The sequence below is a fragment of the Aulostomus chinensis genome, chromosome 21, assembly GCF_037954235.1.
Source record: "Aulostomus chinensis isolate RoL2024-O1b breed Wild chromosome 21, RoL_Achi_v1.0, whole genome shotgun sequence".
NCBI classification, from domain to species: domain Eukaryota; kingdom Metazoa; phylum Chordata; class Actinopteri; order Syngnathiformes; family Aulostomidae; genus Aulostomus; species Aulostomus chinensis.
Genome location: NC_141340.1, coordinates 8,257,610 through 8,401,788, shown reverse-complemented (window position 1 = coordinate 8,401,788; position 144,179 = coordinate 8,257,610).

Below are 144,179 nucleotides of genomic sequence, written 5' to 3'. Positions count from 1 at the left end.
CAGCTCCACCGTGAGCACCAGAACATAAACATCACCTGCAAACCCATATGAACCATAAATGTCGGTGACTTCTGCAGCTATAATGGCAATCAAGCTAATTTGGATCCTCAAAGCTGGTGCACTGGCTTTGCCAGTGAAGACTGAGCAGAGATGGGATGCTGCTTCAAAAAAACAACAAAATGTTGAAAGAACAAGTCTCTGCCTCCAAGTTTAGGGAAGTAGTGGAGAGGAGCTGAGCCAGCACAAGCAGCACAGCAGACAGAGTCTTAGCTCAGCAAGGCAGACAAAAAGTTATCAAGTCCAGCAGCTGAAACTGAAAGTGCTGGGGACCAGCTGATAGGGTCTGATGGAGGTAATTAGCTGATGGCTCGGCGAGCGAGCCGACTTCTGTGGCCCGCCTGAAATAACGTTTACCCTCAATAAATCAAACAGAGGTTAAGGGGACAATATCCAGGCCTTATACAGCATCACTTGGTATGGAAGACTCGTCACCCACAATGATAAAGGGAAACTGAAGGTCAGTGATGTAACATCCGAAAAGTATTCACCCGCCATTTTTTTCATGCAAGGCACGGCCTTGTTCCATTTAAGATTTCAAATTGGATTCGTATGTCTAAGGTCAAATTTTCAAACAAGATCCTTGGTTTTCGTCCTACCAATGACAGATGCAGGCAAACTGCTGCCAGCACATTATGATCATGAACAGTGTTCACAGCACTCCAGTCCTCTAAATTCGTTGTTAATTCAGACGTTACATGATGTCAGACGAGTGAGCCGGGACCTTTTCTCAGACGTTTTGGCATATGATCAGAGACAAAAGCACAGTGAAACAGCATGGCTTCCTCAACAACTCTCTTGGCATGCCATCCTTTTGAATCAAAAGATTGACTGCCAACTCTCCTTTGGTGTCATGCTTTTTCTCAAAATAGAGCAAAAAATATGAAACATTCTGTAACCACAGTGGAATTTGATGAGGTGTTATCAGCGTATGGGGCACCTGGGATTTGGGCAAATGACAGTGGGGTCGCCCCCAGGATGGGCAGCTTGAGGTGCAGTCCATGCAGGAAAAACAACACCAGAACAACAAGGAAAACTTGAATGTCTTTATAATCTTTTAATTGATTGAGGTAGCTCAGAGCAAAGCATTTCCAAACTTCCCACATTTGTCAACATTTTGTCAATCCACTAAACCCAGGGGATCATGGGATATCTGGGGTGGAAGGTCAAGTGTGCGGACTCTTAACGTCGCGACTGCGGCTTGTCAGACAACAAGGAATGAGTCGGGGTACTGGAGGGAAGGAACAAATGGAGGACGGAGAAAAAGAGGACAGAACAAAAAAATGAACCTCTTTCAACTGAGTGCGAAAAACATGCCGAAAACTGCTGCAGCAGCGCCGCTTTGGCTAGCAGCGCTAAAGCTAGCGCCGGAAACGACGTCCTCGACGGGGACACGCACATGGAGAAGCCAAAGCAAACAAACAAGAAATCTATGACGGGAACAAAGACAAGGAAGAGATCGGTGAATCATGTTTGGACACTGGACTTTTTGGTGCTGAAACTGACGATGGGGAACAAAACGCAGTGTAAACTGGAGGAAGAGCAGGGAGCCGAGCGACAGGTGCGGCGGAGCCTCCACACACCTTTGGATCTCCAGGATGACTTCTCTCAGCGTGCTAGAGCTGTGCTGCTATTTGCTCCTGCAGCAGCCTCCTTCATAGCATCTGAACTACGTGCAGGTAAGACAGCTTTGGTTTTCATTTCTTGCGGCTGTGATTTTCTTCATATGTTTTGTTGAAACTTGAGATGTGTGGCTGTGCAGCTTTTGTTTGAAATTGTCAATGTGTGTGATGGATAAGTCTGAATTCCCTTCCGTCTGTGAGATTTTATCTGGAACTTTGTGGGTTGTTTTTGGTCATTGGCCCTGTATTGGTTGAGCTGGACTTGGTCTGTTACAAATGTCTTCTCCTCTGTCCTGGAGCATGGAGCCGTTCCTGTCTCCAATTATAAACTGGTATTATTATTGTGGGCATGTGAACGAGCTGCTCCGTGCACCAGTGGTTTGCTTGTTCACTTTGTTGCTGTTTGTTTCCATTCAGTATGACTGTGTCTGTACCAGGAGTGGAGGCGATGTCGTTGAGGTCAGAGGTGACATGCTTTTCTCGGATGGTGCTGGCTGTCTTGCTTGTTAAATGTATCCCTCCCAACACACACACTCACACACCCACACACATACACTCTATAAAGGCTAGTTACAAAATGTAACTGGTGCTAGAAGCTATAAACTTAACATTCATCACTTTACACTTGAAATTTTTATTCAGAAACTGAAAGTAAAAGAGTGAGGTTTATTTATTTTTTACCAACAGTACCTGTCAATCACATTCTGTGTCACTGGTTTCCACTGGCTCCCCCTTGTATTGTGACCAGGGTCAAGTGAAAGTCAAGGTGATGCCTGTGATGCCTGTGAAGTTGTGAAATCCCTCTGAAAGGGTCCTGTGATCTGTGCTTGATGTCTGTTGCTGGAGAAAGGAGGCAGTGACTGGCTGATGGCAGTTTGTTTTCAGTTACAACGATGTCATCACGACGAATCATTAACGTTGGAAGAGGATGAGTTATTTCTTAGGCCTAAATGAGTCTCTTTGCAAAGTAAGGTCGCCTGACACCTGAGTACCACATGATGACATCAAATGTTTGCTTGGTAGGTTTGGCTGGTAGAAAGTGTTACGTACCGGGTTAAACATTTTTGGTAGAAAATAAAGGAGGTACAGTGCTGTGCCATCAGTGTCTGATTTATTAAAGTTAAACAACTAATAGCAATGATTTGCTAGCGTTGGCTAATTGCGCCCCGCAAAAAAACACAGTGCCTTGGGTGCCTACTTCCGGTACTTCGTCAGCTCTGGTTCCGACTTCTTTTTCACTAGTTTCTCTGCATTTTCAGCTGCATTGCTGCTGCGCTTTAGCCACATCTCCATCGTTACAGTGCGTCGTCATGGCAGGTTATTGACGAGTGATGCTGGATCAATGGGTAAAACTAACTTGGTTTTGGGAGAGTCCGTTTTTTTTAAGGATATTAAAATTGAACACTGAGAAAATACAAATGTATGTTCATACACTGAATTTTATATTGAAACATTTTAAAATATAATTATTTCTCAAGACTTAATTATTATTTGGATTACTGCTTTTTTAAAAATATATATATTTTTGTAAAGCTTCATGTACCCCCTGGAGTACCTCCACGTACTCCCAGGGGTACACGTACCCCCATTTGAGAACTAGTGAAATAGGCTATCAATACACAACATATTCCTCCCCCTTCCCCTTTACTTTGACATTCCCTTACACAAAATATGCATATGCATATAACCTTAACTACGGAGAGAGGGTAGACTACCTCAATCCGGACTGAACCCTGGGGATTATTCTGCCCCAATGATGATGGGTTAGTCGCTACACTATCATGCCAGTTGCATGTAACCTTAACTACGGAGAGAGGGTGGACTACCTCAATCCGGACTGAACCCTGGGGATTATTCTGCCCCAATGATGATGGGTTAGTCGCTACACTATCATGCCAGTTGCATGTAACCTTAACTACGGAGAGAGGGTGGACTACCTCAATCCGGACTGAACCCTGGGGATTATTCTGCCCCAATGATGATGGGTTAGTCGCTACACTATCATGCCAGTTGCGTGTAACCTTAACTACGGAGAGAGGGTGGACTACCTCAATCCGGACTGAACCCTGGGGATTATTCTGCCCCAATGATGATGGGTTAGTCGCTACACTACAATGACAGTTTTTCAGGAGGTCGTCCGGCCTTGTCATCAGTGCAGGCCTTGGTGAGCCTGGAACAGTGTCGGCTTCTGCAGGTTGCTTCTGCGGCACTTCTGTTGATTGATGTTGTTCCTGAAAGGAAGTGGATTTCTGTTTGCATGTTGCTTGATGACGGTGAAGCAGAGAGGTCTTATACATCCCCTGTAGTTTCAGTCATTGTGGAACTTGATTGGGATCCCAGAACCCTGATCTCATTCAGAACTGGATTATCAAAGACGGGACGACTGAAGTCTGTGATGGCTGTGCAGGTCATGACTCAGAATTGGTGTGATGTCAGGAGCTCCAGTGGTGGCTGCTACCATGTGGTCCTTCTGAGTACAGCTTCTGTTTTTTTTTTTTTTAACGTTTAAATTTGCTCTCAGGCTTAAATAGTGTGGTTTCTACAAATTGTATTCTGAACTACGTTGACACTTTTGTTTTCCTTTTTTTATTACGGGTCCAATGGCTTGGGACAGGGAAAAAAGCCAAAACTTGGAAAAGAGTTGCCATTTTTGGAGAACTGGTTCCCTAATGCATAAAATACATTAATTCCCACACATATGACATTGGAAGCCCTGCTGTGTTTTAAAATGGTGGTTGCTAAGAAGCAGCTGAATGAGAATGCAGAGGCTGTGATGGAAAATACACAAAAAAATTAAGAGGTTTGAAGTTAAGTTGCGGGGCCAAAGTTGTGTAACTAGCAGGCTCTCCTTGTGGAGAAAAAGAGGAAAAGAACAACAAAAATAAACAGTTATATTTGTGAGCGAAAAATGGCCCGAAAACAGCTGTCACAGCAGTGCTGCTTCGGCTGGCATTGCGAACGTTAGCACACGCTAGGAGGGTTGTTTTTTTAAGGCTTTTTTAAATTCAGATTTCATTAAAAAAGAATTGCAGTATTAAGTTGTGAATTTCAACACAGGAAAAGAATATGGATTATATTAAAAATAATTCCAAGATACAGTTTCTTTCTTAATTTTGTTTTTTTAATAGTGACATCACATTACATTGAATATATATATCTTATAAAATATATCTTATATGTCTTATTTGTCAGGACAAGACAAATTGGTCTGATTGGTCAGTCCAACCTCTTCTTGCTGGTTTTGGGTCACTCTGACTGGGTGAGTTCACAGCAGTGGTCAGTCTCTCCTCTTGCTGGTTTGGGGTTGTATGACTGGGTGAATTCCCAGGAGGGGTCAGTCCATCCTTCTGTTCCTTGGGCTCAGCATTTTGCTGACCAATTTGCCCGTTTTAATTAAAAAACTCATCAGTCTTAGGGTCTCAAAAAAGACATGCAAGCCTCATTCAGTCTGAATCAATCAGTCTGATTTTTGTCAGTCATTCCTTGTCATTGTAAAAAAACAAACAACTGTTTTGGTCTAGGGAACCTGATGGTAACTAGCAGGCTCTCCTTGTGGAGAAAAAGAGGAAAAGAACAACAACAACAACAAAAAACTGTTCTATTTGTTTGTAAAAAATGGCCCGAAAACGGCCATAGCAGCAGTGCCGCTTTGGCTGGCATCACGAACGTTAACACACGTTTGGAGGGTTGTTTTTTTTTAAGGCTTTTAAAATTCAGATTTCATTAAAAAAAATTGCATCAAATTAATTTACTCAGCACAAACACAACACACTCTCTCTGCTCATTCTTGAATATTTAGTTATGAATTTCAAGACAGGAAAAAAATACAGAATATATTAAAATAATTCCAAGATGCAGTTTCTTTCTTAATTTTATTCTTAGTTTTCATAGGGACACAACATTTAATTGAAAATATGTATATGTTTAATGGAGACATGGACAGTGGAGAAAAATTCCATTGTTCTGATCACTTCCTGGTGGTTGACAAGCCATCAGCTGCTGCCTGTTCTCACCACCATCACGACCGTGAGCCTCCGTCATGTCTCGTATCAGGACAGTCGTCCTCCCTGATGAAGTCTCTGGGCCTCCTGCAGCTTCTCTTCTCAGCTTGTTAATTAATTCCTCTCGGTGGATCCAAGTCATCTTTGAAATGAAGAGAACGGCGTTTTTTCCTGTCTGCTCTGGAAAGTGGAGGATCATCCTTTTTGTTCTTAATTATAATCTGTTCAGGTAAAATTGGCGTCGGAGCCAGTTTATTCCTGATAAAAACAGGACAGGACAAATAGGTCCAAATGGTCAGTCCATCCTCCTTTTGCTGGTTTGGGTTTTTCTGACTGTGTAAATTCACAGTTGTGGGCGGTTCATCCTCTTTTTGCTGGATTTGGTTTCTTTGACTAAGTCAGTTCCCAGGTGTGGGCGGTCCATCCTCTCTTTTTGCTGGTTAGAGTTTCTCTGACTATTTATATGTTACATACATCAAATGGAGACATGGATAATGGAGAAAAATTCCATTATTCAGATCCCTTTCTGGTGGTTGAGAAGCAATCAGCTCTTGCCTGTTCTCACCACCGCCGCCGCTGCGAGCCTCCGTCATGTTGATCATCAGGACAGTAGTCCTCCCTGATGAAGTCTCCGGTCCTCCTGCAACTTCACTCATCAGGTCGCCACCAGTAACTTCTGTCTAGTGTTGCTGGTACGATCAGCTGTACAGTACGGCCACCATCAGAGGAAGGTCTACCAAACACGCCTCTGGCCTTCTCGGGCTTATTCCGACCACCATTATGCTCGTAATGATGGTTATCATGATTGAAAGTGATTGGCGACTTTTCCAACGGTTGCCATGGTGAGGCCTTGACCTCTCTCCACTGGTCATCCGCTCATGCCAGTCACCAGGTGTACTGAGGGGCCTCCACGTTTGGTCATTTTCCCCTTTAGTCTTTCGACAAGGCTCATCATCCCTGCTCCCTGTTCCACTTTTGTCCTCATGAATTTTTCTCAGTGGGTCCACGACAATATTGAAACGTACAGAACGATGTTTCTTCTCACCTGCTTTGACGAGTGGAGGATCACCTTTGTTATTTACCATGATCTGGTTACGTAAAATTGGCTTCGCAGCCAGTTTATCCCTGTTTAAGTCACGACAGGACAAATCGGTCTGATTGATCAGTCAATCCATCCTCTTCTTGCTGTTTTGGGTCACTTTGACTGGGTGAATTAACAGCCGTGGTCAGTCTTTCGTCTTCTTGCTGGTTTGGGGTTGTAAGACCGGGTGAATTCCCAGGAGGGGTCAGTCTATCCTCATCTTGTTGGATTTTGTTTGTCTGGCTGGGTGAATTCCCAGGAGGGGTCAGTCCATTGTCCTGTTCCCTTCCTGGGCTCAGCATTTTGCTGACCAATTTGCCCCTTATGGATTAAAAAAACTCATCAGTCTTAGAGTCTGGCGTTTTTGCTTCCCTGGCTTTTGACTCTAAGTGTCATATTCAATGTCAGGCTCCAGAGGATCTTCGTCGTATTTGTGGTATTTGTTGTATTCGTTTTATAAAAAAAAAATCAAATTGTTTTGGTCTAGGGAACCTATGGCGATGCTTACTCGCAGGCTCTCTTTGTGGATAAAAAGAGAAAAAGAACAACAACAAAAAACAGCTATTAATTGTTGACGAAAAATTGCCTGAAAACGTCTGTTGCAGAAAGGGCGCTTTGGCTAGCATCAGTAACGTTAGCACGTGCTAGCAGCGTTCGCGTTAGCGCTGAAAACGACTTCTTCGACAGGCACAGGCACATGGAGAAGCCAAAGCAAACAAACAAGAAGTCTATGAAGGCAATAAAGACAAGGAAGACGTCAGTGAATCATGTTTGGACACTGGACTTTTTGGTGCTGAAACTGACAATGAGTAACAAATCGAGTGTAAACTGGAGGAAGAGCAGGGAGCCGAGCGACAGGTGCGGCGGAGCCTCCACACACCTTTGGATCTCCAGTATGACTTCTCTCAGCTGGCCAGAGCTGTGCTGCTATTTGCGCCTACAGCAGCACAGCTCTGGACTATGTGCAGGTAAGACATGTTTATTTCTTGCGGCTGTGATTTTCTTCATATGTTTTGTTGAAGCTTGAGATCTGTGGCTGTGCAGCTTTTGTTTGAAATTGTAAATGTGTGTGATGGATAAGTCTGAATTCCCTTCCGTCTGTGAGATTTTATCTGTAGCTTAGTTGTTCTGTTACAAATGTCTTCTCCTCTGTCCTGGAGCATGGAGCCGTTCCTGTCTCCAATTATAAACTGGTATTATTATTGTGGGCATGTGAACGAGCTGCTCCTTGCACCAGTGGTTTGCTTGTTCACTTTGTTGCTGTTTGTTTCCATTCAGTATGACTGTGTCTGTACCAGGAGTGGAGGCGATGTCGTTGAGGTCAGAGGTGACATGCTTTTCTCGGATGGTGCTGGCTGTCTTGCTTGTTAAATGTATCCCTCCCAACACACACACACACTCACACACACACTCTACAAAGGCTAGTTGCAAAATGTGACGTGCCAGAGATTATAAACATAACATTCATGACTTCATACGTGACATTTTTATTCAGAAACTGAAAGTAAAAGAGTGAGGTTTATTTATTTTTTACCAACAGTACCTGTCAGTCACATTCTGTGTCACTGGTTTCCACTGGCTCCCCCTTGTATTGTGACCAGGGTCAAGTGAAAGTCAAGGTGATGCCTGTGATGCCTGTGAAGTTGTGAAATCCCTCTGAAAGGGTCCTGTGATCTGTGCTTGATGTCTGTTGCTGGAGAAAGGAGGCAGTGACTGGCTGATGGCAGTTTGTTTTCAGTTACAACGACGTCATCACGACGAATCATAAACATTGGAAGAGGATGAGTTATTTCTTAGGCCTAAATGAGTCTCTTTGCAAAGTAAGGTCTGACGAGGATCATGTCCACCGAGCACCAGGTTTTGACTTCAGACGGTTGTTGTTTTTTTAAGGCTTTTTAAAGACATATTTCATGAAAAAATGTATCAAATTAATTTACCCAGCACAAACACAACACACTCTCTCTGCTCATTTTGCTAATATTTTGTTATGTACTTCAAGACAGGAAAAGACTATGGAATATAATAAAATAATTCTGAGATGCAGTTTCTTTCTTAATTTCATTCTTTATTTAATAGGGACATCACATTTCAATGAAAATATGTATATGTTTCATGGAGACATGGACAGTGGAGAAAAATTCCATTGTTCTGATCACTTCCTGGTGGTTGACAAGCCATCAGCTGCTGCCTGTTCTCACCACCATCACGACCGTGAGCCTCCGTCATGTCTCGTATCAGGACAGTCGTCCTCCCTGATGAAGTCTCTGGGCCTCCTGCAGCTTCTCTTCTCAGCTTGTTAATTCTTCTTGGTGGGTCCAAGTCATCTTTGAAATGAAGAGAACGGCGTTTTTTTCCTGTCTGCTTTGTAGAGTGGAGGATCATCCTTTTTGTTCTTAATTATAATCTGTTCAGGTAAAATTGGCGTCGGAGCCAGTTTATTCCTGATAAAAACAGGACAGGACAAATAGGTCCGGTTCAGCTGTCCATCCTCTTTTTACTGGTTTGGGTTTCTCTGACTATTTCTATATTATATGTATTAAATGGAGGCATGGATATTTGAGGAAAATTCCATTATTCAGATCACTCTGGTTGTTGAGATGTCATCAGCTGTTGCTGTTCTCACCACCGCCGCCGCCGTGACCCTCCGTCATGTCGATCATCCGGACAGTCGCCCTGCCCGATGCCTGCTCTGACTGGGTGAATTCCCAGGAGGGGTCAGTCCATCCTCCTGTTGCTTGGGCTCAGCATTTTGCTGACCAATTTGCCCATTCTGAATTAAAAAATTCATCAGTCTTAGAGTCTGGCGTTTTCGCTTCCGTGGCCCTTGACTGTACGTGTCATAGTTGATGTCAGGCTCCAGAGGATCTTCGTCGTATTTGTCGCCTGAGTACCACATGATGAAATCAAACGCTTGCTTGGTAGGATTGGCTGGTAGAAAGGCAGTGGATTTCTGTTTGTATGTTGTTCGATGATGGTGAAGCAGACACGCTAGCAACGTTAGCACAGGAAATGATGTCTTTGACAGGCACAGGCGCATTAAGAAGCCACAGTAAACAAACAAGAAGTCTATGAAGTGAATAAAAATAAGGGAAGAGGTCAGTGAATCATATTTGGGCACAACTGTCTTTTGGTCTAGGGAACCAATGGCGACGCTATCTTGCGGGCCCTCGCAACCTTCTATCGTGTCTGTAAATGTGTCTTCAACTGTTATAGCTGCACATTACAATTGGAGTGTGATGGCTTCCCAATTACAGGATGACCTGCTGGTTTAGTACATTCGAAGTAAGGTTAACAGACAGCATGCTTTCTCTCTGGGTTGGACAAGTTGTTTATGGGATGTGAGAACTGCATGACAAATAACTGGATTCCTTCTCTTCATCCCCACAGTGCTGCTGAAGCTCTGCGCTCTTTCAACATCTTGCCCCTTGTGCCAAAGCTCCCCCTCGATCCTTTGTTCTAATTCCCCTTTCTCCATTCTTCTCCCTTCTCTGCACTGAGTACATACAGCATGCTTCTTTTCCCTCCTTCAATTGCCACATTGTTTGTGAGGCTTTGCACGGCAATATGAGCAAATATACTTACCAACCAGAGGGAATTCAAAATAAAGGTCTGTCTTTCATAGAAGTCTGCCTCCAATAAAGGCCTGGTACCCTCTGCTTTTGAGGTAAATAAAGTGTCTAACCCGTATCGGAGAAAACATAGGAAAGTGTATGTCATATTTGGGAAACTTGTCTCGTCTGGCTAGGCTCTTTTTTTTTGTCAGAGCCCGAGGCACAGAACCCTAACTTGAACTGGGGTGTGATGCAGAGCACCCTGTCATCTACAAATTATTCTGTACAATAAATCTATTCAAGGCGCATGTGTACCGCATTCACATGTACTTGCCGAAACATACAATTTTAATGGTTTGCCATGAAAACCTAACCTTCAGATCTATATGCAGATCTATATGCAGTTCCTCTTAAAACTAGATTCTGGCTGCTGTCATGAATGAGGTATATTTTAAAGTAGACATTAAAATGCCGCTTTTGCCGCTTTTTCATACATAAAGTTGGAACAAAATCGAACTCATAAATAGAAGTTTGTTTTCGTCTGTTCATCAAATTATCTTTCTCATGCAAACATAAACATATTTTTAAGCTAATCAGTTAGATGATAGCTTTTTGGTAGTATTCCTTCATGTGAAACACAAGTGTGCGACAGACAGGACGTAGCGTACAAGGCTGAGTCTCTCAACAACTAATTTGATCTCTCCAGCAGGCTGAACTAACAGGGGTCAGTCTGTGGTTGGATGTTTGCCCACGTGGATATTCACACACAATTTATGATAATGTTCTCTTGAAGTAGATTGAATGTACACATTTGTCCAACCAGCGATGCGTGGTTATGTCCCCTGTTGATTACTCTGTCCCACCCACCACAGGTTGAATCTGCCCCTAAAATCTATGTCTGCCTCCACACTTCAAGGAATTTCATTATTTCTTCAATTACGTTCATTTTCTATGTTGTTTTATTCACTGCTGCCCCCCCCCCCCCCCCACCACCACTACCACTACCTCATTCAGAGATGAACTTTTGGCCCCTGGCTCTTACCCTCTCTGGTCTTAATTAAAACAGTAAGCAGCTCTGAGTGGGCCCTCACACACCCGTGCACTGTGTGGGTGTTGTGCAGAGTGTGAAGGTGGTAAAACCTGATAATATTTGGATTTTGCTTCAAGGAACAGACCACTGTTGAGAAAACCTCACATCCTGGATCCACTAGGTGGGGCTAGTGAGCTCACATTTACTGGATATTGTGTTGGTCTACACATTAAGACAAAATTGTGTAATTTTGTGCTGAAGTCAAAGTCTATTACATCATGCGCGTATGTCATGATACTGTAACTTATTTTCAGCTCGCAGATTTCTTTAGACCAGGATTCTCATCAAATATACCGTAAATTCTGGACTATAAGCCGCGACTTTTTTTCGACGCTTCATGCCCCGCGGCTTATACTCAGGTGCGTCTTATACGGGGATTTTACCTTCACCCTGGGGTGTGGCGGGCAGCGGCAGCGGGCAGTAATTCCCTATTGTTCCTGATGGTAGCTCCAAGTACCGTACTTAGGGAAATTCCCAGCTAAATGTTATGGTAATTTCTCTAAGTACTGTACTTGGAGCGTCCAGTCCATGCCGCGGTGCAGTGTAAAAAGAGCATCACACAATATTTTCAGTCATTTGTACCCTCAAGATGGAGAGCAGAAGAAGGAATGCTTATGATGTAGCTTTCAAGTTAAAGGCAATCAATCTGGCGGTTAAAGATGGAAATAGAGCTGCAGCACGTAAGTTTGGCATAAACGAATCGATGGTGAGACGCTGGAGGCGGCAACATGACGAACTGACCCAATGCAAAAAGACGACAAAAGCTTTCAGAGGTCATAATAGCAGATGGCCCGAACTTGAAAACGCTCTGGAAGACTGGGTCAACACGCAGAGAACGGGCGGCCGAGGTGTTTCCACCGTGCACCGCGGCTTATTTACCGGTGCGGCTTATACGTGTACAAAGTTTATTTTTTCCCTAAAATAAGCATCTGTGGCTTACATAACGGTGTGCTCTATCGTCCGGAATTTACGGTATGATGTTTGTAAAAGGTCAGACCATGTCGAGTCCAGTTACCAGAGTTTTCTGTTCTGTTGTGAAGTGTGAACAACTGGCTGCATCGCTATGGTAACACGGTTTACCAAAACTTTGAGATGGATATATTTGACCCACTGGGAATTGTTTACCTGACTGGCTGGACTTTGTTGCACAGAACCATCTGGTAAGTCCGTTAAAATTGTTTGGAAAAGGGCAGACGAATTCAAGAAGTACCTGACAAGTGATAAAATGGATTTTTCTGTCTGACTAATTTCAACCAATCAGATCAGTTCACTTGGGTAGAAGCCCAAACCAGTTGAAAGAAGAGCAAAAACTTTGTGTCTGTTGAGAAAAGCCTGAAGCTATTGCATTTTCTCCTGAGCCTCTTGTTGTCTTGAATAGGTGATTTTTGTGTTGTCACATCTGAAAGCCTGCCCCCATCTGAATACTGATTGGCCAAACCACTTTTGATTAGAACACAAGGGCATGAAGCCAGACGAGACAATTTTTCATGATCTCATGAATCCGTCTGCCTCGCAAGATAAAGGAGGACCACATCCACGTGCTAATCTGCCCCCAACTGTAATGGATTCCTGCCTGGCCCAAACTCCACCCTTCCACTGAATTTGTTGTAAATCAGCCCCATAGTTTTTGCTTAATCCTGCTGACAGTCTCCTTGGTGGAGGTGGTGAATGAAAAATCCGAGTTTTTGTCCGCATATTATCTCAGTCTCACAATGCTTAGTTCAAGAAGTTTTTGCCAGAAAATGATATCGACACGAGGATCAACAACCTCAAATTGCTCTCTCGTGAGCCATGATGGAATGCCAATCATTTAGCTAGCAGGAATGTTTCTTGTGCCAAAACAATAATCATCCATCCTGAAAATATTTTGCGCGGAATTTGGGCCACAAAGACACACAGACCAGAAGGTAAAAAATGTACTGTGCTAATAAGTGTTTTAGAAGAGAGCTGGGAAAAGAATTCAGCATGCAGTCTCTAAGACCAGGCAAAACTTGGCTTGTTATTTTACAGAGGGAGTGGCTGTTAGAGGGAGAAGTAGCCCAGGTGTTTTCCTCTCAGAGTTACAGTGGTACTGCCAAGACAGTCGGAACCACCAGGGTTCCAAATGTGAGGCAACATGAAAGTGCAGCCTGAAACCAATGAGTCATTGTAGTCTCGACAAAGCCGACGACAGATTTCCTTTTTGCTCCAGTAGGTCTGGAATCTGACCCCCCTCCCTCCCTCTTTCCTCACGCGCCAGCCCGACTGTTGTATCTAACTGTGAAATTCATCTACAGTGAAGAAAATCAGTGGTAATCAACACAGCCCTCAGTAAAATCTGACATGCAGCTAAATGGGTGCAGATAAGAAGGCAGTTTGATGGTATCATTTCCCTTTAGGCACTTCAAGTATAGTCCAAAATAAAATAAGACGTCTAAAAGGATGGCATGATTTTTGTTATTTTCCCAACTGCTATTTTCAATGCTGTAATTCGGCCTTGTCGAATTGCAGGGTTGTGCCACAAAAAAATGGGTATTAAGTAAGTTTTTCTTCCATTATGTGCCAACATAGATGGAACATTGCACTAAACACTAAACTGAATGCTGTTTGTCTGATGAAATACTGTTGAATTCAAGTGGGTCTCCCAGACACCAGCATGTGAATGAGTACCCAGAGTGACATAAATTGAAGAGATTCAGGGAGTAAATTTAAAGAGAAGCCCCAAAGACTCCTGAGAATTATTTCTTTTCTTCAGAGGTAGTTTGCCTGTACAGTTATTGTGACTCATACTGGTAAATAAAAATATATTTTCAGGTGGTCAGGGAGTGTATGTGAGAAGTACTGCTGTGAGTTGTACTTCACGCCTGGAACTCTGCAGCTTCTCTGCTGCGTGGGACAGACATCTGGCGGGTGACGTGTGCGAGTGGAATGTAGCCAATCATGCAATGCTGTCTCAGGAGATTTGGTGCATCTGAAGGCAAGGAAGACAGGCCTGCTCCACATGTAATAAACGCCCTCTTATAGCCGCAGTAGGATCATTCCTTTAATTATTTATTATAATAGCAACGCAATCTGTTGGCGTGCACGGACACACAGATGCTTTGCTCCCCTGGAATGTGCAGGCGTGCTGCGGTATACTGTTATATTCCTTAAAGGGCCATTGTAACTGAATTCTATTAATATTTGTGTAATACAATTCACTATGTTACCCTCGAATTGTGGTATTTTCTGAAATGTTTGTTAAAATATAAGAATCTCATGCAATTGTAACCCCATTCTTCACTGCAAATTGTTTACATTTTTCACGTGTGACATTTTTCAATATATTAAATGTTTTTATCCATAAAATGTCAATGCGCGCTAGAATATCGTGAAGTTCCAAATTGATTTCAGGGCTGGTTTACACATAAAAAACCACACAAAACAAGACCCCTGAGAAGATGAAATGCTTGAAAAAGGACTAAAACAATGGCATGTTCACATTGCAACAAAAACACGACCATTTTAAAATTGTCAAGCTGTTAATTGATCAAGTAATTTTTTAATCCATTTATACCTGATGGAACAATTGGGTTGTTTTACCTTTAAGACCATAGACAACCATGTCTCTGTAAGTGATTTTTATAGATTTTTAAGAAATATGTATTTAACAGTAGGGCAAAATTAAACATTTAAGTAAAGTTGTTGTTTTTTTTGTGGTTACCTCATGTTTCTATCTGGTACAGAGGAGGAGAAATGAAGACTTAAGTAGATGTTAACAATTCCATCAAGTTTTTCAGGAACCCCTCAGGTTTTGGGATATTTACCAAAATAAATGTTTCAGGTTTTTTTTTTTTTTTGTGGTCTAAATGGGTTCATTTATTAACAGCAGCTGCTTTTCGCTCTCGTTAATGGAGCATAAAGACACATGGCTGAGGATATCTGAATACATCCCCAGGTGATTTGGGCCCCTGTCACATAAGAGCAACTTGTTTGAGTTAGACTTGCCCACCACGGCCACCTGCCTGTATGGCCCCCCTGGGTGCTGCGTCAACGCAGCTGTTCAAGCCCAGTGAACAAGCGTGGCTACAGTGGCATGTGTACTTTGGACAGCAAACAACCGGACACCAGGAACTGACACTGCATGTGTGAACAAGTTGTTTAGGGTCAATCTTAGTTCAACAAGGGTTCAGTTACACTCAGAATAGCCAACACCCCCCCCCCCCCCGGAAATATACAGTAAATGTTAATACTTTAGAGGAACTTTAAAACAGGAAAGAGTATGATGCACGTGACAGTACTGCAGTATTAAAAGGGAACACTTTATTTCAATACTTCTTACCTCAGTGAATATTTACACTGTATCAGAGATGATGTTTAAAATGTGTCAACGCAGTCCAGCTTTTGAATGCATCTGAGTACGTGCACGTGTCCGCCGACCTCCACAAGATGTCACTGTGACATTGACCCCCGGCAGACGCAGGCATGGAAGTACATGCAAGACATAATCCACGCATTAAAAGCAGAGATTTGAAATAAAAACTGCTTTCTGAAACCTTTAGGATCAAAAAAGTTAATTAACATTTGCCCACTTGCAAGTGCCTACTGCTCAAAAATCAGAAATAAGAAAAGTTGACTGAAGCTGTTGTCAACATCATTAACAACAAAGCAGAATTGCAAATGAAAAGGGAATATTTGATGACTGAGATGAGAAGCTCAGTCCCAATATTATTCCCTCTCGGAGACCTGAGGATGATGGGACACCAAGTCAGCCTTTAATGACTTCGTCTGACTTTTTTTTTTTTTTTTTTTTTGGAATCCTTGCATTAAGATTATTTGGCTGGATATTTGACTTTCTGTATGAGTGAAATAAACCCCAAATGTGCTTCTCATATCTCTTGCTGCATCAATTGTGTAACTCATTTAAAACGTGAAACAAAGCAGTGAGTTAATTTCAATGAGGAAGAAAATGAGCATGTTTATTTTTTCTCACCACAAGGGGGTGCCAGTGAGCCGCAAATGTTTTTCTCCAAACTCCAATCTGCAGAAGAACTCACAGCCAGCTAGTATCTGTGAGCTCCTAATTGACGGTGTGGGTTTTAAGTTTCTGCACCATTCACTGGGAGCAAACTGGGTCATGATTTATAAACATCATTTAATAATAATGCCAATTCATTAGCGCAAGACCCAAGCAATCTCTTTCATCAGTTGAATAGAAGAATGCCAGTGGGGCTTGAAAGCAGGTCGGGATGGTGGGGGAACGAGGCGAGCAGCGGGGGTAAACAACAGTACACATTTGCTGGCTTAATGTGGCTGCCTGGTGGATTTCTCTGCCTTCACTGAGTCTGTGATCAGAAACGGGCTCCATCTGTAAAGTAAATGTGTTTTATGAAGCGCTGATGTCTGACAAAAGCATAAAAAATTAGTAACAAAAACAAATAGAACAGCCCATATCCTTTTTTTTTTTTTTTTTTGTGATGAATTTAAATCTTCAGCTCCCCCACCCCCCCTCCCATCTAGATTAACAGATTGGAATATTCAGATCCAGACAGAGAATTGTTATTCAGATCAGAAGGCTTGATAGAAGATCAGAGGAGACTGCTGCACAAGTGAAAGATCTATATGAATGATCATGATGGGAGAAGGTGTATTGTGTCTGTGTGTCCGGGGAAATATGATGGATGTCTGCAGTAACTGAGGTGTTGTCAGGGTGGTTGAGGTGGAACAGAATGTAAGGGTTTCTTCCTCAAGGTGGGTCCTGTATCTCCCAAGGATAAGAACACTTATCTACCAAAATTGTGGTCATGAGAGACTGAGTCAGGTGGCAAATGGATGGAGCTGGCTCTCATCCTGTTCTGTGTGTCTGATTAATGACAACACCTTTTGCGTTATTGAAATGCTGCAGCCTGACTCATACAGACACAGCGAAGACAATATCTTCTATAACAAATTATAGTTCTGTAAACACCATATATATTGTCGGATTTTTTTTTTTTCCCGTCGAATTTGTGAAGTGTTCTATAATCTGCTGAGAGAACACAATGTAATCACTGTAAAATCCATTTTAACCATGTTAAACTCGTTCTGCTCCATTCGGGTTTTTGCGTCATCCTGCCAACAGACAAATTTCCCTGAACCCATTACCTCCTCGGCTCAGGTAAAAGGTCCTCTTTCAGATATGATTCAAATTGTTTGGAGATGTACGGTTTCACAGGATTGCCACAAGTTAATATGATATAGGACCAGGAATGAATCCTTAAACCTGGAAGTAAATGGCATTGGTAAATGTGCGGTTCCCTTGTCTAAATGTCAGTGAGATTTTTGAATGGGTTTTGTACTTGAAGTTAAGTGATGCTAACCTCTGGGTTTGGCCTACAGGCGTACATCAACATTGCAACACTCCTTTTTTTTTTTTTTAATTACAAATCATATGCAAAAAAATAAAAAAAGTTTAAAAGAGCTGCAGTTCATTGGATAGTTTGTCAGCCCTCCAACTGACAGTAATGAGGGTCAACCCAGTTCCGACCTTGTCTATTATATCTCATGGTGACACACTTCTCAATACAACAGAAGAAATGATCCTCGTTGCCAGTAACTCAATGTTTGGTCATATTGAATAACCAAAGCTTCCTCCATGAGTCCCTCTCACGACCCTTACAGCAAGACAATGCCCAAAGAGAATGTATTCATCTGAGAAGAAAACCTATTCATGTCAAGAGATGGACACTTTCCGCTACCTTGGATGAAGTCCCACACATGGAAAAGATCAGTGCAGTATTAACAGCCTGCCTAACTCTCAATCTGTTGCGTCCACGCAGCACCAATCTGGTTTCCTTCCATCCCAAGAGCATAATGAGGGGGTCAGTGTCAAAGAACTGAGAATCACAAATGCATTCATATACTTGCAGGTCTTGGTTCAGTTTTTTAGGTTATGAAGTGCAAAGACAGCTGTTAAAACTCAATGCACTTAGTAACCGTCTCTCTGGAGCCTCTTTTCCAAAAGATCGGGTCATGACCCACAGGTGGATCGCAGGATTTTTTTGGGGGGGTTGTCAAATGCGTTTTTAGAATATCTTCCATCATCTAGAATGCTTATCCATTCATCTTCACTCTCTTATCCGGGGTCGGTTCATGGAAGCAGCAGCAGGGGAACCCAGTTTTCTCTTTCCCTGGCCACATTAGCCTGCATTGCTGGACCAGCTAGGAGATATAATCCCTTCATCTGGCCCTCAGTTTGCCCCATGGCCTCCTCCCAGCTGGATATGCCTGGACAGCCTCCCCAAGGAGACACCCAGGAGGCAGTTGCTGAGCTTCTCACCTTCTACCAAAATTCATTTTGCCTGCTTGTATTCGCAATCTTGTTTTCGTAGTTGTGACCCTGATTTCATGACCACGGGTAAGTGTCGGAACACTACTGACCTGGAGATAGAGCACTTTGCCCTCTGGCTCAGCTCTCTTTTCTCACAACAGATGTTTTACCTCGTGGAGATAATATTGAGTGTGGTGGAAATGGAAGCAATGTGTTTATTAAAGCACAAATTCACTGCTGCTTTTTTTTTTTTTTTTTTTTTTAGCTAAGGCCTACTGAGAAGAGCAATGGTTTGTCAGTTTTAAAAAGTGGTTCTTCACACAGCTCCAGAGTATTGCTTGTATTCGTGACAGAGGCAAAAGGGCAACAGGTTTTATCTGTGTGATGAATTTGAGAAAAATCGCCACCCCCTCCACCCCTGAGGGCGCGAGGTCCATAGTACCATATCTACTATATTCCCATTACATGCCCCCTTATGTGCTTTTCCTTTGGTGAAACAAAACAAAGCGGTAAATAAGAGGGACAGAAAGAAAATAAAGAAACAAGCAAGTGAGAGGACCTGAAATACAGGCAACCCATAACAGTACAGCCCTCCCTCCATAAACACTGTTGTCAGTGCTGGCTGCAGGAGTAATTCATCTTAGCCAGAGGTGGCAAAAAAAAGAGAGATGCACAAGTAAAAGAAAAAAGCTACCACCATGACAAGAATTTGCAGTGCAATTTACTCTTCTTTTTTTTTTTGCGGTTGCTGTTGCTCTCTATTCTACAAATGCTGTGATAAACACGTTATTGTGAGTTGGAATAATGTCAATGTAAGACCAGCTGATATAATTGAGATTTTCAATCGCATACGCTTCCCAGCTGAGAGTGCACTCTGAGCACAATATGTGGACAATAAATGGGGGTTAATAAAAAATTCTGCAAGCAGGGTTTAAGAAAGAGAATCAATTAAAATTCGGTCTATGATACATGGGTGGCCTCCTTTTTTGTGTGTGTGTGTGCTTAAAAATGAATTAAAGCATCATGATTAGTGCAAGGCCGACCAAAGTGACGCCTCCACAGACGTCTGCGATGAGTCCTCAAGTGGCTGTCATATGCAGCAAACACATCATTATAATGACCAGAAGAGAAATGGCCTTGATGCAGAGTAACGTCTTCATTTTACGACTACAGCACTGCAGTGACATGGACTAAAGCGGTGTTATTTACGGACTATAAACCCATCAATCCTGTGAGCTGCGTCTTTAGGATACGCTTCTATGATGTACTAACATTGTAAACAAGCAATATCATATTTCTTGTACATATTTTATTACAATATCTCATGATATATTCTCCTGTAATGAAAATGGAACTTTTTTTTTTTAAAACAAATGATGAACGTGAATTAACTCAGGAATATTTCAAAATGCGATATCTCATGATACAGCCGGGCTGATTTGATCTCTTTAGAAAACTTGAAGCTGTCACACTCTCTTACAGGACTTGGTGGGATTTTTGGGTCTGAGGTGAAATCGATCAAACCAGTCATGTGCAGAATTATATATGGTGGTTCTGTAACGGATGGCATGAGTCCTGTCACTGCATTTCAGGGTGAAAAAAACCTTCCCTTCCCGGATTCTTGTGACAGCAGGGTCTGTTTTCTTTTAAACTTAAGGTACATAATGACACATTTGTCACACTGACAATCTCACGCGGCAGTAAATAACACATATATGTTGTGATGAAAGGGAAAAGATGAGAGGTCAGAGCCAGAATGACAATAATAGGCTCGGCAATTTTTTTCCTTCTTCCTCCTTTTTTTTTTTTTTTTTTTTTTTTTTGCATGCGAGGGTCAGATTTTGTGGTCACACGTTGATGGTGCTACCTTCCAAAAACAAATATTCCAAACACGAAACTGGATTACAATGAAAATAAACCACGCAGAGCGAAATTCTGCCAAAGTTTGAAAAGACTGAAGCTTAAAAATATCTCCTTTTTTATATTTCAATATTTTAAGAACAAATTACCTTTTTTTTTATTTATTAAAACTTTTGGTGTTCATTTAGCCACTCTTGTAGGATTTTTCTATACCCTGCAGATTTCATCACGTTATTAAAACTACATTTTGCAAAAAGGAAGAATCTTAAGTGGCATGGACAGCTACATTGTACATAGAAAATACTGTAATTTAAGAATTAATGAGGTACATGAACAATGTAAGTTAGGTACATACATCTTTTTGATATATGCAAACACAATGTAATACATTACATATACATGTTAAGGATGTATTCAATGATGAATCAGTGGGAACTATGAACCGTGTATCTTGTTGAATTATAAATCAATGTTAATTTTTAACTGTCACTTGCCCTGGTGTGCAGTTAACAATGTTTCTCGGCCACACATATTTGTACTTCATCATCGGTGATTCATTTAGCGTTTGTCAGCGCTTACACAGTTTAATTAAAGTGTAACTGATGAAGTTAGGTAATGATTATCCACGGGCAACAAGGTAGAAACATTCTGAAGATTCTATGTTATACTTTCTGCAGCGCTCTGCAGAAATTTCCTCACGAAGTCCATAGGTTATTTAACAAGGCCGAGATCAGTTGGTTGAGTTTTTCTCATAATGTGATTCATTAAGGATAGGATTTTACTTTTCAAGCCACTGAGGTACGCCCCAGATGTGAGCAATGGAGGAAGTGATTTTTACAGAAGCAACACACAACCCTTTTTCTCAGAGGTGCCCAGCCACTTTACATTACAAAAGAGGGAAACGGCGACATAGAAAACTAATTATTCACCTGGTATTTACCATTCTGCTAGACAATCTAACATTGTGGGTTGTTAATTTTTTGCCTCCATATGTGATAAGATACTGAACACAGAGCCGGCTTTTAATAAGGCACAGGCAGCACTTTGCCTCTGCTCTCCAGGAATCGACAACCTCCAGAGAGGAGCAGAAAAATGCATACCAATTAGGAAATCATTATATCTGCCATTCACAATGCGGAAAATAAGGGGCATGAGGTTTCTCTTTGGTAGGAGAGAAAATGAAAACATTTAATTTTATTGTGTTTTTTTGCAACTTGGTTCTCTCAGCTCTCATATCTTTTTACTCTATGATCTCCAGGAAAGAGCATTCCCTGTGCTAACGCTCTGATTTCAATGCTATATGACCAATAACCTCGAGCATTATTGCTTTCTAAAAAAAATAAATAAAATAAAACAACACAGTTCTCTCATTCATTTGAATGGGGACAGTGGGTTTTGGCTATGGGGGTTCGGCTCCCTGTGCCAGAAAAGCGAAACCAGAGTTAAAATTTCAGAAAATCTCAACCTGATGTCATGATGAGGCACCCAATCACAAGGGCTGTATAGCAGACCAAAAAATTCCCATGGGAAGAGGAACTTTATTATGGTTTGGCATGTGGCTCGTGCTGTTTCCTGAGCGATGGAAAACAAGGACGTGACACCCTCTACCAAGCAGTACAACCCTCGCCTGAAGGAGTACGGAGATGTAAATCAGCAGGCAAACGCACAGAAAGTCTGGATCTAAAGAGATATTTCACCCAAAAAGTGTATTTTTGCCTTCAGAAAGAGGTATCTTGAGCCAAAAAGGTGTTTTTTTTTTAACCTCTGCAATGTTTTTTGTGACTCAAGAGTGCAGAAAGACCCAACTACTTATATTTAGCTTGAAGCTAATAGCGATCGACCTTCTCGATCATCCACCTGAAAAAAAATGCCTGTTTAATTGCACTCAAGTGCATCGACTGATATAATCCATAACGTCCTTATCCAAATGTAAGTGCAGTAATCCGTCAGTACTTTGAAGAATCAGCAAACTTTAAGGGTCATAGTTATTTTGCTTTTAGATCATACCAAAGTATTTGTGGATTGTGGACCGGATAAATGGCGGCACGGTGGTGGAGTGGTCAGCACTGTCTCCTCACAGCATTACCTCACCTTCAGTCCCGGCTCCAGCACAGGATCTTTCTGTGTGTGTCTGCATGTTCTCCCTGTTCCTGTGTGGGTTCTCTCTGGTACTCCAGCTTCCTCCCACAGTCCAAAGACATCAAGAGGGGACGAGGCTGATTGATACTCTAAATTGACCGTAGGTGTGACTGTGAGTGTGAATGGTTGTCTGTCTCTATGTGTTGGTCCTGTGATGAACTGGTGACCTGTCCAGGGTGAACCCTGCCTCTCACCCAAAGGCTACTGGGATAGGCTCCACCCCCCACGACCCTTAACAGGTATAAGCAGAAGAAAATGGATGGATGGACCGGATAAAGAGGGAATGGCTTATATCAGACAATACACTTAAAGAGTTTGTAATCACATTTTTGAATAGTTTGTGTGTTGCTGACCGAGAGCGTCGCTATTAGCTCCAAGCTAAATAAACGTGAATGGCTCTTGTTGCATTCTTGAGTCACAGAGAAGTAATACAACAGGGACAAATGTCTTTGTGGGGTCAAGAGGCTTATTTGTGAGTACAAAATACACTTTTTGGTTGAAGTATCTCTTTAGAAGTGCTCTAAATTGTTCTTTATAGGCAGTTGGCAAACTGCTTTGAGGTGCATATTATCCCCCCCTTCTGGATTGGGGGGGATTTACATGTTAAGCAAACATCACAAAAACAGACCACATTGTAGAGCTAGCCTAATTCAGTTGTTTCTTCCATTTTTCTTGGTTATGACCTCTCAACGCCATGTACTTTGGACCTCACCTCCAGCTCCCTCTTGGGGTGGTTTTTACTTGGACGCTTCAAATGTAACACAGTCTGAAGTCAAATGTTTTGACCCTTAGCAACTGTGGATTTGTTTTTAAATATCCTTCCATGATATTATAGTCCTTTCTTCTGCACGGAATTTTCTGTGAGACAATTCTAGCTGGTCAAACATGGTTAAGTCCTCATCGAATAACTTGCTGCAGTCATAAAGACATGGCCAATCAGCGGCTGTAATGGAACAGCTAATTATCCTGATTGCTGATGAGAATCCGCGCAGCTGAACACAATCAGTCGACCTGACTTCACTCAAGAATGTCATTATTGTTTTTCATGTTCCAGTTTTGGTGATTGAACCGTGCATTTACTTTACTATTTTGGCAAATATGTATAATGATCACCCCAGGTTGTGTTGCGTGTCTGTTGCTTTTAACTTCCTCCACCAGGGAGGTAATGTGACCGCTGCTGTTTGTCAGGCAGCAGGATTATGTCAAAAATATCGAGCAGAATGTCTCCTCACTCAGAGGGGTGTAATGTGGGCGAAGGAAGAACCGATTACATTTTACTGCAAATCTTTAAGAAGAAAAGCTGAAAATAGACATTTTTTAACATAAGGTTTGGCTGAGGTTGCCTTGGTGGAGGTTTGTGCCCTCCAGTTTCAGTCCAAATATTACACGCATTAAAACATTGAAAACAAGCAGAATAGTTGATCAGATCACAATTAGTAAATTAAAGGTCAAAGCTTTAAAATAATCACTCCCAAACAAATGTGTCCAGAGTTTCAAATTGAAGCTGGCAAACACATTGTCTGCATTCTGCTTGGCTAAGTGCATTTTATATTCAAATACCGAAGCAAAGTGGTTCATTATAGATGGATCTCAAGGCCAGCTCCCTAGTATATTGGGGGGAAGAAAAAAAAAGGGAGGGCGGGGCATTGTTTGTGCAGGGACTCGACTCCTTTTCACATCACATTCACAAGTTTGCCTGCAGAAAGGATGGTAGAATTAATGATGATTTTTTTTTTTGTTGTGTTGTTGATGTGCCACTCTCTAAGAAGGACCAGTGGTGTCATTTCAGTGAGACACAACATGATGTTGATCAGAATAATGTAAACAATGCAGATGAGATGTTAATGTTTCATTCAATGTTTTCAGTTAATTCAAGTTCTGCAAAATAGCCCACGAAATGTCACGGCCGTGACTCACCCTCTGAATAGATGCACATTACTGAGTTGGTCAACATGTTCTGTACAGCACACAAACAAAAAAATACCCAAACATGCTGTGTTCCAAACACATTGGTATTTATGCTGAATTAGTAGAACAACAAACAGGGAAGGTAGGTTATTTTTAGAGCACTGAAGGCAGCGGGATTACAGTTGGAGGTCTCATCCCTGAGCCACTCTGTGGCTTGCAAACAGATGGCTGCTCTGTCAGACAGGGACTGCAGGTCAACATTATTTGCATATTAAATCACTCTCTGAGCAGGAGTCACTCAGCTGGCACTCACCTGTTTCACTCGTCCTCAAAGATCAGGTTGTCCAGAGTGACAGAGGCGTGGTGTTCCCCAAATATATGAAATACGCGTTCTTTTATAGAAATATGCTGGAGCTTGTAGTTGTTTGTACAATGTACATCTGCCCAAGCTTCCACTGACTACTTTCTTCTTTAGAAATATGGCTCAGTGTTCCTTGTAGTAGCGAGTGAATGATTGAAGCTTTTTTTGTGTATCTGATGTGTACCATTAGGATGACTTACCCATTCGACTGAAAACTGCACTCTCTCGCTGTTGGTGACTGTGTGGTGTACTGGGTGCCCACAACCGTGATAGGTGCACAACAGGCGGACAATCCATGAACAAGTTAGGACTGATTGAATCAGACTTTGAGCAAGATCAATGAGAAGGAAAAAACTGAACATAATTGAAAGAACCTTTCACTCGAACTAGGACTTCTGTCTGCGGCAAAGAAAAAGCGTTGAGTCTGAGTTGAGACACTGGGCACCTTTTACTTGAGATTTGTTGATCGTTCTCTGCTGTAAGCCTCTCTTATATAAGAGGCTAAATTCGATCAGATAAATTCAGAATATATTTACGGTTCTAAAAGTCTGCTTATAAGGACATGATGTTTTTGGGTGCTGCTTATCTTTCTAACAGCAGGATAATACAGAAAATCTTTTCAGCTGATCTTTTGGAAACTTGAAGGCAGGAGTAGTTGAGAGACATTAAGATATGGATCCAGGATTTTTTTTTCTCTCTCAACAATGCCAAATTTGACAGTTTTAGAGATTTTTCACCAATTTTTTTTTTAAACTCCCTGGTGAGGCATGAGTATTATGAAAGGTTAAAGAAACTGCAGACTTTGTGAATATGAAGTAAGATGAACACCATCAGGGGTTTGTCTGTTTGCAGGACAGGTCCAAACGCTATGGACTGATGTTGATTTGGTCGAATGACGAGAGACAATCAATTAGATTGAAGATGTGATCCTGATCTGCAGATGTTCTGTCGTCTTGGCGCATTCTCCAAGTGCCCTCTGGTTTAGTTGATTTGCAAATGGCAAATATTTTGTTGGAAATGATCAAAACTCAATAGATTTTGATTTTTCTACTCCAAGGAATTGTAAAAAATGTCAGCCCACCCACCACTAGAGCTTTCAGCTTGGCTCCAAATAGCTAAATCAAGCTAAATAAGCTGTGTTCCTCTGGCCAAACACAATTCATCTTGTCACAAAGTGTGTTTTCTATCTTCTGTGAGAGAAGAGATTTATTTGATATGAATTTGCCCCGAGTTAAAGGTTTAACAGCACGACCATTTGTTCTGACAAATTTGTTGAAGTAATAAATATTTCTCCTGGAAGTAGCTGGAGAAATCATGATGACTCTGTCAGCATTTCCACAAAATGATTTCACTTCTATGACAAAGGGTGCTCAATTTTTCATGACTGCGAGTAACAATGATGAAAGACGTTCTCTATCTGGAGCCTGAATTGTAATACATTCTTCACATTTGGACTAACTTTTCTTTTCTGTCATAGTTACAATGAGACAATAATGAACTCTCTCACCTTAACGTGCTTGCAGGTTATTGAGAAAGATGCTGTGGCTGCCTTAGACTTCCCTTCCTCTGCTCCTCACCTGTGGTATTAGCCGGGATAGTATTTGCTCATATAACACCCGCTCACCTCCATAAATTAAAGGGGGGAAATGTGATTTATTATCTTCCTCTTGTGGTTCCTTTCAGCTGACTCTCTACAATAACAGCAAACATAAATAGGGGGTATAAAAAGGGGGCTAGGAATGCTTGAGAGAGTGGATTACGCCATGAATCAGTTTATTAACAGTGGGCCATGGAGCAGTGGCAGCACAGCGGGAATTTATTCATTCATAAAGCAGTGTTTACAGCATTTATCTTCACCCAAGTGCACGGTTCTAAAATGTAACAAAGCATCCAAAGACAAAGATGTGGCATGATGAATCTAAAGGTTCCTGTGTCAAGGCCGCCAGCAGACTCGCAAGGTATTCCTCTGCTGCTGCTGCTGCTGCTGCTGCTGCTGCTGCTGCTGCTGCGGCTTTGGCAAGGAATAATATAATCTTCAACACAATGGAGTGCAGCAGACAATGCTACCATTGTTTCTGCATGCTGATTGGATCTGGTTTACACAATGTAATCCTCAGAATGAAAGAGATGAGAATGAATGTCAAATGTTACAAAGAAAGAATCAATGATTTTCTTAAAGCGTCAAACAACAAACACGTGTCTCATCAGACTTGATACATTTTTCCATAAGCTAAAATGAGACGGACCTCTCGAGTGTGCAAATATGGTTTGAAGTACACTGTTACACAGACACCAGATTCCCAACACTAGCGTTTTGATTTCTTTTTTTAGGCGGACAGTCTTTGACGTTTGCTCTACTTGATAACTCAATCAGGTTTAAGCTCTTTATTGATGGGGACGTTCAAAAGTAAAGATTGTTCTTTTGAAATTTCAAAACAAGGTAGATGATGCACGACTGAATAACAAAGAGTACAATTGCACTGAGTACATTTAGAGCAACTCCTCTCTCCTCATCCTTATTCTGCATACCTCATGCAACCAAACGTGATAAGCTGTGCTGTTTCCGTTTTAATTGCTCTGATAGAATGTATAAGTCTGGTGATATACCATGGCTTCCTTCCTGTCAAAAATTCCAAAACTCTCAAAATCTTTGACAAGGGTTTCCGTGTGGCTAAATGCGCTTAATTGCACAATTAAAAACACATCAATGAGGCTGGATGACATGTTCCTTTTTCATAAGGCACAGTAATTTGAGTCAGTCATGTGTTTTTAGTTCTGCCGCTCTGCATTTATCTGGGAGTCCACAAATGGACTTTCATTTGATTTGCTCAAAGTATTTATTGTTTCTACCTGTTCTAGGAAACCTTTATAAGCTAAAGATAAATGAATGTGACTGAGTGCAGGGAAGAATTCACAAGCTCTTTAACGCCTTCTGAATACGCCACAGAAATATTCTCACACGAAAGCCCTAAGACAGACCTGCAAGAGTGCACCGAGAGTGCAGATAGATGGTCAAGACACTTTGAGATGAAATGTAGAGCAGATGGCACTCGGCGGGGGAGGTAGTGGCCATCTCTGATAAGGGCAGTCATGCTGAGTGAGACAGTGTCCATGGCTGATTGGTGTCTTTCTGACCCACCGGTTGGTTGATTACTTGCATCACACACTGCAGGACACAGGCCTCGAGTTTGTGACAGCATGGTGGAACAGTCATTATAGCTGTGGATTGACTAAACTGGTCATTCAGACAGATAATTGGACAGAAAAGAATGGCATCACTGAAATCTCTGCTATACAATTAACATTTAAAGAGAAAAGGACTATGTGTCCTTGTTTACGAGTGAAGAGCAGTGGGCTAACATAGGTTTAAAGATGTACTAGGAAGTTTAAAAGAATAATTTTAGGTCAAAGGTCAGTTCACTTTTTTGTACCTAGTGATATTTTACTGCACAAACTGGACTATATGGTACTTCGCTACATCGTCAGAGGTGGACAACCTCAAACACAGCCCACATACTGCTTTACACAGTCACATTTTTACGAGATGGAAAGTACTGCTGTACTTGGATAGTATCCTGCGTAGATTTTTGTTACATCAGTGCATTGATGTATTTCTTAACAGAGCATGCAGGCATAACTTAGAGAACACAATACTACACAAAGCCTACAGAAACTTCGGTATAGAAATGAAACACTATCAACAAGGTACGAATTTGGTATTTTCTTGCGTGATCAACACAGGTTGTGGCCAGTCACATTTACAATACCCCCCCCCCCCCCAAAAAAAAAACAACAACATCTAAGGTCAAAGATTCATGTTTAAAAGCAACCACAGCCGTCATAGAAATGTGGTGTAATCCAGTCATAAAAAGATATCATAAAAAATGTGCTTAAATACAGAACTCCCTTTTATGTGCCAATCTAAATTGCTTCAAAAACTCAGGCTGCAATTTCACAATATCAGGCAACCAGCTGATACTGATTTTGGTTTCATCAAGTTTGTCACATTAGAACATTTGAGAAGAACATCAGTTTGACTTAAAATACTGATGATGATATTTGTTATCCAAATTTTTTGACCAGGGACGCACTGATACACCAGCATCGGACTGGCACAACCCATTTTCAGCATGACCGGCCCTGACTGGTGACCAGCCAGTCAGTGTCATGTCTTATCAATTCCTAACCGGTCGTTTGCTGCCGCGCTGCTTCGCCAAAAATAGCAAGTCTATTTTTGACGGACGGCTCGTCACTCTGCACAGAGCTGATTGAGCCAGACAGGAAATTTCCACACGAGTGGGCGTGTAATGGTTTTCAAAAATAAAACACCGTGTGCTGGCTTCCAGTCACAAAAACAGACATGAAAAGGACACAATATAAAGACGTGATAGAAACTCATAAATCAAGAGACAACAACTAATGAGCAGAATCTGAACAAGTTAAGACAGCTGACAGGAAGCTGGAAGTCACCACTATAACCTGTTCGGCATAGCAGCTGTGCCCGGTGGAAATTCGGGGTCAAGTTCTTCATGGAATAGTGAGGACATAAAGCTTGCAAAACAAAACAACAACAACAAAAGAAACCCAAACATGTTAGGCCAAAAAGAAACAACCCTATTCATACACTCCAAACTCCATCACCTCTTTGAGACCGCCCAGTTGCCTGACAGCACTCAGCCTGTCATCATTTGTTGAAAATGATGAATTCTTTTATCCACCAGTGAATGAATATGACTGTGGACCTGGTGAGTTTTATGACATTCTGATATGATTACTGTCCTTTTAGCAGTGTCCAAGAACTGTCTGAATTATTGCTTTCTATCTGTGCAGTATATCAACTGAACCATAATAGCTCAATGCTCATTAAAGGCATAACAGTTCCACACTGCCACTTCCACATTCCACATGTCTCATGATTGCATGCTCTCACACTGACAGGTATTGAGGCCACGTGTGCTTTCAGCATTGATTCATTCTACACCAGTAATCAGCCAAATGAGGTTTTCCGTAATCGAAGTAAAAATAATTTTGTTCTTATTGGGTTGTTTGAACACAAACAGCAGACTTCCATTCATGTCACAGTTGTTAATACGGCAGGAGACTTTTTGGGGGTGGAGTAAAAAACCTGGACACTATTTATCCTGGTCAAATGGTGCTCTAGCTGTTGTATTAAAGTGTTTGAACCACGGAACACAGTCATTTTATGGTACTTGTTAATTTTTCAGCAGAACAGATGATCTTGCCTGGAAAAAGTGATGTCTCTTGTGCCAGGGGTGTTTTTTTTTTCTATTATTTTTTTAAAGGCTGTTTCCACCTCTCAAAACAATACGTCCCCACCCCCCATCCTTGGCTCCCTGCAGCTCATCTTCTCTCCGGTGTAACTGGAGTTAGGGATATTGATGCATGTCTGAATCTACTGCAATTTGTCAGTATGAGACAGCGAACTGAAAATATAGAAATGTGAGCATGCAGGAAATACTGTGTAACTTGGGAATAGATGCTGTAGTCGTCAAATCTGTCAAGAATAGCTTAGCTACGACACCGGCATCATAGGCAAGATGGAGGTCAATAAATGTTTGGGTCTGGTGAGGCATCTCAGTCAAAACAGGTGCACACGTCTGATGTTTTTTACATCACAACTGCAATTTCTCTGATGGCTAATAGCTGCTAACCTTTTTGCAAATAGTCTTCAAAGAGCCAGACAGATGCTTTGATTTACGACTGGATTACGTGTGTGATTACATGCATGTCCTGTATGTTGGTGTGACGGTAGGACGGGTGTGCCACTGTGTGTGTGTGTGTCTGTCTGTCTCTGTCTGGCTTTTTATGAAGCAGCTGGAACTGTGACTAGCTGTTGCTAGGAGGCATGTGCGACAGCTGCATATGGCAGAGAAAGGCAGCAGCCAGCGGGCGGGCAGCAAACAGGCGATATGGGGCCATTCTAAGCCAGAGGTTGCTATGTCACAGAGCGGAGTTCCTGCTCAGTGGACATCATTGCAGAGCAGGGGCATAAACAAGATTAGTGTTGGAGAAACTCTGGTTCTCTGTGAATTCCGGTACCCATTTGAAATTTCATGGCCAGCTATATACTAGCGAAGCACCTGCAATGCCTGTTATACATCAGAGCAAACCCCTTCGGACCAAACCTTAACCCAAGTCTTAACTTAGACCCTGGAGCACGACACATATTCATTCACTCTGAGGTGTAGAATATATTGTTAGATTTGATTTGCCCATGGACAACTCCAAAGAATTTCTTCAGACTTGAGTTTGTTTCCATCAGTGGAAATAAAACCAGACACTTTTAACGATGAAACTACAAAATGTGTTTTTTACCTCACCGGTACTTCTTTCAAGCATTTGCTGATCAAATGAACCTATATGTCTGTCCTTGCCCTCAAAAACCAACAAAAATATCATATCTTAATATCATTTTAAAATGAGCTTCTCTCTAGATTTTACTGTTATTCAATTACAGATTGTCACAGATGTTAAATAGTTTCATTCAAACAGGCCTCCTCAGCAGGGACAGCTTCAGAGGTTCCTGGTCTTCAGCATTAAAATGGCACAATCAAATTAAAGCTGCAAGCAGCGTTGTTAGGGCCTGAGCCCCCGCGCGGCCTATGGCCGCGTCCTTGACACCGGCCCGAATCCAACGGTGTAATCGGCAAATCCCTAGGCCTTGTAGTTTAGGACATACGAGCCTCAGTGCGCTGCACAGTGTGAGTGCAGAGCTGAGAGCCGGCCCTTTAAGAACCCCTCCCTTCTCTGCTCGCTCTCTGCCATCTCTGTCAGAGTGGAGAGCAGAGGAGGATTTGGCAGTTTAACTGTGAAACACAGTCATAACTCTGCATATATGGGTCAAAAGTGGAATGTAAAGACATCAGTGCGTAGAGTTTTTTCTCAGGAATTCAATGGTGTGCTTTTTGAAGGTGTGAGTGTTTTAATTTAGAAGCGACAAGTGTTTGTTTGAGAGTATGTACGTGAGGGCAGAGAAGCTCCAATTGTGGTTTCCATGACTACAGTAAACAAATCTCTGCCATCTCTGTCAGAGCTGAGAGCAGAGCTGAGAGCAGAGCTGCCAGCTGGCTCATTAAAAACCCCTCCCCCGCTGCACTTTCTTTGATCTGTGCTAGAGTGGAGAGAGTGGAGGATTAAGAGAAATGTAGTGTGTAAAAGCTGAATAACTCGGCCTACGTTGGTCAAAAGTAACACAAAATACCATATTTTTGTAGGGATTTTTGTCAGGAATACAGTGATATGTTTTTAAAAGCTGTGCGATGTATGGTATAGACGTGAGAAGCATTTGTTCGAGAGTATGTACCATGAGAGGACACGGCCTCCCCATTGACTTCCATTGTAAGCGTGAAACGTGTCTCCCCCACTTTGACGGCTTATAAAATGGGAACCGAGCGCGTAGTATATTAGCCTTTAAAGATTTTTGAAGAGCACAGTTGGGAGAGTAATGTGTGAAAGTTTGGAAGCCCTGGCATTTACGGTTTAGGAGGAGATAGATTTTGTTCGGGGAGTAAAAAAAGTCCTGATTTTGACAGTTTTGTCCAATTTGTGGACATTCTGTTGTAGATAGGTGAGGGGTCAGAGTGTAAGAATTGTTCGTCTTGATGAGACGAGTCCAACGGTGTTGGTCCCATGTCTGTGGGAGTTTTGTGTGAGGAGTTATAGCGCGCGAAATTAAAAAAAATTATCTTTTTTTTGTGTGGCTCCCTAGGTGGCGCTATAGACTTTTGTGGCGTTTTTGTTTTTGATTAGTGAATGTTGAGACATACCGAACGATTGTGCCGAATTTCAGCGAATTTCATGCATGTTCAGGGGGTCAAATTAGATTATGCGCGTTATGCGCATTATGCGCATATAGCGCGCACTCATTGAGAGCAAGAACAGTATAATACCAGGTTTTGAATGGGTGTGTATGTGAAAACTGGCTCCGGGCCGTCTGGCCCAGTTGCCTCATGGGTGTTGGGGGGGCCTGGGACACTGTTTAGTGTGTGTTTTTAGTGTTTTAGTGCTGCTAATGTGTTGCTCTGCCGAGCAAACATAATAGGGTCTTCGCCAGAAGTACCTTCTGGCTCAGGCCCTAATTATAATACAAAGTAAGAGCAGAAATCAACTCGACACTCACAGATTCCACGGAGGAGAGGATATTTGAGTTGATTCAGGTCTTGCAGGTGTAACCTTCCATCAGATTAGGTTTTATGTCTTTTAGAGTAGATTTTAGCGAAGGAGTAAAAAAACAAAAACAAACCTCTCTTGGGCCACAGTTGTTGTTGTTGTTGTCATTTCCAGAGTAAGTGCATGTGAAGTCCATTGAGTGATGCAGGTTGGTGGTTTGTTAGGTTTGGACACAAATTGAAGGAATTTGAGCTTGAGACAATTTTTCGGACTTTGTTTAGAAAATTCAATGTTATGGTAACAATAACAAGCATGTAAATGTTTGGTCTAATTGTGATCACAATGTTTAAAAAAAGGTGTTAAAGAGGTTGGAAATAGGAAGTAAGCTGTTTTTATGATACGTCCATATGCCGCAACCTCCTCTGTATGCTGACAGCATCATCTGACTTTCTCCTTTGCTCTGGATAAAATAGCCAGAGCTGCGGGGGATGGCTTCAAACTATAAAATACAGAATTACAGTCAAGGAACTTCATTTTTTTTGTATTTGTATTCACCAAGCGTCCATGCTAAGTTTCACCATACACTCAAAGACTACACGTTTGAATATGATCTAAGCTGGTTTCTCATGATTTTTCCCTTTGGCAACCATATTAGACCAGCGATTTGTACAAAAATCTTTATAGATTTTGTGCACTCGTACATTTTATTGCTTCACTGGTGAACATGGATGGGTGGTTAAATAATGGTGTGTGGAGAAGTGCGCTACATGTGGTGGATACCCCTGTCAGTTGAGGGCAAATGGTCTAGTTTCACAATAATGGTATACTTTATTTTCTAGGCCATAGCGGTTATTAAATACTTAGAAGACAATGTCTTCTTTGAGACTGAGACTGGTATTGTAAAGATGCGGAAGACAAAAGCGAACAAGGCACTTAAGTGTTCCCTCCTGTGCTGATGTTGACCACAGTCTCCAGCTCAGATGCAGCATAAAGAAAGGTACTTTGCCACACAATACTGTCATCCCTGCATAGACGCATGAGACCACCATTTGTGAAAATGGCATCCTTCAAGAATAGAGGCATAGTCTTCATAAGCTTGCAATTTACTGTGATATACTCTGATTTAGCTTATAAAAGGGCTCGATTGTAGGCTGTTTTAGGGTTACTGCAGATGAAAAGAATCATTAATTTTGTTTCATTTGGATGTTTCTCAAAGAGGAGGAGGGACAGCATTAAAGAAGAATGCATCCATTATGCCCCCTGACATCCTCCTGTGCTGGGGAGAGAGTAAAAAGGAGCAAATTTATGAAGACATCTGTGTGAGTGCATAACTAAAATCATAGTGTGCTTTGTTGTTGTAAAGGCTATCATTTGCAATAGCCTGGGACTTAATTACATTGTGTCTTACAGTGATTCCATTTATGATTAATGCATTTCCAGGCTTGTGCCAGAAGCTTAAAAAGCAAGCCGTCTTGTGCACTGCACGATTACTGAGGACATTCATGGGGGTCTTGGAAACTTAGGTAATGCCAAATTCAGAGTGAATGACAGTTTGGGCTTTAACAGTGGACGTTTCAGCCTGATTTGACATTGTACTGTCTATCATAATGTCAAAGTCCTGTTGTGGCCTTGCGAGAATATAGAACTACAGGATCCATCTAAGCTCGTGCAAGAATTGTGGTTATTGGGAGGGAGGGTTAAGTAATTATCAATCTTGGCAGTAGATGCGCAACATGTGCTAGCGGCCTTGTGAAGTGAAGTTCAACTTCTCCGCAAGCTTTTTGCTCCGTCATGACAACAAGCATTAGCAGCCCACAGCTGCAAGCTAATGCTAACACTGCAGCCATGAAAGTGACATAGCATATCAACACTAGCCAGCCTCTCACCATGTGGCTGACGTTTCTGATATTTCTCGCCAAAATGTACCCTTCTTGACCTGTCATGTGGTTCTTTGCTATGGTAGACCGTCTGTATTGGTGTCATGGGGCAAGGTACTCGCTGTTCTTGGATTATGGCTCACCACAATGCCGTCTTTACACTGTGAAATTGCTGAATTCATGCTTTGAAAGAAATTTAGCCTGATACGAATGTCCAGAGATGGGTGTTTTTTTTCAACAGAAAACAAGAAACACATGAGATACTTACAATACTCACAACAGGCAGTATCTTTTCTCTTTGTACAGCACAAGCAGAGACTGTGGAGAAAGATAGATCCTCTATCCATGCGTCTGCTGGTATGTATTATGTGTACAGCGACATATGAGGGAAACCCATTCAATGGTCCACTAACTCTTGTTAGCATAGCCAAGGACTGTCTCCACAAGGCTATTTTCCAGGACCCTTGCTGTAACCTTGCATGTACATTTCTAGAGCAATACCCCTTTTCACACTAAAGCCGAGCTCAGCTACGGTCGTGTTGAATGCACTTGCATATATTACTTGCTTAGAATTCACATATAAATCCCCTACCTCTCTGAAGACATACAGTGTTCTCTACCTCTCGCTCCCCACAGTTATATTGTTAGAATGCTACAGCGCTACAACCTGATCTCAACCAAGGACCTTATTAACTACTTGAGAAGGGCCTTATGCTGGGGGTCTTGCCTCTAGAGACCTGATTAGGCTAATAAAGCATATCCACAGGCATGTACAGCACGTTGATTTGGCCAATTAGGAAGGTGACAAACCCTGGATGTATTCTCTATGCAGAATCTCATGTTATGATAATGACGCAAGGGAGGAATTTCAAAACTGGACTTGAAAAGAGATAAAAGAAGCCAGTTTTCATTACCAAGCGTGGGCAGCTACACAGAGAGGACTTTCGACACTAGCTTTTAACATCTTCCAATATTATTTGATGCAGACAGATTGCTAGATTTAATCAGAAAGATGTTGCGGCACTTCATTTTTGTCTTATCACAGATTATTGTAGATCTTTAGTGATCAGTACTTGGATTTTGAACTTGGAGGTCAAACTCCATTTGCCCCTTCGGCTATCTGACTGTAAGTGAAGTAAATAAAAACTGGAATTAGTTAAGAACTTAATGAATACCAGAGGGCAGCATGGAATATGAAAAGACTTCATGAGATTTCAGTTGCATGTAAATCAGTTTCTGGGTATAACATCATGTTATCAACGGGGGGTGGGAAAAGGACAAACATTCTTTATTTATATAAACAAAGAGTCTGTTAAAATAAAGTTAAATAATTTCTTCTACTTTCACCAAAGTAGCCCTTTTTACTAGGATTTTTTTTAAGCAAAACTATCACAACCTAAAATTAACTTTGCTCAAACGCACAAATCAGTTTTCAATGTCAGGAACAGGATTTGATGACTGCTGCACACCATGAACACACCAAGGGGTCGTCTCCTCGTGTGTTCCCGTCCATCCATTGTAGCTGATTTCAGTTTGGAAGGTTACAAAATGATTTAAACATCAATGTAAATTGATGAGCCTGTTCTGAAACTATAAGAGGTGTAAATGACAAGTATTTGTGATGAAAAGTGAGAGTAAAAATAGAAAAGTCAATATAGTATATAAGAAAAGTGAAGAACCCTAACCATACAGGAACAAACCTCTATTTACCTGATACAGCAATGTGCAAGATATTATCAGATTTGATTTTTTAATGTTCTCAATTATCTAACAAAGCAGCTAAAAATATTATGATTATTATTGCACACCATCACAGGATGACTTTTGACTGTGAAGAAGTCACATAATCCTGCACACTTAAATTCTCAAAAAAAAAAGTTCTCTGTTTGGTAGTTTTAACATGCGTCGATGTGTCAGCATGAAGAAAAAAAAACATACGTGTAAATGGAATGTAAATAAACACAGCACATACATATTTTTAGAAATGACGAATACTGTTGCACATTCTTTTTTTTAAAGACTCAAAGATTGATGAGAATAAAAAGAGAGGTGGGGAATAAGGAAAGGTACTATAACTTACATGTGTAACGAGGGTCCGGAGAGCCAAAGTAACATTTACAAAAAAAAGCTCAAAATTAAAATCAGCTATAATTCCAATTCGTCACTAGATAGACGACATTTCATCATTTTCAATTTTACTCACCAAATCAGTTTTGTGACAAGATTTAGAAGATTACATCAGGAAGGCTTGGTGTTCGGAGTGTCCGAGGAAATGAATACATTAAGAAATGTTGTGTCGTACTTTCTTCACAAACAGTAACTTCTCCTGTTTTCCAAAACAACGAGAGAAAAATACATCATTCATGACAACTGACTCCAAAACTGTGGCGAGGTTATTCAAACATAGGAACCGAGCAAGTTAAAAATTCCTGGTTTTTCCCACAATAGCACCATGGAAGAGAATAAAAAAAAAAAAAAATATAACCAACAAAATGCTGGCTTTCAAAGATGATGCTAAATGTTACAAGTAAATGAATTTATTTATACATGAGGCGTGGTGTTACTAGGTATGTGCTATGATTTTAAAACTGATGAAGTAGTATTCGAAATATATTTATAAATCGGTATTCCAACTATAGCCTTCAACGCAAGCATGACAAGTCTAGGAAATGCATGTATGGAGGTATGTGTGTGTGTACAATCTGTATCCAGGCTGACAGCTTTCCTTTTTTTTGTTGTACCCTAAGCTGAAGGTGACATAAATCACTTTCTTTGTGAGAACTCACATTCCACCTTGAGAGCACCTAGTCCCATTTTATCAGTATTAATGGTTGTCCCCATACTTAGCCAGAGCTATTTCACACTTGGTTAAGTCAGGTATGAGAACGTCTCCTTGGCTGTATATTTAACCGAGCCTTCCTAAATATTTTTGAGATCCCTAATCACGAAGCAAAAGCTGCCATGTGCACTAACACACTGTGAAAGCTCACAAAAGTAATTCATTTTGCTTTACCATATTGAGCATTTCTCATCTAACACAACAAGAGGCCTGCGGTGAGGTTTTCAGGAATCTGAATTGGTAATTGTTCAATAATGTCGAGCAACTCGATTTCAGGGTCTAGACACACACTTCCACACGTAAGCAGGTGATGAAAATGTTGACTGTCCTCATACTATCACGTCTCCTGAGAAATATTACAATCTTTAAAACCAACCTCTGCTTTCTTGTTAAAACACAGGAACTGAAAGCAGTTAATCTAAATGTAGACATCAAAAAAGTTCGGCTCTTGATTCTTGCAAAAGCGCTGAAGTGGAAAGTGGAACAAGCGTGTGGCTCAACATTCCTGTTAGATCCCTAATATTTGGAACACGACAAAGACGTGTGCGACACCTTACGTCAGCCGCCCAGTAAAGCACATATTTTTATGGAGATTCTGTCATTTTCAATTCCCAGTGAACCATGTTGTTCCATGATAAGAAAAAAAATTCCTGCGGTGATAGAGATGTGACGATGTGTCTGGCGCAATGATGCAGTCAGTGTTGCTGCCCTAATTGATGACCATCATCAGTGATAATAGTGTCCATTGTGATGCTCGTAGTTCTCATCGTGGGAAGTCCCGGTGTATTTCAGGCACTGGCGAAGTGTTAGTCCTGAAACAAAGACTGATACTGAAGTAGGTTAACGTTAATGAAAAACTGTCATTACTGTGCATTACTACAATACGCAACTAAAGATGTAAAAATAATGTTTAGTACATTATCTTCATTTCTTCTGACCTGGGTCAAATGTGCCCTTCTGACAAAAAAAATGGACCTCCCTGTAATTTTGTGTAGAACCATGACTGTCTCCCAACAATATTCATATAATCAGCCCCCCCCCCCCCCCCCCAGTGAGGCTTAAAATGAGAAAGAAACTTCTACTAAAGGACCTATGGCCCATGGAAGGGATTATTAATAAAACAGGCCTGAAAGAGTCAGTTCGCAGAGGAAGTTGAACCAGATTTCCCAGCAAAGCCTTCAAATGATAAAATGAATAGTTTCCAGGGCAGAAACTTTGCTGGCTAGCTATTGTTAAACTTGCACAAAGATAGTCTTCATCCCCTCACCCCATGTGGCCTCAACACAGGCACTATCTCTGCCGGTGCCTTTTGTACATGCACACACTCTGGGAATGTGGGTCACTATTGCGTCCTACCTTCCTCGTCAACACACTAGACTATTATTTTCATTTGACCCATTCACTCAGTATGTAAACAAATGGAAATCTATGGATGTGAAGGCTGCACAGACACAAACTAAAACAGGCTACGTGTCAGGTGGAAAAGATGGCCATTCAATTCCCATTACTAAATGGAACATTTACTTTGCCGTCTGGGTCATAGTCTTCATATCCTTTAGAAGAGGCACTATGTGCATAAAGTGAACTTATTATCTAAATAAGGCCAAGAAACTGGCCCCGACTCAGAAAGCAATCTGAATTTCAGAGGTGAAAAGTGGGAAAGGGCTTAAATATTTAACATTGGTATTACAATACATGCACATACCAGAATGAAACTTTTTTAAAGCTGGAGTCTAATGTGCAATAGTTAAATCCTTGTTTCTTGAAATATAATATAAGAAATAAAATGATCTTTAGAGATTTCTTGCGAAGTCAACTGTGATACTTAATACCTTCGCCAAGTAGGTCATGTTTTTGGTGGCATTCATCTGTCTGCCAGTAGGATTATGCAAAAACTTCAAACATGGTGGCGGGGGACAAGGAAGAACCCATTCCATTTGTAAGCAGATTGCTCATTGCACCACCAACAGGAAGGCAACAGGAAATTACATGTCATTCGACACTGTGATGTACTCCACCTAGTAGGTCATCTCAGATTTGATCATAAAGACCTTAAGGACTTGGTGATGGGTTATTCTGAACAATGAGGTTTTCTTCAGTGGTGTTGCCATGGCAAGGTAGTCTGATATTTCACCGTAGAACAGAAAACTGTTGGAGCAGGACTCCACATGGTCAGCACTTTTCCACACGTCAAACACCACCTAGTTATTACAGTAAGTTCGCCAGGCAAAGCAAACATTTGATTTACATCAAAATGATCCTGTTATCTTCACGCACAGCAACTTGATATATTAAGTGCGCATGTTTTCTCTCGTGCCACTTAGCGGATGCAGGGGTTGATGTTTATGCCACAGTGCATGCATTGGTCTTCTACTCTTCGCAAAATCCAAATTTTAAGTTTTCACCCCCCTGTTGCTCTACAAAACAGACACACACATCGATTTTTGCATGCTTGCAAGGGCCTGATCATCACTGCTTATGGCTTTAGTAGTAGTAGCTTCCAGTATGAAAGTGCCAAGGGCCAGAAGTTAAGGGAGGTATGTATTTTCTGAATGCTCTGTAGTAAAAGATTGAAATCTTACAGACTAGAAAAAAATTGCATATGTTTGAAAATAGCCTCCTAAAACCTAAGGTTTTTCTGGAAAAACTTGGTTGAATTGTCACCGTCCATAAAACCATTATTTCTGACACTGTAGCAGTTAAAAATATGAAATAAAACCCCCTCAAAAAAACTCGGAACATTTAAAAGAATCAATAAGCAACACCTTCAATGACGTGGATGTTGCATCAGATCCTAAAGGGAGAAGCGTGCCATCATTGCCTCTGGGCTAAAACATGGAACAACTCACATCAGCTTTACATGGTACTGCTGCTGCCTGTGTGTGCTATCATGGATTGCTTCAGCCAGTTAACCAATATTGTAACCCTTTTTTGTACAATCTAATGATCTATAAAACCCAAAAGCAGTGAAGTTGGCACGTTTTGTAAATCCTAAATAAAAACAGAATACAATGATTTGCAAATCCCTTTCAACCTATATTCAATTGAATACACAGCAAAGACAAGATGCTTAACGTTCGAACTGGTAAACTTTGTCATTTTTTGCAAATATTAGCTCATTTAGAATTTGATGCCAGCAACATGTTTCAAAAAAAGCTGGCACAAGTGGCAAAAAAGACTGAGAAAGTTAAGGAATGCTCATCAAACACTTATTTGGAACATCCCACAGGTGAACAGGTGAATTGGGAGCAGAAGGGTGCCATGATTGCGTATAAAAGCAGCTTCCCTGAAATGCTCAGTCATTCACAAACAAGGATGGGGCGAGGGTCTCCACTTTGTGAACAAATGCGTGAGAATATTGTCAAACAGTTTAAGAACAACTTTTCTCAATGAGCTACTGCAAGGAATTTCGGGATTTCATCATCTATGGTCCGTAACATCATCAAAAGTTTCAGAGAATCTGGAGAAATTGCTGCACGTAAGCGGCAAGGCCGAAAACCAACATTAAATGCCCGTGACCTTCGATCCCTCAGGCGGTTCTGCATCAAAAACCGGCATCACTGTGTAAAGGATATCACCACATGGGCTCAGGAACACTTCAGAAAACCACTGTCAGTAACTACAGTTCGTCGCTACATCTGTAAGTGCAAGTTAAAACTCTACTATGCAAAGCGAAAGCCATTTATCAACAACACCCAGAAATGCCGCCGGCTTCGCTGGGCCCAAGCTCATCTAAGATGGACTGATGCAAAGTGGAAAAGTGTTCTGTGGTCTGACGAGTCCACGTTTCAAATTGTTTTTGGATAATGTGGTCGTCGTGTCCTCCAGACCAAAGAGGAAAAGAACCATACGGACTGTTATAGGTGCAAAGTTCAAAAGCCAGCATCTGTGATGGTATGGGGGTGTATTCGTGCCCAAGGCATGGGTAACTTACACATCTGTGGCACCATTAATGCTGAAAGGTACATACAGGTTTTGGAGCAACATATGTTGCCATCCAAGCAACGTCTTTTTCATGGACGACCACAAGACAATGCCAAGCCACGTTCTGCACGTGTTACAACAGCGTGGCTTCGTAGTAAAAGAGTGCGGGTACTAGACTGGCCTTCCTGTAGTCCAGATTTCTCCCCCATTGCAAATGTGTGGCGCATTATGAAGTGTAAAATACAACAACGGAGACCCCGGACTGTTGAACAACTTAAGCTATACATCAAGCAAGAATGGGAAAGAATTCCACCCGAAAAGCTTCAAAAATTGGCCTCCTCAGTTCCCAAACGTTTACTGAGTGTTGTTTAAAGGAAAGGCGATGTAACACAGTGGTAAAAATGCCCCTGTGCCAATTTTTTTGCAATGTGTTGCTGCCATTAAATTCGAATTTGATGATTATTTGCAAAAGAAAATAAAGTTTCTCAGTTCGAACATTAAATATCTTGTTTTTGCAGTGTATTCAATTGAATATAAATTGAAAAGGATTTGCAAATCATTGTATTCTGTCTTTATTTACGATTTACACAACGTGCCAACTTCACTGGTTTTGGGTTTTGTAATACCATTAAGTTATAGCTTCCTGTGTGGATTACAATATTTTTAAATGTAACAGCGCATGAAATAGTTTGTTGATCTATTTGTTGGTCTATTTATTTTGTGAGATCTGCCCCAAAAATCCAATTTGAGTTTGATAAATTCAGGCTTTTTGGGTGCAGCATGATCTTAGCATGCAACATTATGTTTTTTTTTGGGGGGGGGGGGGGGGATGAGAACAAGTGGCTTCAGATAATTACAAAAGCAAACACACTTGGTGGCCGTTTAGGTCCTAAGTATTTCTAATTTCACAGATGTGATCAACCTTGTGGGGAGTCTTTCTCTCTCTCTGTATGAATTGCCAGGCTCCTTCTGGATGTCTTTGACAGTGATGATGGAGTGTAAAATAGGTTTCTGCTGCACACTTAGTCACTTTGCTGTCTAGATGAATCTCCTGGGCAGTAGTACAGAGCTTACACCACACCACTGGACCATGAAAATGCCAGGTTTGCCCTCAAAGCTCTTGGTATACCCTTGAAAAAACAGTCACACCAAAGTAATTTTAAAGTATCAAATTTAACTTGAATAAGGGTAGAGGTGGATGTAATACAATGATGGCAAGCATTACTTTGACAGAATTAATGATGAATAGCGTTTTAACAAGAATATTGAATGTTGTGGCTCCATGAGCTTCGAGCGTGATGTTGACTGGCCCAACTGTTCATTTACCATGAAGGTCAATTGAAAACATTTAATGGAATTGTTAGGCTCTCGTCCTCCTTCACCGAGGGCCTGCTAACATTACCTTTAAGTGTGACTGCAGGTGTAATTTGTCAAATGGGCCCCTCACAGTGAATCATTGGCTGAGCGCTCCGATTCAGCTCAGACCCCTGAAAAAGCTTGTGATTAAATGGGAAGTGTGACATAACTCTTGTTTAATGGTAGAAAAACAGCAGGCAGTGTGTTGGCATAAAGCCTGGTCCATGGAACATAAATTCTATTTCCCCACAGATGCTGCTTGTAAAAGGTCAGCGTGACTTTGAATCATTTTACTGTTAAAAATCCAAAGGCAGAAGGGGCTAATCCATTGTTTTCATTTGTTTGCATAATCCCACGTGTAGCATTTGTCAAGGAAAGCCTGAGGTTGTCATCAAAGCTTGCCAAAATTCACACCAAAAATCGATGCAGTTGTTCTTCAGGGAAGCGTTATTCTTTATCTACGTGGAACATTGAACACCTCTGTAAACCAGCTCTTCACATGCAAATCAGCTGAATGAAATAATCAATACAATATCTCAGGAAGCAGGCCTCCCATAAACTTCACCCAGGGGCAAAATCATTTCATATTTTATTTATTTTTCTTTTTTGCAGATACATGAGTTCTAAAATATTCCAGCTTAGGGAACATCGTCAAAGAATAACCTACTGGGGAAGCTCACACTATGGTCCAGTCAATTTAATAAAAAAGAAGGTCCATAGTTTTATTGGTCCAAACACCCCACTCATCTAACATAAAAGCCAGCCTTGATGGATTTAGTGGAACATACTTCAATCCGAGTGAAGTTGGAACAGTTCAGAGAGATGTGGTTTGGGTAAAAACTTTTCTTACATAGACACACTTTAGTTACTTATGAGGAATTTACACTTGGTCAGATTAAACCTTGACCATGACTTTCCTAACCCTAACCACTGATGGCTGACTTTTGTCTTCAATTGCATGTGTTGGCTCCAGTTAACTGGTCTTTGCCTGTATGAACTTGGCTTAAATTTCTCTCTCTCACTCACTCACACACACACACACACACACACACACACACACACACACACACTGTACCTTTACACAGTGTGTTTTTTTCGATATATCGTCTTTCCACCCTCACAACTTGCCACATCTTTGTCTGAGATGTTTTACAGCTTGACAGTGTGCCATCAGTTTCAGGAATGGATGGGAAACTAGCTAGCACTAGACGAATGATGCTGGAGGATCTGGGGTAATGCTTCACTCCCAACTGTTCCAACAGGCCCCACACACTTGTTGGAGCAGTGCAAGTGCGGGTGCGGTATGATGTGATAAGAACACCATGGTACAGGACTTCATTGCGCGAGAATATGTCTGAACAGTTTTCACTTGTCTGCTTGGGAAATTCATAGCTTTATCATTCACAGCCTTGATTGATCGCCACTGCACCTTTCTCTGGGTCAAACCGCAGATTGAGTGGACTACCTACCAATCTACAATATACTTTATCACTACCTCAGTGAAGGATTCTCATGTGTTGCCCACCATTGTCATTCCATTCTTGTGTTGTGGTCAAAACCACCGAAACCGACACCAAATCATGACCAAGATCTAAGTGTACCAAGACTTTGAGAGGTTGAGCCCAAGGCAGGTTGAGAGCGGTTTGGGTGGCGAGGGTTGAGCGGCTGTTAACAGCGAAGATTCTAGTCATGTTCAAAAGTAACTACACAAGTTTTTTGTGTTGTATTTGGAGCCAGGTGTTTTATAGCCAATCCAGTAATGCACCGAAATTATCACCACAGTTCAGACCTTAAAAAAAAGGAGGACCATTCAGTACAGTCAGTCATACTTAGACTATTACCACGCTGAGAGATGGCGAGGAGGACGAGACTGGATGTTGGGCAGTTGAGAGGTTGTCGGGTTTGCAGGAAAGATATTAACAATATAATAATATTACAACTAACATTTGTTGGTTCCTGCTGCAAACCGGACCCAGAACAAGTTACTTTTTGAAGACAACGCACTGAGGGGTTCACAATGAGTACCAAATGGTAAATTAGAGAAAGTTGATTCTCTTTGATTAATCCAACATGATCATGGTGCGAGGTATGGGTCCATCGATATTGTTTGTACAGTTTGGAGCGATTTTTTTTTGTCACAAGCATGGTAGCATGCCATTGGTGCAAATACTATATCTGGTTATTGTTATTCCTTATTGTAGCACACAAAGCAATGAACACAGGAGCAAAGGTGATTATGAGGACGCCGGACTGAACACGGAGAAAGTTCGACACTGATTTCAGGCTACGCCAGCATGTCTAACATGACACGCCCACCACACCTTGATGAATATCACCACGTGTCAGTCATGTATAAATATCATCAGCTCCAGTCACTCCACTGTTGGCATGACAACCACGCCTTTAAAAAAAGCAGCGCAAAGCATATGACATAAAATCGACATTGCCTAGGGTCCAACTCACCACCACTGAAAAGTGACAACAACTCTGTGACTTATTGGGAATGATCGACTTTTCCCTTAGAGGATGCAATGAATAATTCTCTTTTACCAGGAAAGGAAAAAAAAAAAGAAAAACTCCCTTGGGGTATTGAACCAAATCGTCTTTTCTCTCTTCATTAAAAAAAAAAAGTCTACAAAGTCTTATCAGCATTCTGCATTCTCTGCCATTGGAGCTCAGATAATTGATTATGTTTAGGGGGTTCACTATTGGATATGCTGCGCCTTACTACTGGAAAGATATATAGCAGTAAATTAAGTTTACCATCTCAGGGCACTGGCAGACAGAGATGCACTGACCTGAGAGGACACAGTGAAATTGAAATTACATTATAGGGAAAAAGGGTCATTCAGAAGTATTATCCCGATTGGCTACACTGCATCAGCGTATTTCCAGCTTTAAATGACAGAGTCACTATGCGTTTTCTGTTACAGCTACATCTTATTGGCTTTTTTTTTTTTTTTTTTAAAGTGAAGCAACTGTTTTACTGTCCAAAAGAGGAAGGTACTCATGTTTATAAACCTCCCCCAGAGCGGATGTAGAAGAACCATTCTTCATGGTGCTAAAGACGTCTGCACCGTGATCCACTCCTCCACCAAATTATGAGAGTATCAACCTGTATAATGGGACTGAGTGACAGTCATGCGAACTGCTCCAAAAACCACCTCCAAGTCCTTGGCAAAGGTCATTAGGGAAATACTAGGGATGGGCCGGATACTCTGATGAAACCAGTATTCCATACGGATATTGTGGTTGTGATGAGGCCAAGTAACTAAGAAGTCACAGTGTATCATTATCTGTGCTCAGGTGTTTTGTTTTGTTTTTGTTTTTTTAAAGGAGGAAGGTCTTCATTGGGTGTCTGTGTCCCACAGTATTCGCTGATAGGCAGCCAGCCTGTCAGTCATGCAAAGAGTCGACCCCCCCCCCCCCCCCCCCCCCACATACACACTCACAGCTGAGAGGCGCTGCTCGCTGGAGTTGCCTCTGTCATCACACAGAAGAAAGATATGTTTCCTCACTGCTGAGTGCAGAAACAACTTTGCTGCTACAGGATTCACTTTCTCTCATTAATCTTTGTACTCTGGTCAGGGTTTACTCCTCCCTCAACCTGCCTGTGTTTGGAAATAACAAATAAGCAGAGTGCTATAGGTCAGCGGACAGCTTTGACATGGCTGAAAGACGCTCGGCTTTTTTTCCCCTCCACCGGACTGTGCGTCGGGTCACAAATTGATAGAAAAGTTGACCGGGTCCCCAGGTCTACAGTCACACTGTCAGTTCAATTAAACACTCATAAACAAAACACAGCCCTCATCTGACCTGCAAATAAATTACACTCCCTCTTTTAATTCCGTCCTACAAATCCGCGTACACACACACACACACACACACAAAATAATAATTAATCTGAGGCTTTTCAAATAAACAATGAATGTAGAAACTTGTGATCAATCCCGAAATAATTTCTTGAATCCAATTCAGCAAATAACACGCACTCCATGTTAAGCCGTGCCCACGTCTGGCCCACCAGACTGGTGGTTTTCCAGATGCCGTTCATAGTGCACTTGCACGTCCCCACCATTTACACCTCATAACCATCTTAAATAAAATTTTACTTTAGCACGTCTTTCTATTATGTCAGTCGGTTATTGGCCTGAACGATTATTGGATCCATTATTCTGCCTTATTATTATCGGCCAGTTTTTAAAAGTCTCATTGCAGATGAAATAAACTGAAAAATGAAAGTTGGCTCAGCTGTAGCCGCCTCTCAAGGTCTGTAGTCACTATTCATCTCAGGCAATTTCACGCTAATACAAGCAATATCAATGCAATAAATGTATCTTTTAAGATAAAGGGCACATTTTAAATTGTGCTTTTATCGTGATCAGTCTGAAGCTCACCTGTGCAGTAATAATAATAATAATAATAAAATTAATAATTATTTTAACTATCTACATAGCACTTTTCTGTAAGTAATATCATGCTTAACAAATAAAGCTAAAATAAAAAAATACAACCGGTAAAATCATAACCGACAATAATTCAATAAAACAGTGATACTAGCAATATAAAAACATTAGAGTAAAACAAATTAAAATATCCAAATCATAACAAGCAACACAGTTCAAGTTGAGGTGCCCAATAATGCTGATGTTTACATATTTCTGAGCAAAATATGTGAGAAATCAACGTTTGCATGCATATATATCATCATATGGATTTTCTTTTCACTCGTTAAAAATTGGAGTGAAAACTCTTTCATGTTTGCTCTAATTAAAATATGTCAAACGCATTTCACCAAAGCTTTGTGTTGGTTCGTACTGTCTGATTGAACACCAAGATGATTTCCAAGCATCAGTTGTGGACCTCCTTGATTACGAATAATAATATAACACATTGTTCGACCCCTCACTTCTATCTGCACATTTGAAAAAGCAAAGAAGCAATTAAACGAGCAAACCAAGCAGCAGAAAAACTCCTCACCAGATTGTGAGACCATATGAATAGGCAGGTGGGTCTCCTTCAGCTCCTATCGGTCTGCCAAGTGATGCTTGACTCATCCTCATTTGTTTAGATGGAACTATCTCTTGTGTTTCTCTCCTATTTCAAGTAAATATTGCCTGTTGTTTTTGTTTGCCCAGACAGCAGCTTTCATTTTTCCGGAGGTGAGAGCTCACAAAATCATGGCTAACTTTTCCTTTTGCCTCCTTGTGCCTTGTTACTCTCTGAAGAGTGTGTGTGTGTGTGTGTGTGTGTGTGTGTGTGTGTGTGTGAGGGGGGGGGTACTCTGAGGTGCTGATGGAGACTTGAAACACAATCAACAACACACAACATCTTCACTATTTCAAGAGAAACTGCAGGACTTCAGTTTGGAGCAAAACAAAAAGTAGTTCAGAAGCTCTGAATGATTTTCTACTTGATGTGTCAAACATGTCAAGTCTGCAGATGATTTTATATCAGTTTCTGTTTGGTCGTGATTGGCATTGATATCAGCAAATAACATTTCACCTGCAAAAGATTGGGGTTTTTTTTCCCTTCCTTCTTGGAAAATAAACTACATGTGACCAAGGTTGTGCAGTGAAATATAGCACATTTATTTTTTCCCACAATAGTGTATCTCATACAGTATATGCTTGCTGCTAGTTTTGATACCCTCCAAACAGAATTCAGTATTTCCAACATATATTTTACAGCAGCATTAATTAGAGTGCCTGTTCAACTTTGCAAATGCAGGTCTAATAAAGTGGAATGGAAATTTGGAATGAAATAGGTTTGACCCAACTTTGAGACAATATATTAAAATAACCATGTTTTTGGCCTGCCTATAGCAATTTGTATTTTCTGCTCCTTTTAAGTTTCTTCATTAAATTTACAACTTTTTAATGTAGAACTGTAATCCTCTGCCTGCTAATCTGATTTTAATTCATATATATATATATATATATATATATATATATATATATATATATAAAAAAAATGTGTGTATGAATATATGTATATATGTGTTTGTATATGTATGTGTATATATTTGTGTGTGTGTTTTGGACATTATAGTAATGTCCCAGCTCTGTCCGTCAAAACACTCCGCAAAACTACTCAAATTACAGCTGAATATGTCAAAAAAAATACGAGGAAAAAAACCATTATAGTAAAACTGCTGGTCCGTTTGACCTCTCCATTAAACTGCGACTACTTAAAGTGGCTTTGCAGAAGCACTGTGACTAAACACAAGCCCCATCTTTCTCTTTACTGCTGGATATGTCTTTTGTTTATGAATGTTTCTTGTATCCACAGAGGGACCTTGGGAGATGAACAGGCTATTAAGGAAATAAATAAGAGCCTGTACAGACACTTAGCTTGATCAAGACCAAGCATTAAATAATTACTGTAATTCACTTAGGTTTCTTTTAAGCTGTGTAATGATTTTCCTTGTTTCCCTCCTGCATAAAATTGATCTGATGAGGAGGACTAAACAAACGACCTTTAAATTAATTGGGATTCTCTCCACCCTAAAGTATCTATCTGTGTAGGAATTGTAGAAAAGCTTTTAAGAAAAGTAAAGAGGGACATAAAAAGAAAAGATTCTGAAAAGGTTCCTGCAAGCTTTGCATCAACCACAGCAGAAATGAAACCAAAGGTGACGGGTTCGTTGAGAGAACTGAAACCACAGCTGGTATCTGGCCTTCTCCTTTGAATAAAGACAGAAAGTTTGCGTTCACGTGTACATTTGTCTCCCAAGTGCATCGAGGTCAACCAGCTGTAAAATAGACCACGTGGGGAAGGGGGAGAGAGAGAAAGATACTAGAAAGTGGACCTCACATGACATGACATAGAGTTGATCTGGACAGGTGGCGCCGAGCAAATTAAGGGGCCAACTCCTTTCAGAATCAGATTATCTTTCTAAGGTAGTTGACGATCACCATCCATCTTCTATAGAGCTGATGTCCGGAGGCAGAGGAGAAGCCATGAAGTGCACAGTAATCACAGTGGTACTCTGGCGTGTATACCCAGCTCCTCCTGGTTGTGGATCAAAGAACCTGTGCTCTCTTTGAAGAGGAAGGCCGTCCGCTAGCCTGCTCGCTCAGGGACGAAGGTACCGTTCTTTCCATAGGCTAATGAATCATATTCTTCCTCTAATTATTTTGCCATAAGAAGGGAAATTTTAAAACATCATTGGTTCTCTTTTTTCTTTAACCCCAAATGAAGGAAACGTGAGATACTTCAGGTGCTCATCTGATTAAAGCCACACAGTTAACATATAATGTGAGGGAAAAGAAGCCTCGCATGTCATCGTTAAACTAGAAATTAACCATTGGCATGAAAGCAAATAATTTCCATGTGACTTTCATATGCGGTAATTACAGAACTGGCTTTTGTGAGAGCTGATGCTACACATGCTAATAGAGCAATTAGACACTAATTCCTAGTCAAGTTTGACGAACACAGAAAACACGCTGTCATTAAGGTAATTAGAGGCCTAAAAGTAGAAGGTGAGACGGGTCTTTATGATGAATTAAAATCTGTTCTCGGCAGAAAGAAAGCAAAGCACCAGCTACGTGTCAAATGAGTTGTCTTTTCAAGTTATAGGAGAATGTCTTAGGTAATGTTTTTGTGTTCTCAGTTGTTGATCAGTGTCTCAAATTGTCAAATCCCTTTAGCTGAACAACACAATGCTGCTCCTCATATTTCCTGAACTGTAGCACATTACCGCACATCCAAGCCATCTTTTTGTGTTGTATTCCACTTATTCATGAACCACTCACTCCTGTACGCTAGAAATGATGATGTAATACTCTTAAATGGTTTTTGCGAAATTTGCTTAGTGTGTTCCCTGGAATGTTTTTTTAAATTTTTCTATCCCCTTGTACCACTCAAATAAGCAATACGGATGTAAAAGCACTTTACTTTTATACTGAAAATGAAAGTGTCCCCTGTGGATTTAGATTGAGGCAACAAAAGCCCTTAGGTAAGGGAAAGATTGTGGATTGATCATGAGAAAATGTATTCAAACAAGACTACTGTCTTTCCTTGAACTAAAACAAGGTTCCACAGTTACTTTATTAGTGCCCCAAGGGTATATTTGTAGTGCAGACAAGCGATTCAGCATACCAAGGTTAAAAACAGTGAGACATGACAGCAGTATACCCAGACAAAACAATAAAACATGACAGTATAAGAATGTCATAACACAGGGCTTCCATAAAGCTTAAAAATAACCTCAGTGAAGTGCATGGAGTACCTGCAGCTATCGTGGGTTGTAAAAGTATTGGTGCGTGTGCATCTGTTCTCCAGCAAAGTTATTTGTATATATGTTGGGATTGCAGACGTGAAGTGGCTTTCTGTAAGAATGAAGTCCAAGCTCCAGGCAGTGTTGGTCAAATAGACATTTAAATTTGGTTTCTTGTCACAGTTTCTCACCTGAAACGTTTTCAGACACATTTTAGTGGGTTTCTAAGCTGGCGTGTGAGCTTCTGACTGATTTGATACAAAACTCTTCTCAATGGGATTCTGCTCTTACGGACTCTGTTGGTGAGGAGAAAATGCCAGGACAAGGAAGCTTCTGTTTCTGTTTGAGTAGCTTTGGTCAATCGTGTTCGAGCGGCCTCAGTCGCGTCCACATAAACAGTCCATGTGCGGTGCAAAAGAGGACGATTACATTGGCTGGACCGTAAAGACATAAAAATGACTTTAGTCTGATTAAACAAAGTTGTTGTCGTGGTTTTAAACTGTTGTGAGTGTAAACTGGCTACTTTAGAAACAACATGCTCGTATTCATCGTCCTTCAACTCCATGCAAATGTCTCAAGATGCTGTACGTCCGTTAACAATGAGCGGCAGATGGAACCAGATGGTCTTCGACCAGATATCTGCTGGCTACACTGGAACCCCGAAATACTGGCCCTTGTTCCCAGAGGCATAGCTGACAGGTTCAAAGATTGACTTGATACTCGATAATCATTTAGACAATGAAGTGTTTTTTTTTTTTTTTAATTCTTCTCATATTGTTATGCATTTCCTGGTGTAACATTTGGTCTCACTTGTAATTAACATAAATGGATGTTGTAGAGGAACACAAATAAGACATGATGTCAGTGATGCGGATAAGAACATTATGCATTATTTAGATATCCCCTCATTACACCACGAACACATGAAACTGGGGCAATACATATCATTTTCTGTTGTATTATATCAATGTTTGATGTACTTGGTGAATAATGTTTGTGATTTGGATTCTGACCCACAGTCAGTCACCTAGTGTTGCACATAAACCTTGGCGGTCACAGTATAAACACAGTTAATCCTCAATTGACTGAAGGCCGTATGACCATGTTTATATAACTCATGAAATCACGGATTTACTCCCCTCCTTTCCCTTGTAAATGTTGCCTTTCAGCGTGCCAGTGAAGATGTCTCCTCCAGTACGGTTAATCTTCCATTAGTCTCCTGCATGGTCGTTGGCCTACATCTCTCTATTGTGATGTCTCTGGAGACCTGGCAGTCCGTCTTTATCATAAATTATAAATTAGAGACAGAGGATTCTTCAGGCAGATGTTGTTTTTGACATTCGAGGCTTTAAAAATCTGATAATGATATATTAGTCTTCCTAAAAACGCATAAAAAACAATATCTTCTCATGACCGTCTGTCCTACATCTGCTCTGATAACCGCACCATCATTCTTACAACCGCCATAAACATAAAAACTCATTCTTAGTTGTTCAGCAGACGCGGTAAGCCCGTCAATACTGGAAGGCATCTGACTGAATCTTTCTGGCCATGAAGTTGGCTCGTTTCTTTTAATGAAGCAAACAGCAATTTAAACCCGGCATTTGTGTGCGTTTTTAGCTTCACACTGCGGGCCATGCTTGGTTTTACTTGATACATTCCCGTTTTTAAAAGCTTCTTTAGCCTTTACGCGGTGATAGGATTCATTCATTTCATCCTGGCTTGAAGTTATGTCGTGCAGCCCTTTTATTAGCTTTATGATTTTATGCAATTCATAGTTTTACCATACATTTCACATCAAATGAAACATAATCCAGAGGTTGTTTTGTGGAAGCCTTGACCAGCGATTTTCCACTTTGTGCGTTTTCAAATCACCCAAACTCTCAGCATACATTTTCCGTCAGGCAAAATAAGTTAAACATTACAGTTTATCTGCTCATTAGCTTCAGCAGTCTCCCGTGGATTTTTGATATAATGGTCGATATCTTCAGCAAATTTCAGTATATTTTGAACCAAATTCCTTGAGGCTATGCAGATAAATATAAAGCTCCCATAAATGGTAAGGGCAGCGTCTATTTTCTATAGATTTTGACGATCTTTTGTTGATATACTGTATATGGGTCCATTGATGATTAACCTACACGTGGTGGTTGACTACTGCATTGAATGCCTGCCAATCATGCCTGTCACACTTCAGACACATCATTTATTGATTGATATTATTTAACCATATTATTTCTATAAAATACAGAACTTTTCTTTCATCGCCTCCTTTTTTTTTTAACAGCCGTTCGACTTTTTGTTTTAACTAATATGGGTCATGCGATTTGAGTTTCGTGCGTTTCTATTTTTCTGCTTCTAGAAACAGCCTTTTGGTTTTTGAAAAATCAAACCAAAATGATTGGTGACGTTCAAATCAGGGCAGCGTGGTGTATGTAGACAGTAGAAATGATATAAATTTGGCTTACGGTAGAGAATTGCGCTCTACTGTCCTATTGTCAATGGCGCCATCGCACCTGCCTCAAAATGGCTGCAAGCACGGAGACAGCGGAGCCGGGGAGGCTGGTCAAAAACAAAGGTGTGATGTCCGTGATTCGGACTTGGTTTGGATTAAAAATATCGGATGTTGAACAGAAAACAATACTTTGCGAGATGTGCCAAGTGAAGGTGACGGCAAACAGAGGTAATAGAGCAAATTATCTTACATCTGAAGACGAAGCATTTCGTTCAGCTGGTTTGTAAAATAGAAAACATTTGTTTGTACTGTACGTCTGTGATAGAATATTTGCGTTTGTTTTCCGTATTTTGCACCATAAAGTGCTGGGTTTTCATTTTGAGTTTTGAGTTCTGCTTTCTGTACAATAAATGCTCAAAAAATTACATCATATCTTTGCTTTTTATTATAATTTTTACACTTACTTTTGATTTGATTTATTCTGTGATAAGAATTTTAGGTCAAACCACCGAGCCCTCGTTAAAATTAAAACAAAGTATTGGTATCCTAACAATAATTTGTACTTGATGTTTGGTCTTGCCTATCCTTAATCCATATTTAGACCTTTTAGTGAAGGAGTGATGTCCCATTTTTACATTTGACTGATGGTAGTGGGTGGGGGCGTGGGTGGGCGTTGATTTATTTATGACAAGCGTAAGTGACGAGTTTGTTTTTTAATGTCTTAAAAATTATTTCTGTTGATTCTTGCTTAAAAATCAAAGCTACCAGACGGTATTTGTTGTGGTTGAAGCCAATCGTGTTTAAAAAAAAAAAAAAAAAAAAAAAGCAATGATGTTTGGAGCTCACTTAGACTTGGATTTGTGTTGAAGAAAAATTCAGAAAACAACCTGAAGCTGCTTTAATCTTTTAATGTAATCACCCTGTTTAAATGTCAAGATGACTGGAAACACAAAAGGGCTTCCATTCACCTGAATTCATGTTGTCAAATGTTGCTATGATTGCAAAATAAATTGATTTTATCCACACAGTGCAGAAGCTGGGGAATGAATAATGCTGCCCAGCAGTTTGGGAACTGAGAAATATGGAAATTAGACCAAATATAGTGTAATTTTTGCTGCATTAATGCAAAATAGAAGCGATAGAAAGGAGCGGGATTGTATGTTGATAACACTGTGGTGTCATTACTCCAGTATCCTCAACATATCTGAAAATGTACCTCTCCTGCATTGCATTTATTGTGAGCTACATATATTCTTGATGGAGGACTTGGATGGCCTGAAATAAACAAGATACAGGCCCCAGAGCTTCACCTGAAAATAGCTTGGGACCGGTAGGGTTAATGATAGATGACCTGTTCTGTCAGGGCCGCCGAGAAAGTGGCTGTAAGTGTAGAATGGGATGAGAAACAACAACGAGAGGAAAGTTATGGACAGAGAGCAGCTCGTTTACGACTACACTCCTGGACAGTAAATGTATATTATCCCCACAGAGACAGCAGCCTGACTTAGCAGCTTTACAAGGACCGGAGTATTAGAGGCTTCCACCATGACACGTTTGGACAATAATACAGTATTTGTGGCCTTATGAGAGGCTACGACAGACAGATTGTTCTACACTTTCCATTTTCTGCCGGGCAAATGTAACAGTAACTCTTATCAGCAGAGAAATGGAGACAGGTCGGTAAAAAAAAACCCCAGAACATCCCGCAAAGGCACAACAAGATGGTGTATTTTTTGTGTTTTATGGCTTGCTGAGTCACTTCGTTTGGATTCCACTTTGAAACAGAACATTTTTTTTTTTTTTAAGCATGAAGTGAAGTACAGTATATAAAACATTGTGCGAGACGGAAAAAAAAAACAAAAAACAGCTGGAGGTGTCTCTCGCTCTGTCTCCGGCTTTCTCTCCCTCTCTTTTTGCTGCAATGTAGCTAGAAAGCAACATCCCTGTGATGTAGATAGTGTCACCATGTGATTGATGATGCATATTAAACAAAACAGGAGGTATTAGATATTAAGTAAGTGGGTGTCGTCTTTGTGCTGCATATCAGCTCTGGTAGGCTGATGCCAGGATGTATCAGCTTCCTATGCGGTTGTGTTAGAACCAGGATTGTGTTGTACTTATCCTCATTTAATAGGATTAGCTTCAGCACCACAAGTTGCACAACACACATCACATATGTGGCCAAAAAAAAAAAAGCCTTCCATTCCGCAGAATTTCTATTGGTGATATGTACGTAGGCAATGTAATTTTAAAGAAGAGATAAGAGGTCAGAGATAGAGCGTAAGAGGATTAGAAAGGTAGAGAAAATGACCTAATTTACTGCTCCTCTCTCTCAGCTCGGCAGCAGCAGTCAATACCCAGAAAATGCTCTCGAAACTGGGAAGCTTTTTCCCCCCCTTTTTTTTGGGGGGGGGGGGGGGAGAAGGCTAACGATCCCCTCCGATCTGTTTTCTAAAACAAACAAGAGACCCAGCCTGCGCTCAGATGGACACGGTGTCACTGTGTATTAGCCTCGTAGTGCTGACTGACACCCCGGTTCAGCATCTACCTGCATCAACTCAATTTGTTTTGAGTAGCAGGTGGAGAGAAAGGTGGTTAAAATACAGGTCCAATCTCATCCAGCACCAGTGAAGTCAGACGGGTCTTTAGGGATGTCTTTTTTTTCCCCTTCTTTTTATTCGCCAGCACTTTCTATCTTTAACTAACAAAATCATCATGACAATAACAGGAGAATCTATTTGGTCATTTGTATATTACAGCCTGGGTTTTCATTGTTGGGGAAGATTCACGCTTTATTTTCTTGGCTGCAAAAAGATTGCTTTATGTTGCTGCCGCAACTTGAGACACATTTTATTGAGACCCAGATTGCTAAACGTCTGTTCCTGGCCTTGTGTTGTCTTAAAGTTGTTCCAGTTTTCTGGAGTGGGTGATGAAGTGAAGAGAGTTACCAGCTCCTCCATCTCCTTCTTTTTGTCTTCAAGGTTGCTTCCTTGTAAATAGAGATGCGCTCTCTGTGGACGAGGGCTGATAAAATTACCAGGCAAGAGATGTCAATTTTTGGATACTTTTGAAGACACTTGCATAAAACACAGGCAGTTTTTTTTTTTCCTATCGCAAGAAAAATAAATCTTAATAAGGATTTTAATCGTCGTGTCTGCGCCTCAAGGAAAAGTAACTTGGAGTTCTTGAAATGAGAGCGTGCTGCTTTCAAAACAAGCCCACTGAAATGGGAATTTGTAACCCTTTCATACCTAAAAATGATAACAAAAATCAATGGAATTTCTGCAATTCATGACCCGAAACCTGAGGGGCTTTTTTGGAATACTTGATCACATAGTCAGCATCAACAAAAATAAACCAGAATTTCTTTACATCTGTCGCAGTTATAAAATAAAGCTTCGACCTCCAGCCTCTATTTAAAATGACTTCCCTCCTACCAACTGTTCATGGAATATTCAAAAAACAAAACAAACTCCTAACATGCCATGCAGGACTGGGAAGGTTGAGGCACAAACGCACTTCCAGCAACCAGTTAGATCATTGATTGGATTAAAATACAAATTAATGATGAATAAAAAGGGTTTCAAATGTCCTGTTGTCTCAATAAAAACACCTGGTTTTGTCTCAGCTGCAAATGTCCAGCTGTCCTCATGCCTGTTTTTAAAGTATATAGATTATTAACTTAAAAGTGAACTTTATGCAGGTATAAATACGGAGCAGGAATAAGAGCAGCCTGTGGTGAGTGAGTGTGCTTTATATTCAGTTTACTGAGATACTTTGACTGGATTACACAAATGTATTTGGCAGGATTTATATATATATATATATATATATATATATATATATATATATATATATATAAATATTTTAAATTTGTTTTTTTACGGTGCACGCACATCAGAATTTAGTAAATGCAAAGTATGATATCTTTGACAGAAACAGTAAAATTGTCAAGGGTGTAACCTAAAAAGTATTCCCAAAACATAAAATATCTTAAAGCGCTACGCACGCACGCACACGCACACACACACACACACACACACACACACACACACACACACACACACACACACACACACACACACACACACACACACAAAAAGCTCCGCTTACCCCTGGAAGATCAGACGGAGAATGGCGTCGTCTCCCTGCGGGACACGAGATGTCTTTTGGCATTTGACTACTGGGTAATAAGACAGTGCCAGCGGGCTTTATTAAGACAGAACCTCAACTTAGATTTCAGTTTTGGGCGCACACACACATTTACCATCATGGCAGACTGCAGTGAATCACCTCTTCAAATCTCTATCTCTACCCTTCCACTCCTATTTTTTTTTTCTTTTTGCAACAGCACAGCTGCCAAAGCATCAACCCACCCGAACCTCTGCACCTTTCTTCTCCTCTGACATAAATTGGCTAAAAAACAAACTATTTCATGGCTGTTTCTTCTGTGCCCTCACGCACATGCACAAAAACACCCTCCGCCTTAGAACTTAATCCTATTTGACTCTTTTTTTGGGGGCCTGCGTGTGTATGTGTGCGTGTGTGGGGGGGTTAAAAGAGGCAGTAAACTGCTCTTGTCTTAAGGGCAGCATGTGGAGAGTAAGACACATTAATCACAAGGGCACATGGAAGGAGAGAGAGAGAGATGGAGAGAAAGGAATGGAGTGTGTGAGGTGGGTGGTTGAAAGGTTTTACTGCCAGAAATTACCATCAGTTTGTCACTGCTGTTGTCGCACATGCTGCACGCACCTGCAGGCCAAGTTTGCGCTGCCTTACGATTTGTCCACCCAACATTAGATCGCCGGTAACTAATTGCATCACTGAATCCCTATAAAGCAAAAACATGCAAATGATATTTAGTATGCAAATATTCCCACAAGGAATATCCATGTGGATGCAAAGCAAATGTTTTCTGCCGGTTCATTGTCTAGCCGATTCAAAGTCATGACTTCAGATGCTTGAAAATATGAATTTTGTATTATATTTGTAATGCAGAGAGGATCCTGAGGGACAGTGGCAATATTACAGTACAATGAGCATGTTAGGAGGATTTCCTACTGATTCTACCAAGTAATTGTAGAGATGGCAAGGAGCAAAAATGAGTTTGGAAAAACAATCGGAGCGCTCAACTATACACGTATGGATTTATGTATGTGTATGTATGGACAGATGAATGATTTATTGACAAATGATCAAAACAGAAAGGAACAAATGCCTTCGCCTCCAGGAGATACATGAATGAAAACTGGGGAAATACACGACAAAACGTGTGTTTAAAATCATGAATCAAAGCTGCAGTTTGTGCAGTGTGAGGAGCCATGAAACTTTTTTTTCCAAAGGCACTGGGGGGGAAAAAAAAAAAAAATCAATTCATCCCTGTGGGGGTGGTTTTCTTTGAGTAACATGACCCTTCGCCCCTCAGACTGTACATCCCAGACAGAACAAAAAAGGGAACTGATCCATTGAGATATGAAACCTCCCTGTGAAAGCTGGGAATTCCTATTTTTAGATATTTCCTTTGTCTCCTTGGCTCTCAGGATGATGTAAGTAGACCCAACTTACTGAAGTTGTGGAGGAGCTGCTCAGTGGCGAGGTTACCGTCGAGTGATGGACGCCGGAGGCCAACATCTCTTACCTTCTGGATTTTTTTTCTCACCCCTCCTTCATTGGTTAATCAATAATAATTATAATTTTCATGAAAGTGTTGGTGTGCGGTTAAAATATGTGTCACCTCAAAACTTCCAATGTTTGGGTAGTGGCATGGACATCCAGAGCAATATTTTTCTGAGATATGTATTTATTATATTTTTTCTGGGATAGTGTTTTCAGGCTTTTAGGAATATTTCTAAAAGGTATCTGATCTTCATTTCAAAAGAGGTTGCTTTTTCCAGGACTCGAAGGAAAACGCGAGTGAATGATTGAATCTATGGATATTTAGCTTTTCCATTTGGATGCCGTTTCAATACCCTTTTAGAGCGATTGTCAAATTCTGCCCCCCCCCCCCCCACCATAGAAAATTAAATCATATTAAAAAGAAACAAAGAATAAAAGAAAGAAACATGACCTCGATGACAGTGACCTGTCCTGCTCTATAACCAGTGCAAACAGCTCGTCAATGGGCTCTTCATGCTTCTCACCATGGTAACCTTATGGCTCCTGCTGCAGACTGAATGAGAACGGCGCACTCATGTAGTCTTCACAGTTGTGTTCCAATCAGAAGAAACCCTTGAGTACATGAACAGCTACGAACTAGAATGACGTTGCCTTATACCATCATTTTGCAAATTATGAAACAGTAAATCAGATTAAAAGAAACGGTGTATGAACACTGGAGAGAGACAGAGAGCGAGCCGTGGATTGCAGTTCCAGCCACTGCAGAATAAAAGCATGCCTTGATGCAAGATGAGGGAAACATGCTCGATGGTCCGAAAGCTCTTGGGATATGAAATATTTAATTTCCAAAATCTTGTCTCTAATACACATCAAACCACCAAAACCATCTATTCCCTTTCAGTAGCAGCCTCACGATACCCCTCGCCTTCCAGTAGCCATGCACAACTAGAACCATCTATTCTCAGTAATGATGACAGCAGAGGGACGTGGCAAGGCTTTGAAAACCGTCTGTTTGACTTTGGTGGGCCAAGTTCAGCACCCAGGATCCAGATGGAGCTCTCGCAGAAGTGCAGCAGCTTTGAAATCTCAAATGAGGGGCAAGAAGGAGCACCGCTTGTAATCCTCTTATCTGTAATATAACAATTTTTTTCTGCATCCATTCCTGTGACCACACAGTGACTTTGTAGTAATTTAATGCACAGAGATATTTACGATCATTCCCGCACCCTGAATGACTGATCTAAAATAAGACAATGGTGTTTTTTGATTTCTTCACCTCTCAAACTCTTAATTAGATCATAGAAAGATGCTGAAGGCTTCGTCCTGTGTGTGTTTTTGCAACAGTCACACCAGAACGAAGACCTGGCGTGCCGTTTCATCATCTATGTGTTGTACTTAAATGTGAGAACAGAGTGAGTCAAAAAATAATCTCTCCCCCTCACATATTTGTCATGCAATTAAAAAGGTGCAAAAACATGCAGGAATGCCTGGTATTCCTGTTAGTGGGACTAGAAAGGATCTTCACTGCTTCAGTCAGAGACTCTTCAAGCTTCTTCAAATGGCTTTTGTAGAGGGCAAACTGAGTCCTTTGTCCGCTATCTATCTATCTATCTATCTATCTATCTATCTATCTATCTATCTATCTATCTATCTGTCTATCTGTCTATCTTTCTATTTATCTATCTTTCTATCTTTCTATCTATCTATCTATATAGCTGTATATAGATATAGATATATATATATCTAGATATATAGATATATATATCTTCTCTTCCATATTGCATTTTCTTCTGCGAGTCCTTTTCATCACCCTGCAGTCGGCATATTTGCACTCAAAAGTATTTTCATGGTGCTTTACTTCAGTAAAATGTCTGCATTTTGGTATATTTAAGAACCCGCACGTCCCAACCACACCAGGCCAATACAAAAACTGCAAAAGTGAAAATCAGGCACTGCAAAAATGTAGCAAGACAACAGAATTAGATAATTAAAATCTTGTGTAAAAACATGTTTGGAGTACTGAAGGTAGGTATTCAGTAGGTATTCGTTAAGGTTTCCAGACAAAAGGTCGATGAATAGCATCTCTCTCTTTTTTTTTTTACATCAATTTATATTTTATTATTTGTATTCTTTTCCTTGATCCTTTCCTTTTATGTTGCAGTTTGTAACAACGCAACAGGAATGATTCTGAGAAACTTAATTGCAGTTTCTGAAATTCTGAGACCTTTCGGAAAAAACTTTTCACAATTAGCAGGAAAAATAAATCGATAATGTTTTCATGTTTCAAAAGCAACAATAACTCACTAAGGGTTGGAATTTGAACATAAAAAAATCTTTCATGTGTTGAAAAATGTGTAAAATATTGATGGATACATTCTGAATACGGAAAAAAAAAAAAAGTTCACCTGCTGTTTTATCTCTTTCATTTACAATGGAAGGCAGCCAGATGTGTAGTTAGCACCGTTGGCTTCTTCTGAAACGGTTGTTCTTCAAAAGCCACAGCGCGAGCTATTGTGCAGTTCAAGAAACTACTCGTTTCTTAGTTATAAATCCTTGCATCACAGCATTTCTAATAAAAAACACATGTAGTCAATATTTTTTATTTGGTTTAAAGAGAAATTTAAAGTCTGCAAGTTGAAAAGTAAACAATAAAACCGTCACATGTTGAAATGTTAGTCTAACAATAGTTACTTACACTTCCTGGAGGTTTGACCTCTCTCGATTTTTTTCCTCGGCCTTCTACAGTAATCTGAACGCGAGACGTGATGAAGTCAAGAGTTAGTAGGTCACAGCAGTTGTAAAGCCTTTGTATTATGTGTAGTATTGAAAACAGAATGAATAGAAAAGAATGAGTGCCCTGTAGTAGCTGTATGTTCGCCTCAGTGGACTTCAACAATCTCTACACAATAAAACATCTTTGGACCCGATTAGTGTTTCGGACTGAGTGGGGAGGGACTTTTCATGTTTATCTCAGTGAATTAACCTGTTCCCACGGTGACATGCTGACAAAGCCAATCGAGGATATCCACTTCGGCTCTGAGATACTAAGAATATATCAGATTTGTCTGATATATTCTATAAACCAAGTGAATAATTGAGCAACTGAGAAAATATTTGAAAATTAATCACCGAAATTAATGAAAAGTAGAAGGTCAAATTGAGTGTGCAGTCCTCTGCCAATTAAATATGAAAAAAATATAACCTGAGAAATTAATGGTAATGGCCCAGAAATGTAAGTTTCCATCCATGCTCCACTGTAATTGCAGGAAAGGAATTGTAGTTTTTCGCTGTGTCAAAAAATGAAATCCTGCCGACAACTGGATGAACCAACACTGCGATATGATGAATGGGATCACGGCTGCTTTGTCAGTGTGTACCATTTTATGACCCCAAATAAAAACAAACCAGAACCCTTGCAATTACTAATTTGAAAATAGCTGCACCAGTGTTGCAGGAAATGAATAAATGTTGATTTAATATTAATTTTATTTTCAGATTTTGAAAAGAGTACTCCACAAGTTTGTTGTTGTTGTTTTATGGGAGTTGAATTTTGTATGTTGACGTTAATGTACATGCGTCTGAATTAAGATATACCCATTTCAGAGTAATCAGAAATTTCTGCACATTTTTCTCGATAACCGAGGCAAGTCGACTCACACCGTTTGTCTGTTATTGTACACAGTCTGACTTTTCCACCAAATCTTGTATCAGTGCTTACAAACAAACACTTGGGGATGAAAAATAATCTCCTGTGGGGAGGTTATAACTTTTTAATCAGTATCTGAGTATTAGACACTCACAGTTGATGTGAGCCTCTGTCATAAAAATTTTATAGCTTGAATTTTTTTTTTTTTTGTGGTCAGCTCGATTCACGCTGGTTACAATGTATTCAAACAGTGACCTGTTTCTTACCGAGTAGAAAACATCAGAAAGAATTTCTGAAAATTCCACTCCTGCAGATGATCTGTTTTTCTGCCGTCTGTCTATATATGCTCAGTATGCCCCAAATAGTCATAATGTCTCAAATATAATACAAATATCTCTCTCCAATTGTGGTCTGAAGACAGAGATTGCACTACACCGATTGGATCCATCTTGTTAGCAAATCCTTTACTGTTTTATTTACTGCAGAGCTAGGGTGTGTTTGAGAGTGCACAATAGATAGGAGCTTTATGATGCGTCTGATCTCATAAGAAAGAAGCATTTCCAATACTTTTTACAACATCTCCAAAACAGGAGCCAAGGGAATGGAGGAACTAATAGAAAACTGTGTTTAATAGTGTGCTGTTTTCTGGAGCGCCAAAAGCGTCGAGACCCACAGTACTAAATCATGTGCAACAATTTCCCCGGGAATGACAAAGTGTAGTGTATCAGAACAATTCACAACAAAACTGTCAACATGTGATGTGCAAAAGAAGATTAAGTTTTGTCACAAGGCCCTGCTTCTTTTTCTTTCTGCATAGCCTGATTTCCCTCAAAATGTGTCATCATAACAAGACTGTGCGCTCGTCCTTTCAGAAACTCCTTTGAAGTCGCAAGTCGCAAGTAGTCTAAGAAATTCCTTTAAGGAGCTGTTCAGATATTTACTTTTAACAGCAGTGCTTCAAAATCACTCATCCTTTTCAGCTGCTCTACCTCAGTGATGCATGTTGAACACTGGCTTGATGGTTGAGGATGATTGTGTGCAGTATAGAATGTGGGCATTGCATGTTTTCACATTTTAGCAGGTTTTCCTGAGTCCTGCAGTACATTGTAGCACAACCCTCCCCGTGAAGACGTTGTTGTTGTTGTTGTTGTTGGTGGTGGTTTTTTTTGTTTGTTTTGGTTTTTTTCTTCCACATGTCTCAAAACTTAGTGTAGTTCACTAAGGACACAAGTTTTCATTTTAAGAGACTCTACCTTGGTTTAATGCCAAGGCAGCATCAGCATTTCATGGCAAAAAGATATGCAATTGCACCCTAATTTCAAGCCACACATTTTGTGGGCACTTTCAGAACCAAGCATTTAGTCTTACCCTGGTGAGGTTTAACAACTGTTCAGACCAAAACAAGCAAGCCCTCAGGGGGGTTGATTTCAATAAAAGGACAATCCGGCCCCGTTTCAACCCAACTGCAGGCAGTGAACCAAAACGCAAAGGATTACGGGCGAACAGACAAGAAAGGGCCTCTTGCAACTATTGTCCAGACTAGTTCAAATCAAAACCAATATATTTGGTTTGTTTTCTCTTGAGTCCAGTTTGGTTTCACGGGCCAACATATGCTCACAAAAGTCTTTGCAACTGATCAGAAATTTAGGAAAATGTAAACTCTTTGGCTCAGATTTGCAAAGATCACGTTGCAATCACTGAAATCAAATCAGGTTAGCTTAAAAACGGACCAAGGTAACTTGGGAAAGGTGAAGGATGTTTTGGTTTGCACCAGAATACCATTACTGCAGGGTTCAGTTCAAGTAGAATAAATGCTGGGCTGGAATGTGCCCCAAGAAAGTAGTGGGTGGGATTAAGGGTCTAGATGCTGGGGTGGTGGAAATAAAGCCAGAATATTTTGGATAAATCACCTAGAAGATCCAGAAAAATAGATGGTGATGGGTAGGAGGTGGTCTGGAGTTGATTAGGTTCCAAATATACATGACCAAGACAATCGTTGGGACGCTTTGATGGGGGACAGAAACCAAAGCTTGATTGGCTCAGTAAATACGGACAGAGAGAGAGAGCCGATGATAGAAACGTATGAAAGCTATTTTGACCTCTGTATAATCTACAGTGTTTCTAAGAAAAGCGTGTTGGGAAGAGGAAGCACTAGAGTAAACGGGACGTAGCAGGAATTCCCAGCACAAGATGAAAAGGAAGATCTTCCTTATTGAACTTTTCGACGAGGCTTCATTATTCTACTCAAAGGATAACTTTAAGTCTTTGTTTTTGTCATGAAAGTGAGAAAAGAGATGCAAGACGGGCCAGAAAAAAGAACTTTGATTTTATTACATGTAGGGAGTCGGGTTTAATCTAACACGGGTGGTACACATGGAGTTAAGATAAAGCTAAAAATAAGGCTTTTGCTCGATGACCATTTCAAGCTGCATTCCAATCTGCCATACCTGGCATCCCCCTCAAGAGCGTGATTGTGAAGTCAGTCTGTCTACTTCCATTACTTCTAATTATACATTTCTCACTTTCTCTACTTTGCTGAATGCATCATTAAAACTTTATTTCCACATAATATAATTTTCACGTTATGTGAGAATACACACACTTAAAGGAGAGCTATTGCTGGGGATTAAGCTGTTTCCACTCTTAATTAGCACATCTTGTCAGCACTCAGGTGTATGCTATGTTCTCTGTGGAGTTGTGTGTTAAAAGAAATCACTCAAGAAGTCAACTTAAGGCAGGAAAGAACGTCGCATACAGCAGGTCCAAATTCAAACCTTGAAGTGTACCAGCCTACCAGTGCTGGCCTCTTGATGCATTCGAGCTATTGATGTTCTGTACAGAATAATTAGGGTTTGCTTTCAGTCCAGATTGAAAAACATCAAAGTGTAATCACAAAGTCGCCCTTGAATTGACTGCTCTCACCACAGTTCAACTGTTTGGATTTTTGCAAGGCAATAGAGATTTTTACATTTGCAGTGAACATTTTGCAGTGCATAAACATATTCATATTCTGTGTCTTTAACTTTTAATGTTAATGGATGTGTTGAAAAATTCAAGTGTGATGGTATTTTTCCTTCTGAAAACATTTAGATCAAGAATTGCTGATATTGAAGAGAAGACGAGCCTGTATCGACCACAGTCTCCCTCATCTAAAAATAAGCCAAACAGGAATAAGCCCTCCTATCTCAAAACAGTACTTGAAGTGAAAAAATGCTGGATTATATATGTATCTGATGAGTTCTTGTCTGCTGCCAAGTAACGATCACGATGATGATGTTAGCTTGGCTCCTAGAGGGCACTAAAAACACCCAAGTCAAACGAAATGCTAAATGACATTGATTATCTGATAAGGTTCGTGAGGGAGTTCACCCTGGACGGGTCACCAGTCCTTCACAGGGCCACAAAGAGCAATTAGGGGCTCAGGATCTTGATCAAGGATATTTCGACATGGTCAGTGGGGAAGTGAGGATCGAGCTGGCAACCCTTCGGTTGCTGGAAGGCCACTCTACCTCTGAGTCATGCCAACCCTGCTAATTAATGTAGCATCAGGAAAATAACTTCAGCTGACGAAGACATTTACATCAACGGCAGTAGATATGAACTGAACTTACTCCACTCACTTCGGTTTTGTTGAGTGTCCTTATGTCACACAGTTCCCTGTGTTGCACCGCTTCAAGCTAAACAGTGACCTCTGATTTTGGTCCCTGAAAATTCCATTTGATTAATGGCTGTTGCGATGTAAACAGCAGAGGTCGACTGACCACAAGCAGACTGTGAAACAAACGTTTCTGCTCCCGAAGAAGCCTCATGTTTGTATGATATCAACCTTGTTTTGGAACTATGGTGTCCTTGGCTTATGGGGTAAGGAGTTAACTCCTAAGACGATTATGTTCTTAGTCTTGCACATTTGCTATTTCTCAGTTTTCCTCATATCTTTTTGCACAGAATCAAATATGATCACAGTTCATCTGCTTGCTAGTTGGCTTGGTCCTGGCTTAAAACTCTTTATATAAAGAATTATTTTTTTTTAATTCCAAATGAGGGCAGTCATTGTTGAGCAACTCAGCTGACAATATTATCATTCCCCCTAAGTCATTCAGTTTATATGGTACTAGACAGAAGAGTAGATTAATAACAGCATGTGCCAGTGCCAGTACCAAGAACAGGTGAGAAAACAATTGTAATTCATGTTTTAATAAGTCAAAAGGAGGAAGTTCTGGTGATAAATGACTGCGTATAAAAATTGGCATTGATTACACCCCCCCCCCCCCCCCCCTGATGAACAGTGCCACTTACTGTATTTGGATTCAGTTTCACAATCATAAAAACCTTACAACCCTTAAAGCCCTCGCTTGTCCCTCATTACCACCACTGAGGTGCTCTTGAGCAAGTCCCCTCACCCCAAATGCTTCAGCAACTCCGTCTCCAGTGGAGCTGAGAGACCAAAGTGGTTGTACTGAGCGGCTTCCGGTTGTGAATGTGATAAGGTTGCTCCTGCTTTCAGTGAACCTTCCCCTGAATGAATAAAAGATTTCTGAAAAGGATCTGGGGGGTAAAGTCTGAAGGGGAATAACCTGTTCAGTTTGTTTAAAATAACCCTCTTAAAAGTCAATTTTAGTTAAAACCTCAATATGTGGGTGATATGTCAATATGACGTGTGCGTATTTTCTTTTCTACATGTATAGATGTACTGAATATGTGAGTCCAGCTGCCAGTCTGGCCACTGATGGAGGCTGTTTCCTCAGTGATTTTTAGATTGTATTGCACAAATAGCAATTAAGCAGACACAAATCAAATGTAATGACTTCCTTAAGGAACACGACATTGGAAGATGTAACAGGACAGACTGTGCCCTGAACTATGTTTTTTTAATGGCCGTAGCTCAGGAGATAGTGTGGATCGTGTGGTGAGTTTCTTGTCTCCGGCTCCTTCAGAGATCCGATTGAAGTGTCCTTGAGCAAGACACTGATTCCCTCACCACCCTGGTTGTCTTCACCATTCCGTGTGTGAATATGTTAGCAAATCCATGCATAACGGGTTCAGTGTGAACCTGACAGGATTCCGTGTGAATGTGAGATATACATAGTGCTTTGAGTGGTCGGTAGAATAGAAAAGTGATATATATACGTAAATGCAGTCAATTTATTGTAAAAAAAAAAAAGAAAAAAAGGCAATAGGTTGAAGCATTGAGTTGAATAGTAAAAGAAGACACTGCAGTACTCTGTTATTTAGCTCTGTTTTTCTGACTCATAGTAAAGAATAACACATTGTATCAAACATTTGTTAATCAGAATACACTGGTAATGACAGTTTCATCTAATCTTCAGAGGTAAACAGCATTGCAGATCCTATCTACATGATTTACCATGGCCAGTTTTATTATTTCCCACTACCGTTATTCACTCTTTGTCCTGAGCCGTGTCACCTTGGACCGCATTTCTCATTAATTCACAAGGATAAACATGAATAGACATGTCTGCTTGGATTAAATTAAAAAAAAAAAAGTAAAATGTAAAAAAAAAAAAAAAGATGTGCACTCCTGACTGTATTTTTCCTCCCTCCAAATGAAAATTCATCAGCAATAGCAGCTGGTATGGGACCTGTCAGAATATCCATCATGGTTGTCAGAGAAAATCACATCTGTATTCATCAATAGACATGGGGCAAAATGTGAACCTACTTATCATCCCTCTTGGGTCACCTAGAAGGGTCACTCCTGAAAAAGTCAAGACAGATTCTGAATGCTGAGATGGGTGCGCTAATTGTGCTAAATGTTCGATATCTTTGTATGTTCGAAATGCTAACCACTCCTGATCAAACCTCTGTACTAAGATTTCTCCATAGCCTTTTGAGTTTAGGTCAAATTTTGCTTTTTTCAGATCCTCTGGGTCATTGCAAACTACTTCAAAACCATAACTGACCAGAGCACAAGACAGTAACATCTCTTGCTAAAGCTTGATCATGCTAAGAGCTGTGCTTTTTCTGGAACAAATCACTGATTCGATTCCTAAAACCAGATAGAAATGTTGAGCATGATGTTTCTTGAATCATTTCCTTTGCTCTGAAAATTCCCTCGCAGGAAAATAGGGGACAAACAAATTAGAAGTAACCTCACTGGGAGGGTCAGCAATCTGCTACAATCTCCCTCCTATCAGTTTGAGAAAAGAGGCCACTTTGCATTCAGTGGCGGATGTCTCCCCTGAGCAAAACATAAAGTCAAATGGCCACAGAATAATTTCCCTAGCCTGACCTCTACTAAGATGATACCTACTTACCACACGCAATTACTGTCTTATTGACTTGCAAAACAATGACCACGCAGCATCTATTTGGAGCCGAACAAGTCAGAACCAATATGACATATGGGATTAGGTGTAGAGGGCACCCAGGTGTTCTTTTGTTGTTCTTCTTCCTGTTTTTGTTTCCTTTTTTCAACTTTGAAGGTAAAATAAAAGGTGCTCTGACCATCTTATAAATGCGTATCAGTTGCAAGGCTCGGCCTCATGAGTTTATACAATACCCATTAAGTTATTTCGCATGAATATTTTAGTGCTAAATTCATAGTTATGTACAGCACATTGCGCGTCTACATAGCACCTCTTTTAATTCCATGTAAGTACATAAGATATTCATATTTTAGTGCAAAATTTGTTGTTTTGATACACTAAAAATTCAGTGTTTTATTTTTTTCAATAGCTTCCAATTTACCAAACCTTGGGACCGCATATAAGCAGTAGATATTGGTACCACACGGAAAAGAAGGGACACACCCTTATGTACCCCACTCTCCTGTGAGTTTGAAATCCCTTCTGTTTGGCTGAAGTTCCACTTAATGCCTCTTGAAGACCAACAGTGTTTGTGGGAACATTTGGAAAAGTATACCTGGAAGTTCAAAACTATTGCAATAATTTTACATTGGCAACAGGCCTTATTTAGACATTAATGATTACAGCCAATAAGGTGGACCACATTATTGCCTTTTTGTTACATCTTTGGTGGAAGTCAGCTTTTCCTGCAGCATGTAGGGTCCACACTAACCACTCATCCCACTGCAAAATAAACCCTCCATTAACTACTGAACAGTAGCAGTGGACATAAATTGTGACTGGGTTGATGGGTCCAGTGGAGATGTTAGTCTTGCAGGTTTTTGATTACTTAGCTTGCATAAACAAGTACTAATGCCGTGATGCCAGCTCTCTGTATGACACGAGACTTAGCGATTTAATTCCAGCTTGACGCTGAAAAAGAGTGGCAAAATTAAAATTTGAAAATGGAAAAACGATTAACTGAACTTACATTTTGTGTTTTTGTTAAACATTGTCCCTCTGAATATGAACTACAGACTATAGTAGAGAGTGCTGCCTTGTCAATGTAGATGCTAAGCGTAGATCAGAGAGGGCAGTTTGATTGGATAAGGATTTTTCTGTCAGGAGGAAGGAAAGGTAAAGGTCTGTGCCGACGCTGGCTCATCCCTCCTTACTCTTATCCCCACACTGATTAATGGCACAGTCCCACAGTCCACTGACAGATCACTGAAGCTCAAGGAAACCTCCAGAGATGAGACTCCCTGCCAATTACTTTCCCCAATAATGTCCGCTCAATGCCCGAGTGACAGGGACCCGCCCCCGAGGATCTGAGTGGGCTGCTATTAAAGCCGAAAGTGGCAGGTTTCATGAGGTGTATGTATCCCTGTGTTGAGTGGTGTGGCTACAAATGGAAACATCCGTAGGTGGAGGAAAAATGAAATACTGTTACTATTGTTTTGCTTATCTGGCTCTGTTGTGTCTTACTGTGGGAGGGACAGTTCTTCTTTTTTTAACCCAGGAAGTTAACTATCTTACAATTTGAGGCACTCAATGGAAATGATTCCTTGTAATATGTGTGGAAGTGTAAAAATATACGGCTAGAGGGAATAATGAGGTTAGTATTGTTTTTTTTACCCTGTGTGTAAAACCCTTGGAAATGGGTTCTAGTGCATCATCTTGCTAATATTTCTTCAAATGTCATATAGCCTCCGCACTCCATCTATAAAAGAGAGATGACATGCATACAAGCGATGGGAGTGAGCCATTTGATTATTAGTCTGGGGAAAAAATTGCGATTGTGGTGTGAGTTCCCTTAGCCTTCAAGGGCAGACCACAAGGACTTAAAACTCTGCCACCTTTTGAGAACTTCCAGATAGTGCGGATAAGTGGGGCTAAAAGGAGAGATTGAGAGCTTGTGGGAGGAATCTGCTTCTCCCTGCTGATTTGGACATCCATTTTAATGGGACACTTAGCACTTATTCAGAAGCTAGAAATGAGAGACTTGCAGGGTTCCTACCAGCCTAGGCACAAGCATGGAAACGGCAGCCATTGTGAGCATCAAAAATGCATTACCTGAGCCTGTTCAGCATTCTCACCAGTGGCACTGCTGTTTGTCAGCATAGCAGTTTACCGACAGTCGAGTGGTTTGTAGGCTAAAGAGAAAAATGCTATTTCTCAGAGCATATTTAAATTTAAAAGTGTATACATTCAGCAATACTATACTCACTACTAGAATTTTTGAATCATTCTGTCTTTTGATATGTGCAGTCTCATTCTGAGACTGAGGCCATTTGTCCACCAAAACATTTCTTTCCAGCTGAAAATGCCATAGGCGCTCTTTTGAAAGGGTCCAGCTGGGAGTGTTTGACTGCGTTTTGAAGGTGGAGCGTTTGGTTGCTGTGATATGGGATGTCTGTGGAAGTAGAAATGTTGGCACCACCGTCTTTGCTCTGAGTGAAATAAAGACTGGATTCAAAGGGAGGGAAGATGGTCGAATCAATTTTTGCAGGTTCATGAGATTTTATGGGCAAGGAAACATCTAGAGTACAACCATTTGGTTCAACTGCTCCTCTGTTTTTCAGCAATTTCACACAAACCTGGCGGTTGGTGTGGTGGCATTTTTTGCTCTTCAACTATTCTCTGTTCTTGAAAAATAACACCCAGCACCTTGTCACACTTCTGCCATTTGTGGCATAATTGAGAATTTAGGGCAAAATATTTTTTTTCCTCTTTTTGGATATAAAGGAACCTGGATTCCTGCAAAATGAAAACTGATTTCAACGGGTCAAAACGAATCAAAGAGTCCACATAAAATGGCATTTAGAGAGTACCTAGCCTCAACATTATGACTTGGTCCTGCACGGAACAAGAGAGGCAGGTGCAACATGACACTGGGAGCTGAAAGTGGTTGTGTCTGAACAAACATCGATTGAATTTAGCCTCAGAAGTAGGGGAGGTCCCCATGGTGAACGAGTCAGGATAGCAGCATCAGTGGGGGGGGGGGGGGGGGGGGTGAAGTGGATCATACAGTAAGCTCCATTACTTGCTGACACAGGCCACAGTAAAATGTTCCAAGACTAACTGTAGCAATGCAGGCTTGAAGTGGGGAACACCTGTCCTGAGGACACACTTCCCCACAGTGCTGTTCCTTGCTTGCTAACTGATGAATCTTTACCCTCTGCCACTAAAAGATGAGGATTGATTGAGAGAAGAGAACAGGATTGAATTTTTGAACACAAACACAAAAAATGAATTAAACGGTGGCATATAATAGGTGCTTAATGTAATCAAGAAGGCATTCTCCATGTCATTGCATCTTTCGGTGTCCGTGGAGAACATTTTGGTTCTGATGCCTTAAGGAGCTGCAGGCTTCACTCCATTCTCCTTTTCCCAAAACACAGATCGATTGTGAACCAAAATCTCATTAACTGCTTCTCTATAAAGCCACTTGAATCCCGCTTATGGACAAAAAGACCAAAATAAACTCTCTTAAAAATCGAACCCAAGGACGCAGAAGGCATAATGTCAGCTACTCAGTGATACGAAACATCAGCAAAAAAGTGGAACTGAAAATCATAAATGTCTAAAGTTGGCCAAAGTTGCTTGTTTGTTGTTTCAGCTTCCTCTGTTGGAGGAACAGTAAAGCTCCTGTCATCTGCAATGATAACATAATTGGTCCGTTTTGCAGTCTAAATTTTTTGTGTGTGAAATCACAGTCATTTTTTTGTGCATCCTTTTCTCTTTTATTACTTTAGTTTGTGTTTCTTTGACAGAATTAAAGCAGGATACGTCCTACACTTTCAGGAGAAAACTCATTCCGAACCCCTACAGACATACAGAGACACAAAATTACACAACCAATTACCTTGAGTGAAGTATTGTTACAATGGGCCCTGTCAAATTATTTTTCTCATTTCCCCTGCTTCTCCTCAAGAAACACTGATATTTACGCACATAACAGCGTGCACGCTGTGAACATCCCTATTTGCTTCGGTGGGCTCACAAATCAGATAGAGAAGTTATCGCCTTTTCCAACTCACACGGGTGAGGCCAGGCTGATCACATCGGAAAGCAGAAGACACTTGGAGAGTGCATATTTCCAACTAAGCCACCTCATCCAAACTCACAGTAAAAAAATAAATTAATCTAAAAATTTGCTATTTTAAATGGATCTGCCCCAAAATTACATGGGTTCCTTCTTGACCCATGCTACACCCCTCCTCTAAATTGGGTGGGAGTCAGTCTACATTTTTTTTTTGTAATCCTGCTATTTTCAGTTAGTTTATCACAGATTATGACACATTACAGTATATAGCTATGAAACAGCTGCATTTGATATATATATCTGGACTACACTCATAGAACAAGAGGCCTCTCACAGCGAGCAACTGTTGCCTGTCTTTGGTTTGGGGGGGGGGGGGGGCGCTGTCAAACAACCGTGAAACATTTTCATTTGCATACAGAGCAAAGAACACTTTTGTGGTCAGAATATTAATGCGTTTCCCGGGGAAATGTGACAAATACACGTCTCGGCCGATGGCCTTGACGATGCAAGAATGGAAGACGAGAGAGTATTCAATCCTGTTTTGGTTTGAACAGCTGGAAGATGAGAAGAAAGCTATCTATAATGTACCAACAAGTAAAAGTTGACGGCTCAAATTGGGTTACAAGAGGGAAATGCTTGAAAATATTTTGTGCATGGGCAACTATGACTAATAAAGTGTCACAAATCCATTCAGCAAATAACTTCTCTTAATCAAATCAGTGAACATGATCATTAAGAGTACTTAATATGTCAAATGTTGAATTCAGCACAACATTCTTGAAATAATTCAAGCTTGACAGACACAGCAATTAGTATTACTGCTTGCAAAGAATCATGTATAAACTATTTACTGACAGTATCTCGCCGATATTTCACATCTCATCATAAATCCACAATGGGAGCCGCAAAATGTCCACTATAGAGGGTAACAATTGATTTTTATTCCATTCCCACATTCCAAATAGCTACTGCCTGCCACTTCCTTGTATGATTTTACATCACAAATCTTGTTTTCCCCCACAGGCTTGTACAAAATGACGATTATAATAAAAGAGAAAAAAAGCAAGAGCCACTTCAGCCGATTGAAATGTCTGTTCATCCCACTCAATCCATTGACCTTCTGTCTCCGGTCTTCAGGAGACTCAACAAAGGTGGCAGGTGAACTCTTCCACCTCTACAGTCAGCTGATCACACTGACGAAATCATCAATACCTTTGTGTTCACATTCAACCAGCCTCGCTAATTTGTGAGAAGTAAAAACAACAATATCCTCGGATGTACAAATATTTCCGAGTAAGGCTATAGGAAACCTCTAACCCAGACTGAAATATATAATGAAAAATAACTGTGCAAATAGTCATAATTATTATTCAAACTGATGCTGTGGAGCATTCATGGATGTGTGAAGTCCCAGTGAAGATGTTTTAAGTTAATGAAATGTCATGAAGTGTCAATCAAGTTAATTAAACACAACAGTGATAGTCTTGTGTGATTTCACCTCGTGAGATTAGCTGTTTCTGCTTTTACTGGATGTGGAGGTGAAGCAGAGGTGGAGGCAGTCACCCCTCCCAGTCTGGAGCCAAGCTGTAGGGACACTAGTATCAAACATGCTCACTGACCACAATGCCAAAGAGTCGGGCCCGCTGGCATTGCAACCATTTAACCGTGGTTATGAGAGTCCCACTTCTAACCGGGGATCCTTCAAACAGCTCACACACTGGCCACTCCTCCGGTGACCTCTCAGCAAGTCATCTCACTTATGCAGCAGAGGTACCCCGCCCTGGTCTTGAACCTGAGTCCACAGTGTACCAAACACAGCAACACCAAAGGGCCGGGCCCATTGGCTTGGCAAATTTAACTTTGCACTTGGCACTTTGTCACAGGATGTTCTGCTGTTCTACTCCCCAGCTGGCTGATGGCCTTTAACTCAAATTTGGATGTGTTTGTGGGCATCAGAGACACTGGTGTTACGGGTGTTTCAACTCCCGCACCTTCACAGAAACTATTCCTTCCACAGATTTTGCAATATTGACTCCACCATTATGATGCTTTGCAATTATGCTCTGTAATAACGTCCAGCCAATGGTTGGATGAGTTTGTGTTATCATGCTGCTTCAGCATGTGATTAGATAGCAATCAGCAACATCCATGGCTGGAGGACTTGTGTATTTGTTTTGTCCCATTTTCGTAATCACAATATCTCAATAACACCTTGAGGGAATGACTTCAAACTCTGTACAAATATTCACTTGAAATGTTCCCTCAATGTTTATGACCTACTGATATTGACCTTTAAGTGACTGACATTGCGTCATGGCACAGCTCTCCTATGTGCACTCTATAATTACTGTATGTTCAGTTTTTGCCCCCCAAAAAATCCCTGAAACCGTTCCTCCAGGAAATTACGATCATGCCAAAACAAGCAAAATTTTCAAAATCTCCAGGGTTTAACATTTTTGAATATTTCCCATGATTTCTCTACATTAGATACCCGATTCGATGCAAATTCATAAAACCAATATTGCAAAATAGTCGTGTGGATTTCCAAGGTACTTATCACTCACGGGGGTCCTCATAATGCATCCAATGGTGATGCATCGATCTGTTTTGAAAATAAAGCTGTAAAAGCTAAAGAAAATCAATACATGGCAATTTTGGAGACTGTTAATGCTAAATTAGACATTGACCCTGTAGAAGCAACAGGGAATTAGTCATCCAAAGGTTGGTTAAGTGCAAGGTAGCTGCCTCCCGCCCACCCCTACAGCTGCAGGGAGAGATCTCTGATAGGTTTAATAGAAAACGGTACTAATCGCATTAAGGTGAAAAACATCACTGAATGGTGTTAAATAGTTCAGGGAGGCTAATCAGCTTGAAGTTTTTTCTTTTTATTGATTGGCAGCCTGGTGGTACGGGTAAACAAAACATCTGACAAAAAAATCTGCCCCCTCCCCCCAACGGTGTGTGCGTATTGTGAAAAGACATGTACTGTAGTGTGAGCTAAAACATAACCTAGAAGTAAATCAGCTTCATTATTATGTTTTTTCCCTTCGTCTTCTCCTCTGAGGTTATGCACCCTTGCATAAGCATGCCAGAAAATGGTAATGAAATGCCTTTGATATTGATACAATACTCGCAGCTCCTCCCTTGCAGCCTTTCCAGAGGTTAAAATTACCCTGCACGTTTGTGCTCAGTCCCTCTTCACACCAAGATAAATATTGCCAATCTGGCATCAGCTGGCTCTTGCTCGCCTCTGTGGCCAAAAAGAAAAATGGTCCGCTTTCCCAAAGGAGTACAGGCAATGGAGTTGTGCGCGAGGCTATCAGCGCTGTGCAACTTATGGATGCTGTCGATATTAGATAGCACTTTCTCTCCAAAAGAATGTAGTTTATCTGCGAGCCAGCTGATTGGCGGAGATGGCTCTCTTTGTACAGATGTCAGGGGTGACATTTGGAGACATCCTGCTCAAATGGAATGTTTTGAGTCAGTCAGTGCAATAGTTCAAATGTTGACAGTAGGGGATATGCCGAGCCCAGAGAGAGCACATCCCTCAAGTGAAAAAATGTTGCTAGATTGGATCCACCACATGCCAAATGGAACAAGATTATGATGCACTGTGTACTCTGACAGCATCTGGCCTTGTGCTGCTTATCACAGAATACTAAATTTGTTCACACGTTGATACTACCTGTCTGGGAAACTGTATTCATATCAACATAAGGATTTCATTATCCTTTCTGGGGCTGTTATAAGAGAATACATCATCCGGCGTTGATGTTGTTGGAATAAATCTGCTTTGAAACGATAAAATACATAAATATCCAGAGAAAAGTTGACAGTTCTCACTGTCAATACTTTGAGCAAATGAAGGCTGCTTGGATGCATTAGATCTCAGTTATACAATGTTTTTGAGAGTAGACTCTTTCCTTTAGAGAGAGGTCAAGAGTCAAGTATAATGGTGAGATCCTTGCTTCAATTGACAGCCGCACACTTCCACTATTGTAATTAGGCCCATGGAGACACAAACAACACGCCGTGGAAGGAGATATCATTACTCTCTCATGCTCCTGTCAAGAGTCACGCATCTAGTCCCGATTGGAATCACTAAACTAATACAAACAACAACTATATACACTTTAAAATGTAAAACACATCATTAAAACATCTAAACGCAGGTTTGTCTGGCTTTCTTTTTTTTTTAATCTGTCATCACAATATCCAAACTAAAAAAAAACACAGATGTAAAGAAACGCAGTGTTTTGAAAAAGGAATATTCATTCAACATAAAACTCTGCTCCATTTAATAACTCAACCCCCCCCCCCCCCCCCCCGTCTATCTGACGGCTTGTGCCATGTAATTCCCCAGATTAAGTTGCTTGAAGCCACCTTGATTCAATAACATGAGACAAGGCTAGAAATAGAGAAAAACAATAAATTAACAACATTGAGAGAAGTCACATCCACAGAATACAAATAACACCTTCACAGAAGTCAATTCTGAGACCATGAATATTTTGTCCATAGAAACCTGGGAAAATACATGGGAACAACTTTGAAGCGTTGAGTAAAATAATGAGCAGCATCTGGCAATGAGAAGGTGTCTGATGTTATTTGAAGAAAACAAGTTTAAAAGCAGATTAAAGGTATTCATTTTGAATATTTCCATCCGGGCAAATCAAGTCTTTTTTGTACTCTGATTTGTCTTCTTTTAGATTGAGAATAAACACCCTGTGCAAGGACAAGACGTGTTGTCTTTGATTATAATTACAGATGCTACAAAGAGAACAATGCACTTTTTTTCTGCCGCTTTGTTTATTTGTGAGTGATTGAAAAGAAAAAGATGCAATGATGCTTGAGGAGGAAAGCACCACACACATACTCGCACACGCACACACACACACACACACACACACACACACACACGGACGCACGGCTAATGCACAAAACCTTTTAACTCTCAGAACCTTTCAACTCAGTCAGCATTTTAATATTTGCTGTGATTTCTTTCCATAGAACTGGTGCGCTCATTAAATGTAACATCATGGCAACTTAGATCAGTAGGACTTATTATATCTTTAAACACTTCAGCTTGATGCAAAAAATCTACCCATTGTGTATCTGAACACTTGTACACTTCAGGCAGCTCGAATGTGCTTTGCGTTTTTATACCTACCAAGAGTAATCCAGTAAAATCGATATATACACACACGTCACAATTATGAGACATGTCAAGTAAATTTTCAGCAATACTTCCACACAAAACTAGATGTTGTCAGCACGATGTTTTCAACCATATTTCTACCAATAAAACCTGGTGTTTTTGAGAGGCCGCAACATTTTCAGCCATATTTCTGTCAAAAAAAACCATGGGTGTTCTTAGTAAGATGTTGCGACATTCAGTGGTATATCTGTTGACAAAGCTGTGTCTGTAGTAAGACACGACGTTTTCAGCCATATTCCCGCTGGCGAACGTGTCTCTTTTTTTGCGGAATGGGATATTGGGATATATGGGATAGTTCCCTAACCCTATCCAAATGGTTTTCCTTCATTCAACGAACCATAAAACTCAAGCATTTTCTGCTGAAAAGACTGTTCATGTTGCCCGATATGTAGGCTTATGTACGAATAATTCTACCTAAAATGTGATCATACAAATGGTTCATGAGAATATTTTGTACATTTACACGGACCTCTTGTTAACAAAGACACATGTACACATTCACACAGTGACATTTTGAAACATCCAGTCTATTCTTTGTGACAAGTTATGTGTATTCTCTATAGCAGATTGATTTCCTGTAGTGAATCACTGGAGATGAATGCCTGCTGTCTGCTGTGTCAGCTGTTTCAGTGTACCCTGACGTTTAAGGTTAGCTGTCCGAAAGTGAAACAGATTTGTGGTTTGTTGAAATACCAAATGATGCACAGAAACCACTGCTCAACACCTTTTGCAATCAGACAGTATGATTACATGTTGGTGTCCGTTTAAACATCAGGCTAAGCAAGCAAAGACCCTGCAACGTTCATGTCCTGAATTTATCTTAAGAATTCAAATCTTTGTTCAAAATCGCAGTTGTTTGTCCGTGTTGTTTTATTTCCTGATACAACACAGTTAGAGCCACCTTACGAAATGCGAGCTGAGACTCAGTGACATGCAATTATGTGCCAAAAAAGCAAGATTGTATTCTGTAGTGCAAAATGAACAAAGGCACTCGCAAAGTCATTATGCTTTTCCATCTGGCTAAACCTGAAGCATCCAGTGTGTGTGAATGACAATTTATAGTTAAATCAGCAAAAAAAAACCTGCTTAAAAAATAGATAATACTGACGTCGTCAAACATGAACATACTATGTAATGCACGTAATTGATGCATTTCAACAAACCGCTTGATTAAAACTAATGACCTGGCCTGTATTGAGAAACAAACAGTATATTAATCTATGTCCCCCAGGAATCTGTGGTCTGTTTCTTTCAACTAAATTGCAAATTGCAATTATCACAACTGGTGGAGCCAATAAATTTTGGGCCCTCTGGAACATTGGTAAAGTCAATGAATTTAACAGATTCCTTACGGGTTGTTAAGGATTTATGAGAGAAGAGAAAGTGATTGTTCATAATGACGTGATTAAACTGCACTGGGTAACTTCCCACACTGGATCCACAAGGCAATGAAACTTTAATTCAAAATTATGCCGTCTCATGGAAGAAAATTGCACACATGCTCGTCATCACAAATGTCATGTAGTTAATTTGTAAAAAGAATGACAGATGCGAAAGTGCCAGATTATAAGAGTCCAACTCACTCTTGCTGGGAAATTTACCCATGAAGAACTATAAATTACCCTCGGTAACTCGGCAAAATTCCTTCTAACGCCAATGAATTTCACTGTTAGGTGAACAACAGCTTGGTATGTGGTTAATATTAGTGGTGCACCATCTTCTGGAAAGAAAAATAACAGCCTCTGTCATTTGAAACTTCCCCCTTGAGGCAATCAGTGCTACAATTTTCCGCCAGCTATTTTTTTTTCCCACTTGTCTTTAACCAGTTTTCAGTACCAGCTCATCTACATACTTAACACTGAGGGGTTGCACCAGTAGGATGTAGGAGGCACGTCAGTAATACTCTGGAATTTAAACCCTGGACTTAATTATTGCCAAACTCAAAATGATCAATGGTGTCAACTCATCAAGTGCATGCAAACAGGACTGCTTTCTTCGATGTATGATATAGATTCAGCTGTGTATGCATCCAGGTGTAACTTGCCTGCTCTCGTTCAGATTTTACACTTGAACTGCCTGCTCAAACATCAACACGCCACACACCCTCTACACAGACAGTTAAATCCAGAACAGTGTACGCTGCTGTCGGAGCGCACGCATTCATAGCACCGCAAAATCTTTGATGTTCATCACTACAAAAAAGGTACTCATCTATCATAATACATGCCACTAAATATAACTCCACCCATGCTGATGATGCCTGAATCCAATCTGACAACGACATAAGTAGCTGCTTAAAACTTAGGTTTTTTTTTCATGCCGTGCTCTTGTCAAGGATATCCTGGGGCGATGTTGTCTGTGTGGACGATAAATCATGCTGTAAAAATCATGTGTGACGGCCTAGAAACAAATGTAGGTCTATGAATACTTCCACGTGCTTCAGCCTGCTGCAGGTTGGATTGTTTGAGGGGGAAGGGAGGGCCATAAAACATTTCCCTGCATGCCAGTGGTTCTCACATTTTTGTTGCAAGCTCCCCCCTCATCCATTATCCAGGTCCTGTACTGCAACCCCCCATCAATTAAAATGTAGGTTAATTGTCTTCCCTGAATATTAATGTAGAGTGATATGTGTTATATCATTAGAAAGCATGCCACGGCATGCAAAATAGCCCATTTGATATAAATGGACAGCTGGAAAACTATTCTGTATTATCTTTAGGTTGTCAGGGAGAGAAAAATAATGGATGCAGCAGTTAGAAGTTTGAAACTTTAATTAGGTCTTATTATTGATTACAAACAACAGCCAATCAGAATGTGGTAATTTTCTCTCTCCACCTCATTCCTATTCTGCATAATTTCAAGGATTCAGTTTATCAAGTCGTTTAAATTGACCGTGTATATTAAATGCTGTCAGAAACAAAGTTGAGCAGATTTATTGAACTGAAGCTTGTATTGTTAATACAGTTTGATAACTGAGTTATGGATGTTTTCTTTTGATTTGTGTAGGCCAGTATCGGGGGATTGTAATTTCACTATTTTAATGTCTGCGTGTGGACATTATACTGCCAAGTGTTCTGCCTTGTGCAAGGTTATTTATCTGGATATTCATTATTGTGTCCGTTTAGTTAAATGGCCAAATTTAGCACGCCATATACGAAGTTTACAGATGTTTCGCAGTTGACCAAACAATAAAACCTGACTTCTCCTCGAGCCTCTCTCTTGGCTCCCACATAAATTCCAACTCTCCCTTTACAAAGATTTCAAGGAACAACAAAATACTCTCTGCCAATCACAAATACTACCCCAAATCTGTCAGAGTGCTTTAGCTGTTTTGAGTGACAGGCAATAGAGCTTCAGTGCATACCATAACATGTTCACTGATTTCCAGGACTTGCCAGTAACTGCAACAACCATTTTATCCTGAGTTGAGCTCCTTTCTCTTAACTTCTCTGACATAACCACTACAGTTACTGTAGGATTGTGTAAATCTCTTTTTATCTGTTAAGTGTTGTTCGAGCTGCACTCACATGAACTTCATAGGGTGAACATAGAGCTACACTGGCTGTATCCACACCCACTTGTGTTAAGATGGACCAACCTGGTTTTGGTTCACATTTTTTGCCTGACTTCTTTCCCATGAAGTTTTCATACAGGTCTTCCTTGTTTGCTGTTGACAGAGTTACTTTGACCAAATGCTTTCACCAGGTTTGATGTCCTGCAGCGTACAACAATCTAAAACCAGTAACATTTAATCAATATTGAATTAAATGTAATTGATCCATCCATTGTCTATGCCTCTGATCCTGTCCAGGGTCACAAGGGGCTGAAGCCTGTCTCAGCAGTTATCAGGCAAGAGGCAGGGTACACTCTGGACAGGTCGCTAGTCCATCACAGGGCGCACGTAGAGAGACAGACAAGTCACTCTCATCTACTGGCAATTTGGAGTCTCCAATTAGTCAAACTTACATGTTTTTCTTGGAGAACCAATGGAGACACATGAAGAACATGCAAACTACCTGCAGAAAGGCTTCAAACCCAGAACCTTTTCCTGTGATGTGACTTTGCTAACCACTGCACCACCATGCAGCCCATAATTGATCCTGGCCTTTTCAGTGAATACAGGAATCACGAATGTCCAGCAGCAATCAGTATGACATATTGTGCTTTTCTCTCAACACTCCGGTCGTGCACTTCCAGCTTTCCTGAAAAGTTACCAATTCAACGAAGAACTCGCGAGCACTCTGAGAGTCGTGTTGTTAACAGACAGACAGAACACATTAACAATGAAAAGCTGCGTACAAGAAACTCAGGGGGAAGGCCCCATTCTTTGGCTTGCTGATAAAACAGGAGTGATAAAACCAGGTCAGATGATGAGATTAGGAAAAATTGCACGCGTACATTCTGTGAATGTCCCTATTGAGAAGCCCAAAAACCCAAACTATTTCTAGGTTATTTCCCCCCTCATATTTCCATGTGCATTCAACCAATTATAAAAGTCTCAAATAGATATACCGAGTGAACGGCACAGAAACGCTGGTCGTACAAAATGAAACCATCAATCAAGAGATTTTAATCCCGAAGTGTGACATGGAAACAGACTGAGGAGCCATCCAGTATCAAATAATAAAAAAATAAAGCCAAATAAAAATACAATAATGAAAGAGTAGCATGACATAGCTGTTCAATAGGACAAACTATATAGATGCAACAATTTTGTCTAACCCTAAACGGTCACTGTCTGGTGATCACCATATTTCACGATTTGAATTTCCTTCATAAATCATTGCCATCCATAAGATTTATACCTAAATGGTTAAGACGAGATTGTGACCAAATTGTTTAAAACCCTCATAGATCCACCCCATCTCTGACTTTGATGAAGTGCTGCGCATGGGAAAGCTGAAGGTAAACAGCAACTGGGCGATTTCATCTGAGCCAAATAGCTCAGTAAAATGCTTTCAAATTACGTTTTCTTCATTTCTGAAAAGTAATGGTTTTAGACACACAAGAATTCCTCTCGGCGGCATCAATATGTAATCATTGCTCTCCAAAGCAGGACTCCAGCACGAAGCAAGGCGGAAGTCGCCCCCTCTGCCATTTTGTCCTTTTTTATAACAACTGTTTCTGTCTCGGTTTATCGGGAAAGAAGAGATGGCTGTAGTCTTTTCTCCATTCACCTTTGATATTTCTTTGACTAATTACTAATATCATCCGCATCTTCTTCTATTATTTTTGATTGGGAAACAACTTTTTTTGTGGAACTGTCTTCATCCTAACTTCAGCCTGGAATGTGCCCTCATACACTTATCAAAGCTTTGAATTCAAGGTGAAACCAATCCATTGCGAGAAATCTAGACTTTTTTTTTTTTTTTTAAATTTAACTGACAACTGTAATTTTAGGTGCTTGGCCGTGATCGCCTCGATACTGCCCACAATCCCCCAGCGCTACAGTCGACTCCCTCCCACCCTTTATGACAAAACGAAGTGCTGCTCCTCGTTCACACTTCATTACCCACAGTAATGCCGCCGCACGATGATGTATGGAACTCTTCTCACTCCCAGACTTGCCTGTGGCAGACATGGTCCAACAAACTTGTAAAAGCAGCTACGACAAAAGTGTTTCAAACACCACACAGCAACTTTAAATGTCTGTTAAGAGCTAGAAACAGATGAGGTTATATTTATGACAACACCTCCTTGTATCGACATATCTATCGATTCTTTTTATGTTGCCATTTCAGACGCTAGAGTACGTGGGCTTACACAGTGCGTCCCACGAGTGAATACAGTAAACATTGATGTACTTTCTATTTACTTCAAAGCTGTGCATACATTGTTTAGGTGTTTGGAATCAGGCTAATCCCCATTCTGACCCAAACATTCTTATCTTCCTGTGTTTGATAATGAATTCAATAAACTCAAGAACAGCATTAGTGCACATGATCCAGACACCATCCACTTGTCTTGTTAGCTTTGGTTCATTATTCCTACATTTTCCCGTATGGTTTCAGTGGATTACAAGACCAACTGAAGTGCAGCCATTTTATGGACACTGAGTTTGTCATTGAGCCCTAAAGAAAAGTTACTTAGGTGCTGCCATTCAACATGTACTCTCATTGGATGTTGTAGTCTCTAGATCGGATGTGGGCTCAGCCTTTTGGTTCACATGACTTATTAAAATGACAAGCATGCAGCCGCCATTTTTGAGAGTTACAACCAGGAACATAATGGTGTTTTGGATTAGATAAAAAGTGTTTTGGACTAATCAGTGCCCTTTTAAGAGGTCTGGGCATGACAACAGTGGGAGGATTCAAAATAACAATGGTGGCTCAAGAAGAGGTCAGCGCAGATGCTGCCCTAGCATCAGAACTGAGAACTTGTCTTCTCGCAAAGAAGGCCAATGAAGTTTTTTTTCCTCCATGGAAAAGAGGAATTCACTCTTCTAGCGAATGGCTTCTGTCTTCTGTGTGAGTTTGTTGATCCAGTTGGTTGATGGACAGTGATAGACAGATCGATCATCCAATCCCCCAGCACATATTTGAAGTCTCTCTAAAGTATTTCTACAGCCAACTGCTTAAATGGTTGGTGTAACAAACCGTCTGACGCGTCAGGTTCCACGGGAACATTTCTGTTTTCAGTAATTGTCTTAATCCTATTGTCGATCTTTGAGCTCTAAAGCTTTTTTTCGTTGTGGTGAATTTCTCCGTAAAAGCGCATGCCGCATTTTGATAACATTTCTTGAAGCCATCTGACAATCCAGGAGATTTATTTATGGCAGTCAATAAGGAAGTTGAACAGATTTTGATGACACTATATTCATATTCTTTCTCCATGAAGCCTCTTGGGTGGATGTATATGCTCTCCAAGAGCCCTCTACAAACAACCTGACTCTGAGTTTTTTGGCCTCCAGGCCAGAAGCTGCATCTGGAAAGCACCTTTCAAGAAGTAAAACTTTGCATTTTTGCGCCGCGTACAAGGGACAATCCTGTGTCACCAAAAGCATTTCAACAAACACTTTCTCATGAATATTGAACTTCTGCCAGAGAATAATGGGAGTCGCATGAGAAGGCATACTCATTAAAAGTTTTGCTGTGTTTGTGCAGAGTGCCAGATCATAATTGAGATGGTCTGTACAGCGCTAGGATTTACTGAAGTAGCAACACTGTGCTCTCTGGAAGGCATATGGATTTCCCTTTTTATGACAAAGGAGAACAATTCCCTGAGCAGAATAATAAATTAGTTTCATCCTCAAACCTTTAGTGGTGGTTTATGTCACTGAAATTTCTCTTCGCAGTACAATGACTTATAAGTCAATACAAGTTATGGAAAAGTTGAAAAAAAAATCGGTTTTATTAAGAAAACCTTTGAATCCTATACTCAGGGAAATAACAAGGGTAAATATAAAAATTGACTGCAAATATGCAATAACTTCAGACAGATGCTCAGCCTTATTACAGCTGCTGCTCTTATCTTGTTCACCCTTCACGTGTTAGCACATTTCAATCGAAAGTTCCAGAAGTCTCCGCGGTGAATTCTGAAAACAGACTCTACACATCAATGGAGTTCAGACTATTAATTGAAGTTCCTTCTTTACAAATCGTTAGGTTGAAACAGACTGTATGTAAACAGTATGTAGATAAATATTCACTCTCAAATCCTTTTGATTTGCATTGAACAAGGAAACAGTACAATGTGCCTTTTCTTATAAATGGTAGAAAACTTTTATTCTCTATTTGTATGGGTTGGTGAGAAGAATGGTGGACCCCGATGCAGACAAAAGGAGCCAGGAACTGATGATTTATTGTGAGAAAACAAAAGACCTACAGGAACAAAAGCAACTTCATAAACTCTGGGAAACCATGGAAAACATTTGGCAGGCAAAGTCGACAGGTGAGCACATCAGGCAAATAGCACAGACCAACAATGACTGAAACAGAAAACCACACAAGAATCCAAACTCCACTAATGACACAATTTCGATGAAGGTGGGAGAGCTGATTGGATTAGAAACACTTGTGACAAAGCTGTTACTCCTGAGACACGGGTAAGCATTCAAAAAAGAAGGGAAACAAAGACCGAAAGTGGGTCAGAAGATAAAAATGAAGGAAGCGCACTTCAAAATTACACAGGAAACAACAAAGCAGGGTTTGGCCGAACACTTTACAGGGAAATACACATTATTAAAAAAACAAAACAAAAAAATAACAACAAGAAGCTGAGGAAAACCAAGAAATAAGAAATGTCAAAACTCCATGAAGTTAATGATAAAATCAAAAGTCCAAAACTAAATGTCAGACAGGACCATGACAGGATTCTTCTATAGTATTCAGGGTATGCACCCATAATATGTCATAAAATCACTTATTTTATTAGGGCGATAAAATTGGATGGGCTTAGTTTGCCCTTTTTAGATACAGAAACACAGACTGACAACTTCTTTTGGAGCCGACATTGATCATGTCAGCGGTAAAGCTGGTCAGACTTCAGAGTGTAAACATGCAACTTTTAAAACATGAGGCAAGGTGAGGCAACATGTAGCTTTTGATCTGCGACAGCCTGAGTTCTTTGACTTTGCCTGTTTGGTCTCAGTGGGTGAAGGTAATGGATAACAATGCGCATTATAAATCAGGTACATATTCATCCCTATGGAATCATCAATTCTTAAGAACATTGTATCATCATATTCCACTATGCAGTTCACCTATTGTTAGACTAAACACGCAAAGTGACTGTTCCCCGGCTTCCCCTATATTTTTCTTATTAAACTGATCCCTTTTTATGTGACTGTCAAATTAAAGTATATGCAAATATGGACCTGTAACTTCCAAATATTAAGTAGTCCGACAGTAATACATTTGGAAAACAGGCTTACTGCAAAGCCAAGACATGTCTGTCACAGGCTAACACCAGCTTCAAATCAGCTGAGATCAAATACTCCTGATTATCCTTCCATTAACCTACAAAGGCCCTGAAACATCGGTCACATGACAGCATCAAAGAGGGTCTTATAATAGCTCTTTGTTGGCTGAAAGCTGGAACAGGCTGAGAATAGCAATTATTCTTAACGGAGGATGACGGCAGTCCATAGACTGAATACAGGGTCAAAATGTTTGTGGGCACTTGTTTGCACGATGACACTAATCTACTTGGAGCTATTACATTTTTTTCACAAAATATTGTTGTGATTTTGAAAATAATTAGACATTTCCAAGCTTGACAGATAGGATTTGCCTATCGCCAAAGAAAGAGGGAAATCCTGATAGATGGCTCGAAAAGGATAGCTGGCAATGATAATAACAGTAAATCAAGGGATTATTAGTATTGGACCTCACTATAATATTTATAATCTAACATAAGCACCATTTGAACTGATTCAGTGAAGTGGGGATTTCTTTCAAGAGAAGAGATCAGAATATAAAACGGTCCTCACGTTGTGACTTATGTTACAGTGGAGCAAGAAAAAGGATTGTGAAAGAGAATAATAAAGAAACGTCTGCCTTTTGATTGTCAACATTTCTACTATCCTGACACTTTTAGATTTTGAACTCACAGCAACATGCTAACAACCTCCATGCTATCAACATCCCAATGATGCAACACTGCAAAATACTGCACTGTTGTATCACTGTTGGATGTTGTCATCAGACCACACAAAGCAACAAGGCTTTAATGCCACACAACAGTGGTGGGAAATATCACCCTATGGGCTTAATCCATACCTCTAGCAACAATATTTCTGCCCACAATGGAAGCTGAATTCTTTCTTTCATGCTGTTGTGAAACCACTCACATGTTCTTCCATGAATCAGCCATGGATTAACCCTGCGAGGCGACTGGTTTTGCAAAATCACAACGTTACAAGACCATGCGAGAAATCATCCCGCCAAGCTTCAAGTTTTGCACTTTTGTCTGAACCAGACTTTGTGACTTAGTTGGACACTCTTCCTCTTAGCCCTGGCATCTAAAGGCTTCATGCAATGGATTTCAGCTTTGTTTCCTCTAATACTGCACCCAGTTGACAAGAGTCCCTGGAGTTGAATGCTGCACCAGTATCTGGTGCTGAAATCCTCATAAACCTGCCACAAATTAAATCCTAATCTGTGAATTCAATCACTGTTTTCATTCCACAACTTCAGCCCATTTGACCCTCAACAGTAGCAGAAATGGTGTTTATTCCCCTTTAAAAGCAACAGCAACAATCATTTTAATGAAATGAAACAGGCCTCTCTTTTATTATGTGTGGATAACCAATTAAGCACAACCCTCGCCTCGAACTGTGAATGAGACTTTTTTTTTTTAGCCAAATTGGTGTTGAAATTAGCTCTAACTATGTCAGTCCTAACAGGAAAAAGGACATCTGTCATCGCGTACGTAAAAAGTCAATTTGTCAATCAAACAGCAGAACCAGTGTTAACCCCAAATTTTATGGGAGTGTTATGCCGTAAAGAGGAAGCATGTGTTTTGGCTTGTCCCAAAACAGACAGGCGCTCTTTTAATGATCTTATTATCTCTCTGCTCATGTCGGTCAGTGTCAAGTGGAGCCAGTTGTCCTCTATTCACCATCCTTTCGGGTTTCTTACAGCAGTTTTTCTCTCTCTGAAGGCTCCATCAGTGCTGGCTGATGGATCAAAGGATCTGCTCTGTGTACCTAAATAAAAGGAAGCACTGGTCAATCAGATTGAGCTGGCTTTTGAAAATAAGGGGATGATGCTTAATCATGTTGTGGCTGATATTTGTGCATTTCTGTGAGGCTGTCTTACCCACTGGATTCATATTGGATTAGGCACTTAAGGCTCCAGTATTGTCATTTAAGCTTGCAACCCTGCAGCCAATTGCATTCATGTCAGTCAGTGGCTTTACATGCACAGTGTCAGTGGAGCTTTAATCATAACTTGATTAGGCCATGTAATTGGGCTACTGTTGTTTTTCCAGTATACAAGAATTAAGGAAGAATTGATTTCATGACCCAAAAATGTCCCCCTCCAAACAGTAGGTGGCGGTCTGCCCCTTGTAGCTGGTTGTAAGAACTCACATTTGTTTGACCTTTTGCATCATCAAGCAGTATCACTGCCCATCCATGTACTTAAATTCAAACGCAGTTAAAGATAAATGGACAACTTCATTCTCCATGTGTCCATCTCCGAAAAGTAAGATTCCAGTCAGGCCAACATGTTTACATGTATTTAAAAGTCAAGTTTGAGTTTACAAACACAATTCAAAGACTTTTTGTAACATTATGTTAATGTTCTTATAGTAAATGACTCAGTGTAGGAGAATATATTTGCTCTGTTATATTATGCATCATATTAAAGCCTGAGCACTGAAACATGCAGCTTACAGACTTCCCACAAAGCCCTCTTTTCAAATGCAATGATTTGCTTCTCTTTCTTGCTTTACAGTACAATACCAAATCATTTGTTGTTGATTTGTTGTGCTCAGTGTGGTGGAAAGATGATGGAGGCTGACAACAGCATCTTTTGATATTTGCATGTATCCAAATTCTTTGTTTGGTTCATTAGCAGTGTTCCTCATGTAGATCAAAATTCACTCCTTGGTTGACTTTGAATTTGTTTGTGTACCCAAATGAAAAAACACTTTTCATTACTCATAGTCGGTTTCATGTTTTTCAACAAATGCAAAGCTGCAAATCTGTCAAATCATCTTCAGCCATCACTTTGCTTGATTTGTACTTTGGTGTGGGGTATGGAGTTATACATACTTAGAATAATAGCCTTACAATGACATGCCCTTCCCTGGAAATTTACCTCCATGTCTGCAAAAGCTGAAATTAGGCCAGTCATTTCCGTACTATCTCCCCTGGTCTGAGCTCTTTTACGAAATTGTTTATTTTGGTAGAAGTGCACTCGGTTTCAGCTGGCATTTTTTATCAATACACAAAGAAGCACAGTGGCCTCCTTCCAACTGGTGTTTTGGTGGTGTTGTTGCAGCATGCTCCAACTTTGCCAGAGCATTAGTGTAAATACTGGATGTGATGGTCGTGCGCTTAGGGTATGGCATAGGGTTAGCACAGACCTTCTGCATAGTTATAAATCAAGCTGAAGAGGCTCTACAATTTTGTGTGACTAGCTCTTAAATTCATATTCAGCATTACACCCCTATCCAGAGCAGTTAGACTCTATTGATAGCACTTCACACATTAGCATCCAACTTATTATCATACCCAAAGGTGGTACTGTGAATCAAAGGCAAGGATGTACTGTTTAATATTTCTGCCTCATTACAGTACAAGGGCTTTTGATTACTGGCCTTTGTGTGCCTCTGTCAATTTGAGGCAGGGATGTCCTTTGCTGTTCAGCAGGAAGTGCAGTATTAATAGCAGTGGATCTTAACTCCAGAATCAGAGAAGCCCTCTAAGGTGCAACACAGCGAATATCATACAGCACAGGGCCAGTAATTGGTCTTCGTATGTCACCTGCTTGACTTTAAGCATGATGTTCTCCCTTTGGGAAATCTACTGTAGCCATTAAACGTATCTCACTGCCAGCATTAATCTCACCTTTCCAATGTAATGATCAAGTGTTCCTTGTTTGGCAAGTCTAAGTCTCAGTAAGGGCCATGTCATCCATTCATTATGTTACAAAAAAGGGACCCTAATGTGCCTTGGTGTAAGTTCCAAATTATTCATCCAGCTGGTTAATTTCAGTTCAGTATCTACCAGTTTTTTTTAAGTGATGATGATTTAAAGATTTGGGAAAGAAGTACCTAATTAACAAGAAGCACTGTATAGTTTCACCTTAGTCCATACTTCGACTGAACGGATCACACCATACTGTCAGCGGGCAGGCAGAGAACCATCTAACCCCCTTGTCAGTATTATGCATATGAGCCCATTATCAGCTCATTCCCAGCTCTGTGCGGATACCTTTACAGTAGCTGCACCGAAGCGCCTCTTCCGTGAGAGCCTGAGCAGGCTGACGCCGTTCAGGTATGCTCATGCTGAGCTCTTATATGCTTGGGAAATTAGAGGAGGAGGTTCAGCTTAGAAAGGAGGTTGTTATGGTGTAGCGTGGTTGAATAAACAGTGTGATGAGGTGGGCGGACTGACTGATGGTGCAGGAACTACCCGGTGTCAATGCATCGATTCACTCACGCGGTAAAGCCAATGAAGCAAACAGCACATCTTCTTCTCTAACCCTCAACAATATATATTACTAATCAGATTCGACACACATACAGTATAACTATTGCTCTTCTCTGGTGTATCTTTTTCATATATAAAAATTGTATCATTTTCCTGCATGTACTGTATATGCCATATTAGCATAAATTATATCACATCCATCTGCTCCATCATCCAGTTGCAATTACGATATTATTACCAGAATGGAGTGCATTCTTAAATGTTAAGCTTAAAACTAAATTATCAAAGATGCAAGATGGGAGCTGGAGCCTATCCCAGCTGATATTGGGCGAGGGGCAGGGCTCACACTGAACAGGTCGCCAGTCCAACACAGGGCCATCAGGAGCAATTAGGAGTTCAGCATCTTGCTCAGGGATACTTTCACATGGTCACTGGGGAGAGTGAGGATCGAACCAGCGACAAGATGTAGCTAAGCTCATTAACTGTACACCTGTCAGGAACCCAGTGGTCCCATTTGACTGTAAAAAAATTTTGTTTGTTTTTTTGATGGTCAAGTGTTCACAAGAGCTGTAGACCCCAGAAAGTGTTTTTTTTTTTTGTTTTTTTTTTCAGGTGACACATGAAGAAATATCTTTAAAATTTTGCCCGTCATTTTCACTTGGACTCCAGGATGAAACTGAAGAGATTTCGATGGTCAAAGGTCGAAGTCACCGTCGTTGCACAAAAAGTCACAAGAACGCAATATCTTAAGAACACCTTGAGTGAACTTCTTCAAATTTGGCACAAATGTCCACTGTGACTCAAGGATGAACTGAAATTGTATGAATGTACAACCCCAACGCAGTCATGCTAGCAATGCGGTTCCAGGGATAACAATGAGGTTTAATGGTTTAGACCTCCGTTTATTTTAATCACAGTGTGCAGGATTGTATTTATAATATCCACACAGGATGAACTATGATCAATTTCATGATCCACTTACCCTTTCTCTATCAGCACATTTTGGCTTTTAGCAAAATGCCTTTTATTGAATGTCATCCATGGATTGGCACTGATATCCTTGATGCACAAAGATTAATCAAAATAACTTTGGTGCCCTGAGATGATAAAAATCTCTCCAATAAACGTGAGCTTTGCTTTCTGCTTAGTTCTGATTATCAAATGTTCGCATGCAAAATACAGTAAATTCTCTGTATGCCCCAGATGGTTTAGCAGAGCCATTGTCATTCGCCATGACACTGGCAGTTAGCACAAAACAGCAATGCGGCATGGCTGTTTAGACACTTAGCCTTGTTTTATTCTTGGTCCTAATGTCCCATAATTCCCCTCATTTCCATTGCTATTTCACTTTTATGTTTTATTCACAATATTTCCTATTTTCCTCCTGGAATTAAGGGTGATGACAACATGTACAGTAATTAAAAAACAGTACTTATTTATCACTTTTTTTCGGAACATGTGGGACCATTGATGTTTTAATTAAAATGAAAAAAAAAGTGATTTTACATGGAATACATGGAACAGTGTGTTTTGTTAGCAGTTTACACTGCAGGGGTGCGTAGAATTCAATTAGCAAAAGCACATTAACGCACCATCTTATTCTTTTACATATAATGTACACATACATAAACTCACCATTGCACAACTCTTGTTTACTGTACAGATGAGAAGTCCAACGTTCAATATGCAGCATTAAAATGAGGTGGATTCCCTGTGATATTCCTTTCCTCTCCAGGGTCCACTAATGCCTCCCCTTCCCCACTGACGCTTGACAGAGCTGAAGCAGTCTGGAGTGAGATGAGCGGCTGGCGCTGATATGACAGAGGAACAGAAAACACTAAGGTCCTCTGCCCAGTAGGAATGGCAGTAATTACTGACAATATTATCTCCAGCTGTGGGGAGAGATGTACTTCTTCCACACTTTGCCTCTGAGCCTAAGGCTGCAACCACCAACTATTCTCACACTACATTGTGATTTGGCCAAAAAAAGTAACTTTTTAAGTGTGCTAAAAAAAAAGAGGAAAATGCTAGAAAAACCTGGACACTGTACCTATTAGCATAAGATCATCCGGCCAGTGTACCTCATCCAATTGTTTCCCACGATGCAAAGTGCTTATCCAGCAGAGACTAGACTTGGAGCCAGACTACAACTTCCATGCTGGTGCTGCAATATGCCTAGGGATGGGAATCGAAAACCAGTTCTTATTGAGAACTGATTCCCAGTGTTTCAGTTCCTTGGCATTATTTGCCAATTTTGCAAACGATTCCCTTATTGATTCCAGTGGGTGCGAATGACATCGCCACGCACGTTGCATTGCTTACGCAAGCTATGCAATGTGCGTGGCGACAAACATTATAAACATTAAACATTCATAGGCTCTGGACCGAAATAGTCCCAATATTGACCTTAGTCTGAATCTGAGAATATATCAGTCAGGGTGTTCACATGAGTTTCTTACTGAATACTCCATTCATATTCCTGTGAATGGACTACAGTGCACAATCAATTTCACCTGCAGATATTAAACCAGAGCTTCCTTCTGTAAATTGACATGAAACAATTCTGTCACGTTGCCCCTGGCAAAGGTTGAGTGTTTTCTTGCTTATAATTAAAAACACTGGGCTGAATTTATAACCCTCACTGGACACGGGGTCTATATGTTTTTGAGCAGTTTGACAGCAAAAAAAACAACCAAAACCTCTTGAAGTCCTTCATAGTGTGATTAGGCTGTGAGCATTTCTACCACATCTTAATCCAATTAGTTCTTACTTTGAGTAAGACCTTATCAGGTTAAGATCGTCAGAAATTGTTGTGCACATAGCAGCATCTTATTCAGAATATAGTTTTAATCTGTTTTATATCAGAATACTTCCCTGTAAACATAGAAGCATCAAGATAATCATCCTTAAAGTGGAGCTGCTGTATCTCTAAATCAAATTAATGCAAATTTCATTAATCACTGTCTTTTACATCTTCAACTCACAGACATTGTATCTCAGCCACCCTTGTTAAATGGTTTTCATTGTTTAGTATGAGATTGTTACTCCATTATATCCACTAAAGATTCACCTGATAAAATACACCTGCCAAAAGAACAGGAGTGAATTTGTGTAAAGCAATCCCAGTGTCACAGTGTGTATTTTAGGGTACCTCTGGGAGAGTTAATGGTCCAGAAAGATGTTATATGTATTTTAGTCTTTCCTGCTGTTATTGGGATCATGATGCCAGTCGCACACGCACATAAATGCTGATCAACTCATTGTGACATTCGAGTGAGTATCAGAGAGCGAGACTGGGTCCCTCCTCTCCATACGTCCCTGCCGTGGCCGCGTCGCCGGGCCTGAAATCGAAGGAGGGAGCCTGTCAGTGGAGGATTGCAAGGCTACAGTCACATCATTAATGGAAGAGTACAGCTGGGTTTTAAGGTCAAAGGAGAATGACAGGGTGCAGGTGATCTGATCTGTTCCAAAGCATCAAATGGAGTAAATGGTTTATTGATCCTGCCCTTTTCTGAATAGAACATAAGAGATGAGATGTTAATAAAGACAGAAGCTTTAATGAGATGACACCTTCACTGTCACACACCTGAGCGGTGCATTCTACTGTCCACATCCCCAGGTGAGAAAAGACTGGGACATTCCAAGGGTCCTAACACTATTTTTACTTAAATTTTACCTTAATAGAGTTGGTTACTTTTTCTAAGACTTCAACATATCTAAGTTGGTCTGGACAAGTATTATTAATGAGTTGCATCAGTCCAAATTGATCAGGGCCTTAGAGAAGATTATCAAAAGCATTTGAGAGAGAAAGAATCTATTGATTCTTCGGGTTAGTTGCTTAGCTTTCCCACTGAAATCTCATTAAGGATGAAGGGCCCTGCCACAGTTGGCTTTGAGCAGTGTTTACTATCATCCACACAGGATTTTTTAATTACGAGATCTGCCTAGCTGCCAGAATCGATAGTTGCGAATCTAACATCAGTGGGTGGGGAGGGGAGACCCACTTCAGTTTGGGACGGGAAAAATGAAACCGATGGCTCTCTGCTCTGGGTGCTCTGTTCAGAGCCCCTCAAAGCTTTTGCCTTCTCTTCTCATAACCTTGAAAAATACAAGACAGACTGAAAAAAACAGACATAGATTACTATCGTGAGAAAGGCTGGTAAGATTATTTTTCCCTACACCAATAAAAGCACCATTAGCTCAAGGTTAGTACACTTGCTCCTGCATTCTGATTTTATTTTCTAGGGTTTTACCGATAGAAATTATGATTGGCTGATGTGCCTTGTTTATTAAAATTCATCCCAACCATGTTTGAAAGTGGAAATGAGTATTTTGGAACAGGAACACTGTATGTTTTAAGATTATTTCAGTATTACTGGAGTGTAAACCAGCATTACTAATTAATTAGAGATAAAATTGATCTCTCATAATTACTGTCTCCTTTCTATTTGTGGGCTGGAGCCACACAGCTAACAAGATATGGCTGACGAAATTAGGGTTTAATGAGAAAGATGCTGTTGGAGAAGAGTTAGAGTGAAACCTGGTGAGAAAATATGAATTTTTCATTGGAACAACTGAAGGATTTTACAGCCTCTGAATTTAACTCCAGGCAACAGGGCAGTAAAACAATTCTGAGACCTGTCAAAATATTTGACACTGTTTGAAACATTACAGCTGTGAAATCGAAAACACATTAATGTTGGAGATGATGCTGCTGTATGCTTGGGCATGTTCATAATCCAGATTATTCACAGGCTAATCAGATATTGTTGTGTAATAAGAACTATAATTACAATTTTTCCTTGTCCTTGAGTCTTTCAATAAATATCCCATCTTCAATAGTGATATTCTATCGATTGAAATCTCACCCAGGAAGTCAAAACCTACACTATTTTTTTTTTAAATTTACTGAGATACAAATTGTCAGCAGCAACTTTCCCCAGGCTAAGATAAAATTTGACAGTGAGTTACTTGTACTTTAATCACGTTAGGCACCCAAAAAAAAGTGAACCCTCCAACCGCAATGTGGCATCCATTCATTGTCCAATCAGTCTATTTTATAGTTAATGAAACCCCTACAATATTGCTGAGCACAGTGTGAGAGTGCAAGAGGGAGCAACATAAACACTATCGACACACACAGCGTATATACTCTCCTGATGTCCTCGTCAAACTGTCTGACTTGAAAGCCAGCTGCTCTAATTAGCTATGGATTCTCCTGTACAGCGGCTCTGCCTTGTTATTTGACATGATGGCATTCATCCAAAACGCCAACAATAAGTGTTTGAGCAGCTGCCACAACCCGAAATGAACCTTGAGAAGACGGTTCACAGAAACATCAAGAAACGAGGCCAGGAGTGCGCTCAAAGTTTATGCAGTTAAGGATTTTCCTTTTAGCCTGTCATCAATGTCCACTTTAATACCTTTAGTAATAAACTACTGCCTGAAGAATAGCTGAAAATTCCTGGCTGCCTCATTGTTACTTAGCTTTTCCTATTCTTGTTAGACTGATTATACTCTTTAGAGAACAGCAAGTATAAAATTCGTCAAGGTGAAGGTAATTATTACCAATGTATTATAGCCGTCTGGAGAGCAGTTTTATCGTGCCTTAAACTAAAGTTGATACGTTAACACCCTCATTTCATTGGTTCCCATTCACTATCGCTAATATGCTAACACCCCCACCTTTTTGGCTCACATTCGCTAACGTGTATGCTAACATCCCCACCTCTTTGGCTCACATTCGCTAACATGTGTCTGCTAACACCCTCAACTCTTTGGCTCACATTCGCTAACATGTGTATGCTAACATCCTCACCTCTTTGGCTCACATTCACTAATTCACTAATGCTAATGTAGAGGACGAACATCCTCCTGTCACTTTGTCACATTTGCTAACATTTTTATGCTAACACCCTCATTTCATTGGTTTACATTCGCCAGCTAGCACAAAACTTGAGCGTAGCTGTCTATATAGCCTCAACCATGACTGAATGAAAAGATCCTTGATGGCACTTTTTTCTGATACATCATCTATTGTAAGTCTTTGCAAACCAGAGGAATACAGTAGGTGTCAGAAGGAAGGAGTTAAAAATAGCCATCAGGTTTTGCTTCCTGCCTGTAAGACTGAATTGAAGGTTAAGAAAAAATATTGTGTACAAGTACATTTATGAATGAGGTCAAATGTAGTCATTATTCTTAGCCACTAATGGAAAGTACCTCGAAGCACTGTCGATGAGTTTATCTGATTATGTTTGAAAATGTCTGTTTTAATTAGCCTTGGGTCAGATTTTTTGAAAAAAAGCTCATGAAAAGCACAACAAAATTAAAGTAAAAGCTGTTCTTGAACTATTTGGAGCAAATGATCGATTCTGGTGTAATTTGAAAGTAAATACTGATGTTTTCTGCCCAACAGTTATAAATGTTTTCAGTGCTATTAACCTAATTCCGTTCTGGATTTCTCACACACACACACACACACACACACACACACACACACACACACACTTACTCAATTTTTTTTTTTAATATGGATTAAAGTGGTGGACCCACCAACCCTAAAACACAGACTGACAGCCATACAGCCAAGTTGCCAGAGTGGCTAAAAAAAAGAAAAAAAGAATCCAATTACAGTATTTGAAGCACTTCCTTAATGCTGATACAATCAGCAAAGTCTCACTGACTGCATAATTTTGGTTTCGGAAGGCTTTTCCGTTCAAGCTAAAGCATGAAATGCGAAGTAAATAAAACACAACGGCCTTTCTTTGTACGCATGAATAAGGTTGCAGAATTTTTGTCAAACGTCATGACCCGAGAATCATTGTTCAGAGAACTGGCACCGTGTACGAGTATCCACTTCACTGTTTTATATTTCCTGTTGACTTTCTTCAGCTCATTGAATCTCAGCTGTTCACCCTTTTTTTTTTTTAAGCATCTACGCTTGAGTCCTACATAAGAACATCATTAAACTCTGATTTTCCTTGGTGTATTGATGGAGCTTTAATTGTTTAGAATGTGTTTGCTTTGAAGATGTATTCATTTTTTGCCTATTTGAGTCACATATAGTGATTTTGCTCTAAGGTTATTGGTCCTCAGGCACATGTGCATACAATGAAGTAAGCCAGCAACGTCTTTATGAGCCTCTGTTATACTCTGATTGTGTGGTATACTAGCAGCGTGTTAAAAGACTGAGTGCAGTGGCCCACAGGACTCAAAAGCACCTGCACCGACACCTGCAAAGATCCCTCGAGCATTTCTGTGAAATGCTTCCCACAACACAACTTAAATCAGCACACTTTGTCCTTGTTTCAGTAAACAAGATCTTGAAGGTGTGCGTTTTTGGCTGCAGCCGGCATGGCCTTAGTCCTCCACAATCAAAACCCCAAGCCTCAGAACCACTCAGTTCCTTTCCCTCTGAAGAATTCTTATCAATCAGGGAGCCCTCCGCCCATTGCCACAAGAGTTCTCTCATTCCCAGCCAGGATGAAAAAAAAAAAAGACTTCAGTCAGTCGGGGATATTGATAGAGGAAATACAGAGGCCTGTGGATAACATGAGTGCCTAGAGTCTAATTTTGGTAAATGAAAGCCTTGGAACATTGGGGAAGATTGCAGCCCCTTCACAAACAGCCTATTCATAGTCAGGATTGACATCAAGAACTGGGAAATTAGACTTTTGTTAAAACCGTTTTCAACTGACTGACACAAGGGAAAATGTAATGTATGTTTGATTGGCCGAAAGAAGGAGATTGTGATACAAGTGGCCAAATTAGAGTTCTCTGCAGGGTGTTTGGGCTCAGCCTTGGAGATTGGGTGATCAGCTCGAGGGGCGTCAGCTGAGGTGCTTCGGGTATGTGATTGGGAACGGCTCCCGTTGGAAGTATTCCTGCCACGGCCAACTGGTCAGAGACCACGTGGTAGACCCAGATCACGCTAGAGGGGTTATATATCTCATCTAGCCCTGGAAAGGCCTTGGAGTCCCCTCGGAGGTGCTGTAGTGTGTTGCTGGGGAGACGGACGTCTGGGTTACCTTACTCACTCTGCTGCCACCACACTCAGGCTCAGACATGCTACGGAAAATAGATGGATGATTGGCCAAATTCACAAGGGAGAATCAAGCTATATGCTTCCAAACCTTCTGTGACTGTGAGATAAATCATCAGACACAGTATTCCGTAACCATTTGGAAGACTGATTTATTAGGACATCATTAATGATTACACAGTATGGTCATCAGGATATCTCTACTTATATTAAATCATTGAGCATGGACAACCAATTGATTTTTGTGTGTGTGTGTGTTTCTAACTGGAATCAATAGGTAAAAAGTGTGGCATTTGATTAACTGCCATTACATCCACTGCGATGCGAGTGGTGGGTTCGTCTTGCATGTGGTCTGTGCTCAACTTCAAGCAGCGTTTTAAGTGAAACTTTGGTAAACTTGAAAACAAGCCCGTAAATAGTGCAGATTAGGGGTCCAAGCAGCACACACAGAAATTTTTGGATTATTTCTCAGCAGAATGGTTTGAAAGCCATTACAGTGAATTTCCTGATCACTTGGATGAAGATACTCAGACGGACTTGCCCTGTCATCTGAATGAAACTTAAATTGGACAAAATCAGATTCAGGAGGGAATTCTCTGTTGTTCCAGTGCATGCAAGAGAAACATGACGAAATGCCAGTGTGTTTACAACAGCGCCCCTTATGGCTACATTGTTTCATACAGTTGTTATTGTTTTTATGAATGAGCCTATTACAGTACATGAAGAGCAGCAATTCACACTTGCAATATAATGCTCGTCTTGATTGTTTGGCAGACTTCTTCTTTTTTTTTTTTTTTTTGGTAATAGGAAAGTTAATTGCTACTTTTGGCATTCTGCTCCTGAGTGAGACGTGAATGGACAGCAACAGTCCTGACACTGCTGTGGAGCTAACAGGCTGCTGACTGCTGCAGACAGCACAGTTAGAAGACAGACTTTGCATCTATATAAGTGTCGCAGACAGACTTTGCACAGCCCATCTGGAACACACACACATACACACACACACACACACATTGAGGAGCAGAATCACTGACTGAAATCTCCACTGTGCAATCTGCCCATATGCCATTCTTGTTTACACACTATTACATTGCTGCTAAATGTAGGCAGCTAATTGTTAATTGTTTATTCGCTAGATTGCACCCTAAGTACCGCTCCTGTTGCTTTTTGTAATATATTTAGTAGGTGCACGGTTATTTTACTAATAATTTGTACTTGTGCTCATTACGTTGACTTGTGTAAAATTACATCGTAGTAGGAAGGAAATCTAAATGTCAGAAGTCTGTTAAGTTATTTTCTTTCTCGTCTCTGAAGGATCAGTGAGTGGAGAGGTTCGCTTTTAGGGTTAAATTTCAGGTAATCATCTCCAAGATGACCCGCCCTACCTGGAAGCACAACCCTTTGACACAGATTGGCAGCTTCACACCCCAAGATAATAAAGAACAACTAGGTCATAAAGCCTCGCTTACCCAGCCTATCTATACATAATGGACGCACAGGGAACATGTTATGACCATCAGGAGGCGGCGATATCTTGGACGAAGCCCTTTTCTCCAATATGAGCACTGCCCCATCTTACAGATGAGCCCCTTGTCTCTCACTTAGGTCACAGTCCTCATAACTATACAGAGAAGGCCTAAGGGGAGCTTTAACATACATGACAGCTCTTAAGAGGAGAGCCATCACCCAGGGCATGACCTAGCTATGACCCAGCCAGGAACCAATGCATTCAGCCACACTCCAGTTTTCATTCATGCTGCACGTGTAAGGCACGACTTCATGAATTAAAAAAAACATAGGGACGACAAGCAAGAGAGAAGCGCATAAATTTGATTGGCCAGTGAAACGTTCAGACATGGACAACTTCCCTCTGCTTGTTAGATATGCCCCACACCGGCCAAGTTCCTCTGGTTGTTCAGCTCCATGAGAAATTAAAGAACCTCTGGTGACATTAGCTAACTTACTCTGAGACGGTGATGGGAAGTGACACACGAGCGGAAGCTCAGGTGGAATTCACCCTCAGGCAAGCGAGGAAGATAATCACTTATGAACTATATCTATGGGCACAGGTTGAGGAAATTTTTGGGCTAAATGACCTAAATGTTACCACTTACTCATTTCAAATGATGTGAGAATCAGTCGGGAGGAGGGTCACTGTTGTTGTAGGGAAAAGAGCATCCTGGATTCCATTCAACCCTGGACTTGAGAAGCAATGTTAATAGTAAATTATGATGTTCTAGCTGATAGAATCTTGGCGTCACACACACTCGGAGTGCCAAGATGAAACAAATTGAATTTTTTGCCATTTGTGTCCTCTGAAGAGGTTTGACAACGTTTTACTGCATCTCTGTGCTGCACTGATAACTATTTCTTCATTCAGTGGCTGGGGCAGAATCCTAATTTTTTCTACTAATTCTATAGAACAAGGCAATGAATAATACCTGCAAATATGTTAATCATGTGATATCTGGTGTCTGTTGTTCACTTACGGGGACACAGCAAGTTGGATTTCTGCTACCTTGTCATATGTCTGATCAAACCTAGATTTCATTTTCTTCGGGTGAAGCAAATGACCCATGACATTGCTTATCAGGGCTCTGAGCGCATTTAGGTTTCAAATGTGTGTGTTCACTGTATTGTTAGTCAAGAGAACTCCCTCAGTCATCGACGAAACCATACTCAATTTAGTCTTTGATAACTATGTTAAAAAAACACACACACTTAATACATTTTGATAGTAGTATTTATAGTAGTTTAGATTAGCTGGTGAAACATCTGACTCCCAGTGTTTCTCGTATCGTCTGACCAGGCCAACAGATTTCAGCAATTCCTTTAGGGTTACCACAAATAGAACTTTATCCAAAGCAGAGAAAATACTTTTCTATTTCACAACACAAGTCGTAAGAATTTTTCAAAATATGCGGCATACACTTGATTCAGAAGAAACTCATTAGCACTGGATTACATATGAATTATTTAATTTGTACTTAATGCTCTTTTGAGGAACATTAGCCGTTTATTTGCACTATATATAAATACGATTCACATACTGCAGGTATCTGCACTTAAGCTTCTGCATTCCCAACCTAAATAGAATATTCACCCTTGTTTTGATTTCAATTTATCAAAGCAATGAACACTTGACGCTCAAACGTGTCACAATTGCTGCTCTAATGACTGAGCCGTCTCTGCAGAGTACAGTTTGAGTTGGTTTAAGAGCACTACAGACTGTTGTATTGTGTTCCTCTCCATTATGAACACGATCATTAGAGTAGGTGTTACTTTCTGTTCGAGTGATTAATGTGCAATGTGTTCATTATCCGTACCAATATTACTACAGGCTATTCTGTCTAAAAAAAATGTCATTTTGAGGTGTTAGGTTGCGTGAGAATGTGATTGTGATGTGTTCCTCTCTATGTAATCTGTGAACTGTTGGAGGCGGAGGGGCTCGACATGAGGACTCTAATACCTCGCTGGGGGAAAGCTGCTCAAGGATACAAATTAGACCACTGATTCTGAGTCAAATCAGTGGAAATAGCATCCCTTCTGCATTGAAAGGAGACATTTTGTCTTAAAGTTAACATAAAAATGCTGCTTAATGTAGCTTAAAGACAGTAAACCTGACAGAATGATGGTAAGAGTGAGAGGGAATAGTAGATTAGAAATGGAAGGAAATGAAACAGAAATAGTGGAGAGCAGTTCAGGACATTGGCATCCAGTCGTGGTGTAATTGAATTAGCTGAGCATTTCCAGCTCGAAATTCTAGAAAAGTGGCACGTATGGGTTTACGTATTTGGGGTCGAGCTGCAGTGTAGTTTTAGCTTGATCTGGCCATTTATGTGATTGCTGTCCTCATAAACAAGATTTGATTTATTGACAGATGTCCACCTATGGACCTTCATGTGGCACAGAGTCCCATTACAGCTGCTTGCAGTCATACTTTGTTCCAGTTGCCGTTCTCCTTTCCTTGTTTTACCAAACAAATCAGCAGGCATTTACCCTCTCATTTGAATTTGAAGAAACGCAATTAAAGAACTTTGACAACTTCACATCGCCGAGTTCCTCTTGGTGTAGAGGTGTGTTGTGTTGGTGATTGCACCTGCTATGATGATACCTTTACTGTTTTGCTGGTCATCTTCAGGCTTGAATGACCTACAAAGCATGGACAGGATGCCAGGGTCAATTTGGGGCTGATCCAAGTGCATACATCCCTGAATAAATCCATCCCCAACTGTATTAGAGAAGTATGCTAGTCCGGCTTATCAACAGTTTCAGTCAGAGTAATGCACTTACCAGCTTTCATGAAACTAAAACAATAAATCAACTTTGAGTCTGTAGACAAAAGGCAACGCATTCTTATTTGCAATTACTATCTGCATAGTACGCTGCTACAATTTTTGAGCAGGAATTGGTTCCAATACAGGTAAACAATTCATGCTGAGAGCAAAAGATGCTGAACACAGTGAAGATATCATTCTTCTTTTTTCTGCATTTATGTTTGTCATCCAGCTCCTAAACCCAACTATGCATCTTACTGTAAATTGTAACCAGCAAAAGAAAGTCCTGGCCCAGATATCTTGGGTTCTACACCAGAAGCCCTGAATCTTTGGCCGTTGCCCCCAAAGTCTGTACATCATGGACAGGTTTGGAGATTTAGTGGATGCAAAAACTTTTCTGCAACATATTTTATGCATGAATCATTCCACACTGAATTCGATGAAATATGAGCAATGAAATTCTTTTTAGGCATCAAATCATGCCAGTGTCAGTGGTCATAATGGTCATTTTAATCATCAGAACCAAAATCTGTAATTTGCTGTGATAAAATCATGCGTGTTGAGTTTCAAAAATGTCTCAGGACCAAATCGGAATCATCCAGTTCACAGACTCATTGATATTCATCCTCAACCCCAGAGTTTCAGAACAGTTTAACCCAGACCAGATGTGTAAAAGATAGATGTAAATTGAACCTCAAACATGAATCTTTCATCGCATCTCAACAGAAAAGTTCCCCGAGAAATCTTAATTTTCACTTCATAAATTAGCATCAGCATTAATTTGCTGCCGATACAGAAAACTGCTGCTGTAAGGATGCTTTGGATAACAGATCCATGATGTTAGACAAGATAGAATGTCCTGATATGGGATTGTGACCTCAACTGTGCATTCAGAGAGGATGTGGGTGTGGTTTGTACCGGAAAAGTATTGTACAGTTGTTGTACAATTCAAGGTTGGAGCAAACATTAGATTAATTGAGTCAGTGAGATATTTCAAGTATCTCTGAGATTTGCTTTTGAGAAGGAATTATGGAGCGATATTTTATTGGCTTTGTTTCTCTCAACTGAGGTCATGACCCAAAGAACAAGAGGATTTTCTCAGGAGGATGACTGGCGTCTCCCTTAGGGGTAAGGTGAGAAGCTCAGTCACCCGTGAAGTCCTGGGAGTAGGGCTGCTGCTCCTTTCCAGGGGAGGGAGACAGTTGAGGTGGTTCAAGCATCTACTCAAGATGCTACTGGGGCGTCTCCCCAGAGAGGTTTTCCTGATACGTCCAGCTGGAAGGAGGCTGCGGGGCTTATCGAGTACCAGGTGGAAGAATTTTATCACCACACTGGCTTGGGAATGCCTCAGGGTCCCCAAGTCGGAGCTGGCTGATGTGGCCATTGAAAAGGACGACTGTGGTCACCTGCTGGAGCTACTGGATGGATGGATGGATGGATGGATGGTGGATGAAACCAGTATTGAACTTTCTAACCTCAAACTTTTTGCCAATGCAAGATTTGATTGCGGTGGGGCTGCACTGTGAGCACTGTTGAGCTTATTTCTACACTACTCAGGTGTAAAAAATGGCTTTGTTGCAACATGAATTGAAGCCTCAACAATCAGTCGTGCCAAGAGCACACGCCATGTCAAAAACACACACGCCTCTACTGTATATCTCAGTGATTCTATTGAAATTCTGGCAGTTGTAATTTCCGTTACTGTCACATTATCCGTGCTTATCTGACTTCAGATATGGGCTCATCAGTATCAATAAGCTTTTATTTTACTTGTACTGTAGAAAAAAATTGCATGCATATTGTAGCCAGCAGTAATCAGTTACTTTCAAAGGGGAGCACAGAATGGGGAAACATCAATATCAACAGTGAGAGAAGAAAATGGCTATGGTCCTTTCACCATCCAGAGCAATGCCGGCCCAGTTAATCAAAGCCAGTTTGCAATCGTGAATGCTGCATGGAAGTTGATCCGTGTCGCAGCTGAAGTCAGTATCACACATCAGTATATTCACAAGGCTGCATTATTTGTCACTTCAAGTCCCCAACACAGTCGTACCACCATGAACACATCTAAATGGCTTTTTGGTATAAATCACCAGAGGAAGACAATTAGTTAAAGTAGTTGCAAGCATCAGAGATTTGTTAGAGAAACACTTTATAGTTTTAATTGTGCATAAGAGGATTTAAATCATCACAGAACACTAATCCTTTGTAAAAGTAAATTGTAGTTTATAACTCATGTGTTGACAATACTCAGTAGAAAGCGTCATCTTTATTCTGCAGCTACTTGTAGAAGGCCAAGCCTCCTTAATCTCTGGGTTCAGTCACCGGGGTGACAGACAGTGACTGGTGTGTCCACAGTGGCGGTATGAGTAGTGATAAGAGTTAACTTTAATTTCCCCGTACATGCTCACTGTCCACTAAGCTAGCCACTCCGCTTGTCATCTTTGCTCTGTCATTTCCCTTTGATCACAATGTCAATATCTATACTGCTCTCATTTCCCAGGATGACTCGCTGCCATTTACACTAGGAAATTAATTCGGAAAGTTATTAATGCTTGATCATAAGGGACTAGTGGCTCTGATTTCTAGGTACATTTCCTGACAGTCTCCAAATTCTAATTTCATTGGCTTATTGTCAGTGGGTGCCCAGGCCAAGACACAATGCAAATTAAAATTCTCGGGGTAAAAAACGGAACAGACGTGAGGATATTCGACGCAGTGATTGAAATGACAGATGCTGGGGGGGAGCCACCCACCATGTAATTACTTGCACATTGTTATTCCTCATTTATTCTCCTGGAGTATATGTTAAATGCATATTAAGCACTGATACATACGCAGCACAACTGCATGCTGCAAGATGAGGCTCAATGGTGCTCAGTCTTCCCGTGTGTTCACGAACACAGACGAGGAGGGCTGATTATTGGAACGTGACATCTGTCCCAGCTGATACAAATATTTATTATAACAAGTTGACAAGGTCATATCTCTAACGTTATTTACATTTCATTGCTATAATGTTGTGGCTCTGGTGAGGACAAAGAGTAGATGAACATAGAAGCGCACAAGTGTGAAAGCCCCCCCATGGATTTTGGCTGGAAGAGTTTGATATTTTCATATGTTTGTTGCTGAATGCATTTTCACAGCAACTTTCTGCCCTTAGCGTTCGCTGATAGCAGGCCAGGTGACCAACATGGTGACAGCAGCAATGGAACTGTCTGCAGGATATATAAGAACACAAAATGGAGGCAAGTGAGGGAGAAAGTGATGAGGGGAGAGATGTGACAACAAAGGAGGTTTAGGCTGCACCCTTGTCCCAGAGTCTTTCAGAAACGAAGCATTTTAACAAACAGGAAATAATGAAGCATTAAAGTATATTTAGTCGAAATTGTGATCATGACGTGGGTTTTTCAGTATTTTTTGTCAATCCATTTATTACAATTACATTGCAGCACCAGTATGCTTACTTCGACCATGGTTCATGGTCAGAAATGGTGGATCGACTTTGAGGTATGAAGCCTCTTAATCTCTGTCATTTTGCAGAGAAGAAGGGTGAATATTATCAGGTTAATTATCACCACTGCCCACGTGTGACATCATCCTCTGTTACCGCAGCGGGGACCCGACACTCTACTCATGAAGCTGCAAGCTACTGTAGTTTTTGCAAAGGTAGGGTTGAAGTGAAGGACTGCATTTTCAGAGTTAACCACCAGATGTCACTGAATCCTATGCGCTATGCCTTTAAGAACAACCACAGCCCTTAAAACGAAGTCTGTACATAAATACTATAACGTGTGTCTGACCTGGATTTTGCACCCACAAAAGATGATAATTTCCTCATTAAAATACACATCAAATGCCATCTCCTCCTTCTCCTCCATAAAAACTCCACAATATGAGATTATGCAAATATATGTATTATATACAGCTGGACAAAGGATGACTCCTACTTCTCTACGACGTCAATTCTTTGTGTTCCTGTATGCTGAATATACAACCAAAAGGAGCAGCCGTAATATTTGTGATGTCACAATCAACAATCTTAAAGGCCTGCTTCTCAAAAAAAAAAAAAAAACCCTCATTTTTTGAGAAGCAAAAATGAACACGTAAACAGCCTCCGAGAGTGAAACTCTGTACATCATTCCTCACTGCAGCTGAAATATTCATCCCGGAAAAAAAATAAAAACAAATTTTGACTGGAGGGGTACATTAAGTTAGAGATTACAGGGCGTTCCTGTGATAGTCTTACACATACATAGTGCAAAACAACCTACACTATAAACACACACACACACACACACACACACACACACACACGTAATGTCTTTTTAAGCCTAAATCCTGTTGGTGCTGTGCTGAGTGTTACAGAGTATCTGCTAAGGTTATTATCTGGAACTACATGACACCTCCTCAAAGAGCCAATTCATGCAGTTTTATTTCATTAACTGTACATTTCTTTCCAAAAACAAGACCATGAGTTTAGTTAATTAAGGCTATAGCATTCTAAATGAAGTAAATAAGTTGGTAAACACCGCACTGAGCAGGAGCCATTTTATATATGCGTTATATATAATACAAAATATTATGGCACATTTGCTGCACACTGCTGAAAGACACAATGTAAACAATGCTTTAGAGAATGCTTTATGTTTCAGACATTCAGAACCACATTCTGAAAATTTAATTGTTATTATACTCGATATTGTTGTCCATAATGATAATGTCTTCTCTGAGAGTAAAACATCATACAGGGGCTGTGAGAATTCAAGCCCCAACGGCCAGATATATTGTAGCAAATACACATAAATCCTTATTCTGGTGTTTTTCACAGGCTTAAATGGAAAACATGAAAATAATCAAGGGAGGAAAAACAAGTACCTCTCAAAAGCATTAAGTGTTTTTGTTTCACGTTGCTAAAATAATAGCCAAGCTTTTGGATATGATGGTAATTTTCAGATTTAATTATTCATGTACAGTGCAGAAGTTGTGGGCTTAATAGGTAGTTTTTACCAAATCATTGGAAACTTTTAGCAACTTCAGAAAGAAACTACAGTATTTTCAAGTCTGCCTTCAGGTAATGACCACATTCTGTTAATCTGTCATACTGCTGGAGAATGAGAAAGAGGATAGAGGTCCATATTTGTCTTCTTGACACTATCCTTTTTAGAGCAATTTCACGAAATCTCTTAATCAAAGCCTCAGTGCTGGAGAGAAAATTTAGGATGGATGTTTTGCACTTAAACTAAATGAATCGCGTCTTTTGTCATTAGTGAGCCTTCTTTTGTTCCCCTCCCCCTAATGACAGTGTTGATCGAGAGCCCTGTAAGCATTTGAGAAGAATGCCCTCTGTCATGCAGAGCCATCCGACTGGGAAGGACACACCACAGCCTTTTAAGAGAATGACACATTCCAGTGTCTCCTGAACAATATCGGCTAACGATGAACAATCCTGTTACTGTCAAATGGTGCTTGTAGCCTCTGTTTGTCTCCCAATTGCTTTCTGGTTGAGTGTTATTGTTGGCAATGAAAATAGTCTGACATAATAGTAGCTAATGGGGCTTTAATGGAGAGTGTCATAGAATAATCAATCTGAGGTGGAGAACGAAGAAAAGCCATCACGAAGGAATTTTTGCAACAAGACGACAGTATTTTTCCAATGGAAACCTGTGTGATCCATTGGCTGTGGCCAGGTTGTTTTGTATTTAGGGGCAATGTTCACCAGAGTTGTTCTTTTTTTTTTTTCCCCATGCGCTCTTCTGAAAACACCCAACTGAAGTTACGTCCACACACTGGAGTCTTTTCTATATTAATTCACCAGAATATGTGTATGTCATGACCGTGCGTGCACACTGGGCAACCATCCGTCAGTGTAAACTGGAAGCAGGTTCATTTCTTTGTGGTCAGTCATACTTTTGAAGAAAAATAAGAGCTGAGATGTCTTTCCTTCGACCGATGACGAGGTAACTGAAGTAATAAAAGAACACGGTCAAGGTGACAGAAAACAGACTGCTAGCAGTTGCAAAGCAATTTACTGACGAATTTTAGCTGTGCTGGGAGCATTATGAATCACCAAGAGGAAGCCATGGTAATGGGGAAAGGAGGACACACACAAAAGGGAGATGGTCCTTAACTTGGGGCTGTGTTCAGTGTTTGTAATGGAAAACCAGTAAGATGGGAACAGGACACAGATTTGTTAGATAATGACTTAAGCGACTTTGGGACGGTCCACATGCACTGGTGTACGTCTGGAATCATACTTTGTCAGGCGCTTAAGTTAATGTGAAAAGTTTTTAAGTTATGCATGAGAGGAAAAGTATTAATGTGGATGTATGCCTATTGGAGACACTGCTATTTTTCAGCCGAGATACTCTGGTTGCTATGGAATTACACAATAAGTAAAAGACTGAGTACAAGGTAGTACTTCCTCTTGTCCTTGCTCTGGTTGAACCGCACTCAGAGACGAGATGAACCTTCGTGGGTTCATGTGACGTGGTGGGCGAGGAAACATGTCTGTGAGTACACTCCTCCACTTCAGTAGCTCCTCCGTCATGTTTGTTAAATGCTCGTACATGTCAGGTATCACCATCAGACTGTGGACTATAGACTATAAAATCACCTGTTTCCCTCCGTGGAACTAAAACCTACTCAACCATAAATGGTCCATAATACCACGCTTCCTGTCTAGAAACCTTGCCCCTCTCCTACTAACTCTGCATCTCTCTCTGTCTATAGAGATTGGTGTTGGTTTAATAGACGTGACACTTAAATAAATTCGAGTTATGTCTGTTTTCACAGTAGTTGGTATTAATTCAGTATATTACAGTAAGTGTCCTTGCTCCACTCAAAACCCAGTCACAAAAGAGTCATGACTGATGTTAGAATTTATGGAGCGGACACAAAAAAGGAAATAAAACTGTGAAGGCTGTATTTATTTGTGTGCATGTTCAGAGTATTTTCCACCTCCCACTCCCTATGTTCCTGCGATAGGTCTGAGTCACTCACTGACCTAGATGTCACCTCTCCTCACACCCTCGTCAGACATTCGGCAGGACCGCTGGAGCATGAGCTCGGAGGAGGAGGGGATGGTTGGGTAGTTGTAGGAAGGGCAAAATTAAATTTAAGGCCAAAGCTGTACTTGATGTAAAAAGACATCTCTGTTTACTTCAAAAAACAATTTCAAATGTGCTGACACATAAAGTAATACAAAGTGATAGTGCCGCCACACCACAGCTTACTCCACATGCCACATTGGTGCTACTCGTTCTGTTCAAATAGAGAGCCATACAGGAAGTGTTCCACGATGCAGCATGGTGCCAGTAGCTTGCACACTGCTGAAGTCTATCTTGCTTATGATTTATATCAGCGCAGTATTTATTACAAACTGGGCATCCTTTACACCATTTAGACTACCTCAGAAGCAGACTTCTGTACCGTCTATTGGCAGATAATAAGCAGACCTTTACAGTGCTCGATTGATTCCGACCTCCCCAAAGTAACCTACTGTAAGCAGCCGAAATGAAAGCAGCCAAATTATTTAGAGTAGTTCAGATGAGCCTCTAGAAGATGTTCTATTTGTTGCAAGTTTGACTCCCTTGAGCGCGACGATCAATATGGCTTTGTTGCAGATGCTGAGAGGAAGGACCGTCTGGCCAGATAAGCACTCAGGCCGTGCCGCTGTTCCCACGTCAGGTCTTTGAAGGCCTTCTTCAATACAGATGATAAAGAATGTTTTGGTAAATGTTGAGGGAGGATTCATTTGCTTCCCATACCTCGCGTGAAGATTATGCTAAAATGTATGAAGCACAAAAACATGACACATGAGAGAGACACTGTGGTCAGGATGTGCAATTTAATCGAGAGCCCTTAGGATTTGTATTCATCTGTGCTTTTGTTGAACAAGATGTATTACCCCGTGTGTTGAGGGATTGAGGAGATGTTTTGGAATCAGCTCATTTCACATTTTCCCTGACATGAATGACAATAATAGCTAACGTTTTTGTGCCATGCCAAATAGAAAGACATATGTAAATGTGTGGTCATATTAAAAGATCATGTTTTATTTGTATCCATCCCTTCAACTAAATCACTTTTTCCCACGTCTGCTCCGTGCGGTAACAGGAGAATTTATACGCACGAATGGAAACTATTCAGGGGTGGTCTGGGCTGAGTTTTACTGGGAAGTTTCATGACACATGGCCTCAACATGTGCATTGCAGTAACAGCTATCATGGATTTAATGCAAGCTTTTGAAATGACAAGCAGCTATACTGTGGTTATTTTGTAACATTTCAGCATAAAATCCTCAGTAGCTGGTCTTGATCATGATAATAGATCATTTATCATTGGCTTGTGTAGTTATTTGTAATAAAATGTACATATATTTGTATATAGATAAATCCTTTGGGGTTGTATGTGATTTTATTTCTGATACTCAGAAACAAATTGAGTGGCATGTAGGGAAAGCTGGATAAGGTTTAATACTTATGAGTTTGTTAAAAAAGGGGAGGGAAAAGATTAGTATGGCTTCTGGTATCGCTACGGAAGGCAAGAAAGGCCAGATTGTTCATCTATATTTTTTTGTCAAATTTCTTAAGATTATGAGTTAACTATCCGGCAAGAATGAATAATTATTCCGCCCTCCCCTGAACATTGGTGTTTAGTTTGGAAGAAAGATGTACAGTTCTTCAAATGAGGAATGTTGTCTTCCATTTTGAAGCTGTTTATTGTTTGCCTATCAAACAAAGGTACTGCAAAATATAAAGTATTTGAAAATACCACACAGTTTAGCGTAATGCTCAGTCACCTGTTACTGTAGCTAGCATAGCAGCTGCAACCATGTGAGGAAAAGTTCTTTCTCTTGATGCTTACACATAATGGAAAACCCTATTGACAGGCTAATGGAAATTAGCATCATACTCAACAAATTTCTATACCATAAACGATAAATTTTACTATCTTTTACTATCATGTACACACGCACTTACAAACATATATAGATTTTTTTTTTTCCTCTGCCTAAGTGAACTTAAAAGCGCTGTGTTATTCTGATAGTGTGGTCTGATGCTTCATTCTCCCAGCAACAATCAATACAATACACTAATATAATCAAATCAATACTGAAATGTGAAAAGGTCAAACCACAACTCAAATTTTCTACTGAAAACTTTTTTCTGAATTTATCTCTTAGGCAACAACAGTCACGACACTTGGATCTTCCGTTCCCTGACTTCCACGACCTTATTGCTTCTCCCTCATATAATATTCTGATTTCATGTCTGGGGGGAGTATTTTTGATCACTTCCCTTGTCCAACCAACTGTTCTATCTTGGTTTTCAAACTGTCGCTCTGTCTAAAAGTGTGTATTACATTCTGCTTGGATTCCCTCCTACCCAACCACACCCTCCATCACCACTGAACGCTTCTGCAGAGCACAGATCAATTACTTTGGCCTGCCAAGCGATCAAGTCTATAATAACACAGTCTCTCCATCTTGTTCTCCTGCAGTAAATTACCTGGGCTGCAGGACAAGCTTCATCTCCCCCCCCCCCCCAATCCTTGAGGGATCTTTATTAATGCTCAGGCTTTACATCAAATACGGTCAGGTGGCCTCGTAATGAGATCGCAGCCAAGTCTGGCCTGATTTAAATGCTAAATACAGGTCAAAGCCAACCAGTGGCCTAAACATTCTCCACTGGCAGGGCGCAATGATATTTCAGAAGGTTGATATGTGTGTGTATATGTGTGTGCGTGTGTATGTTTAAAAACAGACTTAGATTATTGTTCTTCTTAAATTGAATATATATAGATATATCTATATCTATAGATAGAATATATTTTCCAGCAGAATTAATAAAAGCATTAGAACGTAATACGATGGTAAATGAGGGATAGGCTGGTCACAGGGTAGCTCTGTTAAGAGAATCACCCAGAGACTGAAAAACCTAACCTGATATCATAGATGAAACACAACAGTAGTGTACACATCCCTTAACCTAACTACACCAAACCCAGCAGATCCCCATCACAACACACACTAGGTGACTAATCACACATACATGGCTATGCTCCCTGTAGGGCGGGGCGGTATGACCTACAACAGATATCACAGTATAAATCGAATCCCTTCACACTAACGGTTTATCGCGGTATAAATTTAAGGAAAAATTCTAATAAATAGTAAAGATATGATGTAATTTTTAGAGCATTTATTGTGCTGAAAGCAGATCTCAAGAGTCAAAGTTAAAACCCAGCACTTTATGGTGCAAAATAGTGCAAACTAACACAAATAACTCATAACAGATGTACAAAAGAATGTTTTCTATATTGCAAAACAGATGTAAAACGATTTGCTCTACAGTATAACCTCTGTTTGCCGTCACCTTCACTTGGCACATCTCGCCAAGTATTGTTTTCTGTTCAACATCCGATCTTTTAAATCCAAACTAAGTCCGAATCACAGACATAACGCTGTTTTTGTTTTGTTTTGTTTTTTTGATCAGCTCCTCCTGCTCTGCTGTTTCTGTGCTTGCAGCCATTTCGAAGCAGCTGCAATGACATCATCGATGATCGGTCAAATTTATACACACAACTCGTGAAGAATGAGATCTTCAGCCTGTTGTGTTTAAATTGAGGGACCCTAAATCAGCTGCTTGAGGGCAGGAGTTGGTCGTCTCCGTGTAAAACATGGGAAGGATCGGAGGAAATGCTGTTGACATGTCTGAGCGTGCTCTTATTGTGAGTTATTTGAAAGGGGTGCACCCCGGATTGGACCAATAATCTTTGCGCAGACTAACTTAATGATGTAGTTTTGTTTTGAAGTCTCACATACTGTATAGGCTGCTGAACCAGGCTGTGCTGCAGTACGGCAAGACACTCTGAATTACTGATCTAAAAAACAGATAAATAATCTCACTACTGGCGCCAAAAGATCTGAGTGTGGGAAGAAAGTAAATCCGCTGCTGTATCTTCAAAGAAATTCTATATGAGGAGTCCATGATAAAGTGTTATCTAGGTGTTCCTATGAAGGGACTTGTTTAATTTCTGCATTGTGGATTGCTACTGGAGGCATTTAATGATCAGGGGAGAGGCAAGTATACTATGCTGTTGCCTTATATGCAGTTTTGAAGTACACATTAACACACAAATACCAAAGGTCCTGTTCATTCTTTTTTTTATAAGAATGAACTGGAAGATCCAGTGGACTCTTGAATTTGAGGATTTGTTTTTGGAACGTCACCAACGCTCAGTGCATGTGCAGTGGAACAGCAGTGATCCAGAAGTTCATCTCTTACTAATGATCTTTGGCTGAGCACAGACACAGATTTGACACGGAAAACCAGACGACACGGAAGCTCAAGTTTAGCATCAAGTAACTCAGTTTGTCGGTGTCATTAAAAATGTGGACCCTGAAAGTTTTGTTCATTGTTGCTCACAAAAACACTGTGGCTTCTAACGAAAAGAATCTGCCGTTAGAATCCTTTAAATAGTACCAGAATCTGCCCAGACATCAAGGTTTGGGACAACTCTAATGATGAAAACACAGTTCTTCAAACAGCAGACAAAGTCAAGACACAAAAGAATTTAAAAAAAAAAAAAACCAAAAAAAAAAAACCTAAAGCTCTCAGTCAGACCTTGAGCTATTTCGTGCCTTTCCCATCTTCAGACCGATAATGACGTGGCTGATGGTTTTTCTGTCGCCACCCATTGGATTCCCCATCTCACAAGGGGGTCAGCTCTCCCCTTTATGCTCTTTCTTTGTTTCCTTGATACGTAATCCTCCTGGAGGGCGACATTCTGTCTGATGATGAGTTTGTTGGAATCTTTATCTTCCTTTCTTTTCGCATTTGCTCTCACTTGCTGCTACTGTGGTTGTCATATAAAGTGAGTGTCAGGCTATAAAAAGGCACTTTCACTGGTGACCCTCACTGATGGCCCTCCTGAAATTCTCCATCAGTACTTCTTTTTTTTCCCTTTTTTTTTTAATCTCTGATGAGAAGACCTCACTACTCACAGTGTGGCAGAAAAGAACCTCAGTACCCAATTCCTGTGCTACTGCCAAGGCAAGGGCAGGGCTAGGAATGTGAGGGCTACCACCAATGAATGACTTGAATGGCAAAATTCACACTCAATCTTACTGCAGTGTTGCCGCTCATGAGCTGTACATTACCTTTCCAGCGCCGAGCGTATCCATGAGCAGAATATTATCCAACTGAAAATGCAAGAAATCCCCGTCTGTACGGCGAACTTGGGCACTGTGGCAAAAAAAAAAAACAAGCAAAAAAACCCCCAACTTAATATCTGCTTTGTTTTTGCAGAAGCATTTCTTTTGAGGGGGTGAGACACACACTTGTCTTTAGCCACACAATCATGCTGAGCAAACGTATTCTCTGATATACATTTTGTGGTGCAGAAGGATACCATAGGGTGCACCAGACTCCGAATTCCTGAGTTTGGATTGTTTTCAAACCCCAGTGAAGAATGATGAAGGAGGAGGATTGTAAGCGTAGAAATGTATTCAAGCTAGCAGAAGCTAGATTTACTGTATTTGGTGATTTTTTTATTTATTTTTTGCTGCAGAACAAAAAAAACACAATCTGTGCTGTATCTGTTACATTTCCTACAGTGTCCGATATCACGGTCTCTGACTCATTTCCATTTACTTTTGCAAGGTTTCCCATTAACTTCTGAAATAGCTCGCACCAGTTATTCGAACAAGCATATGCCACACGATGCACTGGCCATTACCCATTGTGGAAATGCGGGTCATTTCCGACTTAATCTGTTAAATTTGCTTCAAAACTCTCTGCGATTGTTGTCACATCCCCACTGCCCCGACACTGCCCCCAGTGTTCATGTGAGTATTACACCTTACATCCAAGAAGCTTTCTTTTCTGAGGATGTACACAACCAACGCTCCAAGCGCACCCAGGACATGTGAGGGAGCCGTTACATGTGCACAAATGCATAGTATATCTCTGGCTTTGTAAAACAACCAGCTTCTCCCACGCCATCTTTAACCATTTTAATTCTGGCAGACGGAAGCCAGAAATGTTTCCCCTCATGTTTCCCTTCACCCCTTCCAAATACATCAATTACCCGGGCTCTGGGCTAAATGTGAGCTTTCTAAAAGTTGAACAAGAAACAGATTAATAAGAAAAACAAACCAACTTGTGGCAATTAAACATCAAGGCTGTGGAAAACGGAAGTGCTAATCCGCCCAAGTCAGCTGATGCCACTATCCCAAAACATTTACACTTTCATTAAAGTGTGCAGCCGAGCAGAACCAAATCATTCCGAGGGCCCTTCATAAACAACCAGAAATGAACCTGTGCTTGTGAGTGCCACGCAGTTCAGAACACAATAATACACACTGGCTGAGGTCATGAAACCCCAGACAAAAGAACCCTCACTCGATATGGAAGTCATGTTTAGGGATACAAGAAGCTGTCAGAACACTTCCTCTATGAAACGTCAACAGTAGGATTAGATTTTCTAATTCTAAAAAACAAATAAAATCATTGCCACCAGCAGTTTCTTGATAGAGGTTCTTATTGAGTTGAGTTTCAGCTTGTTACAGGTAAGGTTCTTCCACATAAGCGTCAGACTGATTTAATTAAATCAATGACCTGTTCATGTTTTCTATCCCAGCCTGCTGCCCAACATTTCTAATGATTGTGTTTACTTCCCACATCCCTCCCTTACACAAGTACACACTTGACAATCCTGTTTCAAATTCATGATTAACACTTAACTGCTGGGGAATTAATATACAGACAGTGCCTGCAGAAGCATCCTACCTACTGTTACATAAGGCATAATACCCGTGGAGGCTAAGAGTGGTTCTCAGCCTGGAACTCGTGCCTCGGAGAGTAACATCCCTCATATGGTACTTGTCAACACATTGTCGTAGGTTGGCAAATTGAAACCATCAGCCAGTTAAGTTATAGAACCCATTTTGTTGCGCTTAGATCACCAAATATAGTTTCAATTCCTGAAAAAATTCTTTTGCTAGGCAACACACAACAGAAACAAAAATGAAAATTTCTCCTTAAATGTATTTGTACCCGAGGAATTCAAAACCTTATTCTTCTTAAATAGCTTGTGGTTCTTGCGCAGCTTGATATCAAATCAGCTGAATTTCTTGATTTGTTCATGTTTTTAATGAGACTAAAATTCCAATAGTGAGCACTGGTGGTGAACACTTTCTGTGCTATTTATTTTTTATTATGAAGTTGGTTTTTTTTAAATAAATGAGCACAACTGTCAGTTGACGCCATTCTCAGTTTGCATTCTCATCCTGAGCTTTTCAGTTTTGATCTGTTTGTTTTTCCTTGTTTTTCTTAATGTTCGCTGCTTACCTTTGTGTTTTGTTTCCTGAAAACTTTTTTTTTCTTTAAACAGCCTCTCCCTTGTGTCTTTTTCATTTGTTCTCCTTTTTTCAGCACCAACCCCGTTCCTAATGTTTCCTCCCCTGCGCTTGGTCCTCCAACCTGTCTCTTGCCGTGGGATTATTTCATTCGGTATTTTACTTCAATTTCTCACGTCTGCTTCGTAAACTTCTTCTCGTGTCTGCCTTCCAGCATTTTTGTAAGTTTCTTCGATGCAGTTTATGTGTAATTTACCGGTTTTGTTTTTCTTTGTTTTGTATTAAAACAAATATTATCTTGCCCTTCAATTCACCAAATGTATAGAAGATAGAAAATTGCAGATACATTCATTTCGTCATTGTCCAGATCAGAATCACCTGAGGAATTTGGTTGCAGTGCCGAAATGTGCGGATACATTTTTTTCTCTTGCAAGTGCAGAAGACAGAGTGCAGGGTTGTTGTTTTTTTTCGAACAATGATACTTAATCCAAAAAATATATTTTTCCTTAAAATAGGTGTCCTGAGCTCACAAGTATGATTCCTCAGCCAGTGCCTTCAGTTAAACCAACTAATTCTAACTCATTAATGGTTGCACCAAACAAAAAAATGTTATAATGTATTTGTTTGAATTCAAATCAAAGTGTTGTTGCATGACTGAGAACGTGGCTGGAGACAGACGATGTGCATTTTAGCCAAGAGAATGGATGCCCTAGAGAGTTCGTAGGTGGACTTTTCTTTTTAGACACTTTTGCTGTTTTTAGCAATCAGCCTGTATTAGCCTCAAGCTAAACATACACGGCTAGCACTTTCTCTATTCTGCATAGTGATGCAGGAGGGGAAAACACCTTAGTGAGATCATGACAATGACTTGTGAGGAGTTGAAAGGCAAAAATACACCTCTGGTGAGGTATCATTTCAATGTGTGGCAAGAATATTATCCCTGTGAGTATTTTCATGGGCTCTACCTGAATCTAGTTGTTCACCTAATTAAATAAACCTCGGTGCACAGTTGGTGAAGCCAGAATAGGACGTGAGTTGGTGAGTAATGCTATTGGGGGACAGGTGGATTGACCATGTAAGTGACTGAAGCTCACCATGGTTCCAGTCGGGTGTGCATCCATTCTTGTTGTTGGTAATCAAGGCATTCAGCAAATGTTGTGGCCTGTTAACAAATGGTAACAAGATGCTGTAAACCTCTGCCATGACGACACCGTGAGAGAAAAGATGGACAGAGTAACACAAGTGAATCTAAATGTGAAAGTAGGGCCTATCAATAGCTGTCAAGGCATTGTACAGTATTCTGTGTAGCCACTCTATCCATGACAGCTCTCATAAAGCTTTTAATTATGCATGGCAAACAAAGTTATTCATGTCAGACACAAAAGAAAAGCAGTGCACTCATCGATGAGAGGGGCTGCTTTTCAGCCATTTTTTTTATTTTTCTTTACAGATCATTAAGTTTTAAAATAAGAAAATCAATGTCTGGAATCCATGAAGTCAGCAGTGGATTTGAGTAAATGTGTTCAGTCAGTAGGCAGACATATGAGTCAGTCTGAGTCAGTCTGAAGACTCACACTGCTAGCACTCCCACCTGCTTCATTGCCATCGGCAGTATGTATTTATTTTTTAATGATTGTGTTTTGAGGCGCTGAGTTCAGGACAGCATGCCAGTGATGCATACAGAGGAGCGTATTGACAGGGAAGGTAAAGGAGAGAGATCGAAAACCTGAAAGCGCAGAGTTTGTTGGAGGGAGTTCATAGCACGTGTCTGTGTGCAGCTGTGACTGGAGCCATCAAAGTCAGCATCGTGCTGGTTGGCTGGCATGATCCGCTTCTACAAATTGCTGGGACAGATTGAGTTTCTTTTCAGTGCATATACCGCTATCATTTTCAGCATCTCCTCCATTGCCAGAAAATCTTGGCACTGTAGCCATCGATAGAATTTATTTCTCACTGCAAAACTTTTACAGCCAGATGCACGTTATCATGTCTCCAGAGATGAGCATTCCCTAGTCAGCAAAGTAAAAGCCTTAAACATCCCTCCCCGGACCGGCTGGTCAGTAAGCTGCTCAGGAAATCTCTTTTAGCTTCCATACCCTGTTTTATGTCAAGTTCTTGTTGTCTAAAGGCTCTCAGTGACTTAACTCTGATTATATTTAACCTTTTGTGAACATTTGAAATCCTAGAGTCAAGGTCTTTTGTCTTTTCCAGAGTCCAGGCTGAAAGCTAAGAGTCTTTGTAATCAGAGCCCTGCTGCTCGAGTCAGACCCGCCTCAGGCTGTATGAGTCCGATTTAAAACATACTGATACCCCTCTACATTTTACCTGAGCCTCCTGCTTATTGTGGTCACCAAAACATTTATTTTTTTCTGGATTCTGTTTCTCCCCTGCCATTACTCATGATTCTCGTCATTGACATCATAATTGTACAACTCATGACATTTTCTATAAAAGCTGAAGCCCATCATTTTTAGAATGTGTTGCAAGCTTACTTAGCTGTTCTCCCTTGATTATAGATTTTCAGCACCGTGGCATCTTGCTGTTTCACTGGCAAGGGGAGTGGGGGGTGAATAATAGTGGGATGGATTCAAGCATAACTGACCGTATCTACGTATGCGTGTTGAGTTTGCCTTTAACTCCATGTTGATTTTGAGTTAATTGGAATTTTCTCCATCCTTTTATAGCTTTTAGTCTGTCCTTAATCCCTTTATGTGTATGCTCTTTAGAATTTTTTGGTTATGCTTTGAAAGGTGCTTTATACATAAAGTTAAAATTAATACTATGAGGCTGATGTTGGGAAATAATAGGTATGGGTAATACATGTAAATGGAAAGGAGCAGATTTTAGATGGTAACTCCAACTGAGACATTCACATCTACCTCATCTATGAATTCCAAGTGATGTAAATGTGGCGTTACATTTGGAAAGGAATGACTCCAGCCTATGTTGTCAACATTAAACTCCGTGGGTATTGAATTCCATTACGCAAAATAACTCAGAACCACCCTGAATGGAGACAGAATCATATATTTTTAATTCATGACATTCAATTCATGAATAAACCCAGCGTGACACCTCCATTAGGACACACAAAAGCCTGGCTGGTGCAAACTGACCAAGTACGAATGAAAATTGAAAATGATCATTTCATAGCAAATGAGAGAGTTTGAAGTTAATTGATGTTTAACAGCATGTATGTTTAATGTATTCTACAAAATATTCAATCCATATTCATAGCCTAGTAAGCGCCGGAGAAGTAAATTCATTTTCTTCATCTTTAAACGTGGCCTTTGCTTGCAGCCATCAAGTTATACAGAACTTCCTTGCATTTGAATGGTCTCATCCTTATCCTCAGCGTGCAGGAACACCAGCAAAAACTGCTTGCCAAGTGCCTGTTCCCTTTTTAATTACGCTTGTTTCAGACGTAATACATCTGAAATGTGCTGTGTTCCTCTCTGTGTCCAACAAGCAGCGTGTGGTCATATCCCACCCAGCACTTAGCCGTGTAGCACATCCATCTGCAACACAGAAAGCAGCAGAAGTGAAGAAGCTGATATCACCTGTGAGCGTGCACCGCCTCCAGTGTCCATTCCTGTCCGAAAAGAGACAAATGACAGGTAAATACAACAAACGGCACGTCACCTTTCAGATCTGCTGCTCATTTTTCATTTCTTCATAACAACAATGCAACAGGAGAGTCCTTTTTGTTTGGCCCGCTGGTGCATGAATAACTTGGGGAGGAAATCGCTCCAGTAATTATTCTTTCCTCCACCTATCCCCTCTGTCACGTCCCTACACGGGTCACGCAGTGGATATGAAGGCTATTGAATTCTGATGAAATCCCAACAACAAGCGCCAGCATAGCCATCTTACAGCGTGTTCATGCAATTGTTGGCTGACCATCAGATCCGACACCAAGGGACCGGCAATTATTGGAATTTCAATCATCCAGTTGATGTTGAATAAAGCAAGTTCTGACATGTAAGAACAAGTGGATTAAGTCGCGGCTCTCACATGAGGAAGTCTGGCTGATGCAGGTATTATGCATCGATTCTTTATCTAAGCTGTGCCAGCGTGACATGATTAAACAAAGTAAGCATAATGTAAAAATACAGAACACTAAATTGAATGTCAAAATATGACAAAGACATGGGCTCACCTTGGATTGAACGCAAATACCTGAGAGCATAAATGCATGTCCAAATCTACTTAACACAAGTGAGTCATGCAGTCATGCCGAGTTGGGGGAATTATGAAAAGCTGCAATACTGACCTTTAGTATGCTAATATAAATGTGTGGCTATGTCCTACAAGAGACAGGTGGACGGTTGTGTTTTATTAACTAGCTTTATTATCTTGGCACAGCTGAAACCAAAATAAATGTCATTTGACCTGTAAAAAGCTGCTGTCCTCCAAGCTACACACATTATTCCCTGTGTGTGACGGTCTATGAGCACATGAAAATGTATAATATCCAACAGAAACTACCCTGTCCTCTGCTCTGACATTATACCTTCACATGTGGCTCTTTCATCTCTTGACAAAAAACGAATGAGCCTGCCTTGCGGTTGTTTGGGTGTGCATCAGTGAAAACCTGCTGTCCACTGTGCCTTTGACTCAGTATTCGGTGCATTGTGTGGGTCCTCTCGCTTGTGCGTTAGAGCAACAAAGTGATGGTATGTTTGTGAATACACAAGAGAAAACAATAAAGATAGTGGGAGGGAGAATGCTCCAGATGGCAATGCTGCTGTGCATGGGGATGTTGACAGGCCATCTAAAGGCGAGCCAGCTGGGAGAGGTCAGGATTTCCTACCTCCGAGACCTCAGAGCTTCATCAGGAGCCAAGAGAATGCAGAAAGACTGGTGGACGGACAGACTGGTGCGTGATGGGTTCAAGGTGGTTGCACCTATCATGACTCATATCTCTGCCCTTGTGCGTCACCAAAGTATGATGATGTAGCAATCGCGCACACACACACACACACACACACACACACACACACACACACACACACACACACACACACACACACACACAAACACAAAAATGCTCAGAAAATTACCCAGGAAGTAATAATGCAAATCAAGGGTACCACAAACCAATAAAAGATATTTGCTATATTTTAGCCAAAAGGCGAACTCAACCAGCCTCAAGAAACACAAATCTGACCAGAAGATGGAAACATACCAGGTTTCAGGAAAGGATGATATCCGTAAACTAGATCAACAACTCTCAAAGCTTTATTTGCTCGCTTCATGCAAAAAAAGAAGAGACAAAAGAAAGCAAATAGTGTTGGGAGATGTTGATCCAGCGTACGGATGTCATTCTCTCCTGATTTCCTGGTATGTGTGTCTCTGTTGTGTATCTGTCCTAAAACAGGTTGCTCTCGACTGTTCTTCCAAACATGTACCTGCCAGTACGACCACTGAACAGATAGAAGAAGTTACCAAGGGAAGCTACACATGACACTAATTTAACTCCGTGTTGAACATCAGACTTTAGCTTCTTAGTTCTTCATGAGCAACTCGAGCTACTTCTAAACAAAGCTTACACAATCACCTCTAAAAAGGAACCTGCTGTTACCATGCCTTTCTTGTTTGCACAGAAAACTGTCACGCTCTCCAGCAAGTTTTTTTTTTTTTTTTAAATAAAAAAGAGCTGCTCCACGCAGACGCTGACTCAGCATAGCTACTACCTCCTCTATTGGCTTCGCTCACCCACTCCGTTGAGGCATATCAGCAGCTTATTTAACAAAAAAAAAAATCCTGAAATGCAGAATAAAGTTTTCTGGGACTATGAACTTAAGAATTTGAGAGGTAATGTTCTATGTGTACACTCATCCATTAGTGTGGCCGTCAATACGACCAGACAATCAGCACACCAACAGAAGAACATTTTAGCTTTTTTTTTCCCCCTCTTGGATTTTAAAAGTATTTTCATCTCAACCCTTTAGCCTGTTGCTAACCATAACCCTTTTATCATCAGAATAAGCAGACCGTGCCCCATAATATTTTGCTACGATTATGCATACTGGTAACCACATCCCTGCCTTGTCCCTTTTGTTTCAACGGGCTTTGTTGTCAGTAAAATTATCCTCATAAAAGCTCTGTGAAGCTCCAGGGAGATGAAACAGCATTGAATAACACGTATACATTTTGAAATGCAGACAAGACATGTAAAATAACCATAAAACTGTTGTGCTATTAATACGCTATCCCAGTAAATTACGTTGATAAGGTCAGTCTTGTGATTTATGGGAGGCATCTATAAACTTTTTTTTTTTTTTTTTTTTTTTTACAGTTATTCTCTTCCATCGGCAAGGATGAAGAGTCGGGAGGAATCCCCCCTCCGACACGCTCAGCCTTGCCATGTGCCCTCACTTCCACATGGTGGTATGAGTCGGTATTAGGGTCACCCCCAGGCGGCAGAAGGAGCCCAGGGAAAGCTTGTCATGACCAGTGACTTGGAAGGACTTTCAATGGCAAATTGTGTTGGTGAGGGCATGCAGCCACTCGTAAGCAACTGCACATCATAAGAAAAAAGGCCACAAGCGTGCTTCTGTAGCTGACCTGCCCTCCATCCAGGTCGTGTGGAAGCTGAGTTTGAAGTTGGCCTTTTTAATTCATGACACAGTGGTTGATGAGAGCAGCAAAGACAATAAGACATGAATGAGAAAGGAGAGGATGCTGCTGCTGGTAGCACACGCCACGTATACCAACCTCTCAAGCACCTCCACTGTTGAAGCTCAGCCCAGGGTCAGGTATGTGGACTTATGTCAGAGCCGGTTAGGGAACACCAGGTCTTCCTCCTTTGTTTACTGTCCGCATTTTCACTGGAGATAAATTCTATCACAGCAGCGACAGCCCTGGCCACACCTGGCAGCTCGGCTTTTACAGTTGGGCAGCAACTTCGCACTTGTTTCCGTCAGGGTCCATTCACTTTGTATGCCCTTGGTCCTTGTCCAGATGATGGTAACTTTACACGTATTACATAGTCTGACAATGTCTGGCTGAATGTGAGAGAAAAGAAGACAGAGAGAGAAAGAGTTGTCAAAAGCTTTTTAGTTATTCTGAAATGCTGATTACTCTTAAATCATAATGTCACCATCTACGTTTCTTGATGGTAGAATATAGAAAAAGGACAATGATAAGAAAGCCAGTTTGAAGAAATCAGGGCCACTTGATGTATGCCACGTTCCCTCAATTTGACTAAAAAGAAAAAGAAAAACTCTCTTTACATCCACAATCTCAATTTGAAAGGTGAGGTTTTGGCTTCAAATGAAAAAATAACTGACAGGATTCAAATTCATTATATTCTGCTGTGTGGTCTTTTTTTTTTTTTTATACGTGTGTGTGTGTTCTAAAATAGTACATTAGCATTGCAGCTACATTATTCATAGCTCTACTACTATGAGAAACATCTAGAAGTGCGATTAAAAAAAGCCAGCAGGAACAATTGTTTCCTATCATAGTTCTGTTTCAGGTTCTTGGTTCCATAAATCTTGAACATAAACATGGTTATAGCGATACATGCTTGAAATCATTGTGGAATTACAATTATTCATGAACATTTGTACATTATGCATTGGTACATATGCTTGTAATGTGCAAATTGATTCATTCTGACAGTAATATATAACACAGTGACACCATCCTCGGCTTAGTTAGCTGAACTGAACACTAATTTCTGATCTATCAAGTGGCCACAAAGGAGAAAGGCAGTTTCCAATTATGCTTCATTACAACCACCCATCCCTGAAAATGATCGGTGTGGATCATAAACCTCTGTGAATGTGGGTTTAAGTCTTACCCTGCAAAGAACCCAACAAGTATGACCTTTATGAGTATGCAAATCCTTAAATCAGTCACTGCAGCCATTAAATTGTTAACAAGCTCTGTCCTTCCATTTGTTCCCTATGCTGCTCGAGTCTGGTTGTAAACAGGCTATTAAAGGGTCTGCCTCAGCCTAAAGGGGCCTCTGGCCTTGGGCTCCAAGCACCAGTACTGGAGCTCTTAATGACGCGGAAAATTAAAAGGTTTGGTCGAACATCGAAAGCTTGTATCCTTCCATGAAGGGTTTGTTTTTTATTTGTCTAGTTTCAACTTGCTTTTTGTCGCCCTCTACCCTCATTCCTCACATTCAGATCATCAAAGGTCAAAATCAAATTAGTCCTTCGCATGAAGAGAAATGCGGTCAAGAAGCTCAGACATGAAAATCCTGCAGATACTTGCAGAAACATGCAGGATTAAAGTGACAAAAAAACAAACAAACCACGAATGAAATCGAATCTCGGAGCTGGAAATCTGGGGTCTGGATAATACTTATTTGCATACTTAGGTGTGGATTTTTAATTAAGTGTCACAGCAAAGACATTCTTTGCGTGTTTGAAAGCTTCCTTCGGGTGTATCCCAATATTCAAACCAATTTGAACGCAAAGGTCTCATCAGAATATTATATCTAGGGGCTTCATAATACTTATTTGCATGCTTAAGTAGATGTTTAATAAAGTATTGTGAAAGCGCAAATACATACAGTACCGTGAGTTTTTTTTTTTTTTTCATCTTTGGTAAATTACTCAAAGCCACAAGCACATTGAGATCTCATAGGAATTTAATATGTGGCAACTACTGGTGTACATCAGAGCGCCAGTGTCTGTGCTTTGATATATCACTGACTTACCTATCCGGGGGGGCACAGCACAAAAGGCACAACATCAACATCCAGTTGACCTATTGCCATAAAATATTTACAAGTTGTTTCCTACTCCCATTTTATACAACAAGCTCCACTCAGTCAGCCTCCAGAGAGGAGCGTGTATATCATGCTGAAATAACTAGCCAGGTGCTGACGGCCCTACCAGTGGCAAGACCCTATGTCATTTCTAAATGCCACTTGCCAGCTTTTTAATAACTACAACCACTGATATATCGTCAGTGTCCCACAGGGCCACTTAAGGTCCAGCTGCTTTATCTTTATATCTTGCTTTTTTCAGAAGGGAATCTTTACTCAAAAGTTTTAAATGAACCTGTAGAGTGAAAAAGTAGTTTATTAAGAATATGACTAACTTGTCCATATCACAAAACCCCTGAGCTCAACACTGAAGGAGCCACAAATATATCTGAGCGGTGCCCAAGGGCGCGCAGACTCCTTTGATTGGTAGCCAAGGGAAGAGAAATTGTTTGCCAAAGGTAACAGGAGCTTTGCTCTGAAAATGGCACGTTGACCTCCTGTATTGACCTCAATCACACAGCCTTGCTCCGTACAAAATCTACTCAACTCCTGGCAGTTTCCTTGCGTTACCATGGTGAAAGCCTAATTTGGAGGAGGTGTGCACTTGGTCATTGTAGGGAAGGACCTTGGACTTGAAACCAGGGATTTGGCCCTGCGACCCATGTTTCCTGCTTTGTTTGTGTCGTTGCGGTGAGTGAACACCTAAATCGATTTGGCTTTTGTTTTTGCTCGGTTTTCTTGGAAGAACTTTTTTTTTTGTTTTTTTGGAAGGACTTTTGACTGTATAAATGACGCATCTTATCCAGAGCTTCTATTTGATCCTTTTCTAGAAGGATTATTTCATTCAAACACAGCTTTTTGTACCCCTGCCCATGTGGTATATCACAGTGTACTAGATTGTCAAAGCTGTATTTCTACAAACCTCCACCAGATTTCAATGACATTCTGTAGCCCTAACGAGGAACTGGTACTCCAAAAACAATATGAATTTGTAGAAATAAGATCTCTTTTACTTAGGCTTCGACTAAGATCTTAGGCTAATCTAGACTTAGCTATAAACAGTTTTTATTGGAAACCACAGCAATTCATAAAGAAGAGTGTGTGAAAGAAATAACCCAGAGCATTGTTTCTAGAATTTCATAATGTTGTTGTGTTGTGTCTCATATAATTTTCAGTGGCTTCAGACACACAAAAAAACAACCCCAAAACAAAACAAAAAAAACCCCAGTTTTCCTGCATTATGTTGGAGTAGCAAGTAAAAGTCTTGCATACTGATTTCTTAAGACCTGTGCCTTAAATTCTGGCTATATGCAATAAGAGGTTTCAGGTTTTTTTTGAGGTTTTACTATATAGTTTAAGTCATACATTATGGTAACAAAAGTGTAGGTGGTACAAAACGTAAGAACTAACTGGAACTCCACTGTGGTACGAATAAAGGTTTATCTTATCTTATCTTAACATTTTTTTTTTTGTACATGTGACATTTTTAGTTGTTTATAGGTGGAATATTCTGTCTTTTTTGTTGTTGAAAAACACCTGTACCTTCACAATGACCTTGACAATGAAAATCTTTCCAGCTCATCCTCAAGTCTCAGAGGAGTCTTTGTGGAGAATTTGAATTCTCTCAAGGCTTTCCTGGGATATCACAGTAATAAAAATGGGACACACAAAAAATGGGGCTGCGGTGGTTGGAGGCACAAGAATATCAGGTTTAAAAAAAGAAATGCAGGGGTGGCGCAGTGGTGCAGTGGTCAGCGCTGTCGCCTCACAGCAAGCTGGTCCTGGGTTCAAGCTCGGGCACGGGATCTTTCTGTGTGGAGTCTGCATGGTCTCCCTGTGCCTGGGTCTCCTGTTAAGGAGAAGTGGTGGACAGATGGACAGAGAAATGTTGATCCAAACATTGCCTTGGCTTTGAATAGTACTTTATGCTTGTTGTGATCAAGTCTAAGTTTAAGTGCTCTTTGGTGGTTATATGAATATAAAGAACAAAATCCACAAACAGGAGCTTCCCACGTGACTGTGAAGTGGTCTTGATGAGAGGTCCAAGGTACTCTTATGAATGGAACCCACAGGAGCACCTTGGACCATTAAGACTCCTTCACGATGAGCTCTTGTTTTTTTACATTTGTTCTTTATTACCTTGGGTTTATTTTATGGAGGTTGCGTTTGACCTTATCTAACAGCAAACACACTTTTCAAGTGATTGAACTGTGCATGACCTGTGTTTTCTGCAAATATGTTTCCTGTACACATTGAGTCTTGCCAGGCAAAGAGAAAAAAAGGTTTGCCTCCCCCGTTCTCAACCCGATTTTAGTCAATCGTGACCTTGCCTTCCTCGCATTGTACAAGATCTGCTCTATTTGAGGAGATTTCCCTCCTGATGCTGCCCTGTCATTTCCTTTCTAGTCCATTATGAGACTCGCCCACATAGCCAAGTTGTGATGTTCCTCAACACCCAAAGCTGTTGTCACTGATGGTGTAAAGAAAAGGGTTCTTGTTCTCTCCTCTACCAGGTGTTGTTAGGCTGATTTAGCTGGAAAGACACACTCGGATGACAGCGAAAACTGGATATCAGACTATAAACATAGTTATAAAACAGAGGTGATGTGAAAATGAACAGGCTGTCAAAGGTTAATTTTTGTCCCATCAAAATAAGTGTCGATGTCAGTAAGTTGTTTACGCTCATTTTGAGACATGAACAGACATTTTTCAGTCCCATTATGTATCAGATTGAGCATTCAGTATTTATTATGCCACGATTTTGCAAATAAAAACTCAAGATCTACCAAACTGCCTGTTTATAAACTCTTACTTCACTAAATATTGGATTTTGTGCCTGTGAGCAACATCATCCTCAAATGTCAAATTTTGGCTTTTGGGAGGTTATTCATGCCGATTGCATACAGCCTGTCTTCATCATGTTTACAGTTATATGAAATGTGGAGACAGCAGGGTAAAGTGGCGTTGAGTCAGCTCAGTTGGTCTCTGTTGTGGCTCAAGTCTGAATGTTGAAGATGCAATTTGTAGACTGCTGAAACCTGATTATGGAATCAGTCTTAAAACTTGGTTGAGGATGGCAGTTAGGACTCAAAAGAATGGAAAGAAAGTGACAAAACCCAAGTTTTCATGATGGAACTAATAGTAAACAGATGACTTTGGGCGAAGAAGCCACGCCTACAGTCCATTTAGAGTATGGATTAACCTACTGTGGGACTGTGGGAGGAAGCCAAAGTACCCAGAGAGAACCCACGAAGTTACAGGGGGAACAAGCAATTCATTTGTTGGTTCATTTGAGGGGAGGAGAAGGGAGGCTACTGTCATAAACAGTCCTTTAAACACACATTAAACATGCGTTTCAATAATGAAAGGTAACATTAAAAAAAATGAGTTTTGCTCTATATGTGTGTGTGTGTATGTGTATGTTTTTTCATACTCTATTCTGTTGAATTAAAAATGCTAATCAATATATTTTGGAGGAAAAGAAACCTGTTTTTTGTGCTTTGAAATATTATTCCTATTATTAGCAGAGTCACATCTCTCTTAATTGGGATCCAGTAGTGAACTTCAGCAGTTGGTGTTGAATCACATGTGACACCAACATTGGGATCAAAACGTGAGCATTACAAATGGATAATGAAAAAAGGTATTTTTTCTTGGGTCATTTTAATTTGAAAATCTGCTCTGCACTCATGACTAATAAATGCTGTATAAATGTATAATGAGGCTGTTATGAGTACAAAATTGTCATGTCAAAACCCGTGATCAAGCCTGTCTTGAGCCTTTTATTAATGTACCATGCAAACCCTGAGCAGGGTAGTCATGTACCGCTGACTGACAGGCTGATGTTATTGCACATGATCTGCTCTGGTTGATATGTCTCGGAAACTGTAAATATATCTACTGCGGTTGGCAGCGACGACTGTTCAAAACAACTCTTGCTTTCTATTCCGCTCTTGATATTTGCGATGAAGCGGTGGGTGTGATAGAAAATCTCTCTCATCCTCCCCCTCCCCACCTCAGTTAAAATGGAAACCTGACAGGGAGGAAGAGAGAGTGGCGGGCCACAGCAGCCTCCATCACTTATCCACCACTCATGCATGATTGAAAGGCCTGTGCAAGCTTGAAGGACTGCATCATTTATACAGGACTCCTTCAAAAATCAAGAGGCAAGCAGCAGCTATAGTTAATATTGACAAAGCAAAAAAAAAAAAAAAAAAAATTAAAGCAAAAGTCTAAATAAAATACAAGTTTATTCCCTCAAAAATTCCTTGTCTTTCTCCTCTCCGCTTGTGTCAGTCTTTTAGCTGGAATCAGCTAAATTGTTATCGTCTCCTACGAAACATAAATGGTGAGCATCCGGGGATTTGGAGCCTCTATTAGGGAGACAAAATGATCCATCAAAGCAGCTGCGAGGGAAAGAGCTGGGAAATGAGGATGATGTGAGGGAAAGCTATTTTTGTAGGAATACCATGCCCTGTGTTTTCTCCCCGCTTCTTTTCCCTGTTCCCCTGCTATGGTAACGCCACTGTAGTGAGCTAATGCGTGCTCCCTTGCCGTGTGTGTTCCATACATTTGGTCTTCATCAAACTTGTATTCTGTTGGAATGCATTAAGTTCAGCCCATCAGACCACTGAGAGCACCGCAGCAGCAGCCTCCTCAGGCCTAGACTTTGCAGATGGTCTGTCCCAGCTGCCTTTTTCTTCTTCCTGTCGACAGCTTTAGGTGAAAGAAAAGGCTTTCTGTTCATCAGTAGATGTGTTGAATCTGCATTCGATGCATAGGGAGTGTTGACAGAGAAAGAGTAGCGTGAGTGGGTACAGGTGGAAGTTGAGGGCCGACACACTGATGAAAGCTGGAGAGTACCACGTTCTCCATGTCCCCACCTGCATCCCCCCTGGGAAGGGAAGAGACGTCACAAACTTCTTGCCTGAAGCCCTTGTTTTTCTCCCCAAATGTACATTGCCGATTCACCCTACCAAACTTTCTAGTTGTGGCTTCACCTCTCTGGGGAGCGCTGTACACGACCGCACACTTCCCCCGTCACGTGTGCAATCATCAGCCACGTAGTTAGTACTCCCCTCACCACCTGAACGGACACCCCACCCAACCAGGATCCAGATACCCACGCAAAGACACGGCCAACAGTGTCAGTACAGACACCAAACAGACCGCCACTGAATCATGAATACTGATGAAAACCAGGAATACTGACCAACACATTCCAGGTACTAAAAGAAGTATTAGGGAAAAAAATCTGGAAGACCAAGAGCACCATGATGTTGTAGGGAGTTGGAGGACATGAGAACGCAAGGGTGAGATATCTGTTGAGACCTGGCACAAGACCCAGGAAGGAAAGCTGGAGAAGAGACCTGCGAAAACAAATCCACAAGGGAATACAGAAGTGAACAAAGGTGTTAAATAGATTGCGAAGGCGGTCTGGCAGAACTATATTTACCGTCTGTTGATGCTGAACGGCATTGCCAGGAAACTGTCCAGCAAGTAGATCAACCTAAGTAGACCAAACTTGAAAAGACAAGGAAGAGAGGGCTAGCTAGGTTACAGAGCAACAAATAAACAGATGGGATGTTGAAAAGACTCAACCTTCAAACCTCTCCTGAGATTCAGCCTGCATACACAGATCTTAAACTCGGACGTGGGAGACTTGGCTCAGAAGAAAAAACCGGAAGGCAATCAGACTGTTGAGGAATGGGAAGATGGCCGGACTAGAAGAAAAAGATAAATATGTTGTAGCCACTGTTTTTGGATCTAGCTGGAAGAGAAGGTACTTGAAATGGAAGAAGGGCTAACTTAACGACGAGAGTAGAGAACTCCCTGAAAGGATCAAAAATATAGAATAAAAACACATGAGCCGCATCAAGAATTACACCACACACCCCTGTTGGATAGAATTCTTAAACAATTGAAGAGAACCCATCATTTTTCCCTCCTCCACACATTTTTAGCATGAGCCCCAGCATCTTCATTGTTCTGTCTTTCAGTGGTATGCAATTCTGTGATAAGAGCCGTGTTTTTTGTTTTTCCTTTTTCTTTTGGCCATAAGATCATGAATCAAAGGGAAAAATCCTCCCAGATGGTTATAAAAAAACATCAAACCAGACACAATGTTTTAAAAAATTCTAGGTTTCAAGTTTCCTCATGTCCTTATTAGATATACGTGTCATATCCTGTTAATCAATGTGACTGACTCATACAGCAATGGGTGGAATTATAAAGGTGTAGGGAGTTACAAGTCCCTGTTTTTCCTCATAAAGTTAAACATCAAGTGTTTAAGGATGTCAGTCAAGTTTCCTGGAAACAAGAGAGCATAGCTGTGAAGCCTTATAATACCTTAAATGTAAGTTGGAAACGACATACATTATGGAAAAAAAACAATCTAAATGAAACTTGTCACCGTATAATTTCCATCTCATTGTCATACAGACAGCCAAGTGGCTTAATTACACTGTCAAGCAATGGTAAAAAGCCTCTCTGGGAGTTGGAACATAGCTGTGACAGCCGCTACGTTTTGACCTCAGGTCCCCGCGCTTAAATGCTCCGTGGCTACTGATGTAGAGGTAGTGGCAGGCAGCTCAAAATTACCGTGTCTGAGTCTGAATTGCAAACTTTTCCTCATTAATTTCCCTCCCCACAATCACAAGTGGATTATTGTCCAAGATTCATGTGGGAATAGTCTGTGATTGATTGCTTCAGCCTAGATTTTCAAGGACTCACCAGAAGGATTTGAAAGGGGACAGATCTGCTTCCCTGACCTGGTCCGTTGATTAATAATGTGTGTTCTACTGATTTGCACCACTTTTCTTGGGAGCACAGAGGAAAGATGTGGAACACATCGTGCTCGCTGCTTTGATAAAACCGGAGCAGGAGGAAAAACACTCTTCTTCTATCACTTTGCAGGAGTGATTTAGAAGGTAGAAATCCTGCAAGCAATCCACCCCAGTACTCTCCCAATCTATATGTCTGCCTCCAATAAGTGGCCAAGATGTTGCCTGTAGGCTTGCTACCAAGGTAGATGAAACAGGGCTCGCTGGTCAACATGAACCATAAAATGAGAAGAGCCGGGAAACTTTTGTGTAAACACAGCCTCGCATTTTTCATCGCCTCCTCTGGGGGGGTTTGGCTTCACATCTCTCCAAGGACTTGGTGGATAAAAGAGGCCCACGCTTAAACTCACATCCACACACCTTCAGAGTTAACCTTTACTGAATAGAAGCAGCCTGGGAACATGTGAACAGGGCAAAACGGGCCAACAATCCATTTCAAGGCTGAGGACCAAGACCGATCTGTCTTTCTCCAGGCTAAGTGTTTTTGTTTGACACCAATCGGTTCAATTTTGTTTACTGTTTCCTTCATTTTCTGTTTAGTTTCCTCTCTGCACAGCTGCAGGGCTAAACACGTGTTTTTGTTGCAAAGCTCAGTGATGCAGGGTGTTCCTCGATTCACAGTTGAGGGTTCGGAGTGATAGACATGTTCCCCTTTGGCCACAGTGTCCTGCCTGTCTCACACTTGTGTAGCATCAGAAAGGGCTCAAAATGTGCAGCCTGTTTTGTTTGTTTTGCATGTAGTCCATTCTGTTCATTATCATCTAAATTCTGAAAAACAATGTCAAACGATCTCTGGCCACACTGAGTGGAAAGTTTAAATTTTGATTGGTTATTTTTTGTTTATAGTATTAATTTACCGACAGCACCGTCAATACTTTTCTATTGTAGAGAAATGGCAATAAATTCTTCGCAGAGCTAGTACTGCTTTTACTGCTCAACATTACAACAGACAAATTACTTTAACCATAATTCCCAAATGTACAATTTCAGTTGGAGGAATGGCTAAAAAAAAAATCTGTAGTATCCTCCCAAAAGCGTCCCTCAAAGATAGATCAGTGTATTGTTCTTCCACCTGCATCTCACCCTGATATGTGGTGTTTCTCAGGTCAAGAGTCGGGCCCTGGGACGTGTCCTCTGGGGCCCAGAATGTCTATGAATGTTTCCTCTTCAGCTGGGAACAATGAGGCCCTTTAGCACTCAGTATGTTGCCCGTCCCGTTAAAATACGGACAAATGTTGACACGACCATACTCTGCAGACAGACTCACATTTGCTCTGGGTCTTCCAACAATGTGTCTGAAAGAGTTAGCATGAACGTTAGCTGGACCAGCCCTGCCTGGGGTGCATGTGCTTTCTGTGTCGGTAGAAGTGGTACACAGCAGGAGGTTGAATGTTTCAGGGGTTCAGGACTTGAAAAGAAGTTCAGGAACCGTTGATTTGAATGATGGTATCTGTCTTGGTCATGAACCTGGATCAGTGCCAACAAAACCACTTCCAAGATCAGTTTGCCAAAGATGACCTTGAGAGTCTTATTCTGAAAAGTTTAGAACAGAAGTCAAACGATTCTGTTTCCTCCTTGACAAAGTGAGTAACTCCAGTCCGACGACTCAAGCACCAGTAGCTGAATATTTCCTCGACTTGCCCCCACTCTCACTACTTGTTGTTTCATTACCTCCTGTCACTCGTGCTCACATGTCGCTGCATTATCTGACCCTGAGGTCTCTATAGTAGTGTCGATAAACTTGGGCCTTATTGGTTTTTTTGTGTGTTTGAAAAATGTTGGAATCAGGTCTCAATCCTAATCTCCAGTAAGTACAATAAATCACCACCTTCCCTTTTTTGCCAGTGAGCTCTTTTTCTCACAAGCCAGCGTCAGTGGACAAGAACACCCCAATAAAGTGTTACTTCACGATGAATGATAAATATTCCACATAATTCGTCCTTTCTTTTCCCTCTTCATCAATTTCTCACCTTTCATGCACTTTTTAATTTTCCACATAAGAGAGTCTGGGAGATGAGCAGAGGACATAAACCCACAGCACAGAGCATCTAACCTTGCAAAATGAGTTTAATAGAGCCACTCTGTTATGCATGGAGTTACAATAGAGAACAGCAAAAGATGAAACAAATAGCTACGGGAGAGAGCACGTCCCCTGGGGCGATTGTGGGGGTGGGTTAGCCTGAATGGAAGCACAAGAAACGGTCATTTCTATGGGCATCTGTGTACGGCACCCTAAATAACAAATGGCCTCTGAGAATGACTGATTAGCAACATAGATAGGATGAAATGGCAATAGAGGATGCAGCGGGGGATGGGGGCACCATCCATCCCAGTCCGCAGGTGATCCATCAGGATGCACCAGGGTCCGGTAAAGGGCAACCCCAGATATGTAGTGGGAAACAAAACTCTGTCCACCAGATGTTGAACGCTGCTGCTAGGATAGATCATCTGTCACGGGTGTGTACACATGAGAAAGAGCTGCAAATGATATGGGGATACCTGACTGGTCGTGCATATGAATCAGGGTGTGGGAGAGATGTGAGCTGTATGAATTTAATAAGCAGGAGCCATTGCTTTATTTAGAGAATTCAAGCGTACTTTGGGGTTGATGACGTGTATTTGGATTTAATGTAGTACTCACTTTAGTATGTGAAGGTAAACCCATCCATCCATTTTCTATTGCTTATCCTGTTCACAGGGGGGGCTGGAGCCTATCCCAGCAGCCTTCAGGCGAGAGGCGGGGTTCACCCTGGACAGGTCACCAGTCCATCTCAGGGCCAACACATAGAGACAGACAACCATTCACACTCACAGTCACACCTACGGTCAATTTAGAGTATCAATCAGCCTCGTCCCCTCTTGATGTCTTTGGACTGTGGGAGGAAGCTGGAGTACCAGAGAGTACATGGAGACTCCACACTGAAAGATCCCGTTCTGGAGCCGGGGCTCGAACCCGGAACTTTCTTGCTGTGAGGCAGCAGTGCTGACCACTGCACCACAGTGAAAGTAAATCTCTAACATTTTGTGAACATGTCTACATTGCACTCAACCGTCTCACACAAGGTTATGGGCTTGTATTCAGATCAAAGTCGCTGGGCATAGAACCTCCATATTCCCTCTGTCCCTGAGCTACATTACAAAGGGTTAAAACAATATCCTCTCTGATAACTCTGGGCTGAATGGGAGTGAGATTTGCTCCGGTGATTATTCAGTCAGACACAGCAGCCACTTTGATGCGTGATGATACTGTTGATGGCTTGAGAGTGCACAGATAAAATGACAGTTTTGTATTCGCATATACACCGCCCACCCACTGCCACCACCAGTAACACAACACACACACACACACACACACACATTCACTCAAATACACACTAATCCCCAGACTGTTTGCCCTACATGCTAGACTGAAAAAGTGTGCAGAAAATTTCAATGCGGGGTTCAGCTTTGAAATAGACCTTGGTTGCTCCAGGTGCCCGAGGTTGTGAAATCAGAATGAAATGCCTCCTGAGAAGAATGTTTGTCAAAGATTTTTTACATCTTCGTCTTCTCCTGCTCTGGCGTGTTTGCCTGAGAAAAGAGGGGGGGGGGGGGGGGATCAGAGGTGCTGAAATGAATGCTAGTTTGAGAGTGCTGCATTTCAGTTGTTTCTGAACTTCAAGTCAGACACAGATCATCAAAATGCACCCTCACATGCAACCTCCAGGCCTAAGCTTCAGGCTGCCCATGCAATATTTCTCAGAACATGGCCACCAATTGCGTTGCGTGTGTCATCACCTCGGAAGCACAGCACTGATGACAAAGAAAAAAATGACGGCAGTAAAGCTACTGATACTCGACTGTCTAAAATTGCACGGATTGTTTAATCATGTGTAAACAGCTAATAAAGCAATAGAACTTTAATGAAAGCAAAAGGGCTCCAAGTCACTTCTCCTAGGTCGCAGTAGAGGAGCAAGCTCATATCTTTAGACAGCAGTAGGGATCTATGCACTGGTTAATGGAGCCTCCAGATTGCGAAGGGCTGATTAATTGATTAGACCCATTAGGAAAGCAGCATTAGGAGTGCTATTAATTTTGCAGCAGCAGCGCCCCTATGTGTGTTGTCGGAGAGCAGATGGCAATGAATGATGTATTCTGTTGGAACAGCAAATATTGACAGGTGGGTCTGTGCATCTCCTTGAGCTCCCCATGGACGATTCAAAGGGAGAGCATTCTAATTGGCTGTGTCCAGCAAGGACACCGCTTGAAACAGGTGCCCTGACCTGCTCGGTTCCAAAAATGGTAGACGGAGAAAAGAGCAGCTTCAAGCTGTGTGCGTTACCCTGCATTGAGAACATATACTATGCATGTTTGGGGAGAGTGGAAATAAACTATGGGGGATTATGAATTGGACAACTTTGTACAACTTTAGTTTGGATTTGGGAACACTCAATAACAGGTCCTTGCCTGGCTCCACTTTGCCTTCATTCACAATGAGTCGGCATCATTTCAGTCAGAAAGCCAAGAAAACTAATTTTTGAGAAGCCTTGACATCAGCTGCACTCCAGCTCAATGGCCAATTTGAATTGATCCCAGCTCCCAGACTGTGAAATTTCACCAAATTCAGACACAACACAGACATTATTAAGCAACATGTAGAATATGTGGAAGGAGATAAGTTCCATTAATGGGTTTAGGCTTATATCCAGCTGGGAACGATGTGGGACTGTGGAGCTTTAGAAATGTCATATATAGATGTTCATATTCTAAGTTTGCGAGGCAAAATGATGCCTTAAATGGCGGTGTACCAGAGATCTTGGCTTTTGCATTGTTTGATGAAAACTGAGAACAGAAACGAACGCAAACACAGCAAGGTATTGATCATGAGTGTGAGAGACATCCGAGCGAAGCCCCTGAGGTCTGCTTGACGCTAGGATGGATCATCTGGAGGGTAATGGGGTGGGAACTCTGAAAACATCCATTTCCCTCAATGGAAACCACCAATCACAGCAGCTTGAAGTTTCTAGACACTACTTGGCTAGCATAACTTAGAGCTGATATTCAACGATAAGATCAATATAATACACATTTTAATCAGAACAACTACTTCTCTTATCTGCTCTGATACTTGAGTAATAGCCTCCTAAGAGGGAGTAGAACAAATTTGAATAAAATAGGAGAAAATCAAATTTTGACCAAGTTCCAAGACTTTTTAATCAAATGCAGATTGTCTGCCACTTCCATCAAACCCACAGGTCAAGATTTTTTTTTTTGGGGGGGGGGGCCTTATACAATGGAACCATAATTTGAGAATGGAACATGCTAGAAGACTCATATTTGTAATTCCTCATCCTGAAACAGAGTGGAACACGCTTACAAAGGTTGGGGCAAATCAAGGCGTGACTCAAGAACAAAAGGGCCCGTATTGTGAATTCATCATCCTGTGATGGACTGGAACACATGTATATTATCATATCCGAAGTGTATTATCTTGAGATGGAGTGGAGTGGAACATGTGTGCAAAATTAAATGGTCAGGGAAAAGATTTTGACCAGAAATGTAGCCCCACACGTCCAGGTACAAATCACGCCCTAACTCGAGAATGGTACGTGCTAGAATGCTCATATTCAGAATCTAGTATCCTGAGATGAAACGGAACGTGTGAAAAATTTGGGGCGAATGGTCGGGGAAAGGATTTTGACCAAAAAAAAAAAAAAATCCAAACTGCAGATCAAGATTCTTCTATAAATCAAATAGCTAGAGAACGAGCAAGATGATCAACATTTCAAAAGCATCATCCTCAGAGAGAGTTGAAGGCATGTGCACACTTGGAAAATTCCTGGAGGATTGATTGTCAGTAAATATCGATCCCTGTGGATCAGGATTCTTTTTTTGTTTTTTTAACAGCCTGATCGAAATTAGCCATAACTGAAGAGCCGAAAGTGCCAGGAGGCTCATTCACAGAATTTGTCATTCAAAGAGAGAGGGGCGAGTTTTGGGGGGAACTGCCCTACTACTGATTTTCAATTCATTATTGCCATTTGTAAGCACATAGGCTTCAAATTTATGGTCAACATTCAGTTGCAATTTTCTCATCATTTGGTTGGGATAGTGAGATGGATGGATGGATGGATAGATGGATAGATAGATAGATAGTTAGATGGATTGATAGATAGCTAGATAGATAGTTAGATGATAGTTAGATGGATAGATAGATGGATAGATAGATGGATAGATTCATGTGGTCAGGGGTGTTTTCATACATCCTGTAGGCCTGCAAGGGCGTTGCTTGGGACTGCAGTGTATAAGATTAAACAAACCATAAACGTGCGATTATTTGCCAACCTGACTGAACAAAAGATTGTGCAAGACACTTTATGCTGTTGTGATTTTATGATTCCACTGAAAGTGTTTGAGGATGTTCTGTGTAGTTCTCTCTAGAACACTACTTCCCAGGCTGTGGATATCAGGAGCGTGACCAAAAATGTCAGTATTTAGCTGCCGTTTTTGATTTTAAGGTTTTCTTGCCCGTTCATATTTTCTATACAGTATGGTCTTGTCAGTAGCACATGTGAAGATAGTGAATAACAAACAAGTCCCCAATGGTTCCTTCTTGAAATCAATGGTAGCCAGCAACACGGACAGATATTCAAGTTTATATGTAATAGTCTGCCTACTAGGGGAGCAGCACAGCATCTATACCCCTCCATGTCCAATACGGGAAAAAGAATACATCACTTCCCTGTATTACTATGTGACACAATATACTTCTCCTTTTAGTTACATGACAGAAATGACGACTATGTGATAAGATGTGTTTTTTCCAGCAGCGGCTTCCATTCCAGTGAAATGTGTTTTTATTGTTGTTAGCCAACCCCTGGAGGAAACAACAGATGATGCTGAGATGAAGTGTGTTTCCCAGAACTGCTGAAATAATAGCTCCACTCATTCTATCGCCACTCTTCCACTACCTCTAGCTTTCGCTGTATTTTAGTCTCTGAGAACCAGCAGGGCACCCTCCCAATGCTTTTACCGCTTCATCCATGAAGACACAAGAGATTAAATTATCTCCGGTCTCTGTGCACATGTGGGTGTGTGTGTCTCTGTTTGAGGGAGAAGGTGGGGGTTATTTTTAGGTAAAGATAAAAAGCATACCAATTCATCTTTCACCGAACAGAAAAACATCTAAAACCAGAGACAGGTGAGACCCATTATCCTCCAGTTCATTTTAACAAGATGCTCTTTTGTCGTAATTAATATGCTCTTTTAAACTTTTTGGGGGGGTCTTGTTAGAACTTGATGTCTTTTATGCCGCATTAAAGATGCACTGAGCGTTGTAGCCTGACGTCACTTCCGTTGACGTTCGCTGTAAATACCAAACACAGAGCAAGCTCACCCCTCCCCCCAAGCCTACGATTTGAGACAAAAAGGAAACCATGCAACAAGGCTTCGTGCACCTTTAATGACCCTTAAAGCGCCGGTTAACCCTGCGTGGTTGTGTGTGATTCTGTTATTTTTAAATTATTGACATAACCTGATTGCCAGCGTTGGTTTGTCTGTCTTTTAGCAAGATGATTTAAAATGCAGAGGATAGATTTCAATCAAAATTGGTGGTGTGATAGAACTTGGAAATCGGAAAAATCAATTGAACTTTGAAATTGACCGGGATCAGATGTGAGGAAGTCACTTTGAGATCTACGTTCTCTCCGGTGCATTCACCTTTTTTTGTTTGTTTTTTTTTTAGACAAAGCAAACAGCTAGCAAAGAGCAAAGATAAAAATGAAGTTTGCTACCCAAAGCTCAGTATGGGACCATTTAATCCAGAAAAGTAACGAAAGTCACATGTTAACCAGCATCCAGCTGCATCCATGGATGTCTTTCAGCAAAGTTGTTGTTGTTTTCCTAATTAACCAGCTTGTCACTGGTTAAATGTCTAAAAACTACCCTAAACTGACGTTGCATGTTAATTTGTTGGAAAGGGGTTATATTATTGAAATAGTACAATATTGCTTCAGAGGGATCTTGATGAAAATGTACAGCCTGTGCTGTTCTCATAAGATAATCATTGCCTAGCAAATCCAAATTTTGTCAAGTATACAGTCAAATACGCAAACATTAGGAGATTAGTAGACTGCTCCCTCGGATGCTTGACTGCGTAAGTAACCCTGGATCGTGCCCAATGTTTCTCATATAATCTCACTGCTATGAGACAAGCAGCGGAGAGTGAAGGAGCGTGTCGCTCGGTCTGTAGCCGTCACTTGTATTTGCTGTTTATCCATGCTGGGAAACAATTCACATAGGCCAACAAGGACAGGAAACACCTCAGACGGAGGAGAAAGAGTTAGCAAAACCAGCTCACTGTTGGAGAACCTTTAAGACAAATGCATTCTGGGTATGTAAAGCCCTACTCCTGAGGTGTCTCCAGAGATTGTCCCTGACCACTGTGGAGCCTCCTTTCAAACCCTGTATTTTTGTGGTGGAATGGAACATCTCTCAGTGCCTTCACCACATTTTTTTCAAAGGATATAACTGAAAACTGTATTTGCATCGAAAAAACACAAACAGAGAAAAAGGGACATTATGTGACAACAGCTGCACTGCAAGAAAAAAAACCCCACAAAGTTGTTTTTGAGTGGAATGACATCTTTATGCTTTGACATTTGACAAACTTCCCACAGGATGAAGGGGCAGGATGTCTGAGACTGAGGTGTTAAACTTTGAAGGGAACTGTCGTAGCTGCAGAAACCAGATGATGATGAGGAGTAATACCAGAAAAGTATACATCTCCACTTCTGTATGTATATTTATATACTGTATATATGTATGTACTAACTTGTATATTTTTACTCTGTGGGAGGGAGAGCACCTGCACAGGCCCAGGGAGAACATGCGCAAAGAAAGGTCCCAGCTGGCAGGTTCAAACCCAGCCACCAGAGTCGAGTCAATTTTATTAAGCAGCTATAAAACCACAACAAAAGTTGCACTTGGTAACAGTGGCAACAAAACAAAAGCAGAAACAATCGGTGAAGACCAGCTCCATGTGGGTGGCCATCTCCGTACAGAGAGTGAAGAGGGTCAAGAGTGATTAATTAAAATTTTCATTCTTTCTTCATTTTTGCCAATTATTATCTAAATCTATTCCTTGTTTTGTCTCCTGTTAATTATTTTTAGCTAAATCATAGGTCAAACTAATTAGAAACATGGCTTTTACAATTGTTAGCCTTGTGTTTCGTTATGTAGCTGGCAGTCAAGAGTTTAATACAACCAACCAATGTGTTGATGTGGCTCACACTCTTCACTTCAGTCAAATCACTAACTGCCAGCTGACCTGTTACACTGTGACCTGTTACACTGTGACCTGTTACACTGTGACCACTGTGAAGTAAGGAATTGACCTTTCGCAAAACCCCACCCCCAAATGGTCATTGTCCAATCAGCAACATGCTGATAGCAACCGTTACTAGTAAACAAGGTCCATGCAAGAACCTGACTGGTCTACAAGGCTGTGCTGGTTGCATTTGAGGAAGAGCTCATGGGGTTTCTCCGATTTGGCTTGAAACTGGTAGGCTTTCGCCTCGACAGTTGTCGTGTCCCCTTCGTTGCATATTTTCATTATTTGAATAAATCCCTCCACTTCATACTGTAAGCCCCTTTGCCTCCATCTGGAGGACACCATGCAGGTATTGCTCCAAAAAGAGTCACAAACACACACAGGTATACTTCTCCCAGCCATGACATATGTTGACACTCCATCTGCGTCAAGAGGGATGTCAGGCGAGCAACAGTAACTAAGGGGGGCTTTTGCGAAAGGTCAATTGTAAAAGCTTGTCCAGGAAACACAAAGTACAACAAATGGAAGAAAACAGGCAAATTGGTGGCGAATGCTAATATTGCAATGGTAAAATGAAAATTCCTTTCACTTCACCTTAAGAGAAGTTTTCTTTCATCTCCGTGCAGGTCTTGTGTCGAGGTTCAGGTCAAATACACAGACACTCGTGTGTATTAACTGAAATAAATGTACCACTTGTGGAAGCAGAGGTCCTTGTTGTCGATGCTCAGCAAAACTCCTGCCTTGAGTTTCCATTTGATCATTTACATGACTGGCAGGACTGCGCGCGGAAAACAGTGTAACCAGGCAAATTGGAATGCGTGGTTGCATTTCAGCCCACCTGCCTAAACACAATTTGGGCTCTCCGCTGATGTACACACTTTCATTATTTAGCTGCATAAATGCAAATCAGAAAGCGCTCTGAGGCAAGACTCGTGGAGG